We start from the raw sequence: 125,226 nt of genomic DNA on the forward strand, positions 1-125,226 counted from the left end.
CAGCAGATAGAAAGCTTTGTTTTTACATGCCCGGGGTTACACCACCTCGTGTTTACGTAGATAGCCAGTCCCCCTCCTTTGCGCTTCCCACTGACTTTTGTCCCTCTGTCAGCCCGAACAGCGCAGAAGCCGTTTAGCGCGATGTTAGCGTCCGTGATGCTAGGCGTAAGCCACGTTTCCGTAAAGCAAAGCAAGCTGCACTCCCTGTATGCTTTGATGTCTTTCACAAGCACAGCCAGTTCGTCGATCTTATCTCATCTCATCAGCTGCACCGCTTATCCTCAGTAGGGTCGCGGGGGTGCTGGAGCCCATCCCAGCAATCATCGGGCAGTGGGCAGGGGACACCCTGAACTGGTTGCCAGCCAATCGCAGGGCACACGGGGACAGACAACTCACTCGATCAGTCACACCTAGGGACAATTTGGACCGGCCAATTCACCTGAAATGCATGTCTTTGGAATGTGGGAGGAAACCGAAGTGCCCGGAGGAAACCCACGCAAGCACGGGGAGAACATACAAACTCTGCACAGTAAGGCCGGGAGCTGGATTTGAACCCACGCAGGAGGTTCCCACAACCTCAGAACTGTGCCGCACACGCGCTAACCACTGCGCCGCCGTGCTGCCCCAGTATATATATAGGACACAATTTTATCTACAATTTACAATCAAGGTGTCACAACAACAGACCCCATTTTGGTCATAAAGCGCTGAATGATCCTTTATATGGAAGCTCACTAAACAATCTATGTTCATTAAAACAGTAAATACCCAGAAGCTCTAGCAAAGCATTGAGAGCTGTTTGATTGGGTGGGCAAAGGAATGGGCGGCGCTATACACATGCTCTGCCTCGGTGGACCATTTTCTAAAAGAGCGTGTGGTTGTTGGTAGCCTCCTCACTTTTGGTTTGTACTGTGGTTTAAGCAGAATGAGGTTGTGGTCTCCTTTTCCAAGGGCAGGCAGTGGTTTAGCGCTGTAAGCATTTTTGATATTCGCATACAGAAGGTCAATAGTCCTATTTCCCCTGGTCTTGCAGTTCACATACTGGACGAAAGAGGGCAGTGTCTTATCAAGAGTCACGTGGTTGAAGTCCCCAGAGATTAACATTGCAGCCTCCAGGTATTTTGTTTGAAGTTTTGCCACCGCGGAGTGGATGACGTCACACGCTACTTCCGCATCAGCGCGCGGTGGGATGTAAACAATGACAGCAATGGCGTGTCCGAACTCTCTGGGCATGTAGTAGGGACGAAGACTTACAGCCAAAAGTTCGACATCACGGCAGCAGATAGAAAGCTTTGTTTTTACATGCCTGGATTTGAACCCACGCAGGAGGTTCCCACAACCTCAGAACTGTGCCGCACACGCGCTAACCACTGCGCCGCCGTGCTGCCCCAGTATATATATAGGACACAATTTTATCTACAATTTACAATCAAGGTGTCACAACAACAGACCCCATTTTGGTCATAAAGCGCTGAATAATCCTTTATATGGAAGCTCACTAAACAATCTATGTTCATTAAAACAGTAAATACCCAGAAGCTCTAGCAAAGCATTGAGAGCTGTTTGATTGGGTGGGCAAAGGAATGGGCGGCGCTATACACATGCACTCCTCGCCCTGTGCCGTCTGCACCAATACTTTGATTGTCAGAGGACCGGACCAGAACGGAGGCAGGAGGCAGGAAGGGTGAACTCATTCGCGTTAACGATCAGTTACTTTTAGTAAGGAAATAAAAGTCGTCCAACACTCAGGGACAAAAACAAAAACAGGCTTACAGGCAAACAGGAACTCAGACTAGGAATACTCACAAAACAGGCTTTTACTCAGAATGGGCAAGTACAGGTTTCCTCAAGTCAAACAGAACAGAATAATGCAAAGTAATGCAATGAACCCGCAACCGGCAATCCCCAAAACCCGCCCTTAAGAAGCACACACGCAAATTAGAAAATCTGCTACAGTCGGTGCCAAGGGGGCGGGGCCAGCCGGTCGCCACGACGACCATGCTGGACATGACAGAGCCCCCCCCCTTAATGGACAGCTCCTGAGGTCCCAAAAGAAAGAAAATAAATACCTCGCACCCCGGAATGGGTCGACGCTCCCGATAAGGGCAACCCCGCTCCCACCTCCAAACACGCAGAAACGGGGAGAGGCAGCTGCCGTCGGCGTCGGACGAGTCGGACTTGGCGCTCGGCAGGGAAGGGTCGGACAGGCGATCGGCAGCGGAGTCGGACAGGCGATCGGCAGCGAAGTCGGACAGGCGATCATCAGGGGAGTCAGACAGGCGATCATCAGGGGAGTCAGACAGGCGATCATCAGGGGAGTCCGACGGGCGATCATCAGGGGAGTCCGACGGGCGATCAGCAGGGGAGTCCGACGGGCGATCAGCAGGGGAGTCCGGCGGGTGATCAGCAGGGGAGTGCGACGGACGATCATCAGGGGAATCAGACGGGTGATCATCAAGGGAATCAGACGGGCGATCATCAGGGGGAATCAGACAGGTGATCATCAGGGGGAATCAGAGAGGCGATCATCAGGGGGAATCAGACAGGCGATCATCAGGGGGAATCAGACAGACGATCATCAGGGGGAATCAGACAGGCGATCATCAGGGGGAATCAGACAGGCGATCATTAGGTGAGTCAGACAGGTAAGCAGGAGTCGGACAGGAAAGCAAGGGAGTCAGACAGGAAGCAAGGGAATCAGACCGACAAGCAGGAGAGTCAGACAGGAAGCAAGGGAATTAGACCGACAAGCAGGAGAGTCAAACAGAAAAGCAGGAGAGTCAGACAGGCAAGCAGCAGGGGAAATCAGACAGACGAACAGCAGGAGAATCAGACAGGCGAACAGCAGGAGAATCAGATAGACGAACAGCAGGAGAATCGGACAGGCGAACAGCAGGAGAATCAGACAGGCGAACAACAGGAGAACCGGACAGGCGAACAGCAGGAGAATCGGCCTGGCAAGCAAGGGAGTCGGACTGGCAAGCAAGGGAGTCGGAATGGCAAGCAAGGGAGTCGGACTGGCAAGCAAGGGAGTCGGACTGGCAAGCAAGGGAGTCGGACTGGCAAACAAGGGAGTCGGACTGGCAAGCAAGGGAGTCGGACTTGCAGGCAAGGGAGTCGGACTGGCAGGCAGGGGAGTCGGACTGGCAGGCAGGGGAGTCGGACTGGCAGGCAGGGGAGTCGAACAGGCAGGCAGGAGAGTCGGACAGGCAGGCAGGAGAGTCGGACAGGCAGGCCTGGAGAGTCGGACAGGCAGGCAGGAGAGTCGAACAGGCAGGCAGGAGAGTCGGACAGGTCGGCGTCAAATCTTCCCGGGGACCCCATTCGAGGCACAGCAATGGCCACGACGGGCGGGGCCGTGGTTCGAATGGGCAGGGAAGGTGACCTCACTGGGCGCTTGCCAAACAGCGTCCTCCAGCTCTCCCCAAATTGTGTTGGGATCGTTCGCTGAGTTCACATCTTGGCGGGTTCATTCTGTCAGGGGACCGGACCAGATCGGAGGCAGGAAGGGTGAACTCATTCGCGTTAACGATCAATTACTTTTAGTAAGGAAATAAAAGTCGTCCAACACTCAGGGACAAAAACAAAAACAGGCTTACAGGCAAACAGGAACTCAGACTAGGAATACTCACAAAACAGGCCTTTACTCAGAATGGGCAAGTACAGGTTTCCTCAAGTCAAACAGAACAGAATAATGCAAAGTAATGCAATGAACCCGCAACCGGCAATCCCCAAAACCCGCCCTTAAGAAGCACACACGCTAATTAGAAAATCTACAGCCGTTGCCAAGGGGGCGGGGCCAGCCGGTCGCCACGGCGACCATGCTGGACATGACATTGATATCCTCGTTTGCAATATTTTGAGGCATTTTTACAAAATAGCTTTTCTTGCACCTTTTTCAGAAGGTCTGGCATCCTCCTATTAAACATGTAAAACTTGAACTTGGATCCCAAAGTTTGTTGGAAATTCAGAAAGTGAACACTTGGTGTGATTCAAACAATATTGCGTTCTCAATGTGAACTAAAATGGAGCCTAACTTGTCTGTGAAAGGGAAAGTTTTATTTTTGTTCAACAAAATATACGTGGTCTACATTGTTTCTCAGGGTTACATAATTAATTTATTTCAAACAAAATGTGGTAATTTTATTCATATTTAGCTTATCCTAACTTTTCTAAGAATTATAATGTGACTTTATTGCCATTGACGTCAGCGTTGTGAAACATTGTATGAAACAAAATTAGAAATGGCACTTCATGGTCAAAAATGGAACATAAATTCTTCAAGGTTAAAAGAGATAAAATATTATCATGATGAATAGGCCAAAAATATAATAATTAAAACAAAGTGATTAGAAAAACTGACCTAAGTTATAATAATAACAATGCATGTAGCATGTTTGTTATTGGAGTTAACTTAAATTAAATGAAAGAAATCAAGTTACATTACTGCAATATTATACTTGGATTATGTTACTGATTACATTTTAACAGGGAACTATTAACTCGGAATACATTTTCCAAGTAACTCTCCCAACCATGTCTATTTCTCAAACTTAATACTCTAGAGTACTTGTCCTATTGCTTGGTTGTCAGGGCCTCTCACCTCTCTTTATACTCTGGTTTGAGCCTGTTTGTGCTGTTTTCTGAAGGGAGTAGTACACACTGATGTAGTACATCTTCCGTTTCTTGGTAATTTTTCACATGGGACAGCTTTCATTTCTTAGAACAAGAATAAACTACTGACTCCCACAAGAAAGTTCTCTTTCAGGCCACTCTGAAACTTTTATTACACCCAAAAATGTAATGCTTTAGATACTTGACTAGCTAAAAGGAAGGTGAGTTTTGTAGCATCTCTAACCAGCTAAAATATTTTTAACTGTGATAACATAATTCCACGAGGCTTTCTAAGTATCCATTGACCTTCTAATGCAGACCTGGGCACTCCGGTCCTGGAGGGCCGCATGTTCTGCATGATTTTTGAGGTTTCTCTGATCCAATACAGGTGATTCCAATCACCAGTATCGTTAACGAGAACTTGCTAGCTTGCTAACGAGGTTATAATTTGTATCACCTGAGTTAAAGAAGAGCAAACTTCAAAATCTGGCAGGACGTGCGGCCCTCCAGGACCGGAGTGCCCAGGTCTGTTCTAATGGGTGGCAGTAGCTCAAGAGGTAAAGCTCTCATCTTGGAAACAAGAGATCGCAGATTCGATTCCCCGCTCCTCTGTGTTATATACAATATCCAAGTGTCCTTGGGCACTGAATCCCTAATGCCCCCATGCAAGTGTGAAGGCCTAATGCCCTGCAAGTGTGAAACACATTGTAAAGCTCTTTGGAAGGTCTTCATTGACTTGAAAAGCACTATATAAATGCAGACCATTTAATGCAATTACCAAACACGATGTACAATTAGAACACAGGAAATGGGCTTCTTGACACCAATGTAGATATTAGATTAAAAACCAAGACATTGGCAGCTAAAATAGTCATTTACCACATTGACAACAAATAGGGTGTATTTCTGATTAGTTTATTGTTATCTGCATTAAAAACAATCCCAATCTTTTGAAAGGTAGTGTACTTACAAAGTACACTGGCCTGGTGAAAAAGTATGTATTGACAGAAATATAACATTAGAGGGATAAAATGGCATAACTTATTTTCAAAAAGGCCATTCTAAAGGATGATTTCAGTTTTCTAGCAGTACAACATCTATCAGTCGCCATCTTCACCTGCATCTTGCTTGATGACAGGAATCCCTGGAAACAACAGAAAGAAGAACCCCATTCAACTTAATAAGGAACCACACATTATAGTTAATGACTACTTCTCTAACTAAGTTAGGATCTGAATTACTCTATTCGAAGTTACTTTGAATTACCAGGGAAAGTAACTATTACCATAACTTTAAAAACAAGTTGTTGTATGTCAAACAATTAGAATTTTTGTGCAGTATTAGAGTCAGAGAAGAACGGACTGGTAGTTGTGTTATAGAACCTTGTAATATTTATTACACGTCACCAGCAAAATATTTATCCTACACTTGAAGTGCAACACAAATAAACAGTAAAAAGTATCATAAAATAACAATCAGAAGTAAACAATATTAAGTGACTTTAATAATTTATATATAACTCTCGCAACCTGAGACAACTGCTCAAGTAGACATAGCCTACTATACTTCGAGTCTTTTGTTCACAACAAAAGTCAATTGTTCAACAACATAAAGTGAGTTTCACTCGATAGGATAAATCACAATGTTTAGTCAGACAACTGCTCAAGTAGACATATGCTACTGTATTTAAAGTATTTTGACAAAACAAAAGTAAACAGTTCAACAATATAAAGTGTGTTAACACTGCAGTGTCAAATAAATAATCATCTCTCAAGTAGAAATAGCCAACTGCACTTAAAATATTTTGTTCACAACAAAAGTTAACATTAAAACAACATAAAGCAATGTTTCCAATCACTCTCTGAGTGATGTTATGTGCTCAATAACATATGAACTGTCAGAACCAAAACAGGAGGAGAACCCAGATGCGTAGCGTTTTCACACAAGCTTTATTTTACGGAAATGGCGCAGTTATGCGTGTGAACACAAACGCCAGTGATTCGGCGATCGCTGGGCAAAAGTAGTAAGACAGAAGTCCGGCATGGAAAAACAGGAAGCCAGAGGCCGACTAGATCGATGCCTGATACACGAGCAGATACCGGACAAACGGGGTTGATACCAGACAGGACGGGACAGACAGGATCAGTACCAGATGCCAGACAGACAGGATCGATATCAGATACTGGAGACTGGAGTCAGATATCAGACAGGACGAAACAGACGGGATCAATACCGGTTACTGGAGACTGGAGTCTGATATCAGACAGGACGAGACAGACAGGATCGATACCAGACACTGGAGACATATATCAAACAGGACGAGATAGACGGGATCGATATTCGATACTGGAGACAGATCACAGGACGAGATAGACGAGATCGACACCGGACAGGATTCACAAGCAGGGTACCGGATGGAGTCAAACCACACGTCTTGCAGGTGCAGAGGTTCGTTGACGGACTTACAAGGGTTGAGTGAGACCACTGAGCTTAAATAGGACGGAAGCCAATCAGGCAACGAGCCGCAGCTGGTGCCAAACGGGCAAACAACAGAGTAGCCAGTCTATGAGATGTGGTAGGATACTGAAGCTAAAAATACTCACCATCCAGTTTTTTCAGTTTGGGAACCCTTTTAGTAGCTTCGTCCATCCATGTCCCATCAGAGGTGTGTTTTTCTTCAAGAGGATTTCCCACAAACACCAGATCTACAAGGGATGGGAGATCCGCCAGCTTGGAAAACTCACCTGCAAAGTAATGTCATTGGAAATAAAAAACAGTCTGGAAACTAACATTTCAATTCGGCTGTTTGAGTATTTGTTGTACATTTAGCTCACCCCAATCTTTGACAAGATTGTTAGACATGTAGAGGACTCGTAGTTTTTTTAGCATATGAATGCCTTTCATTTTCTCAATCAGGTTGTATGAAATCCACAACTGTTCTAGCGTGTCCCCAACAGGCTCCTAGGGAATCATTAGACACTAGGTCATTAATTCAAGATGAATGCTTTTGCCAAAGCACAAATAAAAAGTTGTACAGCAATCCCTTGTTTTCCGCAGGGGTTGTGTTCCAAAAAGCATTCACGATAGTCAAAACCCGCTAAGTACAAACCGTTAATTATTGTTTTTCCTCTTTTATTGAACACTCATTAAAATTAACGAACGAATCCAATTTAATAGGCTCAAGCAGTTGTTTGAAGGTGCCATTTGAAATATGAAAATGGGTTATGCACTTTATCTCAAGTAATTATTTAGAAAAAAAGAATGCTTACCAAACTAATAGTTTACCTCAAAATCACTAAATCCAAAAACATTTTCCAACTCAGTGTTGGGGTTAAAGGAGTGCAGCTTCCTCCTTCCCCCTCCTTACGACACATGTCATTTCTGCTTTGTGCCAATAGCTTACAAGCTTTACAAATTTGTTTCTGCTTTTTGGGCAAATCTTTCACTATCTGCAGAATTTGATTTTCTTTCCTGTACCGTTCCGTTCAGTTTCACTTTTGTTCGCTGCAAGTCGCCCAAATGCGCAGTTCAGCGCTAAACTGTTCAATTTGGCGCTGTGCTTGTAGGGACGCGGTCCCATGTAACCCAAGATGCGTAGTCAGGCGAAAAGCACCGATCAGCACTGAAATACCCACAGCCGAGGTAAAGCTTCGTGTTCACTTTGGCGGCAAATTAAAGCTTCAGGTTTATTTCGGGCTCGTTTATTAAATCAAGTTAAGCGGTCCGGTCTGTGCAGGTTCGGGTTTACAGTGGAACCTCGGTTCTAGCGGTTAATGGGGACCAAAACCACCCGCGATAAGTGAAAATCCGCGAATTAGCGGCGCACCTTAAAAAAATATATATATATTAATGTTATTATTTTTTTAAATTATCATTATTTTTTTAGACCCGATTAATGGGATTAAAACCACCCGCGAAAAACAAAACAAAAAAAGTTTTTTTTTTTCTTTTTTTAAATTATTTTATTCAGTTATATTTTTTTAGACCTGCGAAGCTCTGAACCCGCGAACGTGGAACCACGAAGTAGCGACGCCCCTTCAAAAATGCTTTAAAAAAAAAAAATTACAAAAAAAATAAATATATATATATATATATATATATATATATATATATTGTTTTTTTTTTAATTATTATTATTTTTTTAGGCGCGCGAAGCTCTGAACCTGCCAACGTCGAATCGCGAAGTAGCGAGGTCCCACTGTATATACCCACGAATAGAGCCGGGTCGGGCGGAATATTGCAGACCCTCTTACCTCTAGTTACTCTGCTGCCAGCTCCTGGCTTAAAGTTTTTTTAAGAATAATATCTGTACTATCAAATATCAGTTTTAAAATAATCTTTCTACATCTATTGCTCTTAGGGTTGGAAATTATTTCAGGACACTATATTTTTACTTGCTATGATAATTTGTCACCATCATGTGGACGCAATAGAAAACCTTTTTTTTTTTTACCTTACTTAAAGGCAGGGGTCGTCAACCGAAAATGTTGAAAGAGCCACATTGGACAAAAAATATGTATATGCCTGGAGCAGCAGAAAATTAAAAGCCTTGTACAAGCCTTATGATGAAAGAAACACATACTGTATCCATTAATATTCATTGGAAAACGTTATTAATATTTGTGTCCTGTTATCCTCCTACAGAAACCATACATTTTCCCACTCTCAAACTCTTTCGAAAAAGCACAAGGAAGCCGCTAGGGAACGCTAATAGACTGCATGAGGCTCCAGAGCAAGTTTAGGTGGTGGAGAAGTTCAACCTTCCCCTGCCTTTTGGGCCTGGCCGCTGGTACTTTTGTCAGTCCAGAGTTTTTTTGTTAAAATGATAGGTTATAAAAAATTTAAATTGAAAAAGATATGTGCATAGGTAGGTTTGTCAAGCGGGTATACGTACGTGTACAACTCAGACCGCAAGGTCATCGACACACAGTAGCAAAACCGCTATAAAGCAAGGGATTACTGTTTGAGGAGAACACGGTAACCCAAAAAATATTTGTTAAATTTAATGATGTGTTTGCATGCACTCACCAGTCCAGTAAAGGCTTTGATATTATTTCTACCCAATGATAAAATCTTTAAATTTTCTGGAAATAGAGAAAATACAAGCAGGATATCTGGCATCAAAGTGTCTCTGATATTTAGCACACATGACCATGATAAAAGTTCTTACTGAGTTCTCCAAGATTGGTTATTTTGTCGATGCAGTTTGTGGACAGAGACAGCTTTCTGTAAATGAGACAGCAGAAAAAAACAAATACTAGTATTGCGATGATACCATCATTTTAGTATTGGCTCCAGAACCAGCATGTATTTCAGACTGGCCAAATCGGCTCCGTGTGGAATGTAGAAACAAGACAGAGGAAAAAAATTATAGTGCAATACATTTTAGTTGATATTTCAAAAGTTGGGGTATGTGGGACTTTGTACATTCCTTCATGAGTGGAATTTGAGCTCCTAGTGGAGACTGTATTTTTTCAATTTTTTAACAAAATTACTTTTCATGCATTAATTGAAATAAAGTTAGAACAAATAATACATAATTATTATCATCAGTAAACAGAAATCATTACCAAAAAAATTACAGATTTAAAAAAATTATATTTAATTAAAGGGACTCAGTGTTTGATTTATCGCCTCCTTCTGGTTAAAAAAAAATCCTTTATTAAAATATATGTTGATTCGAATTATAATCAAAAATACATAAACTACATTTTTAAAAATACTCGTAAGTCTAGAAATTTGTAATTATTTTATATAACTTGAGGCTGACCTAGAGGGAGCTGACATAATTGTCTGCTATCTTGCTACTACAGAACACATATAAATATACAGTCCGCGGGCCGTATCTGGCCCGTTGGATGATTAAATCCTACCTGCCACAAAATTGTGATTATGGCGAAAAAAGAAGCGAGTCACTAGGTCTTTTCTATCAAAAGTTAGGACTTTTAAATAAATGCAAACCAAATTTTCTCTCTGGCCAAGAGAGCAGTGTAGATTAGTGAGTATTTTCAGGTGTAAAACTCAACCGTCAAAATAAACCAGCTCACACATTCAATACCAAACATGAAGATCTTTTCCCCCCGTTGTTGGTAAATAAATGTGTTGTGTTTAGAAAAGATCCCTTGTCATCAATGATTGTAATATGTAAGATGAGAAAATATTAGTTAGTTTATAGTTTGAATGTGACTTTGTGTAATTGTATCCTTAAAAGTACCTTAATGAAGCCAAATATTATATACAGGTGTTGTTTGTTTTTTGTTAGAATTGTATCAGCTTAGGTAGTTAATTTCCCCCTCCAGACACAGAGATGGCACCTCACGGTCTTTAATCAAAATAGGTCCTTCAGAGATGGCGCCTGGTGTCTCAACTCCTCTCCTCCCTATCTATCCCTCCTTAGAATTACACTGCATCATTGTTTAATCTTACTGTAAATAATTAGCTGCTCTCTCAACAGGAGAGCTGATCTTTATATTCCAAGGTCAGTTGGGCAGCTGGTCGGATACTTTCACTTTCGTTTCTCATTTATTATAATAGTGTGACACCTAGCGATCAGCATTATATTGTATCATGTAATCAAGTGATCTTGTTTAAGCCAATCAGATATGTTGTTTTACGCATGTGTTTTGAATAAATGAATAAGTAGTAATTGGATGTGGTATGATTCCTCTCTGAGATGATCTTGGAAGCAGATCTAAGGGACAGCTCAGGTTGGATGCGCCTCCCAACTCAATCTCCGTCTCAGAGTGGATTTCTTTACCTGAAAGAGTTTCTTAATTTTTAATACAATCTCAAGTTTCAACCTTGACAGTAGGGTTGACTACTAAAGTATTCTGAATGATAAAACACAGTGCTGGAAAAGTACTACAGTAAGATAAATATTTTATGTTGCCATTATTTTACTGATCCGGCCCACATGAGAACAAAAAGTCTGGATCTAGACCCAGAGCCAAACAGAGTTTGACATCCCTGATCTAGATGAAACACATCCCCGAACTACACAATACAGCGACATCTAGGGGTCAATCATTACACAGATTTTCTTTATAAAATGAATTGTATTTTAAAAACAATTGTTTTTTCACAGGTACCGTAAAAAATGCCAAAAAATATACTGTACTTTTAAATGATAGCAGAACAAAATTAGCACCACGCATCCCCAATCAATAACAATCACCACTTCACATTCCTTTTCATAGTTTATGTAAATGACTTACTCGCAGTTGGGTAACTTCCCAAGTGTGTTATCCAACTTCTCAATTGGGGGAACCTGGCCAATGAGTTTAACGAATGTGGCCTCACTGCTCTTCTCTCCAGTCTTCTCTTCCTGAACACACAGAAAATGTATTCAGTTAGTGCTCATTTAAAAAAATAGAAGATTTAAAAAAAAAAATTTTTTTTTTAAAAAACCTAGGAGATGGGTTATATCGTTTGAGGTGTCCTTGAAGGAGCTTTACAGTATTTGGAACTTTTTTACTCTCTGCCACAATCTCCTGGCTCAAAGTCATGATCGCACCCTCAGTCATTCATGATGCGCGTGCATCACTCAGACACGCTCGAATCAACTCTTCTTTTTTTTATCTTTTATGGGTTTGGGTTCGCATTTAGACTCTGCTAGAAGCAAGCTTTTTCTAGCTTTCATCATTTTCCTGCTATACTGACAAATAAATATGACCTCACTCTTCAAAACTCCAACCAGCCCCCATTCATCAGAACTAATGAGCTTCTAAAAGCCCGTGCAGAAGAAAATAAAGCATAAGGGCTCTTTGAACTTTGTTGGAAATAGTTAGAATATGATCACCCTAAACTTTTTAAGAACACCTAAAATTAATTGGGAAACAACTTTCACTTCCAACTTTTTAGGACACCTCAAACAATGCACCCCATTCTGGGAGTTTGTAGAAAATGTGATCTAAAGTCTTTTCATCTAACATCTATGTTACTTACCCATCTGGTTATGGCTTCTTTTATTGTTGTTGCTTTTCCCTTATCACATGAAAAACACAAACAATCAATACTGTTTCGTATGACAAAAACCTAACCATTGGGAAGTATCTCTAAATATTTTGTCTGAAAAACACTATAGAGGGCATCAAAAAAACATATACCGTATTTTCCGCACTAAAAGGCGCACCTAAAAGCCTTTATTTTTTTCAAAAGCTGACCATGCGCCTTATAATACAGTGCGCCTTATATATGGATCAATATTAAGTCGCAAAGTCTTGCAACTAAGGCAAGCAGCCGCCGACTAGATTTTCCCCCGAAGGCGAAGTAGTCCGCGGTGTATGATGGGATTTATATACCGGCGTTTCATTTCCTAACCAATGTGTCAATCATCATTTGAATCAGTCACTATTGGCTAAAGTTATTCGGAGGTAAAGGGGGCGGATCCTTTTTATCATTTACAGGCTCGCATAAGCTAAAGGGGCGAAACAAAGCCTGCAATTGGCCGAAAAAGATGAATGTGAATCACACGTTGGGTTGCACTACGGCATGGAGAAAACATTTTTTACTATTCTGTATTTGTAAATATTTTACTCTCCTGGATTTACTCCAGTCACGGTTGTAAGAAGACCATGGTTACGTATCATTATTGAACGTGATGGCTGCAAGAGAACTTAGGTGAGCTATGCGGCTTTATATTTTCCCGGTATCTTGTTTTAGAACGATCTTGATGTTTCTGTGATGAGTCTATTTTTAAACTAAATTCAATTCAAAGTGTTTATTGTCATATGCACAGTAAAGAACCCCGTTTCCCTGCACAATAAAATTCTGTCCACACAGTTGCCAGCAAAAAATAAAATGGAAACTAAGAAATGTTTGGCATTTCTTGAATCCCAAGACTTTAACCTTCTGAATGATATTTGGAACGATGCATTTGAGTGATTGGTGACATCTTACAGACACTGTTTCCATACATGTCTGAGACACGTATTTGCTTCTTTGCAAGCTTTCGGAATGTTAAGGGGGTGATAAGTTTAACTGAACTATCTGACTGTTTTGTCGACGTTCCCATTGTAGCGCCTTATAATCCGGTGCGCCTTATGTATGGAAAATATAGGACCAAAAACTATTTTTTGGGGGTGCGCCCTATAACCCGGTGCGCCTTATAGTGCGGAAAATACAGTACATATACCGGTATGTACAAGTAGCTATGGACCCTCTAAACATTTTGAGAGGTTGGAAATTTAAAAAAAAAATCTGAACTTATTTTGTTACAACAATGCTAAGACGATGACTTTGTAGATGTGTTTGCCGAAAAACATGGCAACGGGTGAATAAAACCGTTCCTAAACATACTGATAGCCGGGTCATCAAAATCTGAGAACATTGAACCCTTTGGGTGAGCTTTTTTTTTTTCAGTGTATTTTTTCAGACAATTCATTAATTATTTTTGTATTACATTAAGCAATTATATGACTGTATGTTGCACACATGGTATAGTCTGATAATCTGGTAAGGCGCCCGCTTTGAGACTGGGAGGTCGGTGGTTCGCGCCCCGGCCGAGTCATTCCTAAGACTTAAAAAGTGGTCGGCGGCGCCCTCTGTTGGCTGCGGCTGCATCGGCTCGCTACAACGGGTCAGGTGCAATCGACATTTCGTTCTGTGTACATTGTTACACAGAATGACAATACAAGGAAATTATTATTATTATTATTATTATTATTATCTGTTGATACCTGTTGGGAAGTAGTTTTTATGTTTTGCTCATTCAGAAATAATCATTTTTGTTTTACATAAAGTAACGATATGAGTGTATATTGCACATACGGTATAGCATTGTATTCTGTCGATTCCTGTTGGAAAGGTATTTTTAGGCTTTGTTCATTCAGTAATAATTATTGTTTTTGTTAAATAAGCAAGGATATGAGTGTATATTGCACATATGGTATAACCTGGTAATCTGTTGATCCCTGTTGGAAAGCTATTTTTGTTTTATTTCTTTTCAGTAATAATTATTTTTGTGTCACATTAACATTGTGTTGGGAAATATCCAGTTAAAATATGATTGTCTCTCTACATGCTTTTATTTGTATCTGCCAACATCCAGTAATTGTTTTGTTTTGTTAAATGTACACCTTATACCGTATACATACATAAAACAATCAAACAGAATTGTTGTGCAACTCAAAATGTTGTGTGGACAGTTATGGACTATGCACATTAAATCATTGGTATCGTCAAACACAATATAACAAACTACAGTATATCAGTAGCCGTGTCCTTAAGTCTTTCTGATAGTTTACCCCTGACTTTCTTACTTCAATAACTTGAAATTATGGCTTTTAGTTTTGGATTTCGAACCCAAGATTTAAAGTGGCCCCATTTGGCTACCCCTATGAAAAAATCCTGGAGGCGACACTGAAAATAACTCGTGTGTGGATAAAGTTATCTCAACTCCAAGGGATAAATACAATGGATTCAAACGCATTGGTAGGCTGCTTATATATTTATATTGCTATTTAACATTTTAAAAATTTAATACACGATTAACACAAGACAACAATACAGCAATAAACAACTTACCACCATTTTGATTAAATGCTCCGGTTGCTACGATACCAGCATAAAACAGCCCAGCTGCGCATGCGCAATATCAGCAGGACAAATTGTGTTTCGCATGATACAAGAAGTAATCTTTTACCAAGTTGAGAAACACGTTTTTTTTACTGACAAATAAAGAACGCAACACTCTTAGTGCTTTATTATGTCACTACTTAAAAATGCATACAGAACATGACCAGTGCATGCGGAGATTTCTTTTTTTTTTAACCTAAATTAAACTAAAATGATCTAAAACGTCATATTGGAATATAATATTGTGAATGTGCTTAATTGCTGTTGAGATTGTCATGATTGTTTTCTGTTATTAGTGTCAATAAATTTGTTCAAACCAAAAAAAAAAAAAAACTTGTTTTCAAAGAACGTTTTATGCATGTCACAATATGGAAGTGAAAAGTTTATTGCAGATTGGCTTTAAAATAGAAGAAGAGACAGAACTACCAAAGTTATAAAGAAATAAACATATATAATAAGCTTCCATGAATTAAATGCTCAAAAAAACTCAAATAGATCAATGTAATAATACACTGAGCCCTTGTTTATAGCAGGGTTTAAATAAAACACGTGATAGGCGAAAAACTTGAAGAAACTACCAGCCTTAGCGAGACAGACAAAAAACCTGTAGAAACCAACAACAATTTTGATATAATTAAACACAATTTTACATTAAAACCAACTAAAAAACACTTTATTTTCATTCATTTGACAAATAAAAGTACTGTAAGCTGTACCAGCGAACTTTTTTTTAACCAATACCTACTCTCTGGTGAAATATGAACCACGTTAAAGCGAGGGATTACTGTACATAAGAGAATACATTTAAAACTAAATAAAGAAAACAAAAAAACTATATTCAAAATCAGAAAATAAAAATAAACGTCAAGTCAAGTCATGTGTATTTGTATAGCCTTTAGATAGATAGATAGATAGATAGATAGATAGATAGATAGATAGATACTTTATTCATCCCCGAAGGGAAATTCACTTTTCCAGCAGCATCCCTAAGCTGAGAACAATCGAAAATAACTGAGAACAATCGAAAAATAACACGGGAGCTGCTGGAGTGGCTGCCATTCGTGACGGCGCCGGAGAAACGATTCAATTTGAATCATGTACAAACAAACAAACAATTGAATCATGTACAAGAAACGATTCAATCTGAATCATGTACAAACAAACAAACAATTGAATCATGTACAACAAACAAACAAAATATTTATGTTTCAATAAGTGGAGTGTTAATAAAATGGGGGGAAAATAATTTCTGATACTGATATAACCAGGTAAAACTAATTTTAAGTTACCTGTCCAAATGAATGTTGTGCCATCTCAGAAGAAGTGTCAAAGGGCTGTACAGACTACAGACTATTAGTACACCATCCCCTGATCTAAAACCTATATGACTGCAAGGGAAAACTCAAAATCTCAGCATGGGGAAATGAAGAAAACTTGAGAAGGGGCCGCACAAGTGGTAATACGCCTTCCAGGATGACCAGGCTGCAATCGATATTGCGAGGAAATCAACGGACAATACACAGACATCAATATTTGGCATAGTGTGTTCCAGTGTTTTTCAGGGATTTGTTTCATAATTAGCTTTTAGTTGATTCTTTTATTTTGCAGTTTATTTGGTGTTGCACTGAAAAGTCAATATTTTAATAAACATTTTAGGGATTCCAGTTCGAAGTTGCTTAGTATAGAAATGTTTAAATGAGTTGAAAAAAAATCACGGCAGAGTGAAAAAAACAAATGTTATTATAATCTAGTAGAAAAATAGATTTTTAAAAAATAGATACATTTATTTTGTGCAGAATCTTACATTATTATTAGTAATATATTGTATATGCTGCCATACTGTATCTACTACTATAACCAAGGGACCATCCAATAGCTGTCTTTTTGTCCTGCTTTTTTAATTTTCATTTATTTATTTTCATTTTTCTTCTTTTGTTTCTCTCCACCCTTTTTACCTCCCTTTCCCCGTTTCTTCTTATTTTGTTCTCCATTTTTTGTATTTTATTCTAATTTTCTTCTTTTGTTTATTTTATCCTAGGTTTTAACTCTTTTTTTCCTTGTGATTTCCTCTTTTTCTTTTCTTTTTTCATAATTTCTCTCATATTTCTGTTTTCTTTTATTCTTTGTTCCCTCCCCCCACTAGATTTTTGCTTCCCTTTTCTTGCTTTATTATTTTTCTCCTTTATTTTGTCTTTTCCTTTTATGTTTTTATTCTTTTTTAGTAGCTTTAATATTTTCTTGCTTTTTCCTCTTTTCTTATTTTATTCTTGCTTTTTTAACTTCTTCTTTTTCTCAGTTTCATTTTTTTTCTTTCATTCTCTTGTTTACAGCTTTTTACTTATTTTTCCTTGCTTTATTATTTTCTTCTTCCTTTTCTCTCTTTTTCACTTTTATTTTATTTTTATCTTCTTTTGTTTCCATTTTTCAGACAGCCTCACCACTACATCCAGTTTTCTTTGGGTGGGCATAGAGTGTCCATGGGTGGGCACTGATTATTATTTAAGCACTTGTTATAAATATTTGCCCATTGCCTTCATTTGGGCCCGCTCTTTTGGCGCTCGCTGTTGCTCGTTTTCTGATTGGCTTCCCTCCTATTTAAACTCAGTGCTCCCATTCACTCCTGGTCAGTCCTCCTGTCTCGTCTTGTTCGGTATCTTGCTCCAGTCTCCAGCATCCGGTATTGATCCCGCCTGTCTCGTCCTGTCCAGTATCTTGCTCCAGTCTCCAGTAGCAAATCCTGTCTGTCTCGTCCTGTCCGGTAACTTGCTCCAGTATCGATTCCGTCTCTCCTGCCCTGTATGGTATCTTGCTCATGTATCCGGTATTGATTCCATGTATCTTGCTCGTGTATGCAGTATCCGTCCTGTCCGGTATCTTTGCTCCAGTAACGATCCCGTCCTGTCCGGTATCTTTGCTCCGGTATCGATCCCGTCCTGTTCGGTTTCTTGCCCGTGTATCCAGTATCGATCCCGTCTGTCCCGTCCTATCTGGTATTAATCCTGTCTGTCCTGACCGGTTTCGAATTCTTCTGCCCAGCGATCGCCGAATCGCTGGCGTTTGAGTTCCGGCACATGACTGCCCATCTTCCCGTAAAAAAGAGTTTGTGTGAAACGTTAGGCGTCTGTGTCCACCGTCTGTTCGGGTTCTGACACCATTTTTAAGTATATAGTGTATTTTTTTTAATGTACAGTATATATTTGTCTTTTTTACGTATAAAAGTGTATTTGTATTTTTTATTTAAGTATTTGTGCAATTGAGAAATGTATCTACCTCTTTTATTCGTGTGAAATACGTGTCTTGGCAAAAACAAAATTGTGGTCGGTGGGGGGGTTCACTAGGAGGGGGTCTCTGCTTAGTGTAGAACTGCCGGGTGGTTAGCGCTAAGCCCCATGGTGCAGAGGTCAAATGTTCGATTCCAGCTACAGCAGCCTCCTCGAGCAGAGTTTGCATACTCTCCCCATGGCTGGGTTTCCTCCAGGCACTCCCGTTTTCTCCCACATTCCAAAAACATGCATGCCAGGTTAATTGTCCGGTCCGAATTGTCCCTAGGTGTGACTGAGGGAGTGAGTTGTCTGTGTCTGTGTGCCCTGGGAACCAGTTATGGGTACCCCCTGCCCACTGCCGAAAATGGCTGGGATGGGCTCCAGCACCGCTGCGACCCTAGTGAAGGTAAGGAGTGCAGATAATGGATGGATAAATTCAGGGCAGCAATGCATTTCTGACACTGTGCTGTTCACATTATTTTCTCGCATGGTATTTTTCATCATATTTAAGCCTATACCTTACTTAATTAAGTAAAAGAGGTTTAAAATACTATAATTCTTGCTTGAGAACCACCAAATGCGGACTGCTTACGCCCATGGTGGCAAGATTTAAGTTATTTCATTTTTTCTTTAATAGCACACCTTAAGTCAGTTACCCAAGAGGATGTGTTTTTGGATGACACCCGATTATCTAAAAATAGAGCCATTTCTAACAGTAGAGTTCCCACGCGAACGCGCACACATTCGGCGCGCGCACCCAGTCGTCCTCCAGAGGTGCAGCTGCAGCTCCACAGCACTGTTGCTATATATGTGCCGTCACAGTGCAGACAGCGGTTGTAAACATGGCGACGGACGGGATGGTGCTCACCAACCACGACCATCAGATCCGAGTGGGGATCCTCACCGGTAAGGAAAAGATTTAGAAGCAAAATCAACGAGCAAACACCTGTCCACTTTTGTAAAGGCATGCGGTGTCTACTCGTCGTTTGCCTCTGTCACGAAACGGGCTGTTTTCACTGCAGAGCTAGCAGTGATTAGCCATCGTGCTAACCGGTTCCCTTTGCTGTCAGTGGTCTACGTTAGCAACTAGCGCTTTGACAGCTCGCACAGATGTTCGAAGCGCTGTGTTGTAATAACGTCTGGAATACACATTTTAGTCGACGTTGGATGTAAATACGCGGTTTCAATTGCAAATTCATATCAGATACATTCACTGCACAGTTGTAAGCTATTTTAATCATCGCCAAACGACGGGAGGAAAGTAGACTTTTGGGAAATCCTATCAAAATGAGAGGGTATTTCCTCAATCGCTGGACTTTAATATGGTGTGATAAATGTTCAGTTTTATTTTGGAGGGGAAATATACTCTTCGTTTCCTGCGGGGCTCTGTTGTCTTCCTGCTGGGAAGTGGTATCATTTCTACCAGTGTAACGACTAAGCAACCCACTAAGGCAATGAGCTGCATTATTCATGTCCTTTATTTTAATTTTTTAGATTTGTCGCTTGCGTTTACCTGGTGTATTTTGTCTTCACTTTGACAAGCTCGGTCCTTATGCTGCAAGCAATGTGTAATCGACCCTTTTAAGGATGTAATTTGTTAATCATAAATCGTGCGCTTGTAAATCTAATTAGCAGACGAGAACTGTCACCAAGGGGAAAATGAATTCTCTTCTGCAGGTTGTTTAGCAGCTTCACTATTTCGCGTAGCCGATGTTTTCCTGAGAATGGTGAAAAGGTCGAGAGGGACTGGCAAGGAGTCGTGTGGCAGTCACCAGTTAAGGCCTACCGCTTCCTCTTTAAGGCAAGAGGAGACGTGCTCAAAATGCTCAAAGGGGATGCACGCTAGCAGCTGACTGGGAAAGCTGCTGTTGTGATTTTGACGAGGTAGCGTTTTGGATGCAAAACCTTGCTGATCAAACAGTTCAGGCTCACGCCCTCTGGTCACGCTAGTTAACTATTTGGTGTTGCAATATTCTATTGCAGTGGTCGACAACCACAGGCTGCCGAAACCTACCGTGGGGTAATCTGTCAGCGAATTTTGTTTTCTTTCTTATCTAGTAAAACTAACAACACTGAAACTTCAGATTTATTGCAAACAGAACTTTTAGTTATGATATAACGATGGTTAGGCAGGACGGCAGCGAAGTGGTTAGCGTGTGTGCGGCACAGTTCTGAGGTCATGAGATCGAACTTCCTGTGTGGAGTTTGCATGTTCTCCCCGTGCTTGCATGAGTTTCCTCCGGGCACTCCGGTTTCCGCCCACATACCAAAAACATGCATGTCAGGTTAATTGGCCGGTCCAAACTGTCCCCAGGTGTGAATGAGCGAGCAAATTGTCTGTCCCTGTGTGACCTGCGACTGGCTGGCAACCAGTTCAGGATGGGCTCCAGCGCAGTGCAGATAATGGATGGATAACAATGGTTAGCATGCATACACAGAGTGCGTGATTACCATAGTCATCAAGCACTGTGCTAAAAAGCTGCCACAGAAAAACACGCCAGGCTTAGAAGCTACGTCATGAAACAGTATTTTGAAGCAATGAAAGGGTCAAATAAGACCTAATCAAAAGGAAAATTGTAAGTGTTCTCCGTGGAAAAATGCAATCTGCCTCATGCACATGTGCACTAGGCATTTATAGTACGTCTACACAGGGTAGGACGTTTTAGCAGAACACCAGGCCGCACAGTAAGAAAAATAAGTTCAATTATTTGCTTACCTATTGTTTGTAATTTGTCATAGTTACTCACTCCTTCCTCCAAAAAGTAACTATTAGTGATCTAGTCATTACTTTATATAGTAAAAGTAACAAGTTACCAGGGAAAGCGACTACTTCCGTTACTTTAAAAAGAAGTTGATGTATGTCAACGAATTTGAAATTTTCTCAGCAGTATTCCAGTGAGTTGAATGGATAAGAACAGGCAGGTAGTTATAGTTATAGAACCTTGTAATATCTATAGCACATCACCAGTGACAGATGTATCCTACACTTAAAGTGAAACAAAAACTAAACAATAAATAAATTAACTATCAGCAGTGGTTTTAATAAATCAAATCTATCCCTCACAACCTGAGCCAACTGGTCAAGTAGACATAGCCTACTGTACTTAAGGTATTTTGTTCACAATAAAAGACAATTTTAAAACAATATAAATCGAGTTTCACTCATTAGAATAAATCACCATCTCTAGTCAGACATTTGCTTAAGTAGCCATATGCACTTTAAGTATTTTCACACTACAACGGTAAACAGTTCAACAATATAAGGTGTGTTTAACACTGCAGCGTAAAATAAATGAATCAACTGTCACAACCTGAGACAATTGGTCAAGTAGAAATAGACAACAGCAATTCAAACCTTTTGTTCACACAAAGTCAACTGTAAAAGGATATAAAGTGACTATCAAATCCCTCTCTTCCTCTGTCACTCTCTCTCCTCCATTGCATTTCTTTCCCTCGCTCTCTCTTTTTGTCTGACTCGCTAAGGCTGGTAGTTTCTTCAATTTGTTCAAAATAGCAGACTTCTTTTGACCGTCTGTAATGGTGGAAAAATGGCCGTTATGAAATGGCATTATTTATTGCGGCATTATTCCCAACACTGTTGGTTTCAGACTGAACTTTGAGGTGGTACATTTGTATTAAAATAAGTGTGGTTACCACGGGCGGGCACAGCTACCAGTTTGGCAGTGCAACTGTCACATTTGAAACAAGGATTCCCGCCTGCCGAAAATACAGTACAAATGGAAACATTTAAAGCAGGGGTCGGGAACCTTTTTGACTCAAAGAGCCATAAAAGCAAAAAATATTAATTTTATTTTGGGAAAGAGCCACACCATATATCATGAGACAAATTTACTAAATTGCTAAACCCGCGCCCAGACAAAAGCTTAGTCTTCAGCACATTTACTTTTGATGATTTGATAAAAATGATGAAAAGAGAATAATGCCAGAGCCCATGTCCCAAAATCAACAAACATACCACTTTAAACATGTCTCTTTCTTGCAATTACTCAAGATCGGTTAAACTCCTTTTGACCCTTTTTTTCATACATATTGGTTTCAAAACCAGATGCAAGCAGTTATTGCGTAAAAACGTCACAACATTCTGCAAATAGGGAGCCTGATGAGCTCACTTTTGGCGCAGATGGCGTAGGGCGAGAGATGGGAGGGAGTTCTTGCAATTTTTGCATAGCTCCACCCATCCCTCCCACTCACCCAATCAAATGACTAAGTTCTCTTCCGGTGTTTTGGCGTATTTACAGTTCTGTGGATTCATCATAAGGTATCTGAACACTGAACACAGATTATATAGTGAACTTTTATATAAAGGATTCTTTAGCGTTGTACAGCCAAAACAAGTTTTTTTTTCCCCTTTTTTTGTGTGACACCTTGACTGTAAATTGTAGTGAAAAACATGCCCTATATATACTGCGAAGTAATCACTTGTTAATTAGTTTTGGTTTGGCTTTGCGTGTACCTGAATAGGATGGATACTTCAAGTTTTGAACTAGATGGAGAAATGTTGCACGCTATCAAATTTGTCTCTGAGCCACAAATACTCATAGAAAGAGCCATATATGGCTCTCGAGCCATAGGTTCCCGACCCCTGATGTAAAGGATGAATCGAAGCATACCTTTGCGTTTATAGCTAATCAGCTTTGAGAATGGTCAACTATGTCATGCTAGAATGATTGCAAACAACTTGCCACTATGGAAAAATGGCAACAGTTAAGAGTTACAGGATGCATGGATTCCTAAGTCACAAGCTTTTTGCCTGGTTGGTTTGTATTGTGAACTACTTGGCTCACGGTTTGATGTAACATTTTGTTGTGTGTTGCTACTAGCAAATCTGCGTCACATTTCAAAAGATTCTGGGTTCAATTTCAGCTATGAGCCTCCTTGTGTGGATGTTCTCCTTGTGCCCTCGGCCTCTCTGGTTCCTGTTCACATTCCAAAATCATGGCTTAGGATAAGCGGTTTGGAAAACGAAATGAAAATTTGGTGTGAAGTTACAAGGACATCTAAATGTTTCACATGACTCCACAGTGGATTTACTCTCGTTATTAATAATGTGGTTATTATTGTAAACGTTATATTTATGCTATTATCATATTATCATTTTAAAAAAATTACAAAAAATTTTAATGCCGTTTTGGGCTAGACCGTAAAGATATTTTATGACAATTAACCAATCCTCTGTAGAGAAAAGGTGCCGGCCACTGTTTTATCTGGTTAACAATGATTCATATTGCTGTACCTATGCCCTGCTAGTTATACACTACACAGTACTGTTCATCCTGAGTTTGCAATGGAGTGCTATTCCTGTTGCAGAAAACCAAAGTTGGGCGCGTCACTGAAAAACAGTAACTATTTAGTTACTAGTTACTTAATTTGAAAAGTACATAAGTTAAACCCCCTCCCCCAACTCCAGGTTACTGACACCAAAAAGTAGAGAGTTACTCTCAAAGTAATTATCTAGTTCCAAATCACCATATATATTTGCATATAGCCACATAACCACTTAATAAAACGTGTACACCAACCTGTAGAAGCATTGAATCCTTCATATTCCTTTGCTTGTGAAATCTTGAGAGCTTGCAGAGGAACACTGAGTGAAGATATCAATTTTGTCTTTGGGCTTTAAACCACTCAAAGATCTCCATTTCTGGCTACACCCATAGACGTTTTCTTTTTTTTCCCCAAGCTTTATGAATTGCAAAAAAAAATATTACAAAAAAGACCATAATTTAGCACACTTCTACCGTAATTTCTGTGTACACGTTTGCCCCATGGATTTACTGTTGGTTTGTATTTCCTGCCTACCGTTCACTCTTGGTGACACAAGCATATATGCGAATTGAAGGTAAACCTTTGATTTTAGTATTTTATAGTTATTAATTTTTCTTTGACGCGAGGATACACGGTATGGAGAATGTCTGCATGAGGAGAAACTCTGCAGCCTCATACTCTGTGCTTGAGACAACACTGCCTTTACTGTAGAGGTAACATCTTGGGCCCAGGCTTAAAATGTCAATCATTAAGTCCGGGTGGGCCAGGCTCTCTCTCACCATTTTTTTTCCCTTTATCTTTATGGTGGAGCTGCACAGCATGCACTTATTTTGCTCAAGTAATTACTTGGATAACTGCTTTTTAATTCGACTTGAATACGGTTTTTCTGAGGCAACGGTACGCTTCGGCGCTGCAGTTCGGCGCCAAAATGCACACTTCAGCGTCGAAGTGATATTATTCAGATGATTCACTATCAGTTATCAACTCCAAGTCACTAAATCCAAAGAAATTCGCATCCTGTGTCACAGTAAAAGATGCGCCGCTTCCTCGTTCCACGTCTTCTTGGTTTACATCGGACGTCATTTCCGCTTCTCGCCAATAGCTTATAAGCTTTGCAAACTTTATAAGTGCTTTTCAGCTAAATACTTCACTTTTTGCATCTTGTAATTTGCAGAATATGATTTTTCAGTTCCATTTCGTTCAGTTTCACTTTACTGGACTTTGCCGAAATGCGCACTACGTTCATTTCGGCGCTGCACTTTGAAGTGCACATTTTATTCGAGGGACGCTGCCCGAAGTAAACCCCAGGAATATCCTAAGGGTACACCTATTATAATTGGGTTCACTAGGCTTTGTAGCGTATTATGAATTGACCAATAACGGATAATGTATAATGAATAACGAAGATAGAACAATAACCCTTAAAAACCCCAAACCCCCCAGGTCAGGACCTTGAATCAGCCCCTTCGTTGAAACCAAGTGTCTCAGCCAAGTGGCATAGAGGTGTAGTATGATATAACTGACATTACAGAGACACAAATCATCTCTATAGGTTATCCCCATTAAAATTGTTCAGTTAGGAAGGATTTCTATTTTTACTGTAGGTGCATGCGGCTAATATACTGGTGCGGCTTGCGTATGTGATAAATCGGTTTTCCCCCCGAAATGTGGGAGGTGCGGCTTATAATCAGGTGCGCCTTATAGTCTGGAATTTACAGTACTTGCATTGAAGCCGATCACCTAAAACTGCTATTAAATATCTACATAAGAAAACATGTACTCCAACCTGCACCGCGGCCGAGTGGTTAGCGCGTCCGCGGCACAGTCATGGGTGCAAATCCAGCTACCAGCCTTCCTGTGCGGAGTTTGTATGTTCTCCGTGTGCTTGCGTGGGTTTCCTCCATGCATTCCTAAAACATGCATGTTGGTTTAATTGGCTGGTCCAAATTGTCCCTAGGTGTGAATGAGCGAGTGAGTTGTCTGTCTCTGTGTTCCCTGCGACTGGCTGGCCACCAGTTCAGGGTGTCCCCTGCCCACTGACAGATATCTGGGATGGGTTCCAGGGCCCCGCGACCCTACTGAGGATAAGTGGTGCAGATAATGGATGGATGGATGTACGCCAACCTGTGAATTCAGTGAAGCCTTCATATTTTCTGTCTTGCCCAATCTTGAAAGCTTGGAAGTGAACACTTAGCAAAACACTCCATATCTATTTTGTCTTGAAACCACTCGCACATCTCCTTCTCAATTTCTCGGTACTGTCCGTGATGTTTTTTTTATTTTTTTAACCCAAACGGAGCCCATTGATTTTGTTATCATTGTAAGAAACTAAGAGTTATTGTACACAAAAGCTTTACATGTTCATTGCTGAGTGTAAGTTAACATTTTTGCATTTCATTTTGGGAAATTCTAGGTAGACCTTTGCACAGGGACATTGGTCTGGGTTTTGATTGCCTTATTTTATTAATTTTTAACTTTGTTTAATGTGTGTGAAATATTGTGTAGTAGTTTGTCACCATGCGCCTTTGTTCTGACATTAAAGATTGGTTAAAGCAGCATCTGGTTTTGTAAACTTTCACTCAGGGGCAAAAATTAGACTTAAAATATGAAAGTCAAATCAAGTCATTTTTATTTGTATAGCCCTAAATCACAAAGAGTCTCAAAGGGCTTCACAGATTATTACACAGACTATTTTTCAGAATATTATTATACATTCCCCTGCTCTGGAGCCGACGAGAAGAGTAGGTTATTCGTATGCTATAGAGTAGAAGTGAGTTTTAAGCTTGGATTTAAACATTTCCACTGAGGTTGCAGAACGGATCTCAGGGGGAAGAGCATTCCACAGCACCGGTGCCCGGATGGAGAACGCTCTCGAACCAGTAGAACACTTCTTTGCTCTTGGGATCACCAGAAGACCGGCACTCTCAGAACGTAGGCTTCGGACCGGGACATAGGGGGAAATCAGATCTGAAAGATAAGAGGGAGCAAGTTCATGTATGATTTTGCATAATACTAAGAGAACCTGAAATCACATCTAAGGCTAACTGGGAGCCAATGCAGGTTAGCCAAAATCGGTGTGATCGGACCTTTTTGTCCTAGTTAAAAGCCTCGCTGCGGCATTTTTTTACCAGCTGAAGAGACTTGATTCTAGACTTCGGGAGACCAGAGAGTAGTGCATTACAGTTATCGAGACGGGAGGTAACAAACGCATGAATTATGATTTCCGCATCCGACTGAGACAGTATAGAATGAATTTTAGAAAACTATGTGATTATTATCGTGATAATTATTTAATATCAACTGATAATCTTATATTGTGATAACTGTAGTCATTGGTACATTGTAGGTAATTATAACTATGCCCGTCTTTCAGTTAATACTGCTGGCTGATTCAGTGGACAATTGTAATCCATGATCTGCAGACTAACGCAGCAACGCAATACGTAGTAACTACAGTAAAGTTACAATCTTATATTAAAAACCTATTAACGTACTCGTTACTGAGGAAGGACTTTTAATTGGTGGACTAACAGGTCTTTCAGGGTCAGAATTCTATATGATATTCAAATACTTAATTGCAGCTGTATCACACAAATAAATTGTTATAAAATCATGCTTTGTGATTTCTGGATTTTTATTTTTAGTTTATCTCCCTCACAGTGAACATCTATGGTGAAAATTTCAGACCCTTTCATGATTTCTAAGTGGGAAAATATTTATTTTCTTTACTGTATGTAAGATACTCTTTTACCACCACCTTATCCAAAGATCATGTTATATTTGGACCTATCATAAAAAAGAAAAATACATTTCATTTTATTTGTAGCTAATTTTTTATTTATAAAAAATACATTTGAAACTTAAACCCACTTTTCAAAATTGTGTCAACAAATTTGTTTTGTTTTTTTGGGTTAAATCTTTGAATATGATAAATATTCCCAATATGAAAATTATGAATATTATTTATGAGAATCTGCCACTTGTGTAGGGTTAAACATGTCATTATTGTTAATTTTTTTCTTTACTCCCTTAACTACTAGGTTTGTAGGGGCACCACTTTCTGTGGTGTGTCCTGGGCAAGTACAGTCTTGTGGCACCTTATTTTTTTTCTTTTTATTTCTGCAGCACTTTCTGTTCCTTTTGAAATTTGTAATATTGTCTAAATGTGAAACAAACAGTACGAAGGTTAACTTAAATGCCAATTTTGTATTAAATGATGCAATGTTCAATAAAAAAGAAAACCAGAAAGAACTTTTCTTGGCGGCCTCTGCCGGACTAAAGTGGTACTACAACGACCAGCGTCGCAACGGAATTGTGTGCACTCTTATTTGCATTGATTTAACGTACTTGGTGGCTTATATTTCATGCGATACAACAAATCAATGATCTAATTAGCTGCCAACGCTTTAAATGACAGATTTTACTAGATTTTATAGATTCGTTGTTGCAGTCCCCACAGTGGGGAGGTCCAAGTGTTCAAGTCCAGCTATGGCCTCTCCGTGCCGAGTTTCCTTGTTTTCCCATGCCTGCGTGGGGTTTTGTCTGGGCACTGTGGTTTCCTCCCACATTACCAAAACTTGCGTGGCAGGTTGATCAGCGTTTTCAAATTGTCCCTAGGTTTGAATGAGTGTGTGAATGGTTGTATGCCTATGTGTCTCCTGCAACTGGTTCAGGGTGTCCCCTGCCCACTTCCGGGAGATGTCTGGGATGGGCTGTAGTTCCCCCGCGACCCTGGTGAGGATAAGCGGTTCAGAAAATAAATGGACGGATGGATGTCACATTAACGTTGAATTTGGACGATTTTGGTTACTCAAAGGGATGTTGGTTATCATTATTAAACTTCATTTTAGTCCTACCTTTCTGAAGTTCTCGTAATCCCTGACAAAAGGACATTCCTTGAACCAAACAAAAATGTACTAATTACATTTTCAATGCAATCATTCTCTTAATAACTTTCCCTCCACATTTGTTTTCAACTTCTCATACATTGTGACCTTCAGTCAGTGACAGCTGTTTCAAGAACTTGGCTGAGGACAGGAGTGGGATCAATTTGAAGGATCTGGTCCATGATCCGTCGCTGTAAGTCTGCATATGCACGAATAAGGACATTCACTTTTACGGATTTATCTAATTCCTTCTATCATAACTTGCAGGTTAGGCGGTGTCATTACGGCCTATAAAATCGTTCCTGATGAAATTGATGAAATCAAGGTACTTGACTTGGCTTTGGTGCCCATTAACAAATGAAAGTCCTATAAACAAATTTATGCATTTTAAAATGTGTAGCTATTCCATCTCCTTTTATCGTACTGCTTAATAGTCATAATATCATAAAAGTAAACCTGTCTATCATATTTCAGGTCAAAGTAATTGTTTAATCTATGCAGGAAACACTTTTGGAATGGTGTGATGACCAGGAGCTTAATCTTATTCTCACTACAGGAGGAACTGGTTTTGCACCACGAGATGTTACGCCAGAGGTACTTACATTTCTTCTCAGAAAGCTTGAAAGTATTGTTTTGTCAATGACATTGATGAGTATGAATTGATTCTGTATCTCAGTAAATTTGGGCTTTGACTTATTTCTTTTGAAATTCCATGAATACCGCAATCCATTGCACCAAGATCTTATTTACTGTACATCAGAATAATTGAATCAATTACCAACAATCAATGATTGATCTTGCAGGCCACCAAAGAAGTGATAGAGCGAGAGGCTCCAGGCATGTCTTTGGCAATGCTGATGGGATCCCTGAACGTTACACCACTGGGAATGCTTTCCAGGTCTTTATTTGAGCTCACTTCCTTGCAGCCACTCAAGTGTTTACGGAAATCAGTTCTTTAATGTGTGCAAGTTTATCATTTTTATTCAAGGCCAGTGTGCGGGATCCGTGGTAAAACCCTGATCATCAACCTGCCAGGGAGCAAGAAGGGCTCTCAGGTAGTGTATGACACAGTTTCCTATGATTTTGTTTTATATACAAGAAATCAGATTGTTTTCTGTTTTACCAACTAATGCTTGCCACAACACAATAATAAGATGAAAAAAATTAAAGCTCATGCGCTAATTCTCCAAGTTTAAGTACTACTGCTTATCTTGAGCTTTTTTTCACTTTGTACTTGGCTGGAAAAACAGAGCTATAATCACACATTTCAATGCGGAATGAATAAGTCAAATCACATTTATTTGTACAGCCCTAAATCACAAAATGTGTTAAAGGACTGCACAGGTTACAATTACACCAGACACACAAGATCCTAGTGGAAAATATGTCCTTTTGGCATACAGTTAAGCTCAATTCTTTACTCCTCATTCCCCTCAATCATACTCCTTACTCTAGCAAAATTCACCATGAGTCTCAACGTTTCAAGAGGCATAGAGAGTCACAAGCACTTTTTAACCAAGTCAGGTCAGGAGCGCCTTGCTTTTCCATAGTTTTGTCGCCTTGGCATTACAGTCCAGCTAGAAGCAATTGTGTGAGGGAATTTCCCACCAATATGTGGTTATGTTGCATTATGGAACGTAAATTCCTACAGCTGGCACTGAAAGACAAGGAAATGCACATTGACAGGCGAGGTGGTTACAGGGAAGACAAGGAGAATAAACAAAAGTGAAACCCTATACTTGTTTAGTAGCATACTTGCTTGTTTTGGCAAGTTAAACACTACAATTTATCAGAACGGGGGTTAGAAAAATAAACCCGGGATAGATAAAAGAGGAAGTAATGGAATTAAGACTTAGTCTTCTAACATTTTGTATAGGCGACACTCATCTTTCAGCTTTTTTAAATCACCTTCACGTTAATATTTTCAACAACATAATATTGTTGTACAGCCCAAACCCAAAGATGGGAACAGTCTCAGCTTTAGACTATCATATCTAATTTCATATCTCATCATACATACTGTAGATTTGCTCGGAATTTCATCTGTGGTCTGTAGAAAGAGGCCGATATAGTTTAGTAATGTCTCCACCATCAACAACTTAATGCCCGCGACCTTGGATAACTTCAATGCATTAACACTCAGCCTTATTCCTCAAAAAATATTGCAAATGCAAACTGAAGAACACTTTATAAAACGCTTGTCAGTTCACTTATTTTGTTGTCACCTCTACGGAAAGGCACATACAGATTTAAGAGAAACGATATAAAATGCCAACCAAGAAACGTCTGCTTTCATTGTTGTCTCTGTTCAATTCATAAAGACCATGCAAGACCATATTTTGCATGTTACATGTATGTGACATTGTTGTTTTTTTTTAAGCAAATAGAAGAATGTCACCAGCAATCAAGAGCAGACATTGATGAAAAAAATGAGTGTTGATAATGCACTACTGACTACATTAAGTTCTGCATGGACAATGTTGTTCCTATAAAGACTGTACGCTGCTATGCCAACAACAAGCCCTGGATCACGAGAGACATCAAGTGCCTTCTGAACCAAAAGAAGAGGGCCTTTAAAAATGGTGATCCTCAGGAGCTAAAACGAGTACAGAAGGAGCTCAAAGTCCAGCTCCAGAAAGGGAAGGAGCAGTACAGGAGGAAGTTGGAGAAAAAGCTGCTGAACAACAACATGAAGGAGGTGTGGGAAGGGATGAAAACAATTACTGGCTGCAGCACCAAGCAGGGTGTGGCTGTGGATATAGATGTGGGGCGAGTCAACCAGTTGAACAACTTTTTCAACAGGTTTGACCACTCCGCCTCATCCTCACCCCTGAGTTGTGCAGCTGTCCTTCCCCCTCTCCCTCTGGACACTAGCATGGAAGACATCCCCCCACTAAAAATAACTTCAGCCCAGGTGTGTGGGGAGCTGAGAAGGCTACGAACCAGCAAGGCAGCTGGTCCGGATGGAATATCCCCCCGACTGCTGAAAGCCTGTGCGTCTGAGCTGGGAGACCCTCTACAGCGCATCTTCAACTTGAGCCTTGAACAGGGGAGGGTCCCTCAGCTGTGGAAAACATCCTGCATCATCCCAGTCCCAAAGAAATCAAGACCAGAGGAACTCAACGACTTCAGGCCAGTCGCCCTGACATCACATGTGATGAAGACTATGGAGCGGCTGCTGCTGCACCACCTGAGGCTACAGGTCCGTCACGCCATCGACCCACTGCAATTTGCTTACCAGGAGAAGGTGGGAGTGGAGGATGCTATATTATACATGTTACACCGATCCCTCTCTCACCTGGATAGGGCGAAGGGGGCTGTGAGGATTACATTTTTGGACTTCTCTAGTGCCTTCAATACCATACAGCCTCTGCTACTGAGTAGGAAATTGACAGAGATGGGAGTTAGCTCACACCTTGTAGAATGGATTACTGACTACCTGACAGGCAGACCGCAGTATGTGAAACAGGGGGGCTGTACATCGGACACCGTGGTTAGCAGCACAGGATCTCCGCAGGGGACCGTTCTCTCTCCGTTCCTATTCATTCTATATACATCGGACTTTAAGTACAATTCTGAGTCCTGCCATGTGCAAAAGTTTGCCGATGACACTGCGATCGTGGGATGTATCAGAAACGGGCAGGAGGAGGAGTACAGGAGATTGATTCAGGACTTTGTCCGATGGAGCGACGCAAACCACCTGCACCTAAACACCACCAAGACCAGAGAGATGGTGGTGGACTTCAGGAGAACCAGAACTCACCCGGTTCCTGTAACCATCAAGGGAGAATGTGTAGAATTTGTCCAGACCTACAAATACCTGGGTGTGCAGCTGGACAACAAACTGGACTGGACTGCCAACACAGAAGCTCTATGTAGGAAAGGGCAAAGCCGACTTTACTTCCTCAGAAGGCTGGCCTCCTTCAACATCTGCAAAAAGCTCCTGAAAATATTCTATGAGACAGTAGTGGCAAGCGCCCTCTTCTATGCGGCAGCGTGTTGGGGAGGCAGCGTCAAGAAGAAGGATGCCTCTCGTCTCAATAAACTGGCTAGGAAAGCGAGCTCTGTTGTGGGCAAAGAGCTGGACAGCCTAACAACAGTAGCTGAGAGACAGGCACTGAAAAAGCTGAGGTCAATCATGGACAATCCATCGCATCCGCTTCACAGCATTATCTCCGGACAGAAGAGCAGTTTCAGTGACAGACTGCTGTCACTGTCTTGTACTACGGACAGACTGAATAGATCTTTTCTTCCTCATGCCATGAGGCTCTTTAACTCCACCCGGCAGAGTAAAGGCCCACATTAAACCACACCACCTACATTGGATATTACCGAATCTTACTGCATTATGTGTTCTGTGTAGCACTATTTAGTTACTCTATATAACATGCTAAAGTGGGCATTTGCACGTCACACTGGGTATCTGTATATTGTATTCTTTTGGCTTTATTATTGTATTGTTCTCAGCTCAGGGATGCTGCTGGAAATGTGAATTTCCCTTAGGGGATGAATAAAGTATCTATCTATCTATCTATCTAAAATGAAAGGCAATGTTGTTATATGCGCAACAACCCAACTACTAATCAGTCATTAAATTAATTGCCAACAATTTTCTACAAATGATTATATCCATGCAATTTTGATTAGAAAATGTCCTTGAATTTGGGCCCCACAATAGTAAATATTAACAAACCGTTTTGGTCTTTTATGATAGAAGAAAGTGTATCTTTGATTTTAACAAAATAAACATTTAGCATAACTTGGTAGATTTTATTATTTTATCTTGAGATTTATACTTTTAGAAATTAACGGTTTTTATGTATTTAAATTTAAATGAACGTTTGAACAAATTAGTTGTTGTTAGTAAAAATTTGCCATCTTAATTATTTAACCTTTCAACCTGAAACTGGTAATTTCACTTTAAAAATCATGATTAACACGATTTTCCAAGTTCTAACACGATGTTGGGAGAGACAATAAATATATAATTGCGAATTTATTTGAAAGCAATGATAATTTATAGTAATGTGTTTTAAAATACAATCAGTTAAATAAATTACTGCTTGTTGCAACCCTAGATTAACACAGTAGTAAACATTTCATGTCCCAGTATTTCTGGAAGATTTTGAATTTTAATAGTTCAAAATTGTTGAACCCTTAAAAATGTTTTTTGACAATTGTTGTAGTTCATTGGTATTTGGCTATGTTGCTCAGAGTAGACATGGATTTACTCTTTGTCTGTTGCGATACAAGCCTTTCACACCATGGTTGCTCAGTTTTAAGTGAGGTGATTTGTCAAAAGTTTTCCATTCTTTAATTTCCTTGCGATACTACCGCCGCGTCAATTGTTCGATACAAAATATTTATAATTAAATGTGGATGTGATCTGGACGTCAAGGTTTAACTAATTGTATCTTCAATTTTGATCATTCCTTCCATATCGAGCATAAGGCTATTCCGTCTTCATATCATAGCGACTTCTTTGTTGGTGGAGGAAAACAGACTCCAAACACGAAGACTAAATTAACAGTAAATCTTAAATGGAATTGCAACATGGCAGCAATACTAAACCCACTAACTTATTTGAGGATATCATTTTTTCTGGGGGAATTTGTTTGATTGTTTTCTACTGAAAACAATTGATCTAGAGCTAGTGATATTTGCCTGGGGATCAGATTGGACCATCCGTAATTTTAGAATTTTAGTTTTTTTTTTTTTTTTTTGTCAATTAGAAGTATATTCCTACTAAGGTACCTAACATACTAAGTCTCAAATGTATTAATTTTTATAGAAAATATCTTTAATGGTAATACAATTTACAAAAATTATGTAACCTTGTAATTTGTGTCCTTATGCTGAGAAAAACATTTAGATAACCAGTAATAAAAGAGCCTGTTGGCTTACGTTTTCTGTTTGTGTTCATCCTGAAAATGTTTGTTTGCCCCTGGGTTAGTGCCCGGCTGAGTCTTTCACACCAAACTCATTCAAGTACGTCTTTACAGACTAGTGAATCAATTATGTTAGAATAAAAAAAGAGGATCTCCTCGTATTTGTTTCCACAAAAGTAGAAGCCAGCCGCCCAGAAAGACTTCTGTATATTGAGATTTTAGGCAGAATAATGCGTGTTATGTTTTTATTGGAGGCGTTGTTAATTCAAAAAATATGCATTGACCAATCGGTGTAAATATGAGTATAAATAGTAATTGCTATAAAATGAAAATGTATGCTGAAGCAAGTATGGTTTTTGGCTGCTACTATCTGCGGTTTTCTCCTGAGCATTAGTCGGGTAAAAGGTATAGATAGGCCGGGGAAGAAGCAGCAGCAGCAGCATTATGACATTGTCACATGAATGAATGCTTGTTTGTTGCTAGTTATGAATGCCATTTAACTGAGAAGTCATGTGCTCACAATACGTCATATCACGATAAATCTTGCGCTATAGCTCGGGCTTAGGAATATCAGTTAAAGGTAGAGAAGCACACTTATAAGAAACCAAAAATTATAGTCTAAGTCGCAATTGACCCAAACTCTCAGTCCAAGGGCCGCTTAATATGAAGGTTTAACATCAGTGTGGCCTGCACAGGTTTGATATAAATGCCACCTCTGTACAGGCTGTTTAGGCAAATGCAGCCGCAACTCCCCCCCAAAAATACTAGCTGGCAAAACGCGAGTTCTGTTCGAAGTGTGTTTTAAACACGATATTTGAAAGTTGATTTACTTGGCTGGCCGCTTCCGTTGAAATCATGAAACCGAGTCAAACAGACAGAAAGAGATGTAAAATGAAGGGCCTAGAATGAGTGGCAAAGATTGACAGACACAGGGAATAAGAGGAGAAAGCGAGAGACTGGCGCACGGGAGAGCGAGACAAAAAGACTGAGAGAGACAGACACAGACAGTGAGGGAGGCTGAGGGTCAGTAAAAGAGAGAGACACTGGAAAGACAGAGAAAGAGAGACACAGATGGACACAGGGGGGAGAGACTGAGAGACAAACTCTAAGGAGATACTGAAAGGGATAGAGAAAGAGAAAGAGGAAGAGAGCAAGACACACACGGGTGAGAAAGCGAAACATGCGAGTGAGAGTAAATGATAAACGTGAGCGAGTGTGAGAGACTAGCGAAAAACCACATGCTCTCTTACTAATTAGATTTGTCGACTCACATACCGCATCTGGTTTCTTATGTTCCTTATTATTATTTACATATTTTTATCTTATCTTTAGATCTCAGTTATTGAAGAAAAAAAAAATGAGAGCAGTGGAATGTTTGATGTAATACTACCACACTTTGCCTAAAACCCAAAACCGGCGGCCCCCAGACAAATTGAGTTTGAGACCCCAAGGCTAAGGAGTTTCTTATTTACATATACAGATGTTATGACCACTATGTTAATCATTTTTTAGCAGATGTGAGATTAAAAAATGGAGCTTTGCTCAAGCTCAAAATGGCTGCTACACATATTCTAAGTTGCAGTGGTTATTACCTCTTATGACCTTTGGGATGTTTCTTAAACCAGAATTCTGCTTGCTTATTCACATAGTCCAGATTCGTTAGCTGGCATGCATACATTAGCTAAACTGACAAACAAAATGAACTATGTCATCCTTATATTTATATGCACTGCGCTGTTTCTCCAGGAGTGCTTTCAGTTCATCCTTCCTGCTCTACCCCATGCCATCGACCTGCTGCGTGAGGCCATGGTCAGGGTTAAATCGGTCCATGCGGCACTAGAGCAGCTGCCATCTCCTTCTCTGCTGTCCAACGCACACGGCAACGCGCACACCCACTCGCACACAATGGAGCGCGGCACTCAGTGCGAGGATGAGGACGAGGAGGATGATGACAGGCGCAGAAGTCGACATGCACACCACCACCATCATCACCATCACCAGCATGGTTCCTCCCACATCACTGCAGCTGCAATCGCTGCCAAGGTAAGCAACTGGTTGGTCATACCAATGTGTTTGGTGAAATGTTGTGAAGCCTCTAAAAGGGGTATTGCACAAAGGTGGAAAAAATAAATCCAGGCTAAGTGTATACGCTATGTTTGATCTAGTCTGGCTGGCAAATTTTGGCTAAATCAGTTGGACGTTTGCCGAGCCAGGATTAAATGTCGCAGCTGCACTACCATTCAAAAGTTTGAGGTTGCGTGGAAATATCCTTATTTTTAACTCCTTAACATTGCTGTAAAATTTGTCTAAAATCCACGTCCAAAACGTACCCAAAGTAAATTGTATGCTGTTCTTAAACCGTTTGGAGGACATGGACAGTTTTGGTCTCTTCTGAAAGGAAAGACTATGAGGTTTTGTCCCAAGCTAACATTGAGTTATCCGAGTTGGAACACACAGAAATAGAACGTTTTTATTCTCGCCAATTTTTTTTTCTGCAATCAAAAGGACTGCAGAGTAGTATAACATGGGTGTCATAGCTCGAAAAACATGTGAAACGATAGCTTGAAGCCTTACCTTCAAATTTGATCACAACTTCAAAAAGTAAACATTGTATTTTACACATTTTTCTAAAGGCCATTTGGAGATGACATGTTTACAGCTATAAAAACTATGCAAATGTGTATTTTACTTTGGCCCATTTTTTTTTAGACATTTTGAATGAGTTGTAAATGTTTGCCTTGTGCATACTTGCCTGTAGTAATGTTGCGTAAAAATGAATCACGATTGGCTTTATGCACGTTTATTTTGGGGTCTTATTTGAATACAGAGTGAATATCTGCTTATCGTTCTGTTCTGAATTTCATTGGCTAATCAATGTTTCAGTCATCATTTGAATCTCTTATTACTGGCTAAAGGTCTTTGAATCTAAAGAAGGTTGTCTCGGTTTTATCAATGTAGGTTCCTATCGTGTAATGCAGGCTGTGGATTGTGATAAAAAAAAAAACGCGTTTGGCCAAGAGTAATGTCAAAAAGGTCAGCGACTGACGACAATATTGTAAATCATTTGACGAGTCTGTTTATTTTTTAAGGGGAGTTATGGAGCGAAATGAACAGATTACAACAAGGAACGTCACACGATGCTGGAATGTTTTTAGGCAGATTTATTTATTATTATTATTTTTTTAGCCATCGGCATTATGTGTTTTAGGAGTAAATATTTTACATTGTTACATTGTACAGACACGTTTATGTTTTTTTACCAGTCAAGCGGACTGCCGTTGGAAGGTTTAGTCGTTAAAGAAAAGCCGTGTTTTTCAATGAAAATAGCTTTAATCTAATTAGAAATACACTCATTACAGGGTCAACGTGGTAAATGACTTTTTAAGCAAAACATGTCTTCTTTTTAATGCAATATCTACATAGGTGTACAGAGGCCAATTTCCAGCAACTAGCACTCTCGTGTTTTAATTGTACATTTTGTTTGTTAATTGCATTAGAAGGACAAGTTCGGTGGCCTTAGGGTTGGGTGACCGCTCAGAGACTAGGAAGTCACAGGTTTGAGCATTGGCTGAGTCGTACCTAAGACATTGGTACCCATGGCTTTCCTGCTTGGCGATCGGCATTAAGGGTTGGACTGGGGCATTTGGTCACCTAATGAATAAGAATAATCGTGTTTTTTAAACAAATGCCTTGGAAAGCTAATGGCTGTTTGAAAAACACTTTTGCTATGATTTCAGCTCAGCTGAAAAATGTGTAACTGGTTATAGAATTTATAACACAAACCTTCCTTTGAGCTAGTCAAGTATATGGAGCATCACAATTGTGGGTGTGATTAAACTTTCGGAATGGCCAGAAAAGGAGAACATTCATGTGAAACTGAAGATCTCCTACAGTACTGTGTACTACTCCTGACAGAAAACAGCACAACAACTGCAAACCATAGTAGAAAGAATGGTGTAAGGCACAACCAAGTTAAAGGACAAGTGCATTAGCCTCTAGTTTGAGAAATAGAATGTACAAGTAGCCAATGCAACCATTTTAAAACTGGTGTAATTTGACCCCTCCACCTGCTCCCCATTAGCTCATGTGCTGTTGAATTTTGTAATAGCTGCAAGGTGGCAATGTTCTTTTTGGGAAGACTAGAGAGCAGGGCATTACAATAATCCAAACGAAAAGCTATACAAGCATGCATTAGCACCTCTGAAACCCAATTTCAGTTATGTTTTGAATTTTTTTTTTTTGGTTTAAACAATTTTATTGACACTATTAACAGCAAATAAACAATGTGAGGTTTGAACAATTTTTCTCGATAATTTTAGCAGCAATTAAGCATATTCACAATTTCGTTATATCTGACAATATGACATTTTAACAATTTTTTCAACATTTTTAACAACAATGTGAAATAAAATTGCGCTATGAGTCAAAAATAACACCCACATTTTTCACCTAATCTTAAGGTCTAAAATCTTGCAGTTTTTGGTAAAAGTTTCAGGACCAATGACTAAGACCTCTGTTTTGTCCTGGTTGGGATGTAGGACATTCTCTGCCATCCAAGACGTAAAATCTAAAAAGCATTTTAGAAAAATATCTAGGATTTGTGTCATCAGGGGACACGACAATGTACATCTGGTTTTCGTCAAATATACAGGACTGTCTCAGAAAATTAGAATATTGTGATAAAGTTATTTATTTTCTGTAATGCAATTAAAAAAACACAAATGTCATACATTCTGGATTCATTACACATCAACTGAACTATTTCAAGCCTTTTATTATTTGAATATTGCTGATTTTGGCTTACAGCTGAAAAAAACTCAAAAATCCTATCTCAAAATATTAGAATACTTCCTCAGACCAAGTAAAAAAAATAATTTTATAACAGCAAAACTAAATCAAACATTTGAAAATGTCCATTGATGCACTCAGTACTTGGTTGGGAATCCTTTTGCACGGATTACTGCATCAATCCGGCGTGGCATGGAGGCAATCAGCCTGTGGCATTGCTGAGGTGTTATTGATGCCCAGGATGCTTCGATAGCGGCCTTCAGCTCATTTGCATTTGTAGGTCTGGTGTCTTTCATCTTCTTCTTAACTATACCCCACAAATTCTCGATGGGGTTCAGGTCAGGGGAATTAGCAGGCCAATCAAGGACAGTGATGCCATGGTCAGTGCACCAGTTACTGGTGGTTTTGGCACTGTGGGCAGGTGCCAGATCATGCTGGAAAATGAAATACTCATCTCCATAGAGCTTTTCAGCAGATGGAAGCATGTAGTGCTCTAAAATCTCTTGGTACACAGTTGCATTTACTCTGGACTTGATGAAACACAGTGGACCAACACCAGCAGCTGACATGGCTCCCCAAACCATTGCTGACTGTGGGAACTTCACACTGGATTTCAAGCAACTTGGATTTTGCTCCTCTCCAGCCTTTCTCCAGACTCTGGCGCCTTGACTTCCAAATGAAATGCAAAACTTGCTTTTGTCTGAAAAGAGGACTTTGGGCTACTCTGCAACTGTCCAGTGCTTCTTCTCCATAGCCCAAGTCAGACGCTTCTTCCGTTGTCTTGAGTTCAGAAGTGGCTTGACCATGGGAATACGGCTATTGTAGCCCATTTCCTGGACACATCTGTGAACTGTGGCTTTTGATACCTGGACTCCGGTTTAGCCCACTGTCTTTGAAGCTCCCCCAAATTCTGGAAGCGGCTCTTCTTCACAATTTTGTTAAGGCTGCGGTCATCTCTCTTGGTTGTGCAGCGTTTCCGGCCACATTTTTCCCTTCCAACAGACTTTTTGTGGATATGCTTTGAAACTGCACTCTGTGAACAGCCTGCTCTTTGAGAAATTTCTTTTTGTGTCTTACCCTCCATCAGGAGGGTATCAATGATGGTCCTCTTGACAGCAGTCAGATCAGCAGTCTTCCCCATACTTATGATTTAGTTTACTGAACCAAGCTGAGTGTTTTTAAGGCTCAGGAAACCCTCGCAAGGTGTTTCGAGTTAATTAGATGATTCAGGTGATTAGTTGAATAGCCTACTTGTATACTTTTTCATGATATTCTAATATTTTGAGATAGGATTTTTGAGTTTTCTTAAGCTGTAAGCCAAATTCAGCAATATTAAAATAATAAAAGGCTTGAAATAGTTCAGTTGATGTGTAATGAATCCAGAATGTATGACATTTTTGTTTTTTTAATTGCATTACAGAAAATAAAGAACTTTATCACAATATTCTAATTTTCTGAGACAGTCCTGTAAATGCCCCTCAAAACACCATTGTCCAACTGAAGAGGCGAATCCAAGAGGGACTTAAAAAGCCATATGTGGGACTAGCCTACAAAAAGCGAGAGAATAATATGGGCAAAAGAACCCTGACATTGTACAACTTAATTGATGAGCAAAATTGTGACCGTTTAATGGAAAACACAAAATTGTCTTGGTGATCCCCAGACTGTTTCACGGTATTGTATATCAAGCCAGTTGGAGATACAGTATTTGGGATTCACGGCATCTTCAAATAGGCAACTAGGAACGATTTCGGATTTGCGGATCGGAAAATGGAAAAATGTTGCGCATCGTTTTTATGGCAACTGAGCGACAGCTCCGTCAGGAGTTTTGTGAAGATGTGAAGAAGATTATAAGAAATATAAATTACATCTCTGGTAACTTTGCTTTCATGTTTTTATAAAACTCCATTCTAAGCAGTTCTTCAGCGGCCGTAAAAGACTGTGGGTGAAACTTTTCCATTTTCCGATTTGTGATTTTAAGACCGATTCTTGGGGTCTATTTGAAAATTCTGTGAACTTCCATTTAACAGCTGGCCCGACATAGCCACACAACCGATAAAAACTAAATGTGCCAAGACTAGATCGATCTGCCCTTATTCAGTTAGCCTAGATTTCTTAATTCCACTTCCGTGCAATGTCCCCCTGGTTAAAGGTACTTAGAGGTACGACAACAAACTTTTTTTTTTTTTTTTATATCTTTTAAATTTTTTATTTTTCCAAACATAACATTTGGGGTTTAAAACACTTTTTTGAATTGAAATGCCACATTTTTTTGTTAGGCAAATTAACTCAAGTACTGTAGTTACCCAAATTGTGTGTTGTTGCAGTTTTTAGAGTGTGGCCTTCTGGATACAAAATTCCTTTTCTGTACAATCTTCTTACAATGATGTCTAAAAAGGAACAAAATCAAGCACATTTCTGTTTTTTGGAGCATGGCGCCAAACGCATGGAAAATTTGGCATAGACGCCTATGGCTACGTAATGCTAATGGCGCCATGCCCCTTTACCCTACACTTTCCCTATGTTTTCAGTTCTGCTCCATTCTGTTTACTGCACCAGTTTTCAGATCAAATGCCCATTCATTATGGCAAATATTTACTACTCTGACGAAAGAAAATGCTAATTAAAGCGTATTCGCATAAAATGAGAGCCCTACATTTCTAAGCGACAGCGCTAGGCCAACCACACCGTGGATGATAGTGCCAAATTGTAACACAGACATTGAAGTCATCTTTGTGTTGTAATTGGAAGTTACCACCAAATTGACCAAATTGCATAGTAATCGTTCCTAGAGGATTATAAGAAATTTCACATGGCTGATTACCTAGAAAGAGAAGTGTAGCTTTTTTTAAAAGATAACGTCCTCCGCTGTTCAAATCAAAGGCATAAATTGAGGATTTGATTAGTGGGTGAAAAAGTTTAAATAGCGTAACTGCGTTGTAAGTATTGAATTGAGTACTATCAAACCTCCTGTTTTGCTCTTTTTATGTATTATATCATTACATTGGCAAAAATATTGACTAATTTCTCTTGAAAGACGTCATAGATATTTCCAGACGTCAACGCAAGGCGCATGCGAAGTGGAAAAGAGCAGCTCGCCATTTTCCTCTGTGCTGCCGCAAAAAAAAACCCCAACATATTTAGAGCTGCTGTATTTAGAATGTAAAAATGTAGCGGCTTGTAGTCCAGAATTTACGGTAATTACAAGTTGTTGCAGCACTGTCGAAGTTCTATTGTGTCAAATGTATGATTCGGGTGAATATTTCATTCATCTCATTTTTTTTCATTTAAAATGCACAAAAAACATGTCATTTATCTGTTCACTTCTTCTTACATGTGTTAAGTTGTGACCCATGCATGCCATTTCCGTGCCCATCAGACCAGCCATGCTGTGGTCATGGCTAAGGGAGGCCCTTATGTTCCTGGCAACACACCTGCCCCTCCCACTCATTTCACCTGCTCCTGTTCCCATGATCCACAGGTGAGGCACCTTTCACTCCCTATCCTATCATTGTTCCTATCCTATCTGTTCATCCTGTCAAATCTTCTGGCTATTTAAAGTGGGGGGAGAAAACTCAACATTTTTTTTGAGTTTTCAACAATTCTACATCCCCAAAAAAATCTCAAACTCAAAGACAGGGTTTATATGGGCGCTTGAAATCCTTGAAAATGCTTGGATTTTAATCTTGTATTTTCAATGTCAAGAAAATGCTTGCAATTTAGGTGAAGTGCTTTAAAATGCTTTAAATAATTTCATTTGACACGTTTCCTAGCAGTTTCATTCGATTGACCACGCTTTCAAATTAAGATTTTTTTTTTAAAGTGTATTCAAATGACTAGTCCTCATTATCCAGTTGTTAGGCGCTCAAACTATATGCTCGAAAAGAATCTCACAGCGGCCAGACTGGTAGATTAAAGAGAAAGAGAGAAAAAAATTAAAGAGAACAAGGGAGACCGAGTAAAAGATAATGAGAATGAGAGAGTGAATAGGAGAGATCAGAAGAAAGAGAGAAAACGGATAAAGAAAGATATAGAAAAAGACAGAAAAAAATAGAGAAAAAAGTAAAAAAGAAAGAATGAAAGAAAGACAGAGTGAGAAATGGAAAAATGAAAGAGAATGGTGATAAAGAGAGAGAAAAGGAACAGAGAAAGAAAAAGAGAGAGTTAGAAAAAAAGAGAAATTGGAAAAGGAAAAGAAAGAGGGAGAGAAAAGAAATTATAAAAAGAGAAAGAAATGGATAGAGAAAAAAAATGGAGAGCGTTGTCTCCCGGGCCAGATTAAAGCGCTTGATGGGTTTTAGCTGGCCCGCGTGCTGCTTGTTTGATACCTGTGCTCTATACGGAATATTGACCTATTAAAATGATCATTGCATTTAAACAAATGATCAATTTTTAATAACTTAATACATCGCCCTATTGATAAAGAATGTAATAACCCAGTGCCCATTTTTCCAAGAAAAGTGTTGAATGACCCCCAATAATATCTTCAATCCTAATATTTATAGCATAGTCAAGTCAAGTCATTTTTATTTGTATAGCCCTTAATCACAAAGAGTCTCAAAGGGCTTCACAGGTTATTACACAGACTATTTTTTTCAGACTAGTATTCAGATTCAGATTCAGATCTACTTTATTGTCATTCTAGTACACGTGTATACAGAACGAAATGTCGATACATCTGACCGGCACAGTTTCCTCGAATGTACAGATATAAGTAAAAGTTGTATTGTATTATGGCTACGTATAGTATTTTACCATAGTGCCGATAGTGCAAGAGGAGTAGCTAACCAGATGTGCAAAATGGGCATTCAGGTTAACAAGTCAGGTAAACAGTAACATTAACACTGTAACAATAACGCTGTGAGTACAATAGTGCAGAGAGCAAATGTGCAAGGAGTGGCAAGCTATAAAGAACTCCCAGTAGTGCAAAAAGTCAGATTAGCAGCCGTTTAGATTTAGGTTAACTATATGTTAGATTGACCATTTAACAGTCTAATGGCCAGGGGGACTAGACTACTGCGGAACCTGGTGGTCCTGCACCGCACACTGCAGTACCTCTTCCCAGAGGCTAGCAGAGTGAACAGTCCATGATGGGGGTGAGAGGGGTCCCCGATAATGTTCTTAGCATGGGATAGGCAGCGCTTCTGGCCAATGTCCTGAATGGAGGGAAGTGTAGTCCCGATTATATTCTCTGCTGTCCTCGTTACCCTCCTCACACTACCCCAGTCGGTAGCGCTGCAGCCTCCACACCACACAGAGATACAGCTGGTCAGGATACTCTCTATGGTGCCCCTGTAGAATGTGATGAGGGAGGGTGGGGGCAGGTGGGCTCTCCTCATCCTCCGCAGGAAGTACAGGCGCTGCTGTGCCCTCTTAACCAGTGATGCAGTGTTCACGGACGTGTATTACACCATCCCCTGATCTAGAACCAACATAAGGGCAAGAAAAACTCAAAAAACCTCAACATGAGGAAAATGAAGAAAGCTTGAGAAGGGACCGCACATAGTGAACATCTAGTAATAACTTAAGATTTATTATTTCAAAAAAGCATGGCAATGACCCTTCACATTAATTTATATTAATTACAGTTGACATAGCGCTCGTAAAAGACGGGCGCCGGTGTAATAAGAGGGCTAAATAAGAAATGACTATAATACTGAATAAACAGAACCATTTAATATATTTTTAACTTTATATTTCCATGTTGACAAGAGAGACAGCCTCACCTTTTTCATCTGATTCAACATCATTGTAAAATCTGTAAAAGAAAAGAAATATTAATTCACATTTTGAGCAGGTGTTTTATTTTCCATTAAAAGCTTGTATTTACGGAAGGGAGTATTTACTTTCCATTTGTACCGAATCTCAGAAAGCTATGAATTTTGTTTCCTAAGGGTTTGTACTGTATATGTCAGAGTCGGTTTACAAGTGACTAGAATAGGACTAATCCAGGCGTTGGGTTGTATAATCTCCACTGTGATTCTGGAGGTGCTTTGGCAGCCTGATGAAATTACTCAAGTGATCGACTGCTTCAGACGTCTCAAATTGCTTTTGAGACTCCTCCTTTTTGCCTTTTATCCATCTAATTATTACCAACCAGAGAGGGATTAACGGTTTGCAAATATTATTTTTCTAATACAGTGTTTAACGATAATCAGAAGTGTTAAAATGTCCCGAATTGTTGCAATTTTGTTTTGTGATTTTAAATAAAACAACCAAAGTCTGAAATCGTGCCTTGTCCAGGACGCAAATACACTCACCTGTACAAAACTGCAGATGTCACTCACAGGAAAAATAAGTTATTTAGCAGAAGGGGATTATGTCCAAGGTGCTTGAAATGTTTGAAATTGCTTGAATTTTAATGTTGTGCTTCCAAGGTTTAAAAAGTGCTAGAATTTTGGGTGGAGCACTTCTAAATGCTGGAAATCATTGCCATGTTTTCTTGCAAGTGTGACTCGATAGACCAAGCATTAAATGAAGAAAAATAAAACAATTCTGCTAAAAATGCTACCAAGCCTACTCTCTGGTGGCTATGCTTTGCCAGTGCATTTCTTCTTCCCTAATTATTAACGGCAGCTGGCATTAGTTTGTATGGCCTTGTCATGCAAAGTTTTAAGCCCCTAGCATTGAACCCAAGAGGACTGGTGAAAATACAGATGCCGCAAACTATGGCTAGAAAACGAAAATACAAACAATGGCTTCTATGTAGAACAAAATTCGTATTTTTTTCCTTTAATAGTTCTTTAAAAATCGTCTTTGAGAGTCCTTGAAAAGTGCCTGAATCTGGCCGTGAAAAAAGTCTATGAACCCTTTATGTCCTGATAATCGTAGTAACGTTGCCGTGCCCTATTTCCCTTTTTCACAAGGAATCCAAATCTTTGGTCACATCTTGATTTTCCTTGATTTTAGATATGATACGGTGAAACTTACAAAAATAATGAAAAAAAAACGATCAACTTTTATTCAACCCTTTATTTACCAAGTATAATACTAGAATATTTTGATTACTATGCTTGAAATCGATCTGCCTCAGACCTTCATCCAACTTTCCACTCTCTTCCCCTATCAACCTTTTTGAATTGGTCTGGCACTCTCAAAGATTTTCTAGACATGTTCTTACTCACCTATTTTTCTCTCTCGTAAATTGATCCGTAAAAAACAGCTAACACTTCAACCCTGCTCTGTATGTGTCATTTCTTGCCTGTGATTTGACAGTTGTCACACGTGGATGCCTGTGACACCAATGCCTGAGAGATAATCCATTATGGGAAGTTCCTGCCACCTTCTGGGTGTTTTGGAAAACTACTTTGATTACATTTCATTGAAATCAAGGGTTGTACTGCCTGATCATTATTGTGTATATCAATAGTAGTCTTGTAGTTAGGTTTCTGCACTTTGGCTGCCGTGACCCGGGTTAGATTCCCGTTGCGATTTTAGTCCGCAATGTTATTTGATTAACCAGTCATTTCCTATTTTATCCACTTTATTTGTCAGTAAAAAAAAAGCGCCCTGGGTTTTAAAGGACACTTACAAATTTCTGGCCAATTTTGAGTTTTTGGGTGCGCCTTATAGTCCAGAAAATACGGTACTTTATTGGGGGAAATAATAATTTTTACAATACTTTGTCAGACAAAGTGTTAAACGTTGCAGTTCCTGTTTGCCCGATTTCGTTTGGTTTGTAAATTGTTAAACTTTGAAGCTCAATTTCATTATAGCATGGTTTGTATGAGGGCTTTAAATCCTTGAAAATGCTTAGATTTTAATTTTGTGTTTTCAAGTTTAGGAATATACTTGAATTTTGTGTGAAGTGCTTAAAATGCATAATTGTTGCAAAGGCCATGTTTCTTGGCAGTCTGACTATATAGCCCAAGCAATAAAAGATGATTTAACAAATGAAGATAATAGGTGAACGAAAATGACGCAGACATGCCTGCTCTTGTGGCTTGTCATTATGGCGTTATGTGAAACCCCAATGCCCACTACTGGTCGCACCTAAGAGGACAGCTCTCTTTCGAAAACCGGTTCTCACTGAGAAGAGGCCTTGCCTTTCGGCTCCCCAACAGCTCCTCAGATTTTATTTTTATTTTTCATATATTATCTAAAATATATTATCACTAAAAATAAAACATTATGCACCGACTTATTTAGTAATTAGTAATATGTTTTGCATGTGATCACTGAAAAACACAGAAAATTTAAAAATATTCAGATCCACAAAAAATATAAAAAAATATTCACTCTTCAGTGTTCTAAATAAATGTTAAAATGCAAACAAAAAGTATTTACAATTCTATTTTAACACACACGGGTCCTCTGAAAAACAATCAAAAAATGAAAATTAAGATGAGTAAAACAAAGTAAAAGATCAGCAGTCTCTAAGATTGAACGCTTAAATGCACTCTGCTTCGGAGCAATCTTTATCATTAAAATAATTTGGCTCATCTTCCTGCTTTTTATAAGTATAGTACTTATTTCTTTTTTTTGTTTTCTGTATTGAACTCAATTATAACCCTACACCCACAGAGCCTTTTTTGTGTGCCGTAGCCAAGCTTCACAAGCATTATTAAAGCTTAACTGCAGAATTCATGTCAGTTTACAGCAGCCCATTGGCACAAATATAACCTCTCAAAATAGCACAAAGTATGTGCCAACAGCAAGATAGTGACTTAATTGTAGTTGTCAAAGTCAACCCCCAAAAAAAAGTTATTTTGATCATGCTGGATCCTTCTCAAAAGGTACTGGAAAAACTGGCCATGAAAGTGCTTAAAAAGTGCTTGAATTTGGCCATGAAAAAGGTGTACAAACCTTGTCATAGGCACATATCTGCACGCTTGACAGCTTTTGATCATCCAATACATTATAATATACACAGGTACATTGGGTTGTTTTTCTGTTTTAATTGATCATATCCTTGTTGCACGTTTTCTTTTCCTGTTTCAAAATGTGTTGGTGATCAGAAAACCAATATTATTTAAGAAAGACATTATTAAACTTAACGTCTCTGCTCTTTTAACCTGTAGATTCCGGACTCGATAATTTCTCGAGGCGTTCAGGTGCTTCCTCGAGATTCTGCTTCTTTGAGCTCTACCCCTTCTGAGTCACCACGGGCCACCCAGGCAACTTCTCGCCTTTCCACTGCGTCATGCCCGACACCTAAGGTACACACACCTTAACGTGAACATAGATGGGAAAGAATTGCATCTGTCTCGAAATTGTTTTTTTTGTGTGCAAAAATAGCTTTTTCTACCAACTAAATAACAGTTCCTCCAGTTTTTCACTTATTTTCTTTGTTTTCCTGGTCCAGCCTTTTTAATCAAGCATGATATAAATATTCCAAATTGTGCTTTGTAAAGACAAAATGAAACGAAAATGAAATTATCTGCATTTATATAGCGCTTTTCAAGTCAATGACTTCCCAAAGCGCTTTACAATGTGCTCCACATTTCCCAATAGCGGCCTTGCAGCCATGTAAGGCGCTAACCTGCTTATTGGAGGTATCAGGGGTTCAGTGTCTTACCCAAGGACACTTCGACATGTAACACGGACGAGCCGGGATTCGAACTGGGATCCCCTTGATCCCAAGACGAGCACCCTACCTACAGAGCTAGACCCATTATGCTATTTTTTAACTGGATAAACATGCAAACACTTTATGCTAAAATTGTTCTAAAAGACATTTCAATAAGGCCCAATTTCGGTACCTACCTATTTCATCTTATTTTGGACCCCACGCCACTTCACATATTTTAGTGAGGTAAAGGGATAGATTCCTCCGGGAATTATGAACGTACTTCCTGTGATCTTGTCAAGCTGCACAGATTCTGACAATCGTTCTTTCTTTTACATGGTTTTTGCTCTAGTCAAAACAGAAGATTTTAACTAGTTACAACACTTTATTGTAGTGTTTACCTTGCTAAATAAATAAGTATGCCACCAGATGGGTACTACACTTCATGTGTTTATTCTTACTTGTCTTCACCACATCTCCTTACCTCTTTTATTTTTCTTGTCTCACAGCACCCCTGTAGGAATCAGACTTTCCTAACACAGCACAGCATACAGTAAAACATGTATAAATATGTATAAAGATTCGTGTACCGTATCACTGTATTTTAACATATGGACTGCTAATACATACAGTAGCACAAAATAGAGGTAAAATCAGGCATAAATCCAGCCCGACCTGGCCCGTGGGTATATATGCCCGAATCTACCTGAACTTGACGGATTATCTTAATTTGAGCGGGAGCACCTCCTCTTTGTCACGCTCAGTGAAAGCAATAAGCCATTAAAGTTCTTCGATCAAACTCAAGCACGTCCGTGGCATATTGAACAGGGTTCATACGGTGCTTGAAGTCCTTGAAAATGCTTGCATTTCAATGAAGTGTTCTCAAGATTTGAAAAGTGCTTGAAAATGCCTGTTAATGCTTGAAATCGTTGCCATGTTTCTCAACAAGTCTGTTAAAAGAAATAACGCCAACACTGCTCCCTTGTGTCATTAGTTTGCACGGCATTGTCCTATGAAGCGTCATCGCCACGTCTGGGTTGCTACACCTAAACAGGACTCTATGAATGTGTATTAGTGCAATGTTTACGCATCGATTATGGACATTTACTTCGGGCAAAGCATTCAGGTAGCGTTTCCAAGTGATAAATTGTACTGGGAAGAACTTCCTTCTACTGAAAAATGTAAGCTACAATGGAGATCAAAATTAGAGAAGAACTTATAAAAATTAAATGATTTTGAAATAATACCATATTCATTGCTCAACAATGTAAGGATATTTTATCTTTACCGTGCTACTACAACACTTTTTTTTCACTAAATGGATTTTGCCTGCATTTTTGTCAAAAATGCACTGATCAATATAAGAGAACGCACTGATCAAAATTAGAACAACAACGACGTTGGCATAGAAAAAAAGTATTAGGGTTACAACAGTCAGGAATTAGCAAGAAGTCTTTCTCCAATGTGTCTCAGAACATAATGCTTGCCATCAGACCCAAATAAAATACATTTGCTTTAATCGCTGATGTGAACCATGGACCAGTTCTCCTCTGTCCACAAAACATACTCATTGGCAAAGTTCAGTTTAGCTGTTTGACTTTTTGGCTAATAAGATATTTGATCACGATAGTGTGCGCCTTCAGTCCAAATAATCTCATACAACAAGACACTGTATGGTAAAACCGATCCTTTCCATGTTCCGCACTGAACTGGCGAGCAATTCCAGCTGCATTGAGGAAACAATTACCCATTGACATCCTCTGCAGTGACCTGTCTTCTCTTGAATTTGTCTTCCATGGATGACCAGCCTTCTTGGGTGACTTAAATGCGATCGTAGTTTTGCAAAGACCCAATATTCTTGAAATCAGCAGTTTGGAACCATTAACTTGTCTTGCTATGGCTGATAGGGGCATCCCTTTCATTTTCATGCAGACAACCTGCTGCCGGAGGCTTTCAGTCACTTTAGAATGGCCCACCATCTTGCAAAGCCAGTGACACTGGCAGGTAGAATGCCAGTTAACTATGGGTTGACAGATAATCAAGGAAATTAGCACCATGTGCTAGATAAGCACCATTAAGTGGGAGGCACCTGAAAGTATTCTTTAAATTTGATCAGTGCATTTTTAGCAAAATACAGTTTTTTTGATGAAATGCCATATCTATTTTGTGAAAAAGTGATATAGTAGTTTGGTATAGACACAACAAAAGTTCCCTAAACAGTCGAGCAGTGAAGAGGGTTTTTATTTAAAGATTATTCTAATTCTCTATTTTTGATCTCTAGTGTACATATTACTGTCAATTTTTACCCAATGCAGTCTAAAATATTAACACATTCACAAGTTACTCATAATCTAGAAATCATATGTCTAGATAAATACACATGCCAATATAGCATATAAAATTCGCAGATACATTTGTGGCTTTGCGAATCACATGATTAATTGTACTGAAGAAATTGAAATATTGGCTTTGAAAGTCCTTAAAATAGTGCTTTAATTTGGCCATGAACAAGGGTTGTACAAACCCTGTTGGAATTGAAGTGGATGAGCTGGTTCCAGTCAAGTCAAACAATTGTTGTCGTCCCCCAGGTCCAGTCCCGATGTGGCAGTAATGAGAACATCCTGAGGGCCAGTACGTTAAAAATACATAATTGCCCTTGAAAATCTGAATTTCTTTTCAAGATGTCACTCTTATTGTGTGTAAAGGCCACAGTGCTGTGGACATCAGCAAAGTAGCACGACGTCATCGGATGTCCCCGTTTCCACTGACGTCGATGGACAAAGCCTTCATCACTGTTTTAGAGATGACTCCTATTCTGGGAATTGAAGTTATTAACTACAGAGGTCAGTCGCCAATTGAGTAGTACTGCATGCAGCTAACGGCTATTTTAATAGTCAAGTCATGTACTTTTACCGATTAGTCAAGTGATTAGATAATTGTTAATTTATTTTCTTAATTCCTGCATGAAAATGATAATAAACACAAGAAAATGGGTACAATGAAAAAATGAATCTCTTTATTGGTACCTATTCCGGTTTTGTATCTAAAACCAATAAGACAGAGTGGTCGGTCAGTAGGGACATTCATTTATTAAAAAACCTCTATCCTTTTTTTAGGTGCAAGCAAATAAAAAATAAATTAAATCAAGTAAAGATTGTTTTATCCCTGCACATGGTTCCTGCGAGGTCTTAAAAACTTTAAAAAGTCTTCCACCTGTTATGCCAAACTAAGGCCTTGAAAAGATCTCACATTTAACTCAAATGTCTCATTGTGTCCCCTGTGTCATCTTCATGATGGACTAATAATTGTAAAAGAAGTAGTGTTGGGCACCCTACTTTAAAAAAGGAATTAGTTATGGTTACTACCTCTCTCAAAAAGTAAGTTGGCAGCTGAATTATTTTATAATAAAAATGACGAGTTACAAGGGAAAGTAGCAATTTCCGATACCGGTACTTGAAAAAAACAGTTGTTGTATGTCAAAGAATTTGACATTTTTCTGAGCCGCATTTGAGTCAGTTGAATGGAGAAGAAGGGACAGGTAGTTGTGTTAAAGAACCTTCCAATATTTACTGCATCTCACCAGCAACGGGTTAATCCTACTTGAAGTGCAACAAAAAAAAAACAGTAAACGATAAAATAACAATAAGCATGTACATAAACATGCACAAAAAGTCCATAAACACGCACATAAACGTACGTAAACACACTCAAAACCTAAATAAACATGCTCAAAAACGTGTGTCAACGCGCCCGAAAACGTACGTGAACATGCACGAAAACGTAGGTGAACACGCGAAAAAATATACGTAGCGCAAACAAATATTTAGTTAGATCAACCAGGTTACTGAAAAATAATGCTGTTATTCCCAAAATTAATATTAAGTTAACGAACAAAATTATGGAACGTTGTGTTGTAAAATTACTTTTAAATTTCCCTGACTCCTTGACCGATAAATGCAAGGTGTTGGTCGGAAAACTCAAATTAGACCATTACATTAGAGTTTTAGTTACAGTCAGTCCCTAACCCTCTGTCATCGTCTGATTAACTTCGGGATGGGAACTGATACTTGTCCCTGTCTTGTGTGGTTATTTTCACTTATTCTGACAGATTATTTAGCATTTTTTTTTTTTTATAAATGTTTGCCAGAATGGGTGCGAGATAGGTGCAGTCCTAAATTTCATTAGCTGAGGTTTTATGAGGGTATTTAAAAGTCTTCAATTTGAAAAGAAAAATCCTTGGGGGAACCCTCCTGTAAACAAAAAATAGACGCTCAAGCAACAGTTGATTAATAAATGAAAGAAAAATAATGTGCATTGTTTGAAGTACATTCAGTGGTCAACAGCAAACTCTGTAACAAACAGTTTGAAATCAAACGGTTTTAACAACTGATGTCTGTCGTTATTAATGTTTTAACAACTGACGTTTGTCGTTATTGATGTTTTAACAACTGACGTTCGTTTCTTCGGACTGCACGCATTTAATCCCAAATCCGTTTGTCAGGAACAGTCTGGCATACCGATTAAGCTCACTCATTTAAAATGTACTATTTATTTCATCGAAACCGTATTGGCTTGAACATTAAATGAATCTTACTGAGGTGAGCCACTCCGTTTCGTTCAACTGTCCAACCTGCTCTTGAAATGTTTGTGCGTAACCAAGCTACCATGATACATGAGGTCTGTTTTGCGAACTTTAGAAGTAGTTTTTATATGCCAAATCCATGTTAAAATCCTCCTAAACTTTGAGTTTCGGTACACTTAGTTGATGTTGAGGCTGCCATTTTAGCTTGTTTTTGTTAATGTTTGAGATAGATGCTGTTTCACATGTGTGACTCTCAGCAGAGATTATAGTAACGTAAAGATACCTTAATCTGTTGGAAAAAAGAAATTTACCGTTGATTGTTTTCATTATCGATTTTTGTCAACAGCATTGAATAATCGTTCCAGCCCTACAATAGAAATTGTTTTTTTTTTAAGTGGACTGATCAGTTTTTGCATAAAATTTCCCTTCGGGGATGAATAAAGTATCTATCTATCTAGCTATCTAGCTATCTAGCTATCTAGCTATCTAGCTATCTATCTATCTAGCTAGCTATCTAGCTATCTAGCTATCTATCTAGCTATCTATCTAGCTATCTATCTAGCTATCTAGCTATCTATCTAGCTATCTATCTAGCTATCTATCTAGCTATCTATCTATCTAGCTATCTATCTAGCTATCTAGCTATCTAGCTATCTATCTATCTATCTATCTATCTATCTATCTATCTATCTATCTAATACTCATCTCATCTCATTAGCTGCACCGCTTATCCTCAGTAGGGTCGCGGGGGTGCTGGAGCCCATCCCAGCAATCATCGGACAGTGGGCAGGGGAAACCCTGAACTGGTTGCCAGCCAATCGCAGGGCACACAGGGACAGACAACTCGCTCGCTCATTCACACCTAGGGACAATTTGGACCGGCCAATCCACCTGAAATGCATGTCTTTGGAATGTGGGAGGAAACCCCTGCAAGCACAGGAAGTCCGGTAGCTGGATTTGAACCCACACAGGAGGTTCCCAAGACCTTAGAACTGTGCCGCACACGCGCTAACCAATGCGCCGCCGTGCTGCCCTGCATAATACTAATATATATCATTTCAATTTCTACTGTTAGATTATGTTGAGAGGTTCTGTTATTCTTTATAGACGGATTAGGTCGAGTGCTCGCTCAGGACATCTACGCCAAAGACAACCTTCCTCCATTTCCCGCCTCAGTTAAAGATGGCTACGCTGTAAGAGGTAAGCAGTAACCAGGTTGATTAAGGCTGATGATGGTTGCACTCGGGGATTTAAGAGATAAGAGTGAAACGGTCTTAAGTCACTTTTCAAGAAAGTTGCTGTAGTAGATGCCAGCTATATACGTTCATAGTATTTTCGTCCTGCAGCTGCTGATGGCCCAGGGGATCGTTTCATCATGGGAGAATCACAGGCTGGTCAACAGGTCAGCCTCTATTTGTTAATCAGTAAAATCGATCAAATTAGTTCATTTTATCTCAATTGTCGAAAGCAGTAAAGACTGCAAATAATAATTTGTAATGTTTTCTCTTGCTCAGCTACATCCTGCAGCGGCACAAAAATTTGATTGGTTTTGCTTATGTTTATTATGCTATTTTGTAAATAAGACCCTTCCCCACTGTACACAGCTTTGTACTGATTATTTGTTGTTTTTGTTCTTTCTAATCACTAGCATTCTAAGTCCACAAAAGTCTATGCATCAAGCTCAATGTATGCTTGAACAGTCAAAGCAAAGGCCTTAATCAGCCTTGTCCCTGGCAGTTTCGTGACTGGCAAATTACAATCCAGATGAGGCACGTCAATCATGGATTAGGGCTGTTGGATGATTTAATCCGGCCCGCTATAAATTTCTGAGTATGTCAAAAAAGAAGCGAGCCGCTAGGTCAGTGGTCGGGAACCCCAAAGTTTTTTTTCATTCATTTATTTTGGGGGAGAGCGAGCAATACCATATTTTTCAAGACAAAATCAAGCGAAACCACCAAACCCGCTCTGCAGTCAAAAGCAAAATTTTCAGAGCATTTTGGTACTCTGTTCTATTTCTCCGCCAAACATTTTTTTCTAAAGACCACATTTGTATTTCTTTGGATCCTTTGTAACTGCCCAGATTGTCATTAGACAGTGGTTGTGTTTATAAGTCAAACCCTCTGGCCATGAAGTCACTAATCCTGCAAAACGTTAAAATTTTGCAAACTTTTCAGCGCTTTTTACTTCACAATGTGATTCTACATGATTTGATAAAAGTTATGAAATAAGAATAATGCCAAAGCCTGTGTCCCTTATCAACAGATATACCTCTTTAAATCTGTCTCCCTCCCACAGTAGCTTTTTGACCTCCTTTTTTTTGTTAATGGTTTCAAAACAAGGTGCGAGCAGAGTTCTATTGTAATTATGTCACAAAAAACGGCAAACGAAAAGTTTATGGATGTATTTCCCTTCCGCGCAATGAAGGGCAGTGTGCTTTGCACCACTCAATCAAATTGATCATAATTTCGATTAGCAAAATGATTTGCCAAAAGAGCACGCTTTTTTAAGAACGTATTCATAGTTTACATCCAACAAGTTATGGGCATTGTTTTTTTGTAGAAAACCTTTTTTTAAATAATTAATTTCACTATGTAATTACTCTGCTTTTTGTTTGTGTGGGTGTGTTCAGCACTGTTGGTTGGGTTGTGTGTGGGTGTGGGACACAGTTTTTGCAGCAACTTAACTCCTTTTAGCAAAAAGTGCTGAGTAATCAAGATTAGTGTCAAAGGACCACTTTATTCCAAAACAGAGTAAAACTTGCTGTAACATACTGTACAATAAAAATACTTTGTGTGTATATGCGTATAATGTATGTAAAATGTAGTGAGGAAAAGTATGCTTAAAGTATACATTTTTATACTGACTATGCATCAATGCAGCCCACTCACACAGTGATGCCAGGCCAAGTGATGAGGGTGACCACTGGTGCTCCCATTCCTTGTGGTGCTGACGCAGTCGTCCAAGTGGAAGATACAGAACTCTTGAGGGAGTCTGAAGACGTAAGCCCCAAAAAGTTTTTGTTATCTGTGTAAATGTTTATTTTAAAGTGTGGTAACATTGCCTCTGCTATGTTTCAGGGCACAGAAGAGTTAGAAGTGAGGATTATGGTGCAGGCTCGGCCTGGACAGGATATCAGGTAAAAACCAGCAAACCAGCACATGTAGTCAAGTCACATTTATTTGTCTAGCCTTTAATCACAAGAAGTTTCAAAGGACTGCACAGTTCACAATTACAACATCCCCTGATCTGAAACCTGGATGTGGGAAAGGAAAAACTTCTGCAAGACGAAAATAAGAAACCTTGAGAGAGGGCCACACAAGAGGTGATCCTTCTTCCAGGATGACCAGGCTACAATACATGTTGCATTGGGTAACAATACACCAAGATGTAGTCAACATCAACAATAAACATAGGTAACAACTAAAATTGTTCAAGAAGTCTGAGACGGCGACAACGTAGCTTCCTATCTCAGCCAGCTGGTCAATACAGCTGGTCTGTTGTCTCATTTAGGTTCGTCCATCTCATGCACTTCACTACCAGCTAGGCAACAGGAAAGGACGAGAAAACTAAAGTATAAGGTTGGCATCAATCATAGATCATAAGTGTGTCTTGAGCCTAGATTTAAACACTTCCACTGAAGTTTCAGATCATACCTCAGGGGGCTGAGCATTCCACAGCACTAGGACCCAAATGGAGGACACTCTAAAACCTGCTGATTTTGTTTTGAAATATGTTATCAAAAATAATAAAACATTATACACCAAATTATTTAGTTATTAGTCATTTCGTATGTTTTTCAGGGGATCCCTGCACGAACTATGAAATACAAATTAAAATATTCTTAGAGCTACACAGACTAATTTTAGCTTTTTACACACTGAACACATTTCAAGTTGGACAACAATACCATATGCCTGAAAATGCAAAACAATGAAATATAATATCAAAAATATTAACTTCTTCAGTGCTATGAATAAATGTTAAAATGCAAAGATATTAACTATTTACAATTATTTTTTCCCACCCATTTACACAGAGATCCTCTGTAAAACATGCAATAAATATGAAGTAGAATAAATCAGACAAAGAGCAAAGGATCTGCAGTTGATTGAAAGCTCGAATGAACTCTGCTTCAGATCAAAAAATATCATCAAAATGAGGCCAAATTTGGCTTTTTTTCTGCATTTTATAAATACAGCAATTACTTTCTTTTTTTGTCTTCCAAATTGAACTTAATTATTACTCAACACCTATAAAGCCTTTTCCGCATTTGTAAACAAGTAAAACATATTGAAGCTGCAGAATTCATGTCAGTTTATAGCAGCACATAGACACATGAAGATTGTAAATCTTACATAAGAACAGCTCAAAATAACACAAAGTATTTGCTAGCAGCAAGATAGCGACTTTTTTTACTCTTCAAAGTCAACAACAAAAGACGTTCTTTTGATCTTTTTCGGGCGCGTTGTGGTTGAATTTGGCCATGTAAAAGGTGTACGAACCCTGCATAAAAAAGAACCTTGATCAATAATCGGGCCGAGAAGTAACAAACATGAATAATAATATCAGCATCTGATTTCAACAGTTGCGGGGAGGATCTCCGCAATATTACAAGGCACACATGCCCAAAAAGGCGTTTTCTGATGTTTCGCCTATGATTGAAGCTGGCTGTTGTTGTCTGTTCAGGCCTATAGGTCATGACATCAGACGAGGAGAGTGCGTGTTGGCTAAGGGGACACACATGGGACCTTCAGAAATCGGGTTGCTGGCTACAGTGGGAGTGACTGATGTCAGTGTGCACAAGTTCCCAGTGGTGGCTGTCATGTCCACTGGAAATGAGGTGTGTGCTCAGGGACGGACACAATTTCCTTCAAGAGTTTGGGGTCCTTTAGAAATATCTTTACTTTTGAAGGAAAAGCACGGATTTTTCCAATGAAGATAACATTTAACTTACCAGAAAGGCACCTTTTATATTGTTAACGTAATGAATGACTAGTTTAGCTGCAAATGTCTGTATGTTGTGTATGCTAACTGTGTTAGAAGGCTAATCTGGTTAAAGAAGCTATAAAACGGACTTTCCATTGAGCTAATCGAGTATCTGGGGCGGAAGCACGGGTCTGGGTGAGGTGGGGCCACCTAGATTTTCCCCCAAAAAAATCTCCACAGTTCTCAAATATTCTCTTTTCCCTACCCCAGGGACCACAAATGGCCGCAACTGATAAGTTTAAAGTTTAGTGGACACTCAAAATGAGGAGAAATACATCAATGGATTTTTAAACTTGCAAGGAGAATTGGGGAAAGTGCGACTTGCGTTAAGAAATTCCAACCTGTTCTAAAGGCCCTCCCCTGAGCCCTTTCTTTTTATTAAATCTCATTGGTTACAAAAGCAGATCTACCTTAAAGAGTGTGGCCATCAAAGAACAGCAACATGATCGGCCAATAGTGAAAATTATGCAAACAGTTCATAATACTCAACATCTAAACCAGCATTATGTGATATCTCCTTTGCAGGTGTTTGATATTAAAAAGAGAATAAACCTATTAGTAAGAATAATCCTTAAATGTGATTGAGTTACCATGTTCTTTGTCAACTAATCCACTATTTGTTACAATAAAGCTGTTGAATCCAGAAGACGATCTTCACCCCGGAAAGATCAGAGACTCCAACCGCTCGACTCTGCTCACCACCATCCAGGAACATGGATACCCCACAATCAATCTGGGCATTGTTGGAGACAAGTAAAATACATTACAATTAATAAATGTGTTTTTCTAGTTTTGGTAAAACTTGTGCATTCATTTGTGATATAACAATGTATTGATTATTCATTACAAGCATGTAGGGGAATAGTAATAACCTTTAGGGCTCGTATGGATGCTTGAAATCCTTGAAAATGCTTGAATTTTAATTTTGAGTTTTCAATGATTGAAAAGTGCTTGAATTTTGGGGTAAAGTGTTGTATATTCTCAAAATTGATGCCTTGTTTGACAACAAATCTGCTTGAAAATGACAGCGACGCTGCTCTCTATTGGCTTAACTTTGTCACTGCATTTTTCCTCCCTCGGGATTAACGGAGCTGGCCTTAGTTTGCACGACATTGTCCTATAAAGCGTCACCGGTCCGTATGGGACGCAATACCTAAACATCACGATAAATGCAGATATATTTGTGGATCTGCCAAATATACGATTCTCACCAGATTGCTTGTTTTAATGCTACTGTAGAAAATTATTTTTTTTCTTAGAAAGTCTTAAAAAGTGCTTGAATGACTGTTTAGAAAAGGAGTGTCAAAGTCAAACGGACAGAGGGCCAAATTAAACATTTGATTACAAGCTGAGTGCCGCCCTTATCAAATATTAAAAATGAAAGATGCATTTAATGCTAGTTGCTAATGTTGTGCTAGTTGCAGCTTGTGACCCCTAAAGCAATGCTAAACCATACTGTTGTCAACAGCTAAAGCTAGATTTAAGCTCAATGCTGGGTGACTACACCCGAATATCAAAGAAAAATGATACTTAAAATAGGAAAAGAAAGGATTTCTTTGCACCTAATTAGAGTTTCAATTTTCTAATGTTTTACTTGAGCCGATGCTAGTTGCCGAAGCCAAATATGATCTCACTACTTAAAATAATGTTTTTTTGTGGTGTTTTATGTCTAATTATGATAACTTTTCCAATGTTTTTAATTGAGAAGGTTGATGCTTGACGCTGGCTCAGACACGCTGGTGGCTAGCTAGCGGCTATCCACTATTATGTATTCGTCATTAGCCTATAGTTTCAAAAGAGGGCCATGTTGATTTAGGAGAAAAAAATAATAATGCCAATATTCTTCCATTCGCTCAACTGAAAAATGTTTTAAATTGTAATTGGTTTGTATTACAATACAATGAAGTTCACAAATCTATTAACCATGGACATCATTCTTAAAGAAGAACTAAAGTGCAGTAAAAAACGGAACATAACGATTCCTGGTGTATTATACAAAAATGTCCCAAGATGATCTCAGGGGCCGTAGAAAACCCTTTGTGGTATAGAGATTCTTCTGTTTCTAAATACTTCCCCCTGTTTAAATGGATACAAGCTTCTTTCAATTCATGAATATGAATATTTTCTACCTGTATTTGCAGCCCCGATGACCTGCTCTCAGCTCTCCATGAGGGAATCAGTCGTGCTGATGTCATCATCACCTCAGGGGGTGTGTCCATGGGAGAGAAGGTAGGCACCACCCGCCGACTCATCAAAGTTGAATCATCTACTGTATTTTCCGGACTATAAACCCCCGAATGGACCAGAAATTTGAAAGTGTGCCAGAATATACGGTGGATAAGATTGGTATATACTGTATGTATTTTACAATGGCATGTTACTCACTATGTCTTCCAAAAAAGTAACGTATTTAGTAACTTAGTTACTCCATAGTAAAAGTAACTAGTTACCAGGGAAAGTAACCATTTCCGTTACTTTAAAAATAAGTTGTTGTATGTTAAAGAATTACGAGTCAGTTGAATAGAGAAGAAACAGACGGGTAGTTGTGTTATAGAACCATGTAATATTTATTGCACCTAGCTAGCTACATTATCCTACACAAGGTTCACTCTATAGAATACATCACAATCTCTAGTCAGACAACTGCTCAAGTAGACATTTGCTTCTGTACTTCAAGTATTTTCACACAACAAAAGTAAACCGTTCAAGAATATAAAGTGCGTTTAACACAGTAGTTTCAAATAAATAAATAAAACTCTTACAACCTGAGACAACTGCACAATAAATAATTTGTTCACAAAAATAGTCAATAGCAAAACAAAACGTGACTATTCAAACTTTGTTTCATTGTAATCTTACTTAAGAACTACATTACCCAAAATTCCTCATTGTTCCTGAGCATGCGTGGTGTGTCCCCTAATGTTAACAATTGTATGCTATGGTTTACCTGCGAGTGACACGAAAGTACACCCGTCCAGGCCAACACACCCTGTCTCAATTTATTCAAATTAACGCACCGCTTTTCACTGACAGTAATGGTATTGGCGTTGTAATGGCTGACGAAAATAGTTGGATTAGCCCATTACTAAGAAAAAAAATAACTCCGTTACAGAAACGGCGTTATTCCCAACACTGGTATTTATACTACACGAGGTATTAGGCCAGGGGTCGGGAACCTATGGCTCGCGAGCCATATATGGCTCTTTCTATGAGTACCTGTGGCTCGGAGACAAATTTGATTGCATGCAAATTTTCTCCATCTCGTCCAAAACATAAGCTACTAATCCTGTTCAGGTACACACAAAGCCATACCAAAGCTGATTTGAGAACAGTGCTTGGCAGAATATATAGGGCACGTTTTTCACTACAATTTACAGTCAAGGTGTCACACGAAAAAAAAAAAAAAAACTCATTCTGGCTGTACATCGCTAAAGAATCCGTTATATAAAACTCACTATATGATCCGTGTTCAGTGTTCAGATACCTTATGATGAATCCACAGAACACACTGTAAATACGCCAAAACACCGGAAGAGAACTTAAAGTTTTTTGATTGGGTGAGTGGGAGGGATGGGTGGAGCTATGCAAAAAGTGCAAGCACTCCCTCCCATCTCTCGCCCTACGCCGTCTGCACCATAGATAAGCACATCAGGCTCCCTGTTTGCAGAATGTTGTGACGTTTTTACAAAATAACTGCTTACATCTGGTTTTGAAACCAATACGTATGAAAAAAAGGGTCAAAGTGAGTTTAACCGATCTTGAGTAATTGCAAGAAAGAGACAGGTTTAAAGTGGTATGTTTGTTGATTTTGGGACAGGGGCTCTGGCATTAATCTGACAAGGTACTATAAGTTTTTGTTTGGGGCGCGTGTTTAGCATTATAGTAAATTTGTCTCATAATATATGGTGTGGCTCTTTCCCAAAATAAAATTAATATATTTTGCTTTTATGGCTCTTTGAGTCAAAAAGGTTCCCGACCCCTATATTAGGCTATATTACCTTGTTTTTGCAATGAAGCATCAATCGAAATACATCGCTAACCCTAAATTGCAAAAAATTGTATGCAACGTGAATCAAACCGGGTTGCAGTGCTGAGAGCACAGACAATTAACCATTTAACCGCCAGCATATGTCATATGAAGGCATTAGATTTGATCTCATTAGCACACTATTTTTAGTCGCAGTGCCAGAAAAGAATGTTTGTGAATGAATAAACTAATAAGTCGCCCCGAAAGATATAAAGTTCGATTCATCATTAGATACATCTTTCAGAGTTTTTTTCTCATTTCGCTTAATTGTTTTTCGCACCATAAGTAAAAATATTGTGATAATGAGATGAATGTCCCGAATGCCTTTTCGTATGTCATCTGTATCGCTAGTCATCTATTGTTAAGTTTGGCACACTTGCGACCTTAGTTGATACAACGTTGAATACACAAAAAAACACGGTAGCTCTTACTGTAGTTTTAATTTTCTGCGCCTTATATAATATATGACAAAATATTTTTTTTTGTCGGTGCAGTTTATATTCAGGTGCTTATATTCAGGTGCACCTCATAGACCGGAAAATACGCTGATTTTATTTTCATGACAAAATTGAGAAGTTACATCCAGGGCAGTCTGCTAACCATAACTTGATGCTTATCCTACCAGGACTTCCTGAAGCAGGTGTTGGACATTGACCTCCATGCTCAGATTCACTTTGGGCGTGTATTTATGAAGCCAGGGTGAGTAGATGCAAACATCAATTTATGTAACAGCTTTTAAACCCCTTAACGTTCCGACGGGCGGCCGGCTTTGCTGAGAAGCAAAGTCGTTTCTTCATTGTGTCACTAGCCACTAAAATACCTATCATTAGAAAGCTTGAACCTTTGGGATTCAAGATATGCCGACCATTTCAAAACGTACGCATCACAGAAACATCATGGTCAGTCTAAAGCAAGATCTTGAAAACTACAAAGCTCACCATGGCCTTATTACATCCAGGACTGTCCAGTCAATCCAACCGAGTAAAATATTCACTCAAACTTATAATATTGCAGACTGATTAAAGAAATCCACCTAAAAGTATTTCTGCATCGTTCGACGTTTCTTGTTGCAATCTGTCTGTTTCGCCACATGTTTTCCATTTACAAATAAACAGACTTCTAAAATTACCTTTATTGACACCACTCGGCCAATAGCATGCATTTTTTCACGGTCAGCAGCTCGCTATAGCCTGTATTGATAAAACAGAGGTCACCTTATTTAGCTCCGAATATCTTTAGCCATCTCAATCCATCTCATCTCATTAGCTGCACCGCTTATCCACAATAGGGTCGCGGGGGTGCTGGAGCCCATCCCAGCAATCATCAGGCAGTGGGCAGGGGACACCCTGAACTGGTAGCCAGCCAATCACAGTCTTCAGCCAGTTGTAACCAATTCAAATGATGATTTACACATTGGTTAGCCAATACAATTCTGAAAAGAACGTTTAACTGATAGTCACTGTGTATTTAATTTAGTCCCCAAAATAAACACGTTTGCACAATCATTGATTGACCTCTGCAAAAAAAAAAAAACATTCACAACTCTTTAAAAATGTCAAAAAATAAATGGCCAGAGTAAAATACATGAATATAAGTTTAAAGGGCTGTGAACTGGTCGTCTCCAAATAGCCACTTTTAAAAAAGGCCTAAACTTACCCTTAGAAAAATGTGTGAATACAACGTTTAGTTTTTCAGATTGTGATTAAATCTGACAAGGTAGTAGGTGAGGCTTCAATGTATTGTTTCACCTGTTTTCCAGCTAAAATGCCTAATCTACAGATATTTGATGGCAAAAGAAATTCAGGCAAGAATAATAACCTTTCTATTTCTGTGTGTTCCAACTCGGACTACTCAATGTTAGTAGCACTTACAGTAATTATTTCAGTTTTGGACAAAACTTCAGAGTGTTACCTTTCAAAACAGTCCATATTCTCCAAACAGTTCAAGAACAGTATTCAATTTACTTGGGATTGTGATTTTAGGTAAATTTTACAGGAACATTCAGGGGTTAAAAAGTCTTTGATTTTAGAGAAACATGTACAAAACGGGGTTATGTTTGTTTTTTAGTCTTCCCACTACCTTTGCCACTGTTGACATTGATGGAGGGCGGAAACTCATCTTTGCTTTGCCAGGTATGAAACTTGTGTCGCTCATGATTGGGTTGCAGGTAGTTGAGCAATCAATTAGTATTTTGGAATGACATAATTACTAATACTTTTACCCACTGTTGGTAAAAGTATCAGGCCAATACAAGACTTTATTTAAAAAAATCATTACTCACAGTGATAGAGAATCCAACCTGGGGCTGTTTTACAGTGTGTAATGAGAAATCTAAAGGAAACCTATCTAGCTGAATCAACTTTTTGGAGCCTTTGGCCATTTTTGAACGCCAATCCCCACAAAAAACACAGTCAATGTGTTGTTTTGTTCCAATCACCTATCTCTTAGACACATTTCTGCGCTCCAACATTTGTTTTCTCAGCCTTTTTTAAACTTGCACTAAAGCCACGTATGGGTCTTTGGTGCTTCCTAGTGGCTCCCTGGCAATTTTGACAAAATGGTTGACAAAAAAAATAGTATGGTGTTGAAGATAAGACCAATTTGTTGAATCGTCTCATACGTGTTCAAAGAAATGCAGGAATCAATGTCGCCAGAGGGAGTTCTTGTTTATTTGATACAGCAGTGTCACAAGAATAACTCTGTAGGACAGTACCAGAAGGTATATGCAGTTTTCCATAATGTGGCAAGATTTGCGGCAATTTATCATATAAAGTAAAGTAGATCGGGTCTTAAATCCAGACTGTTGTTCAATAAAACGGCAAGATTCTTTTTAGAATCATAATAAGACAGTACAAAAGTGATTTGTTAAAAAATAATAATAATCACAAGGTACAGTAACTGTATCTATTAAACAAATACTTTAAATGAAAACGAAAAAAGGTAGAACTTTTCTGGCAGACACTTTCCTTCTTTGTCTCTTCTTCGTTGTACACTTTTCCTTATGACCAACTTTTTTGGGACTCAATATTATTGACAAAAAAGGCTATAAAACACACTATATTACAATAAAATGAGTTACGAAAACATCCATTGATTTTATGCAAGTCAAAAAAGACGCCCTACATCAGAATACATTCTGAAGAACTGTTAACCAATACTTGTTGGAAAATGTTATTAAAAATACATTTATTATTCTTAAAAGTTTTCCTCCGTGAAACTTTGATTTTCACAGGTAACCCAGTGTCTGCAGTGGTCACATGTAATCTCTTTGTGATTCCTGCTCTGAGGAAGATGCAAGGCATTCTCGACCCTAGACCAACCATCATCAAAGCAAGGGTAAACATCTCGTATACAATCCCTACTGACAATATTCCTCTGCCTTTGAATTCTGAAAAAGAAAATGTTGACATGCCTCCCTCCACACTCGGTTGTGGAGTAGGTGAAATTTCAGTCCATCTAGTGTTGCTGAACTCTGTTGTCTCATCCAGATTTTTCCTGCCAAAGAAAATAGTTTCTAGCTAAAAATCAGATCAATTAATATACTGTATACCGAAGGTTTTTCTCAAATTGGGAGATTTGTTTTGACACATTTTTGAAGGCCTACTGAAAATGTGGTTCTGAAGCAACATGGGCATTGGACATATCAAAAGAAAGCATAAAACCTCATCTTTCATGAAAAAAAATGTTTCGAGTTTTTACTGTTGTTTTGTAAACGAATGCAGAAATCCCTTGGTTAAGATGATCAATGGGGACCAGAACCACCCGCGAAAAGTGAAAATCTGCGAAGTAGAGTAGCTCTTTCTTGAAAGCCCATAAAGGGTTAAACTTATCTCGAGATGACTGAGAGTATAGGACTGTAACAAAAAACAAACATCGATTTTTTTTAAATAATAACAATCAACACATTATAGCAGTTGAATGAATTGTTTTATTGTCATTTTACAAAAGTAAAACGAAATTGGAGAGCTAAGCAATTTAGAGAGCGCCGGCTGTGATCAAAATAAGACTGTCCCGAGTGTAGTGGTTTACCACGAGATGACCTGGCGTTGACAAGATTAGGGTTCGCAGCAGTGGCTTCGGAGAGTTGTTAGCCTAGCCGTTAGCACTTGCCTTATCCCAGACGCCTACAATAATCCATGAAGCACCCGCTTGTGATCAGCGCTCTTCTGACTTTCCTTATGAGTTTCTTTCCTTTGTTTTGATTCGGAAAAGTTGACTGCTCATACAGCAGCCTATCACGGCCACTCACACATCGTCACACCCACTAACACAGAGCGCCCTCCCTTATCTGTCCCCGCTGAACACAATGCACAATAAAATGATAGTAATGACTACAAAGACAAAAATAAATTAATTCAAAAATTCGCAAAGGAGTGAACTAGCAATAACCGAAGCGTGAAGTAGCGATGGGTCTCTGTACTCATTTCTAGAAAACGATTGACAAAAATGTCTTTTTGTAAAAGGATAAGGGGGATTTGTGATAGTTCCAATCCCTATACAATGCTTTGCATAAACAACACAAGGGCACTTTGCTTACAAAATAGCAATTTATTGCAAGAACACCGAACTGATTCATTAACTATATCTGAACTTTTCAGCACCAGATGTTTCCAGTGAATTGATTACACGATTTCAGTCGCCATAGCGACCGTGTTTCCCAGGGCGACTATTCCCAGAGGCTTGATACTTACCAATAAGCTACGCCAAATTTTTTATAATAGTTTTTTAAAATAAAACAATACGTTTCGGAACTAGGGGACAATGCTTTTGTAAGTTTTATTATACATATGTCTATATATATATATATATATATATATATATATATATATATATATAAACTGCATGAATATTAACTATTTTAGTACCCCAAATGATAATTACTTTCAGGGTTACCGATGTTGTGAAAACAATTGTTAACAAAATAATTTAGCATTTACAAGCACTAAGGGCTCTGCAGCAAATATTACGCTTTGTGCCAAAAATATGCACAATGTCATCTTTAAATGGAAATTGCAAATATGAAATTTCGAGCACCACCAAGCGTCAAAAATATACTCTTTGTGAAAACTATAGTTTTTCTGCCTTCTCCACTTGCCGCTTAACAGTGTTGAATATATCAGGGTTTGTACAGGTGCCTGAAATCCTTGAAAATGCTTGTATTCAATGTTGTGTTTTCAAGGTCAGGAAAATGCTTGAATTTTGTGTTGAAGAGCTTGAAAATGCTTGAAATCATTGCCGTTAGACTACGCAATAAATATATATATTTTTAATTTAGCCTTAGTCAGTTTTAGATCAGGGGATGATGTTATAATAGTTTGTTGTCTATACAGCCCTTTGAGACTTCTTGTGATTAAGGGCTATACAGTAGAAATAAACATGACTTGACTTGACGTGATGTTGTCATGTGGAGCATCACCAGCCCCAATTGGTCGCGCCCAAGAGGACAGCCCTCTTTAGAAAACTGTCTCTTCAAACGGCTTCTCAGTTTTACTTTTTATTGTTTTAATGATATATTATCATTAATAATAAAACATTATGAACAAAATTATTTGCTAATTAGGAATTTCATGTTTTGCTGGATCCCTGAAAATATTCACAGATCTACCAAAAAATTGCAGAATACAAAACAATTATAGCTTTCTACACACAGAGGTTGAAAGTCAAAAGACAACACAAAATCTGATAATGCAAGACATTTAAATAAAAATTTAAAAAAATTAACTCTTCAGTGTTTATACATTAACGATAAAATGCCCCCAAAAATAAAATTATGTTTTCACCAATTTAGACACAAATCCTCTGAAAAACACAAACTAATATAAATTTAAATTAGGTTAAACAAAAAGCAAAAGATCAGTAGTCTCTAAGATTGAAAGATTGAATGCACTCTGCTTGGTAACAATCAATATCATTCAAATCTGTCCAAATTTGGCTCATTTTTCTGTTACTGTTTTTTTTTGTCCTAGGTATTGAACTCCTTATTACCAAACACCTAGAGACCCTATTGGTATTTTTTAACATGTGTGACGTTTTAAAGCTGCACGTGCATTGTTGAAGCAGAACGGCTGAATTCATGTCACTTTATAGCAGCCCATTGTCACAAAAAGATTGTACATTGTAGCACAAAGTATGTGCTACCAGCAGGATAGCGACTTTATTTAAGTCATCAAAGTCAACTAAAAATCGTTCTTTTGCTCAGAGCTGGATTTCTTCCTCTATAGGCACTGGAAAAATTGACCAAATTGCCTTGAAAGTGTTTGAAAAGTGTTTGAATTTGTCCATGAAAAAGTGGACGAACCCTGATATTTTCATGTGAATTTTTCTCTTTCTGTAGCACGGTTGCTTAAATGTGGGTTCAGTGTCCATCCCTTCTGGAAATTCCTAACTACACTGCGTGCCTTTTTTAGACATAAACTTTTTTTGTGTGTGAAATTGTTTTAAATTTAGTTTTGTTTTGTTTCAGCTTTCATGTGATGTAAAGCTGGATCCTCGACCAGAGTACCATCGCTGCATTCTCACCTGGCATCACCAGGAGCCATTGCCCTGGGCGCAAAGCACAGGTAAATGTAGATGTAAATGGTCTGCATTTATATAGCACTTTTCAAGTCAATGAAAACCTCCCAAAGCGCTTTACAATGTGCTTCACATTTTTCCCTTGTACACTCTAACTAACCAATAGCAACTACCTGCTATCGGATTCAGTGTCTTGCCCAAGGACACTCCAACATATAACACGAAGGAGCCGGGAATCGAACCTGCAACCTCTTGATCGAGACAAGCGCTTTACCCCCTGGACCAATGCCGCCCATTAATTGCACTAATGCAGTCATGCTTTACATACGCTCGTACTCCCATTGAGAAATAAAAGGCAAGAAATAATTTCAATCAACCCCAAAGACTCATTTTTTAAAATCAGTTTTCATTTAACTTTCCAATAATTGTTATTGCCAAAGTAATATTGCCACCTAACGTATTGATGAGTTGGTTTTTAGCTTTTTTATTTGGGCACAGCACAAAAAAATCCCATCAACCACAAATTTACAAAAGAAACAAATATTTTATGGTTGTTCAACTAAGTTTGAAGCCTGAAATATTGCAATTTGTCAAAAAGTTGTTTTGGGGCCAATACTTTTGCAAGACAAGGTAAGTAGTAGTTTGCACAACGCTCGTGTAGTGCAACCAAAAACAAGCGCTATAAAACACAAGGTAGAATTCAAACTACAGGGACTCCAAGTGACCAAACTTCACCATTTTCCTTTTGAACTCTTTCACAATTGTATTAAGTTTTAGGGGGTACCCATAGCAGCAAGAAAGCAGGCAATTATGCCCAGATCTGTCTCTTGTATCTCTTTCTCTCTCACTTGTTCTCTCTTTTTCTATTTTGGTGTCTCTCTTGTTCTCTTGTTCTCACTTATCTCTCTCCTTTTTTCTCTTTCAGTCTTTCTCTCTTTCCCCTTTTCTCTTGCTCTCTTTCTGATTTTCTTTTTTTGCTCTCTCTTACTTTCTCTTTTTTCTCTCTGTTTATCACTGTCTCTTTCGTTTTTTTTTCTCTTTTTTTCTTAGTCCCTTTCTCAATGTTTCACTCTTCTCTTGTTCTCTCTCTTTCAAGTTCTGTCTATCTCTGTTGTTCTCTTTCTGTTTCTCTATCACTTTTTCTCTCATCTCCTTTCTTTCATTTTCTCTATCTCTGTCTCTCCTTTGTCTTCTTCTCTTTTCCTCTCCTCTCTCTTTTTCTTACTTTCTCTTTCTCACTCTCTTTTTTTCCTCTTATCAATATCACTGTCTCTTTTCTCTCTTGTTCTCTCGTTTTCTTTTTCTCTATCTTGTTCTTTCTTTCTTTCTTTCTCTTGTCCCCCTCTCTGTTGTTCTTTCTCTCGCTTGTTCTCTCTCTCGCCTGTTCTCTCTTTGTCTCTTATTTTCTCTTTCTCTATCTTGTTCTTTCCCTCTTTGTCCTCTCTCTCTTTAGTCTACTAGTCCGACCGCCGTTCTTTTTCTACCATGTGGCCTGTGAGCTTAAATGAGTTTGAAACCCTTGCTCTGAATACTGTCCCTTTAAATTTAATGAAAGTGGAAAGTGTTGACGCTGTCATGTCCCTCCAGGTAACCAAGTGTCCAGCCGGCTAATGTCCATGCGTAGCGCCAACGGCCTGCTGATGCTTCCTCCTAAAACCGAGCAGTACGTAGAACTTCACAAGGGTGAAGTTGTGGACGTCATGGTCATCGGTCGGCTATGATGCAGGTTCCTCCTCTCCTCTAATTTGCCATAAATTCCGGACTACAGCCCGCTACCATTAGCTCCAATTCAAATTGTGCGGCTTTAAGTGAGAAGAGAAAAATGGCGAGCTGCTCTTTCCACACCGCGGGTGCTTGGAATTATTGAAAATGCTTGACTCTTACTGTTGTGTTTTCAAGGTTAGGAAAATGCTTGAATTTTGGGTAAAACGCTTGAAATTGTTGCTATTGCCATGTTTCATAGCAGTCTGACTCTGAAGACCATGAAATAAATGGAAACATTTTATTAATAAGTTTGTTGAATTAACGGCGACACCCCGGCTCTGGTGGCTTGTCATTAGGGCGTCGTCATGTGAAGCGTCAGCGCTCCCTACTGGTCGCAACCAAGAGGACTGCTCTATTCAGAAAACCAGCTCTTTGGCTCCTGATTGTCTCCACAGATACTTTCCTAATTATATCAATAATGATTAAACATTAGACACCAAATTATTTAGTAATTTGATGTTTTACAGGGGATTCCTGGAAAACACATGAATTATAAATTAAAATGTTCACTGATCTACAAAGAAAAATATATAATACAAAACAATTTGAGCTTTTTGCGCACTGAGCAGCTTTAAAGTCAAACAACAACAAAAAATCCCTAATAAAAGAGAAAAATAAAAATATTGACTCTTCAGTTTTACAAATTATAAAATGCAAATGCTTAACTATATTTGTATTTTCACCAATTTAGACACAGACATTCTGGAAAACATGCAAGAGATATAAATTAAAATAAGTTGAACAAAAAGCAAAAGATCAACAGTCTAAAATTGAAGAATTAAATGCGCTTTGCTTCGGAGCAATCATTATCATTAAAATGAGTCCAAATTTGGCTCATTTTTTCCTGCTTTTTATGCACTTTTGTGTCTACTGTATCAAATCCATTATCATCCAACACCTTTACAGCCTTTTTCGTGTTTGTATTGTTATTGTGCATTGTTAAAAAAGAATAGCAGAATTCATGTCAGTTTATAGCACCCCATCGACACAAAAAAGATCTTTGATCATAGATAGGAACAGCGCAAAATAGCTAGTGCTAGCAGCAAGATATCAACTTTATTATTCAAACAAAAAAAGGTCTGATCGGCGCTGAATTTCTTCCTTTGAAGGTTTTGGAAACATATGCCTTGAAAGTGTTTAAAAGGTGCTTGAATTTACTAATTACTATTTAACAATGGCGTATTAATACAGTATGAATTAAAGCGACAGTGTTATTTAAGTTCCCTACGTGGTTGAAGCCAATCCTGTGCCTAAAATGTAAGAAATGGACGTGAGTTAATTCTTTATTAAGGCGGGTAAAACCTCTCTTTAAATCTGGTGCGACCTTTACGAAGACAAAAAAGATGTCCCGACCAGAACTGAATCAGGACCCAAATGCGTAACGTTAACCACAAGTTTATTGATGGAAAGAGGAAGGGTAGCGCTCGTGATCCGGTGCTTGCTGGACGCGGGAAGCAAGCCGCTCTCACAATCGGATCGTGTTCCGAATACAGGATCTTCCGGAGCGAGAGATTGCGGTGTCGAGGACGGAAAAAACAGGTCGATAGCCCGGAGAGGAGAGCAAAAACGTGGTCGGAATCAAAAACGGGTCGTAAGCCGGGACGGGAGAGCAAACGTGGTCGGGTCAATAAACAGGTCATAGCAGGAGACGAACGGGGAAATCAGGAACGAACGGGTGCAAAAAGCGGGACCGAGTCAAAGTGCTTGCCTTGTAGAACAGAGATTCGCTGACGGACTGACAACAGGCCAGTGAAAGGACTGGGCTTAAAAAGGACAGGGAACCAATCAGGTAGCCCGCAGCGGCTGGCACCAAACGAGCGGCCACGGTGATCCTGATCAGTTATCATGACAATAGAGTTTCGTTCTCAAATTTCAGCATGCGGCTTTTATTCAGGTGAGCTCTGTAGTCCGGAATTTTTCGGTAGTCACACCATTTGAGTCTTTTTCTGCACTGAGCAGACCGAAAAAGTAAATCTACCAACTCAAATATTTCTCTTCCCAGATTTCAGTGTCCTTGGAGACAAATTCATCGACGGTGCTGTGACTTCCTGCCCGGACGGGAGAGGGGTAAAAAAAAAAAAAAAAATACAAAATGAAACGGGCAGGGGCATCTATTCACTGGGATGTCATATGCAACAGCCAAATGGAGCTAGCAGAGGCTGGAATCCACATGGGTCTGCATTGAGAAGATGAAAAAAATGTGAATTAATATATAAAAATGAAATCTATTCTGTAATATTCTATAATTCTCCTGATTATAATTATTCTTAATATTCGTACTTCATATATTATTATGGTTCTAACTCTAATCATCATTATGATAGTAATCGCATTCTGGTCTCTCCAGTCCATTTGCTTTGTGCGTTTTCCTCGTTGGATTTAGTGATAATAGATTTTCCTCTGCTGCTGCCACACGCCCTTTCCTTGTCTTCATTTCTGCGACTCCATTCCGCTTTAGAAAAAACAAAACATTTTGTTCTTTTTTTGTTGTTGTTTTGCATTTGTTTGAAACATATTCCCCAAGTTTGCTTGACTTACGCCAATAAAATGCAGCAATGATGCTTTGCATTACACGGTTTAACTGCAGCGGATTTTTCTAAAAATCGTACTTTTTTCCAGCTGTTTTAGATACGAGCAGTCCAAGCTCACACTTTAATTCAGGCTTAAAGGGACAGTGTGTATTATTTGATCACTCGACAGGGTTTGTACGGGTGCTGGTGATCCTTGAAAATGCTTGAATTTTAATGTTGTGTTTTCAATGCTTGAAATTGTTGCCATGGACATGTTTCTGGGCAGCCTGACTTTATAGACCACGCAATAAATGTTGAGTATTTTTTTTTTAAAAACTGCGTGAAAACGACGCAGACACGCCTGCCCTTGTGGCTTGTCATTAAGGCATTGTCATGCAAAGCGTCACCGCCCCCTACTGGTTGCACCTAAGAGGACAGCTCCATTTAATGACCTGGCTTTTTTTGGCTTGGCTCACTAAGAAGAAATGGCTCCTCAGTTTTTTTGTTTTTTTTCTAATGACTCATTAATAAAACATGCACCAACTTTTTGAGCAATCAGTAATGTTATAAATTCTGAATTATATCTATAATTTAAAATATTCACAGATTTACAAAAACATTGTAGAATACAAACCAATTTTAGCTTTTTGCATAGTCATCAAAATCAACAAAACAACCTTTTGATCGACTCTAAATTTCGAAGGGACTGAATTTTTATTTTTTTAAATGACCTGGAAAGTGCTTGTAAAGTGCTTGAATTTGGAACAACAGTGTTTTTTTACGAGAGTCTGGGAGTCAAATGAAAATGCTACAATGGCGAGCTAGCTGATTGCCAAGCATTGCAAACCTTTCACGTAGGATGAATTCATCAAAGACTGTTCAAAGAATGCCAGGCTGAATAGTCTGCCCTCACACATTTTCAGCTTACCAAATCTGGCCCGGTTGCTTAAAAGTTAGGACATCCCTGATGTAGAGCAACTGAAAACGAGTGCTAAAAAGAACTGAGAAGAATTAAAACAATGGAGGAGAGATTGTGGCCGAAACGCACCATTTTACTTCTCATTTAATTGCCCAGCCCTTTTTGGTTAGCAGCAAGATGGCAGACAATTATTTCAGCTCTCTTTAGTCGAGCTTCATGTTATGTAAAATAAATGATGATTTTTCGACCTATGAGTATTTTAAAAAATGTTTGTATCCGTGATAGGTCATATTCTTTCACTTATTATTTAAACCAATATTTTTTTGTATTTAATGATTTTATTATTTATTTTTTTACCTCTTGAGGCACTGAATAATAGACACTGTCCCTTTAAAAGAAAAGGTGCGTTTACATCATATTACTCAGTAATACTTGTGAACCCTCAAGTGGGATTTTTCGTTCCCTTGGTTTATTATCGTGATTTGGTTAGTTTGTTCATTATGTTTTTGTGTAAAAATTACAAAGTTTAATGGAATGGATGCAGATTACACTAGATTGACAAATGCACACTGTACAACTCCTTTTTTTAATCCATCCATTATCTGCACCGCTTATCCTCGGTAGGGTCGCGGGAGTGCTGGAGCCCATCCCAGCTATCTTCGGGCAGTGGGCAGGGGACACCCTGAACTGGTTGCCAGCCAATCGCTGTTTTTAATATTTCTCTTTAAAGGGACACTGTGTAATACTTGACCCCTGGATGTTGCTGTATTATGTAGTGCACTCGAAAACCAGTGCTACAAAGCACATAGGAGAATATAAACTATGGAGACTGAAAGTGACCAAACCGCACCTACAAATAAGGGTTTTAAACTTATTTTACCATTCCAAAATAGGATTGTGGCTAGGGTTAGAAACTAATTTTTTGGGCTCTTTATTAGGGTATTAAACTGAATATAGAGTTCTCAAATTGGGTTGGGACTAGGGTTACAGCTAGAGTTAGGTGTAGGTTTAGGAACTAGGGCTTCGTGTTAGGATTCTAAACTAAATGTAGGGTTCCAGAATAGGTTTAGATTTAGGTTTACAATTTGAAACTGTGTTAATGCCAGGAACCAGTGTTTGAGCCCCATGTTATGGTTCTAAACTCAATGCAGGGTTCCAAAATAGGTTTAGAGCTAGGGTTACAAATTGAAACAGGGTTACAGCTAGGGTTGGATATAGAGCTGGAGTTTGGGCAGCAAGTAGGGTTTTAAACCGGTTTTAAAATTCCAATACAAGCTTGGGGATAGAGTTGTGGTTCGAAACTAAGGTTCAGGTTCTCCATCTTTGGATCGTTGTTGGATGTCTTCTTTTAATGGTACTAAAATTTGCTTTGAAAGTCCTTGAAGTGGTTGATTTTTGCCCTTAAAAAGGTGTACGAAACCTGGTTATCGTATGAGAAATTGGTAAATAATAAGGCCACTACTACAAGGAAAAAATGTTTTAATCGACAATTCACTAATTCGCTATTGTTTCGACAAATTCATTATGTGGCATCAATACTAAAGAATTGGCAATTTCAAATGAATAAAACTAAGTGCAACTATTATACAACTAAATTTGTCAACCTACAGGTATTTAAAAAAACATGTATTTTGATAGTTCATGCCATTTTGCTTATTCTTTTACCTACTAACGTGCATTTTTTTTTATTTATTTTTTTTTATTTTTTTTTTCAAAATACCGGTAAATTTGCATTTATTTGACATCCCCTCACCTAAATTGGGCTGACATGATTGTCCGCCATATTGTTGCTACAGATACCCCCAAAAACCTTTCTTTCCTTCTTTTTTTCTTTCTTTTTTCTCTTCTTTAGTTTTCTTTTTTCCCTCTTCTCATCCTATCTCTTTTCGGTTTTTCCTTATTTCCTTTTAGTGTCTTCTCTTTTTCTTATTTTCTCCTTTTCTCTGCCATCTTGCTGCTAAGGGTACCTCAAAAAGAAAAAAAAACCTGAAAGGTTGATCAAAAAATGAGAAGAAACATGGTGCTGTTTTGTCATTTTGAGCCTCTGTATTTTGTAGTCTTCCTTGTGCTTTGTAGCACTCGTTTTCAATTGCACTACACAATACAACGACATCAAGTGGTCAAATATTACAGTGTCCCTTTAAAAGTATAAAGGAGAGGGAAACTACTCTGATGGCAATCCTTTCACTAACTCATTGTACTGTATGCAGCCTGAGAAATGTGAAAAACACAAATCATGGTTTATTACATATTTATTTAATATTTGACGGATTCCTACATGACTTTGTGTACCGAATTGAGTGCAATGTTGTCATCTTTCGAAACTTATTGTGAAGAATTTGCCAAAAAAAGCGCACTTTAAGCAATCGATTGATGTTTGTGGAGTGCGCTCAGTGCCAAACCAAGTCCAAAATGTTCCATGCTGCATTCAAATGCAAGTTTAGTTACATCAGGTGAATACCAAGTTGTTTTTAATGAATGGGTGCTGCTAGTTATGAAAGGCGGTTTGAGGACTAAATCATACTTGCTCTGACATTTAACATCGTATTCTCACACATGTGCAACTATACTCTCATACACACACTACTATGCTTTCACGCACATTCTACTATTCTCTTAAACACATACTACTATACTCTAGGGATTGACTGATATTGTTTTTTCAGGGGCAATACAGATTATTAGCATTAAAAGGAGGCCGATAACAATTATTTGGAGCCGGTATTTGTTGTTGAAGCGTAAAAATTAACGTAAGAAATATTTAATAATGCAAGAAGAAAGGAAGAATATTTGTTATAAATTCAAATAAAACTTAGTTCCCTTGAACCTCTTACAGTAAATGAATTAGAAGTCCAACACAACTAGCATGACTAATCTTTCACTTTAACCGAAAACTAACAATCCGGGAAATAAAATTAGGCTTAGCAGCATCTCGTATAAAGGTAAAATAAAACTTAAATAGCTCCCTGAACCTTTTACAAAATAAACAAAATTCAATTCAACCAACATGACATAAATTGACATAAAACAAAAAGTGCAACCGAATTTCAACAGAGCTCGCAAATTGAGTGTGGGCAGTCCCAGTCTTGCACCCTACTATAGACTCTTGCAAGGGCACAATTATACTCTCATACACAAGCTAGTATGCTTTCGCACAAATTCTACTATACTCACATACATACCACTATACTCCTACACACACACTGATATTGAATCACACAATTTATGCTCTCTCACGCGCACTACTTCTGAGCACGCTACTATACTCCTAATCACACACTATCATACTCTCACACACACTATCATACTCTCACACATTCTACACTACTACGCACACACTATAGGCTTTCCCACGCTTCTATTCTTTCTCATGCACAATTAGAATTACAACTACTATAAGGGGTTTTTTACACCTAGTGTAAGGATCACCTCACCTCTCATTGTTGTTTTACTTTGGGTACTCATGGTAACCATGGCAATGCACACTGGTCTGTGTGTAAATTAACCATTAAATGGGTATTTAAAGTTTCTTCCTGTTAGACCAAACTTCCTTCCTGTTTAATACTGCACACTATATTTGTTTATGTATGAGATTATGCTATTATGTGTGAGAAATTATAGTAGTATGTGTAAGAGTCTATTATGGTGTGTATGAGAGTATAGAAATATGTTAAGAGAGTATTGGAGTGTTTGTGCAAGGGTATGACTGTGTCTGTATGAGAGTGTAGTTGTACATGTGTGAGAGCATGTTAAATGTGTGAAAAAGTATGATTTATAACACTTCTCAAACAGCCTCTCATAGCTAGCCATTGTTTTGCTTGAACAAAAATATATGTATATTAGTTTTTTTGACATAAATGCAGCACGAGCACTTGTGTCTATTTTTGACCGTCTCTTGTGGTCTTTGCTCAATCCCACCTGCATTTTTTCAGATTCGCTCTCGTAAGAAGCGTGGCTTATGCTTTGGGCAGGACGGCAAGGATGGGCAGGATTTTTTTCCAATGTTAATGAATGCTTCATTTGTGATAGTGTTTATTTTTGGTTGCAATGTATGTAAGACACTGTTCGGACATGCCTCATACCTGTCAACCTTAACCGATTGTTCAACTTATTGGTTGAAATTCCCCTTATTAGGAGATGATAAACCTTAAAAACTGAATGCAACATCTATTTACTCACAGCAAAACAGACTGTGTAGAATAAAAACTAAGATTATTTGTGTATCAGGTTCATTTACCAAATAAATGCTTGATTGAGGCCAAAATCTGCTAGAATTTATGTTTAACTGATCCATCAATTGCCTGGGCCGTCTGCGTACCACTGAGAAGAACTCTTTTTCTCTCCTGTTGCCCCCTTGGACTTTGCCCTGGACAATAATTTTGGCCACTCCTGATGATCTTGTGACCATGCTACTGCACTTTTTGTCTGCGCATAGTGAACAGTTCTTCACAGGGTCCAATGTTCCCTCTGATGGTGTTGCACACTGTTTTATTGTAAAATGGGCTATGTAGCTGATGCCGAGAAGTTTCCTGTAGCACCGCATCCCCATGGCCTGGGTTTTCCTTTCCGGATTTGCTCTAAATCCATGTCTCACAAGCATAGAGGAAGACAAATGAAACCAACGCTCGCATGTGTCGGATCTTTGATTTCACTGCTATGTTCTTGTCCCTCCAAATGAGTTTAAGTCTGGCAAGCGCGGCTGTGGTTTAAGCAATCCTGTGTTCTGCTTCTGACCCCTTTTCTGATATGACACTCCCAAAATATTTCAATTAATAACAGGCCCAAGCTCTTGTTGGTTGGTGGTGACTGTTGTGATGCTTTGACGAATGTTGGTCATTTTTTATCTGTACTGCTTTCCATCCCATAGTGGGTTTATGCTTTTTCTTGGCAATTGACCAGAACTCTGAGTTCCTGTTCCTCTCTTGCCAGTTCAGCAATATCGTCAGCAAGCCATTTCACATTTATTTGTATAGCTCTTAATCACATAATGGCTCAAAGGACTGCACAGGCCACGATTACACCATTCCCTGGTCTAGAACTGACATGCAGGCAAGGAAAAACTCAAAAACCCCAGCATGAGGAAAGTAAGATACCTTGAGAAGGGACCACACAAGTGGTAATCCCCCCTCCTTGAATGACTAGGCTTTTGCATTGGGTAACAAACCAAAACATAGTCAATAAAAAATACATAGGTAACATGTAAAATTGTTCAAGAGGTCCATGACAGCGATGTTGCAGCTTCCCATCTCACCCAGCTGATAGTTGAAGATGATGACGTGCTTCAGGTTTAAGGTGCTGGCCCACTGACTCATCTCGATTCGTCCTTCTCCCTCATTTTACCACCAACCAAGCAGCCAGAAAAGACAGGAAAAGAAAATTATGAGGTCAGCATCAATCATAAGCTATAGAATAGAAGTCTTATTCTAGATTTAAAAACTTCCACTGAGGTTGCAGATCTTATCTCAGGAGGCAGAGTATTCCACAGCACCGGGGCCCAGATGGAGAACGCTCTCAAGCCTGCAGACTTCTTCTCGGCTCTTGGAGTCAGAAGTAGGCCAGGATTTTCTGAGCGGAGGCTCAGCCAAACGCAGGTTTCTTATGTTATGTCCCCCAATGCTGACTGTACCTTCATGTTGGTCCAGGGTTTTCATCATGATCCTCTCGAGGAGGATGTTCAATAAAGTTAGAGGGAGGGAAGGCAGCCTTGTCTCACACTGACTGTGGTTTAAAACCATGCTTCAATGGTATCATTGATCAGTACTGCAATCAGGATTGGTGAACAGCTGGTCAATGGTCTGAAACTGTTTGTGGCCCATTGTACCCACAAAAACGTGGTGGAGGTATCTCTAGTGTTGCGGAAACTTCTCACATAGGATGCACGAATTAAAAAATCCGTTCTGTGGTGCTCTTTCCCTCCCTAAAACATCAATTTTCTTTGGCTAAGATGTTTTTAGCCTGTGGTTTCAGTCTGTTTTGTAGTATCTTTGGCATAACTTTACTTGTATAGTTGATGAGACTGATGGTTCGGTAGTTGGAGCATAGTTGAAGGTTTCCTTTCTTTGGCAGCATAATTATTAGCGATTTTGTCCAGGCAGAATATTAACAATCTACGATGACTTGATCTGCTAGCTGTTACCAAGAAGATCCGGATTATGGATTAGAGCTAAAATGGGCATGACGAGGTCAGACAAAAAAAACTATCATTCTTTTTTTTCCTTCATAAAAAATTGTTATACAGCGTGCAAAGTTTGAAAACCGTATAAAATACGGGGAGAAACGTTGACAGGTATGATGCCTACTTATCCCTGTAGTGTGTGTATATTAGAAATTTCCCTGATACCTCAAATGTATCATTTTTATATTGGGGAGGGGGGGTCTCCTGATGCTGCGTTCAAATTATAGATGGCAAACAAAATGGACCAATGTAAATGACATCTCAGTGGTCTATGACTGTGATAAGTCTAAGTTGACTCATCAGAATAAAAAAAAAAAGGTTCAATCGTAAGATTCTACGTCGTGTACTATTTCTATCTCTGATGACGCCATTATGACCTGAACCAAGCATACGGGCTCTTCCAGGCACTTGCCCAAAGAGGCGGAATCAAACCGTTACCGGTTCATTTGAGTAAGAAGAAGCAGGTTATTACTGCCTTTGTACTGACAGATTCTTAACACGTGACTGAAACCAGTCTCAAATTGCACACACTATCAACTATGACCAGCACTTGAAGCAATTACACAGCATTCTATTACTGTATAAAATATCATGTAAATTGTTTTTTTTCTGTAATTACATTATTGATTTTGAAAATGAATTAAATTAATCCTGATTATTCTGTATCCCATTTTGTTTCACTACTGTTTTCTCTGAACTTCTCCTGGTCTAAAGCTGACGTTTTGGTTCATAGTCCCCGAATTCCATCCATCCATCCATCCATTAACTGCACCACTTACCCTCATTAGGGTCGCGGGGGTGCTGGAGCCTGTCCCAGATATCTTTGGGCAGTGGGCGGGGGGACACCCTTATGGTTGCCAGCCAGTCGCAGGGCACACAAAGACAGACACCTCAATCACTCATCCACACCTTGGGGACAGTTTGGACCGGCCAATTAACCTGACATCCATGCTTTTGGAATGTGGGAGGCAACACATGCAAGTACGGGGAGAACATGCAAACTCCACACAGGATGGTTTGATCCTAACACCTCAGAACTGTGCCACACACGCGCTAACTACTGCGCCGCTGTGCTGCCCAGTCCCCGAACTCAAATCGGTGAATTCCCACTAATGGCTACCACTATACTTTTTGAATGTTTTACAAAGGAACGCAATTACTTTGCTCAGCTTTGAGCATTTTTGGGCAAAAAAGTAATTAGTTGTAGTTACCATCGACTTATTCTAGAAGGTAACTGAGTTGGTAACTGAATTAGTCTAGAGTAAAAGTAATTAGTCACCAGGGCTAGTAAAAACTATAAACTACTATTTCTGTTACATTAAAAATAAGTGAAGTAGTGTTTTGTATTTGTCTGGAATTTAAAATGTTCTAAACAAATACAAAACACAGCAGTGAGGTCTTTGATCAGAGTTTACTTATAGAGGTGGGATTTCTGACTATTTTTAAAGAACCGTTTTTTTTTTCCGCCGTCTTGTCTCACAAGAAAAAAAAGTGGGTGTGCAAAATTATTCAGCCCCATTGAGTTACTTTATAGCGCCACCTTTTGCTGAAATTACAGCTGCAAGTCGCTTGGGGTATGTCTATCAGTTTTGCACATCGAGAAACTGATATTTTTGCCCATTCCTCTTTGCAAAACAGCTCGAGCTCAGTGAGGTTGGATGGAAAGCGTTTTTGAACAGCAGTTTTCAGTTCTTTTCACAGATTTGTTTTTTATTTGTTAAAAAAGTTTAAAATATCCAATAAAGTGTGTTCCACAACATAATTGTGTCCCACTTATTGTTGATGCTTCACAAGAAATTACAGTTTTATATCTTGATGTTTGAAGTCTGAAACGTGGCTAAAGGTCACAATGTTCAAGGGGGCCAAATAGTTTTGCAAGCCACTGTAAGTCTAAGGAAGGCTACAAACTACGGAGACTGTGAGTGACCAAAAAGCACCCTTTATCTTACCGTTTTTATCCAGCCTTTCTCAAAGACAAAAAAGAAGGGGGAAACATGTTAAAAGGAATAAAAAGAAATAAGAAAAAGAGGCAAAAAAGGGAAATGGTAATAAAAAAAGAAAAGTAGAGGGGAAAACAAAAGAAACAAAGAGAAAAAAGACAAAATAGAATAAAAATGCAATTTTCTCTGTTTTTCTGTTCCTTGTTTTCGAGTTTTACTTTAGTAAATGGTAAATGGTCTGCATTTATATAGCGCTTTTCAAGTCAATGAAGACCTCCCAAAGCAATTACAATGTGCTTCACATTTACCCACTCACACACACACCAATAGGGAGTCAGCCATGCAAGGCGCCGACCTGCTTATTGGGGGCATTAGGGATTTAGTGTCTTATTTATATATTTATTTTTTCTTTCAGCTTTATTCTTTTTTCTTTTTTTTCCTTTTCTTTTGTTCTTTTCTTATTTATCTTCTTTACAAAAGTAATAAGGTGCATTTTGGTCACTTTGAGTCCCCGTATTTTCTCTTCTTCCATTGGGCTTTTAGCACTCGCTTTTGGTGGCATGACAGAATACAGCGACAGCTAGAGGAAAAATCATACACACTTTTCCTTTACCTTTCATATTAAGGCGGAGACCTAGAACTACCATCCTGGAGGCTGTAATTGGCCCCCGGGCCATGAGTTTGTGACCCTTGCTTTAGAGGGATAAAATAAATGCTATTAGAATTTAGAAGAATATTATATGTTTTTTAAGTATTATTTCATTTTCTGCATGTTACATGATTACTGGTATTATTTTGTTTTTCGTTTTTTTTGCTTCTTTTGTCTCTTATAAATATAATATAAAATATTTTGTTTTTTTATTCCTAGCTTTTTGATTATGTTTGCATTTTTCTTCTTTTTTCTCTTTGTTTTATTTTTCATTTATTTTTTTCTGTTTCTTGTCGTTTTGTTTTGTTTTTTAGATTTGTTTCTTTTTCTTTTTCTTTCCCCCCCTTTTTAAAGTAATTTTCTGCATAATATTGCATAATAATTGGAATTATATCGCTTAAAGCAACAACAATAATCTGTAGAGCCGTTTAGGAGCCGCCTCTATTTAGTGAGCCGAGCCGAAAAATCCGGTTCTCGAGAAAGAGCCAGAATTGCTATCACTAAAATAAAGGTGACTTGACATTCCCCAAATGCAGATGCAATATATTTTGTGAGCAGGTCGGCAAAACGGTGTGTGATTGGTCCGTTTCTGTTGTTTGTGCTATCCAATCATTTTCGCCCCCTATCGACTTTGGGGAGGGCCTTCTCCTCCATTTTTCTGTGTGTGACTGTCCCTGGGCAGTAGTGATGGGAAATCCGGGCCCTTTGTGAGAAACGGCTCTTTTAGCTCCCAAACGGTTCTTCTCATTTTTGGGTTGGATTCCATGGGCGTAACCTAAGCACCCCCAAAAATATAGCATTTTTAAAAGTGTCTTTCTTTTGATAAAGGACAGGATAGGCCAAAAGACGTTGAAAAATACCATATAAGAATTTTAGAAAAGGAAAAACTAAACAAATGATTCAGTTCATTTAATTCCTAGCACTGCATCGTAGTATTTCTGCAGCAGTATTTTTGTAGTATTTGTATAGTAGAATATTTGTAATATAGCTGTAGTATTACTGTAGTTGTATTTTTGTAGTATTTCTGGAGTCAAAATATTTCAGTATTGCTGATCTATCACTGTAGCTTTATTTTTATAGTATTTTTGCACTTGTATTTTTGTAGTATTTCCACGGTAGAATCTTTGTAGTACATCTGTTGTATTTTTGAAGTATTACTTAAGTTATGTGGTATTTATGTAGTATTTCTGCAGTCGTATTTTTGTAGTGTTCCTGAAGTATTTTCATAGTATATTACTGAACTTTGATTTTGTAGTATTGTGTAGCATTTTGTAGTATTTTTGTATTTTTTCCATAGCACAAGCTTTGTAGTATATCTGTAGTATTACTGTAGTTGTATTTTTTGTGGTATTTCTGTTGTAATATTTATGTAATTGTACTTTCGCATCATAGTATTGCAGTAGTCATATTTTTGTAGTGTTTCTATGGTATTTCTCATCCGAATGAGGACTAATTGCCTGTTTGACCTGCTTCCGGGTTCGCTGATTAAAGGTCTTTTAGGGGTGCTTGGACCTTCAGTTATAAAAATTATAAACATATCACTCTCCTCAGGTGTAGTTCCAGCGGCTTTTAAGTCTGCTGTTACTAAACCTACACTGAAACGACCCAACCTTGATCCAGAAAGCTTATGTAATTATAGACCTGTGTCAAACCTACCGTTTCTTTCTAAAGTACTTGAAAAAGTTGTGGTTCAGCAGCTGAATGATTTTATATCCGAGAACAATCTTTTTGAATCCATGCAATCAGGATTCAGGGCTAACCACTCTACTGAGACAGCCCTGATAAAAGGAACCAATGATCTTCTACTGGCAATGGACTCTGGCGCTTCGTCACTCTTGCTGCTGCTGGACCTTAGTGCTGCCTTTGACACGGTGGACCATAATAACTTACTAGAACGGTTGGAAAAATGGATTGGTCTCTCAGGAACCGTCCCCTTATGGTTCAAATCCTACCTCTCAGGACGCACTGTGTTAAATATGGTGAAATTACATTTGAGCCCTGAGTGGTGTTCCACAGGGTTCAGTACTTGGCCCCATTTTTTTCAGCATTTACATGCTTCCATTAGGTGATATGTTTCCCAAGTATAATATCAGTTTCGCTTGCTACGCAGATTACACTCAACTTTATCTTCCGATGGAGGAATCTGCCACACTAAACTGTGGAAATTTGGAGGCCTGCCTCACTGAGATAAAGGAATGGATGTCACTCAATTTCTTGCGTCTTAACTCTGAAAAGACCGAAATGTTAGTTATTGGTCCATCTAAATGCCGTGACTTGTTCTCAAAAACTGCTGTGAACATTGACAAATGTAATATCGCCAGAGTGACTCAGTCAACAATTTAGGTGTCATATTTGACCCCGATCTGTCCCTTCAAACACACGTGAAGAATATTTTTAGAACAGCTTTCTTCCATCTTTGCAACATTGCTAAAATTCGCCCTGCTGTCTCAGTCGGATGCGGAAATTATAATTCATGCGTTTGTTACCTCCTGTCTCGATTACTGCAATGCACTACTCTCTGGTCTCCCAAAGTCCAAAATCAAGAGCCTGCAGCTGGTACAAAGGTTTGATCACATTCCCCGGATTTTGTCTGACCTGCATTGGCTCCCTGTCAGTTTATTGTCAGTTTAATAAAGATGTGATTTTAAGGTTCTGTTGGTATTATACAAAATCATGCATGGACTTGCTGGTCTATAGGTGATCCCAAGCGCCAAGAAGAAATCCGCAGGTCCGCGAGCGCTCTCCCTTTCGGGCCCCGGTGCTATGGAATGCTCTGCCCCTTGAGATATAACACGCTACAGTGGGCATTTGCACGTCACACTGGGTATTTGTATATTGTATTCTTTTGGCTTTATTATTGTACTGTTCTCAGCTCAGGGATGCTGCTGGAAATGTGAATTTCCCTTAGGGGATGAATAAAGTATCTATCTATCTATCTATCTATATGGTTTGCAACCTCAGTGGAACTGTTTAAATCTAGGCTTAAAACACACTTCTAGTCTGTAGCATATGAATGATCTATATTTCATGTGGACAATATCTGTGTATTTGTTATTGCAACATCCATTGCAGCCTGATCATCCTAGAAGGGGATTACCTCATGTGCAGCCCCTTTTCAAGGTTTCTTCATTTTCCTCATGTTGAGGTTTTTGAGTTTTTCCTTGCCCTCATGTAGGTTTTAGATCAGTGGATGGTGTAACAATACTCTGTAGTTTCCTGTCATGATTGCTGATTCGGGGCACCTGTGGCTGCCCCGTTGGCGCCAACAGCCCTGGTCGTTGATTGGCTCCCTGTTACCAGCGTCAGACCGTACTGCGAACCCTCAGCTAGGCAAGCTCTGTACTATCCGACATTCTCCTGCCCGGTTTTCTCCTGCCTGATATTTGTTGCCGACCTGTTTCTGGACCCGTTTCTGCCTTGCTCTTCCGTCCCGGCCATCGACCTGTTTTGCCATGTTTCCTGCCTGATACCTGTTGCCGACCTCTTTTCTGGACTCGTTACTGCCCTTGCTCCTCCGTCCCGGCCATCAACCTGTTTTCCTGCTGCTTACGACTATCCCCGCTCGACACGGAAGTGCCACTTCCGCGTTCCTGCCACCAGATACCCGCGTCCAACGATCATCGGATCGTGGAAGCAAGCACTGCTCTCTCCTTATCGATAAAACTGAGTAAAACGAACGCTATTGGGTCCTGTCTCCGTTTCTGGCTTGTGACAGTTTGCAATAATCTGTGGTCTGTGCAGCTCTTTGAGACTCTTTGTGATTAAGGGCTATCCAAATAAACATGACTTGACTTGACAAAATAATGTTAGGTCCCTGTTTTTAAGCACTAAATTTGATATTTTGTTTTGTAATCATATTGTAGTATTTTAGTCGTATTTTTGTTGCAGACACACAAAGGGACAATGGGACAGATGTGACACCCCCCAAAAAACTATTTTTTTATTACTTGTACTAAATTCACTATTGAAAAAAATTCTTAAAAATAATTGCTAGATAAGGCATAACTATTTTTAAGGGACAGTGTTTATTATTTGATCACTATTACCCTTTTAATTCACTTTCATTCCAATTTTTGGAACTGGTCTAATAATAAACAACAATAATAAAAATATTTCTGCATGTATATTTATTTATAAATACGTTTGAGAAAAATAAAGTGTCTCTTTTTCTTCATGCATTACCGAGATATCGGACCCGAACTGTTTTATTTTTGCATATCCCGATACAATCAATCATTGTTTTCCAAGCCCAGGAGTTCTCAATTATTTTCTGTCACGGACCCCTTTGGAAGAAGAAATCCTCTCACACCACCCCCAAACAAGTCGATCTACTCTTCAGGGTCAATTATTTTTTCATGGGGTCACTTGTGGGTCTGCTCCACTTAGTATCTACGCTTCGTACTCAACGTTTATTTTCTGGGCAAGGGGTCTTCAACCTTTTTTTTAAGAGTCGTGCTACTTTTGGCTTCTTATTAGAGCGAAAGGCACCCAGTTTGATATATATTTTGAAAATAATAACTTGTATTGTAGTACTACAAGTCAAGAAAGAAAGAAAGACAGACAGACGGTGAGGAAGAGGGGAAGAAAGGGGAAATGCAGAAATAGAATAATAGGGAGAAAGAAAGGAAGAAAAGAAGGTAAGTAAGAAGAAAAGAAAAAGAGAAAGAAAGAAAGTGAAAGAGAAACAGAGAGAGAGGGAAAGAGAAGAAGATAAAATGTAAGATAAAATAATTTAAGTATTTTTGCAGTTGTAATTTTGTGGTATTTTCATAGTAAAATATTTATAGCATATATAAATTTTAGTATTATTTTAGTTGTATTAGTTGGTATTACTGCAGTCAGATTTTTTTGTATTTCTGTAGTTTTTTTCTAGCATTACTGTACTTTTATTTTGAAGTGTTTGGTAGTATTTCTTCATTAGTACTTTTGTAGCATTTCCGTAGTACATTTTTTGTAGTATATCTGTAGTATTTCTTCGTATTTCCGTCATCATATTTTACTATGTGCTTCACACTTACCCATTCACACACACACTCACACACCAATAGCATTTTTTGGAATAGTATTGATATATTATTATTGATATTGATTTTAATATTTGTATTAATATCTTTATTAATAGACAGACTCTGTCAGCATAACAGTCAACCGTACATAGTTTTGTTTTTCTCCCTGTTGCCAAAAACGTTTTGGGAACTATTATACATACTTTCATCATATTTTGACCATTTTTGCTTGGCAGGCCAGATGAAGGTGCCTGACAGTCTGCATGTGGCTCGCGGGTAGTAGTTTTCTCACCACAGATTCGCAGCTCCTGATCGGTGGCGAGGCGGCGCCGACATTCATTTTAAAGAGCCGACTCAAAGAGCCGTAACGTTTGCGAACGACACGTCACTACTTTGGAGTGTGGACGGTGGAAGTGATGACAGACGTCGTGTGAGGAGAGAAGGGGGAGGCGGAGACCACCCGACATCCGAATCGACTAGTAAACTCGTCGGAGGGGAACTGACAAACCGCCAGAAGAACTCAACTAGTTGGATTATCCGTGCTGTTACAACAGAGAGACGTGGACGCCCTCGGAATTCTGTGAGTAGTGAATCGCTTCAAGCACCTTCAAGTGGCATTGTTATCAACAGGTGCTGAGGGAAGCGAGTGAGCTAGCCAGTTAGCTGCTAACATTAGCTTTCCCACTCTTAAGTTACACAAACCGGTTATATTTTTAACCTTCGCAAACTAGTATGATTAAGAATCACCAGTAAGCAAATGTTTGAAATAAAATTGCGTGTGTAAGATCCAACGTGTTAGCAAAGACGTAACTTTGGATCGCCGGACTGACTCCCTCAGTTTGGGTCACCGCGCCCAGCCCACAAATACCAGAAACATCTTTAAACCGAAAGTTATTTACGCTATATTTGTTAGAACTTCCCAACAATAAAACCGAATTCAAAACAATGCAAAACATGTAATCACTGGTCAGCCTAACTTCAGTTTGTAAGTTGATACTTACCAGTGTTCGGCACGTTACTTTAATAGGGTAATTAGTTGTAGTTACGCTATACTTCTTCTAAATAGTAACGGAGTTAGCAACTGAATTACTCTATAGTATAAGTAACCAGTTAACAGGGTAAGTAACTGTTTTTGTTACTTTAAAAATTAGTATATAGTTGTTTTTAACCTGAGTTTACTTGAAGAGATGTGAATTCCGACTATTTTTAGAAAATCGTTTTTTTTTTCGGCTCGGCTCACTTAAAAAAACTGCTCTTTCTTGTCCCAAACGGCTCTTTGGGTTGTTTATGTTGCTTTCATCCATACGTCCATCCATCCATACGTCCATCCATCCATTATCTGCTCCGCTTATCCTCAGTAGGGTGCTGGAGCCCATCCCACCTATCTCCGGGCAGTGAGCAGGGGCCACCCTGAACTGGTTGCCAGCCAGTTCCAGGGCACAGAGACATACACACCCAGGGACAATTTGGACCGGCCAATCAACCTGACATGCATGTTTTTGGAATGTGGGATGAAACCGGAGTGCCCGGAGGAAACCCACGCAAGCACAGGGAGAACATGCAAACTCCACACAGAAGGTTCAATCTCATGACCACAGAACTGTGCCGCACACGAGTTAACCACTGCGCCGCCGTGCTGCCCCATCAACACGTTACATATAATTATATAACATAATGCACTGAATTACTTTAAAGGTGGGGGTAGGGGAAGATAAAAATGGGGTAAAAAAAAAAAAAAAAAAAAAGAATTAATAAAAAGAATGAACATAACATTTTTATATAAACAGATTAACACTGAAAAAGATGGGAAATGTATTAAAAGTAATGATAAATCTACAAAAATAAAAGATAGAATACACAACAGTTTAACCTTTTCTTTATGCTCAACAAATTTAAAGTCGACAACACGGAATCCCCCAAAATTGCATATTTACCAGTTACATGGTAAAAAAGGCGTTACTGAAAATGGCATCAGATGTGCGGGCACACAGCCCCGGTGGCGTTTTGAAGCCAAAGTAACACACCGGTTTTGACCGTCAGTAACTGCAACGGCAGAAAAAATGAGTTGGATTACCCCGTTACTAAAAAAAAAAAAAAAAAAAAAAATATATATATATATATATATATATATATATATATTAACGCTGTTATTTCCAACACTTTTCACGCTATAGTAGTAAGAACTTCACAACTATAAAACAATTCAAAACAACAAAATAATTACTCTACCCTAACTTTAGTTGTTAAGATGATAGTCACTGAAGCAACTTTCAAAGTTTTAATTTTGTTGACGTAAATCGATGTTGACTGCAATAGGCAAAGCGTCTGCCGTCTGGACAGTTTGAGAAACACTAGCACTGCTATGTTTTAATGATTGTTCATTGTGTATGCTCGTAATACCTGGTGTGTGTGTGTGTTTTCCTTTACGTAGAGATGTTGGATAAAATCTGTTTTCAGAATGATACGTATACCCAACATCTTGTAGTCACCCCACCCGATACCAAAGACACATACCATTCATTCATAAAATTCCATTCCCTCTGCCTAAATGTTACCTATACATTTTCCTTGATTAATTTAACGGCAGCCAATTCTGTAATTTACGACGTCATGATAAATAAAACTGGCCTACTTAAAAATCCTGAAGTAGAATTTAGTTTTTTTTTTCGTAATGCTCCCTAACCCCATAAATGATGATTTAGTATCTGGTATCAGTCTCGTCATACATGTGCTTGAAGAATGCTTTGGGGGCAAAGTGCGCTGCAAGGTCTGGCTTACCTCTGAAAAGCGAGAGGACACTTTGATGATTAAGGTGTCAAATTTGGGGTCACCAATCAACCTGCTATGCATAATTTTGGGACATGGGAGGAAACTGGAGTGCCCTCAGGCACAGAGTGCACATGTACATGGTGGTCGGTTGCTGGAATCAAACCTGGGACCTCTGAACCGTGAAGGAGACGTGCTAAACATTCATTCGGCGTGCTGCAAATTAATTCTCTTTAACATGAAACTTTTCTCAAAGCAGAAAGCGATATATCTTAGACACTTGGTTCAAAGTCAGAAACTCACCAAAAGGTATGTATAAGGTATATCCACCCTTCTTTAAAGGTAATCATACGTTCTTAAACAAGGAAAATGTGAGGAAATATTACATGTTTTTTTTTTTGCGTAATATATAGATCAGTATTTTCCAATTATTTTCTGACATAATACATTTTGAAGATCGCGTGTTTTTTCTTTACCATACTAAGTTGTGACGTCATCGGAGGAATACCTGCACCCTAGCAAGTCAATCACCATATTGTCTTCTGTGTTTATTTGTTGAAAAGGTTCTGAGGGTTTCAAGTGAAGTTTTGGTAGTTTTTGTGGAGAATCCCTAAATGTTGTGTCGCAGGTGGATGCAGTAACAGTAAAACGAGGGGCGAGCAACTAAAAAGGGGTGAACTGGCCAAAAAAACCCACATAGAGCCGCCAACAGGGGACTATCCGGGACTGATCAACAAAAGGCAACCGCCTCGATGAAAAAGCACAAGGACAGTCCTACAAAATAAAAACAGGCAGTGAGCAGTCAGGATAACTGGGAACCAACAATGAAAAGTGGTTGAAGGAGACGAACATGAAACCGGAAATAACCAGAGAAATAATCAAGTGACTCGAATAAAACAGCGCTAACACTAGGCTAGCCGGCCAAACACCGCTCGGTGAGCAGCCAACGCGCCCAAGCCAGGAGAAAAAAAGACAGGAAAGCCCTCGCTACCCCTGGATGCTAACAGGGAGCTAGCCGGACAAAATTATACTAACAGCGGCACACATGGCGAAAACCACAATTGTCATGGTTCATGGGTCCCTCAACCGCCAGGATCATTAGGGCACTGTTTCCTGTGGTGTGTCTTAGCAACTACAGCCTGGCGGTGCCCATCCCTCTCGAGGTTGTTTTTTTTGGGTAAAAATTAGCTCCCCCACATGAAAAATGACTGGTTTCCATGGTAACCAGAAGCAGGAAAAGCTTCTTTATCTAAGCCAGAGACAACACCTTCATCTTCTGGCCAATGTTGTTTTTTGATGGAAGCATCATCCCGCTCTTCGAAGATGAGCTGGTCCTCGGCATTGTCTGGTAACGGCGTGTGACAATACTGATACTAGATCTCAAATCATAAGGGAAATTGTATTTTGTTCCGAAATGTTGCGTATCACATCGTACCTATACTGATAAAAAAATATAATTTCAAACAGTTTGTATTAAGAAAGCAAAACAAATAATATTGTCCTTTTGGGCATCACAACAATTTTCATGAAATACCTACAACGTAATAACCTTTTGGGAAGTTAAGATCGTCTAAAATCTGTAACATGAGGGTGTGCTTTATCTTTGCTCAGTACTAGGTTGTACAACCCTTTTTCATCTGAGTTTGTGTGTGCACGTATCATGCATGTGTGAGCACTGATAAGGTTTGGCTCTTGTTTCTGCTTCCAACACCAAAGAACGCAGCTGCATATTTGTAACACTATTTTTGAAGCAAAATCGTGTTTCAATTTGTGTATTTGTGACGACATTTCACATTTGATGCTGCTTATGCGTATATTGGAAAGCAAATCGAGGAACTTTGGAAGTAGCAATGCGTAACTACAAACAGTGCAGTTTCATAAAATAATATGCTCTATCAAGATAAATAAAGTGAGGTTTAACTTACTTGTGGAAGATGGGCTTCAAGAGTTGGGTAAGTTCCTCCTCCGTGGTAGAAAGTGGGCGAAAAAAAGTGATCCAACCATTTTCTCAACCGCATCAATCTTTCTTATTCCACTTTCATTTCACAAGAATCGGCTCGCCTTTTCTTTACACTTTACACCAAACATATTGAATGTATGCACGAGATATTAAACAATAAAAATGTCAGAGTTCTTGGCGCGCTAGAGATACAGCACACGTAGTATGTTAACACACGAACTAGGATGTAGAAGCCTGATTTCTTCTTCGGGGTAGATGCTAGGTAACTTTTCACAGCGCCATGCGGCAGAAAGAAGCACTACTGTAATGTCCTGTAGTCGGAAAAAGGTGCACTCGATACAAAATCTAACTTAATGCAATGTCCGGATATTTTTCGATATCCCGCAAAAAAAGTTCGTACCTACCGTTTTTCGTTAGTCGAATGGTCGTAATTAGGGGAGCGTCTGTACATTTAATATTTCCCCCCAAAATCACTCAGTATGACTAAACTTTTAAAAGCGGTTTACAGTACAACCTAGGGGCACCCATCGCTATCCAGGCCAGTTTTTGGGGTTGGGATTTGTTCCCCCACATCAGATTGTGCCAGTTAACAAGTTTACCAGTAGAGGGATAATCTTCCTATGACTGATCTGGTTGCCATTGTATTTGTTTTAAAGTGTCTTACCACTCTTCAGAAATGAGCCGGACCTTCCAGTGCACTTTGCCCCAAAGCTTTCTGTCATGTTTATGGAGAAAACTGATACTAGATCCCAAATCAATGGGGAAAAACTCTGCCATGCTAGAATGCAAATTACTCTTCTTTTCTCAAAACTTCAACAAACAAATTAAATGATACACCAACCACTCCCCTCCCGTGGACATGTCTGAGTGCTCACTTGCCTGCGTTTGTCTCTGACATATGTTTGAGTGAACGCACCAATATACCTTGCAGAGAAACACCCATGACAATGCTTTGACATTAGCATTTGTCTGATAGTGCTTACTTCGGCTCTTTCTCATTACACTGCCTACATGTCTGACAAAGTTGGCAGACGAGAGCAAACATGATATGAGTAGCCACTGACCTGTATAAGGGCACCAGTATGCTAAAACTATATTCTCACGGTGATGTCTCACAAACATTGGGTACATTTACATGCAGCAGATAATCCGAAAAACAGCTTTGCTGATGCGTGAAACCGTGCAAATGCACACAGAAATTTGATTATGGTGTTAGTCCGACCACGAGTAGTCCAATTCAGATAGATAGGTTGAGTCCTAAATTTTCAGATTATTTGTGCGTGTACATACAAAAATCAAATTTCACTGTCATTCTGAACAAGAGGGCCTTCTCACAAGCTCAAACACAAACGTTCAAACAAACATTCAAGCATCTGCGCAAAAATCCACATAAACAAATTCACAATACATTTCTGTGTCTTAACACAAGATAAGTCACCGCTGATTCCCACACGGCCTTATGCATAAAAGTTATACAAGAGAACAGTCATTTTTCACTCAGCGGAGACTGATGTTCATTTCTGAATGCAAGTTTTTATGTACAGTACTAATTTTAATGTAAATGGAAAAGGCGCAATAAAAAATAAGTTCACGCCAAAACAAGAGGTAATCTCCAATGTTTGCATTTTTCTATTATCTTATTTTGCTGTTCTAGTAAAATTGGTGGTGTTGAAAACGTTTCAGAAAAACAGGGCAACCTAAATCTTCTGAAAAACAGAAAAACAAGCTGATTGTCCTCAGTGATCTGGTCCTTTTGGGAAAGAATCTCCTACTGGCCCCGTTAATACTTTTTTTTTTCTTCTCTCAGTGTTTCCGATCTGCGATTGTTTTTCAAAGCATCCTTGATGCCTGCCTCAGAGTTCTACTGGAAGTTGTCCTTGGCATATTGCCACACTATTAACTGACATACCAGAAAATAATTTGCATGGTTAAATATTTGATAGGATGTGTGTGTTGATCACGCAAAATAGATGGTCCTGTATACACGCGGATCCCTCCCCCAGCAGTGGAATTTTGTTCCCAGCACTGCCTGGCATTCCTTACTCCTGCACCATGGGATCAGAGTATGTGCGTAGTGCGTGTGTACAGCCCCTGAGAGTGAGAGATAGCATATCACACGCTGTTGTGCTTCTTGTGACCAAGATAAGAAATAATTTGTCATTCAATCTGTCAATATTTTTGTTTTACTTTCCATTGCGATGCATGTGTCCTCCTTTTTGTCAATTGTGGAGATGAATTGTCACTTGAATTGCTGTTTAGAATTTGTTCGTCATATGACTGCTTACTTATCTAATTGAGTAGGATCAAGGCAAAACCATAAAATGATCCTCTCCAAAGCTTCAAAAAAACAAACATTTTTGGATAGCCCGTGTTGTTTTCTGCATTGTTAAAGTAGCTGTATGTTTTTTGGAACTTTCGTTACTCACAGCTGCCCTTTCCTGGAATATGTCATTATTGCAGCCTCAGTCAGCTCTTTTAGGATGCACATGCATTTCATAGACGTGCTCAAATAATTTTTTTTTTTTTTTTCATTTTTTTGGGGTTTGGGTTGGCTTTTGGACTTGATGCAGGTCTTTTCTTTCTCTCACCATTTTCATGCTACGGTAACAGCCCCCCACACCTGAACAACTTTGCTAAAAGTAAGATAAAAGCAGACAGGTGCTCTTTAATCCCTGTTGGGTTATTAACACATTCTTAATACAGAAAACAAATAACCCTCATGTTGTTATAGGAATTGGCACTACTGACCATTGTTAGCAGGTCAATTTTGACCTGGGGTCCAACTCTGTCCGGATTACCAAAAAGAAAGCGGTCTCACTCAATATAGTTAATGCAACATACTTACAGGTTACAAGATGTGCATCATATAGGTCATTTTTCAACTCTTTTTAAGGACACCTTCAACGACGCCCCACACCTTTTTAAAAGGTATTTCTAACCCAAATGACATCTTCCAAGTCCCAAGAATAAAAATTTACTTACTGAATATGTTGGCTCTACGGCATTGTAGTAAATCTTGATAGGCCTCAAATCATCAACGCGCTGTTATTAAGGAGTGGGTTTTTTTTTTTTTTTGCATTACAAAAAAAACCCGTGATAGTTAAAACCTGCAAAGTAGATACCTTTTTATTTATTCAATACTTTATTATACATTGAAACAAAAGAACAACCCCTATTTACAGGCTTAAGTATTTGTTTAGCAACAAATAAGTTCTTTACTGTCAAATTATAATAACAAAAAATCTTGCTTCTATATTGCACTTTTGATTCAAGAAACTATCAATTTTTCATTTCAGATGATGTTTTGTCGGCATCATTTGGATGTTACTAGACAACAAAATTGTGGCATAAAAAAGCTTTCACCTTCCTATCAAGAAGTCCAACTTTGTCTTTAAAGTAATGCATATTCCTCTGCCTTTTGGGCCTGGCTGCTAGGGCTTTAGTCGGTCCATCGCGTTTTGTTGACATAACCTTTAGAAAAACTCAAAATAAGAAAATATTCACGCCTACGTAATGTACGTACTAATGTACAACTTGAAGCGCAACGTTTTTGACACACAGGCAGAAAAATGGTGGGGCAACTGTTTAGCCAGTACAAATGCAGGATGAAAATCCACAAAGTAACGAAACCGCGATGCAGCAAGGGATTACTCTATATGGCAAAAATATCAAAACCCCTTTTAACCCCACACTCTAAATTGTATCAAGATTCTTTTTTAACAGTGGGAAAACATTTAGTGGCTAACTAATTACAACTTTATATCCTTTCTTACGTAAACATTGCATTTTAAAAAGTTGTTCTTAAACTTTTTGACCGTTTGCTTTCTTTACAGGCATCGATACCATGGCCGCCTTGTTTACTGACCTCCCCTCCTAAAAATCATCATATAGTCATCTATCCGGGCAATCTGAAAACTGAAGCGTATGAGGTATGACAACCTCTCATTTAAATGGCCATGTTGCTGGTGAGGGAGGAGAAAGAGGAGGAGATGAAGACTTCAGGGTAGGACAGCAGCACAGGGAAATGGCCGTCGACTGCCCAGGAGAACTAGGGAGTCGGACACTACCTGTCCGGCGATCTGCTCAGTTGGAGAGAATAAGGCAACACCAGGTATGTCATCAAAATGAACCCGCGATATGTGATTGAATGTTCAGTCTTTTCTAGCAATACTTTTTAATGACTACATATGACCATGAGAAGAAACAAAAACTGTTATACACTTGTCATCCAAGTTAAGTCCATAAACTTTCCGGAATGTCTCATATTAGTTTTTGGAAGTGTATGTTTTCTTTCTACAAAAAAAAAATAGAAGACAATTGGTGATGTTGGATCACTTTGAGTCTGAGTTTGAAATATGTCGACTTGATGTTGACAAAGCAAAGTGTCACTCGCAAAGGCACTGGAGCTATGTAACTTTTCTTTTTCTCTCACTCTTTTTCATTCTCCTCTCTTTCTCTCTCTCTATATCTATGTCTGTCTTGCTTTTTGTCCCTCTACTTTCTTTTTCCCTAACGTTTTCACTCTTTTCTTTTCTCTCTTACCTCTTTCTCTATTTTCTCTTATTTTCTCTCCCTGTCGCCATCCCTTAATCTTTCCCTTTTGCCCTATTTCTTTTTTACTATTTCTCTTTTTTCTTTCTCACTCTCTTTTCTTTCTTTCTACTCTGTCTTTGTATTTTTCTTTTTCACTCTTTTTTCTCTCTCGATCTTGCTATCTTTCTCACTCTCGTCTTGTTCTTGTCTTTTTTATATCTTGCTCTCTCTCTTTCTCTTTCTCTTTTTTTCTTTTTGTCTTTTTTTCTCCTTTCGCTTTCTCTTTTGTTCACTCTTTAATCTACCTACCTGTCCGGACACCGTGAGATTTTTTTTCTTCTTTACAATGTGGCCATCAAGCTAAAATGAGTTTGACACTGCTAACCTGGAAACTCGCCTTTTTTTTTTACAAACTCAAAAATTTATGATGGGTCTGATTAAATCATCCAAAAGACTGTGTCCGGATCACGGCTTGTATGTTTAACATGCCTGATGTATGGTCTGGAACGCTTGTCATGTATGTGTTTGCCAGGAGGACCTGCGTCGTCGCAGAGAAGAGGAAGATCGGCAGCTGGATTTGAATGCCTCCCTCAGGCTGAAGAAGCTGTCGCAGAATCCCAACATTGGCATTGACAACCCCACATTCCTGCAGGACACATACACGTTACAGCAACCACCCCTTGGCAGTCAGCACACTTTGATAGGTATGCAAACCAACACTTAAGCAATATACCATATTTCCACAACCATACGACACACCATGTTAAATGGCTCAGTCTCCTTAGCTAGTTCTATTTCTGTTTTTAACATATACACAGGGTGCACCGCACTATAAGGGGCCGTGCCCTCTGCTCCCTTAAACAGATAAGCATACGAGTGTGTGTATTTAAATATACAGCGGGTCGCGGTTTATTTTTTATTAAAAAGTTAAACGCAGGGATAAAAACTTGTCGGAGTTCATTTTTCAGCTTTCTCCACTTGCGAACCATCAGTTCATCAATCTTAAATTCTCTCACGGCTGCTTGTTTCCATGTTCCTTTACATAGCGTATAAATCAACACACCATGGCGGACGAAAACATGGAAAGCATTCAATGGAGGAAAAGTGAGGTTTTGGATATAAATAATATTTCTGGCGACAACTCTGTTCAGTTTCCAGTAGCACAATAACTTTTAAATTGCTAGATACGCTATGGTGTTGCATCCTTGAGTACTTCCGCAAATGATGCATTGCACGTGACATCAGGTGTCATCTTCTGCACAAGGGTGTTATGGTGGCATTCACACAGGAGATTGCATAGAAGTCGCATTTAGTTGAAAATGTAAAGAAGCTCACAAAAACATCGGCTATCACCCAAAAATCAAAATTGCACATAAAGATCTGCAGTTTGAATGGCAGCCTCATGGTGGCCTCAGCTACATCCGCCACTTTACATGACACATTGGGCGCGCTGCACAATTTGAAGAAAATCTGAGACTTTTAAGTGCATCTCATGGTTGTGAAAACACGGTTACGGTTTTAGAAGTGAAATTTAATTTCCTTTTGGTCTAAAAAGCGATAACTTTCGAAGCAATGCTTGGAGTGAAAGGAATGTCAGGAAGAACGTGGGAGGGAATTCTACAGGGAGAGAGAGACGTGCAACTTAATTAAATCTCCTTGGGACTGTAATGTTCTGTTTGAAATTGGACAAAAATATTTTCAATTAATCTGAAGCCAGTGTAAGACGATAGTATCATTGTACCCTTGGGCAAGAAAATGAAATAACTTTAAAGCATTAAGATACGCTAAGAATTGTGGTGTTTTGCTTTTCTTGCAGAGTTGGAGGAGTTGCTGCTGTCGCTGAAGCAGGTCCGGGGTTTTTTGCCCGACCAGGAGAGTCAGAATGACATAGAGTTGGTTCTTGCACTACTTAACAAGGTAAACAGTTATTTTTATCTAGGAATACTGTACCTGAATAGTGCAACGAGGTTAGCTCTGAAATATGTCATCAAAATAATAGATTGTTTTTATTCTTGCTATTAGGGCTGCCATGAACAATTACTTTCATAATCGATGAATCGTTCTATTATTTTTTCGGACTTCTTGAAGACATTTTAAATTTCCTCCGCTTTATTCGAATATTAGAAGTTTTGGACCGATAGAGCAAATAGTGCACAAAACAACAGAATTTCTTTAATATAAAACAATACATAATCCAATTGTTTGTCATGTAACTTGATCATAATCAAAAAATCTTACTACAAATTTATGGTATTATCACACAAAACATAAAAGAGCAATACATTTCATTTTATTTTTAGGAAAAAAAAAATCTCCACACAAAAATATAAAAACAATCTAAACATCCATCCATCCATTCATTGTCTTCCGCTTATCTTGGGTCGGGTCGCGGGGGCAGCAGCCTTAAAAGGGAAGACCATGTTGTCTTTTTTTCCATGTTCAGCCAGTAGGACAGTTCTGTTAACGAAGGCTTCATTTGATGCACACTACATTAGACATAATTATAAGAGTTTTCAGTGCAACCAGAATGTATTTAAAATGCTTCACTTTTACCCCACCGCCATGTTACTGCCTTATTCCAACATTCTCAAAACACCCCATAATCACATCTTGAAACATTTTTATGAAGATATTCACAAATGTTTAAAAAAGAAAAACACACCAAAAAATAACAAGAAATCCCATGAGTGGTGCATCGCTTAAATTACCCTTAAAAAGTTGAAATGTAAATATTTTTTGTAAATATGTGTTAACAATGCCCAACTGAGTTTAAAGAGCCCTTATGCTTTATTTTTCATTGCGCCTATCTCCTTCTATCTTATCAGAGCTGTTCAGGGCAGATCACATTAGGTTCAAGGAAAGGCGACTGAGGTAGTGCTGGAGAGTGACTCCATGCTTGTCCCCAGGTTTGTTTGTTTTTTGTCAGTGTAGCATGAATATAGCTAAAGTAAGAATAGTCCGGATTCTGGTAAAGTCCGAACGCTACCCCAAACCCCCAAAAAGATGGAGAGTTCATACGAGTGTGTCTAAGAATTGCACATACTTGCACTCGCATCATGAACGAGCTAAGTGAGGCTGCTATCATGGAGGTGATGGCAAAGAGTAACAATGTTTTAATTTCCGTACAACGCCTTTAGGTCTTTGAACCATTGGCTCAAAACTTTCTTGAAGCACTTCTGCAAGTATTCACAGCCTCAAGTCTTTGAACATAATAGCACAAGTTGACACACATATTTTTCTGCACTTTTGCCATTCCTTTCTGCAGCATCTCTCAAGCTCCATCAAATTGTATGGGAAGTGTCGGTGTAGGGCCATTTTCAGATTTCTTTATATATATTCAATCTGATCCTAGTCTTGATTGGCTGGCCCACTCAAGGACATTCAGAGAGTTTTCCTGGAGCCACTCCTTTGTTATCTTAGCTGTGGGCTTAGGGTCGTTGTCTTGCTGAAAGATTAACCGTTGCCCTAGTCTGAGGTCAGATGCGCTCTGGGGCAGGTCTCACAGCTCTTACTGCTGAATAACCTCCCCACAGCATTGCGCTACCACCACAATGCTTCACAGTAGGGGTGGTTTTGATCTTGTGATCAACATTGCCTGGTTTCCTCCAAACATGACTACCTGGTATTCATGCCCAACATCTAACGTTTGTCTCATCGGAGTTGAGAATTTTATTCCTTGTGGTTGAGGGTCTTACATGTGCTTTTTATAAACATAGATGGTTGTCTTTGTGGAATGTTCTCTCTCCACAGCAGAACGCTGGGGCTCTGACAGAGCTCGTTGGATTCTTAGTCTCTTCCCTGACAAAGACCTTTCTTCCTTAATCGCTTAGTTTATATTGTTGACCAGCTCTAGGAAGTGTCTTGGTGTTTCTGAACTTATTCTATTTGTGGATTATAGTTTATGCGCTGAAATGCTGTCATCAAAGCGACATTAAATAGACAAGTGTATGCCTTTCCAAATGATCTCCAATCAACCTTATTGGGTTGACTCCATCTATGCTGTAAAAACATGGTTGATAAGTGGAAACAGGATGCACACTAGCTCAATTTGGAGTTTCATGACAAAAGCTACGAATTCTTGTGTTCATGTGGTTTCCAAGTTTTTTATAACACATTTGAAAAATTTCCCAAAAAGGTTTTTACATATTCATTATGGGGTGTTTTGTGTAGAATTTAGAGGAAACAATGAATTGACTTACTGTTACTTACTGTAACCTAACAAAAATTGAAAAACGTGAAGTCCTTCGAATAATTTCCTGATAAACTGTATTTGCTCAAGTGATACCTCACCATAATTTTTGGTTCACTAAACTGACCACGATGGAAACAGGTTTTGCTTGGATCAATCTGCATTGAAACAAAATGTGGCAGTGCCCTTCCCAAAAAAGGCAACCCACTTATTCTGTTTCATTATTAGTTTGGCTCCACTGAAATATGCCACGGTTGTTAAAACGTCATTGTCTTTTGTGTTATGGTTGGGTAGTCATCAATGCGCATGCTAATAGCCTAGTTCATTCTGTGTTTTCCCAGTGAACTGCAAATACCACGCATGCTTTTTAAATAGACTTAATCTGTGCACATTACTAAAGTTCTTTTTAATGATCTTATGATGTTTAGTGGGTTAAATAGAACTTATGATCGATCTAAAAAATACCTTCCAAATATGATACAAGCAGAAAATACTGTAATTTAAATCTATCTTGGGGGCAAAGTTTCAGAAAATGGATGACAAGCAACCCAGACTGTTACCTGAAGCCTGAGATCAATTTGTGTGAACAGAAAGTAGCAAAAGAAGCCTTCCCCAAAATGGAGAGATACTACTTGATTTTGCTCCTCACCCAATATTGTACAAAAACAATATGAAACGCAACACGTTAGCTTTTTTCCGTTATGGTTGGTTTTTTTTTTTGTTTTTTTTTCTATATATTTTTTTTTTATATTCAGCAAGCCCCAGCTCTATTCTTTGTTGATTTTAATAAAATAATTGTAGCCACATCTTTTAATTGACTTTTGGTAACTCATAAATTTGATAGATATAAACTCATCATCATTGTTTTTTATGATTTATGTTAGAGCTGCACGATTTTGGAAAAAAAACATAATAAATTTCTTCTTACTTGTATTGCAATCTGATGCGATTTTCGAATTGAAGTTATTTTAAATCATAGTGACTTGCAAACTTACCTCGAGATGACGTCATTACGAACTGAGACTGTAACAAAATAACTAATCAACAAATAAAAACAGAATTGCAGTTGAGTAAATTGTCTTTATTATCTTTATACAAAAGTACAACGAACTTTGAGTGCTCCTTTTAGAGTAAGAAAGCAATCTAGCATTAGGTAACCGCGACTTCCACAAGGTCTCTGCGATAGTTAAAAATGTAGAATCATGAATTTTGCGGTTTTCCAGGTCATTTGTTTCATAGGTAATGGATCTGGCTTTGCTGACTAGCCAGGTTCCGCAGGGCAGGCCTACAGAGTTGTTAACGTAGCCATAGCATTAGGTCAGACGTCCAGCCTAGCTATTGTTTTCTCTCCTGACGCCACCTCAGATTATTCCCAGAACCGATAACAATCCACGGAGCACCTGCCTATGGGCACCATTTTTTGGGCTGTATTGACTTTCCCCAGAGTCCTATTTAATTGATGAATTTATTTTCAATATTACAAGCCACGAAAAGCTAGCGATCGCTAGTTTGTTTTGCTTTGGAGACGTTGCGCCCACCCACCCGGCTGTTTGGCTGACAGCATACACCTGCCTATCACAGTCGCGCACGCAGAAAATCACACCCATCCAATACACACACACTTACAACCTGCCCTTTGTGATAGCTGTGTGCGCTTTATTTTCTCCTCTAAACAGTACGATGAAATCATTGACTTTGAAGACAATTCAATTCAAAATCGGTGAAGCTGTGAGCCAGCAAACCAGTAAAAACCGAAGCGGAAAGTACCGAGTGTTCTCTGTAATTACAATAAATTTTTCTAAACTAAAATCTGCTATTCGAAATGTAATTTTCAGTTAGCTTATCAATGTTCCCTTTATTTACCAATGTCTTATACTGGCTTTTTCCGTTTTGTTTTAGTCTGATTTCCAGTCTGCACTGAAGATTCATAATGCAGTGGCCAGCAACATGCACAGACCCTCTCCCCCATACCCACAAACAAACCAGGCACTGCATCTGGCATTGGAGGTAACTGGGGATCATCTTGCACCTCATCCCATAACTAAAGCTTGAGAATTGAGTATGGTGCCCTAGTAAGCTTAAAGTCCAAGGTCATAAATCATTGCAGAGTGCAGGTTCTAAATAGTGATTGGGATTTAGTCATTAAAGCTTTAGCTAAAGAAATATGATTACATACAGCAGTGTCATAAACATATATGTATGCATAAATTAATGTGTGTATATCAGTGGTGCGCTGTGCAGTTTACACCTAGGCCTTCAGGTCCAGTCTGAATTACTGGTGTGGTATTCTGGAACAAAGCTGCTCTTCGAGGCGGCTCTTGGAAGTGGAATAAAAAATTAAAAAACAATTTGTGCGGACTCTGGTGTAGGAGGAGTGAATTTGGGCTACCTCAGCCATCACCATGAGCCCAGTTCTCTTCGCATGGTCCCGCCAAGCATGGTCCCGCCAAGCATGGTCCGCTCTGAGAACAGGCAACACAGACTGTGCAAGACCGGGCGTTACGTGAAGGGCCCCACACCGCCTGAATGTGCATCACGGAAAGCCTGTCTTTTGTAGCAAAGTCTAAGTTAAACAAGACTGTATATACAAAAAAATAACTAGCCAGAGAGAAGTTCAGTTCAACCCAAACGTAATAACTTTTTAGGCCCAGCCCGAAATTCGGATTGTGTCGGGCTCGGGCTTAACCTCTTACCTCTTGGCTGAAAGTGGCCTGCAAAACATTTACCCGCTGGCGAAAGGCTTGAAAAAGCTGAAGTTCAGACAAAAGTGAAGGTAGATTTCTCAGAAATTTTGGTTGAAGGTCAAGTTGGTCGAGAGCGGAGGCTTTGCCCTTTAAAGCTTAGGCGTTCCAAATATGAGGGCCCACTGTAAATGTTTTGTATTCAATATGATTGGTTCGTTTTAGCTCTCAAGAGACATTTTTGGTCAACGAAAAGGCTATATGCCTCTCTGCTCAATCACTAAAACATCAAATGCATCGAAAGAGCTTGATCAGTCTGTTTTATAGTAGCTGTTAAATTATTATTAAAATTTTAACCAGCCAATTCTTGTACAGCAAGGGTCTCCAACCTTTTACATCTGAAAGCTAAATTTTGTTACTAATCAGCACAAATCTATCACAGTTTGACACGCACTTCTAAAGTAGCAATCACCTAGCACTGGTGAGCTATTATCAGAACAGGTCCGCTGCCACTTCAGCTGCTCTTAGGGGCCACCGTGTTGGAGACCCCTGTTCTACGGTATTGTCATGCTTACACCTTTTGCAGTTCGTCTGACGTGTATGTGTTGCTGATTCAGGTCAGAAATCTCATCCAAACAAGTCAACATAAAGAAGGACTGGAACTCTGCAGTCTTTTATCAGGCATACATTTACAGGTACTGACTCATACCATGACACTGCAAATTGTCACAATAGTAAAGTGCCAATTATTGTCAGTTGATTTTAAATAACTGCCCGTGTCTTTTTGCTGCAGTCTATGCTTCTGGCACATGACAGCATAGCAGAGAAAGAAATGGAGCTGGAACCATTGACCGACCAGAATGAGACACTGGCACAATGGGGAGGAGAGACTGTAAAAATTGTTCAAATAGAGAAGGCCCGAGACATACCACTGGTAAGACAAGTGATATACAAACAGGAACTGTACTGCAATTTAGACTTGACCATGCACAGTAACTTTTAGTTTGACACATAATGTAGAATCAGGCTGACCTTAGTAAAACTATTTTTCTTTTTAAAATTGTTTTCCTGTAATTTCTTATTAAACTTTCTGTAATGTTTTCTGACCTTGTGATGCTGATCACTTCTTGAATGGATGCAGAAATGGTTGTCATTCACAGTCATGTGACACCAGGTCTTTGCTTGCTTTTTGCAGGGGGCGACAGTCCGTAATGAAATGGAGAGTGTGATTATTAGCAGGATTGTTCGAGGAGGAGCCGCCGAACAAAGTGGACTTTTGGCAGAAGGAGATGAAATTTTGGAAATAAACGGCGTTGAAATAAAAGGGAAAGATGTCAACCAAGTCTTTGACATTCTTGTAAGATTACGCAATTGAACAACGTCACACATTCTGGACATTTGTTTTAGTTGATGTAAGCGAAAATCAGGTTTCAAATATGTATTTGTGACAACATTTCACATTGTATGCAGCTTATGAGTATATTGGAAAGCACATCTAGGAACATTTGTAAGTAGCAATGCACAACTACAAACAGTGCAGGAGGTGAGAGCTAAGCTATTTGTTTGACAGTTTGAGAAGATGGTTCAGACGCTGCCCTACGGACGAACGTTTGTAGGTTGAATTGGTTTGTAAGTTGCTTCAGTGTTATATTTTGTATGTTTAAGGTTTTTTTAAGTATGTTTAAGGCTTGTATAAGTAACCTTTATTGTTTTGTACTAAAAAAATAAACATTTCATAAAATAATATGCTCTATAAAGATAAATAAAGTGAGGTTTAACTTATTTGTGGAAGATGGGCTTCAAGAGTTAGGCTACTTCCTCCTCCACGGTAGAAAGTGGGCGAAAAAAAGCGATCCAACCTTTTGCTCAACCACATCAATCTGTCTTATTCCATTTTCATTTCCAAAGAAATAGCTCGCCTCTTCTTTACACTTTACACCAACCATATTTAATGGATGCACGAGATGCTAAACAATAAAAACGTCAAAGTTCCTAGCGCGCTAGAGATACAGTACACGAAGTATGTTTACACACGAGCTAGAAAGTAGAAGCGGGATTTCTTTTTTGGGGTGGATGCTGGGTGACGTCACAGCCCCACTCGCCGGTAGGGGCGGAAAGAAACACTACTGTAATGTTCTGTACTCTGAAAAAGGTGCACACAATACAAAATCTAACTTACAGCAATGTCTGGATATTTTTCGACATCCCGAAAAATACCATTTTTCGTAAGTCGAATGGTCGTAAGGAGGGGAGCGTCTGTATTTGTCAATTATATACCGAAGTATACTTTAAAACCTAGTGTATTAACCCACACACGCTTATAATTATTGTATGCATTTCCAATCTTGAGCACAGTTTTCTGCGCTGTATAAGGCGCACTCTCAAAATTCGTGTTTTTTTTGGTGCGCATTACAGTTGGGAATACTAATTTAGTAATTTAAGTAATTTGCAATATGTCGTTACAGGCGGACATGCATGGACTCCTGACCTTTGTACTCATTCCGAGCACGCAGAGCAAACCTCCCACAGTCAAAGAGAATGTAGTAAGTGCTGAAGTTGTGCTGACTGCCCTAATGCTGATTCTTACAAATATTTACATTTTCAACAAAATGAAGTTGACAGCCTGTGTGTCAAATTTTGCTAAAATGTGCGGTGTACAAAATCTTAACAGCGTTTCCTCTGCCCCGCTTCTCTTTTGTATTCTTTAGGTTCATGTGAAAGCACATTTTGACTATGACCCATCCGATGACCCTTATGTGCCATGTAGAGAGTTGGGCTTGTCCTTCCAGAAAGGAGATATTCTTCACATCATCAGCCAGTCTGACCCCAACTGGTGGCAGGCTTACAGGGATGGGGATGAAGATAATCAGCCTCTAGCTGGATTAGTACCAGGTTCTTATTTGTCTTGTCAAGTACATGTCGTGTCATCTGAACTGATGGTATAATGGGATGTTGTTGTTTGTAATAGGGAAATGTTTCCAGCAGCAGAGAGAAGCCTTGAAACAGACGATAGAGGAAGACAAAGAGCCCGAGAAGTCTGGTCTGTCCATCTTGACATTGGCATTATATATAATTTTTATTATTATTATTTTTTTATGGATGGTTGGTTGTAACCCCTAACCACTAAGGTCTTAGGGGCACCATTTCCTGTAGTGTGTCTTGGGCAAGTACAGCCTGGTGGCGCCCATCCCTCTCCAGGCCATATATATATATATATATTTATATAAGGGGCATTGTGTATTTTTCAGTGCCTTCTTGTGGTAAAAAAAAATAATGATTTATCCCCCCCAAAAAACATTGATTGGAAAACGAGCAAAAATAGAACTATCATACAAACATGCATTTTTTTAACATACTCGTTGGTCATGAAATTTGTATTTGTGAAAGGCTGGTCAAAAAAACTAGAAAAAGGGTGCGGTCTGGTCACTTTAAGTCTTTGTAGTTTGCATTCTTTCTTGTTTTTTGTAGCGCTACTTTTCAGTTTCACTACACAATACAGATATATCCAGTGGTCAAATATTAGTTTCTTTTTAAAGTAGCTTAACACAGCTTGAAATGTACATTGAGTCACACATAGCTTGGATTTTCAATTCCTTATAAAATGCAACAACTGTTGATCTGACAACACTGTTTTTTTATGTTAGTTGTCTGTATTTGTTTGTTTTTTAGGGAAGTTATGGTGCGCAAAGAAGAACAAAAGAAAGAGAAAGAAGCTGCTCTACAACTCTCAGAAAAATGATGGTACAGGCGGGATGCAATCTGTAACCATAGAATCTTGGAGGAAACTGTTGAAACAATTTTTCATTATCTCTCATATACCAACTGGCTTAGATATTGATGAAGAAATTCTGACCTATGAAGAAATGGCCCTGTACCACCAGCCCGCCAATAGGAAACGACCAATTGCATTGATTGGTCCAAGCAGCTGTGGGCAGACAGAACTTCGGCAGAGACTCCTGAATAACCATCCGGAGCGCTTTGCAGTGGCTGTACCTCGTAAGACTTGAACACACACTAAGTATGCAAAATTATGTGTGTACAGCATAAAATTTAGTTTTTGTCTTGTAGACACTACCCGGAGCCGGCGAGATGCAGAGCTTGGGGGAAGAGATTACCATTTTGTATCCCGTCAAGTTTTTGAGACAGAGCTAGCAGCTGGTAAGTTGTCTGAGTTGTCTGGCAATTTGGAGACGACGTTTAAAGCTTCAAAAACTCTGTAACTGTGTTTTTTTTTTTACTACAGCCAATTTTTAGACATTGTGAAAGAATAGTAAATGTTTGAAATGTCAGAAGCCAAGAACTGATTGTGCACACTTGAACGTGATAATGGCACTTAAAAAATGATCCTGGGTTGCTATAATGCACGTTTATTTTCTCCTCTGATCTGAATATGCCCCGTAAAATTTTATTGTGAATTTCATTGGCTAACCAATGTGTCAATCAAGATTTGAATAGGTCACCATTGGCTAAAGATTTTGGAAGCCCCGGTAAATCATGTGGTCTTTTTTTTTTTTTCAATCCAGGCTCTCATAGATTGTCACAGGCTAAGAACCGTGTTAAAAAACATTGCAATTGGCCGAGAGTGGTGTCAATCAAAAGGCCCGTCCGGCTTTTTAATCCTGCCTGCTAAACCAAAAGTCACACAAGTCGCGGGGTCGAGCACCTGCAGCTGGGTACCCTGGGTAACCTGGGTGTTGGTGTATAATGTTTTTAGACCCGAAACACCCCATGAACCATCACTGATGATGTGTTCAGGTCCATCGGTTGATGTATTTTACAACAAAGATAAATGTGGGTTTTTTGCCAATCTTGTCCCCAGTGTCCCTCTGTCCTTGTTCCTAAAACTTTTTTTTTTTTCATTAAACATTTACTCTTAATTCACGTGCGTTCTTAGAACCAGAAGGCCTGTCGGGTCTTTGAAATATTAAAAAAAAATCCCTAGTGTTGGAATGTTTATGTTTTTTTCAGGTAAATTAGCTTTCACTTGATACATGACACTTTTATCACTAATAAAATTTATAGGTATAAGCATAGCTCTAAAAAAATACCCACAGTGAAGTTTCTCAACATGTGTATGTACATAAGGTACCCAGCTATTTAGATGAGATGGTTGGAGCGAAAAAATGGGCTGTAAATTTGGGTATATGGAACAAAACAGCACATATAATGTGTTTTTAGTTACAGGGTTTGTACAGGTGCTTTAAATCCTTGAAAATGCTTGAATTTTAATGTTGTGTTTTTAATGTCCGGTAAATGTTTGAATTGTATGTGAAGCGCTTGAAAATGCTTGAAATTGTTCCCATTGCCATGTTTCTTGGCAGGCTGACTCTAAAGATTACACAATAAATGCCGAAAGGTTTTTGAAAGAATGTGAAAATGACGCCAACACGCCTGCTCTGGTTGTTTGATAGTTTGGCGTTGTCACGCAAAGCGTCACTGCCCCTCTGGTAGCACCCAAAAGGACAGCTCTATTTAGAAAACCATCTCTTTTGGCTCTGCTTTCTTGACTTAAATTGGCTTTAAACTTGTTTTTTTATTCATTATGCACAAAATTATTTCGTAATAAGTCATTTCAGTTGTTTTTAGGGGATCCCTGCAAAACACATGAAATATGAATTAAAGTTATTTTAATTTTCTCTGACTTTAGCCATTTCTGACCGATAAATGCAATGTGACTTTGGAAAAATCCAGATCTCTGCGTTTTCGAAAATACAGTACTACGTTGCAGCTTTACGTACAAACTACTTCAAAGTCCCCGCCATCGCTGTTGTGTGGCATCTGGCGCCAGGGTCCATCACAACTCTGCACCCGCCTCACACATCTGTATGCCTCAATAGGTGCAAGATGGATCTTAAAATTCATTGAATGTGGTCTTGGAAAGGTCTTTAAAAGTCTTCAATTTGAAAGGAAAAATCCTGAGGGAACACTAATCACCAGAAGTCTTCAAGGGCTGCACGGACCACCATTCCACCAACACCTACATGAGCCTTCTTTTGTTTTACCAGGCAAGCTAATTGAGTCCGGCGAGTTTGAGAAGAATCTGTACGGGACCAGCACTGACTCAGTGAGACAGATCATCAACACTGGAAAAATATGTGTGCTATGTCTACATACTCAGGTTACTTTCTTTACATTCAAGCAGCAACGTATTGAATTAGCGTTTTAGTATAATTTGAGTGTGTCTGCATATCTGTTGTAGGCCCTAAAGGTGCTAAGGAGTTCCGATTTAAAACCCTACATCATCTTCATAGCTCCTCCTTCCCAGGAAAGACTTAGAGCCCTGTTAGCTAAAGACAACAAAAACCCCAAGGTGAAAATCTCTGCAAGTTTACTGGTGCCTTCAAACCTTCTTTTAATCCCAATTTGTGTTGGCTGACAGCCCGAAGAGCTACGGGACATCATCGAGAGAGCGCGAGAGATGGAGCAGAACTGGGGTCACTTTTTTGATGCCATCATTGTCAACACGGACAAGGACAAAGCTTACGCCGAGCTGCTAAGACTCATCAACAAACTGGACACGGAACCCCAGTGGGTGCCGTGCTCCTGGCTTCGCTGAAACCCACGTGGGTGCACACAAACAGACATACAGTACTTGACTTATCTGATTCCCCACCACCTAATGTGAGATTTATGACAATAAATATATGTGGTAGTGATCTATTTCGTTTTTTTAATGGTGAACCTTCTCTTAGCCACGGTATGGAGCTGTTTATGGATTCTTTTCTGTCACGTGCAAATTTATAATTCCTGTAATTCATTAAATTTTCTAATGCATTCCGCTGTACTTTGATTTTTTTGTATTGAATGCTAATTTATAATTCCTTATATTCGTTAAATTTCAAAAGCATCATGTAAAGCTCCCAAAAGTAAAAGCTTTAACAATGAGGGGCAACTTAAAAATCTTGCATCGGTGAGTTCGAAAAACCAAGAGTTAAAGCGGCTTAAAAGTCGATTTAACATAAAAGTTAGTGTCTTGAAAGCTAATTTAACTCGAGAGTTAAAGCGGCTGTATTGCTTCTTTGACTCGACAGAGTTGCTATATTGCTAATTTAACTCGACATTTGAAGTAGCTTTAAAGTTAATTCAACTAAAGAGTAAAAGCAGCTTTAAAGCGAATTTATCTTGAGAATTAAAGCAGCTTTAAAGCAAATTGATCTCGAGAGTCCAAACGGCTTTGAAGCCTATTTAAGTCTAGAGTTAAAGCGGCTGTATTGCTTGTTTAACTTGAGAGTTGAAGCGGCTCGTTTGCTTCTTTGACCCGACAGTTAGAGTTGCTATATTGCTAATCTAACGCGAGAGTTGAAGTAGCTTTAAAGTTAATTCAACTAAAGAGTAAAAGCAGCTTTGAAGCTAATTTATCTTGAGAATTAAAGCAGCTTTAAAGCTAATTTATTTTGAGAGTCAAAGCGGCTTTGAAGCTTATTTAAGTCTAGAGTTAAAGCGGCTCTATTGCTTGTTTATCTTGAGAATTAAAGCAGCTTTAAAGCTAATTTATCTCGAGAGTCGAAGCGGCTTTGAAGCATATTTAGGTCGAAAGTTGAAGCAACTTTGAAGCTAATTTAAGTTGAGAGTTAAAGCAACTTTGAAGCTAATTTAAGTTGAGAGTTAAAGCAACTTTAAAGCTAATTTAAGCCGAGAGTTAAAGCGACTTTAAAGCTAAGGAAACAACTCTATGGTATCTGATGATAAATTAAACTTTATGTTGGTGTTTGTTTCACAGTTGTCAATAAATTATTTGAATCACGGCTGCATGTATTCAACGTTTGCCACTTTAGATGCTTAGTTTGAGCTGAGAAAAATTTCATACTGATTTTAAATCAAACATTAAATTGTGTTATACACAAATAAACACAGTATTCCCTCCACACCCTTTTCACCGTTTTAAGCACTGACCCATTTTCATGCCTTTTTAAAGCTAATACAACTCAAGAGTTAAAATGGCTTTAAAGAAAGCAGCTTTAACTTTAACAGCACGACTTAAGGCCATAATTATCTTTTTAAATATTAACCTGCCAAATCATGTTTTTAGTGTAATTTCCGATCAAAAAATGATTTGCCTTTTACTCATTGAATTACATGCATGAGAGTTTGAAAACAAGATAAACGTTTGAGCATAAAAATGCCTATTCCATTAGATCTTACTACTTACCCTAATGTGTCCCACAAAAAAGGGCCCCCGCTAAAATACAAAAAATCCACATGTGAGGTGGTGGTCAGATATTTAAAGTCAAGTGCCGTTCTGTAATTACTTTTATTGGCGTTAGTGCATTTTGTACAGCTCTCATTTATATTGAGGTACAAAGGCCACTGTTTGAAAAACAGTTGTCTGGTGATGCAGCAAACACTAAATTAGAAAAAAATAAAATACAAAAGTAAATGAAGTTATTTAATTTCAAATGCACACTTTTTTTCTGATTGACATTTTCGTTAAAGACTACCTCCACTGATCCACTCACATTCCAATCAAAGCTTATCTTAAATGTAAATCATAATGTCATGTTTAGAAGGCTTATCGTAGTATGCTTTGACTCTTCACTATGTGCTTGTTTAAAGGTTTGGCCAGTTGCCATTAGAAATGAAAGATGTTATGTTTATGGTAATTACTAGGGATCAACTTGTATGGGTTTTTCAAGGTTGATACGATTATTAGTATTAAGAGGAGGTCGATAACTGATCTTCACTTAACTGATGTTCATTTGCCGATATTCATTTGCTGTAAAAGCTTAATTGGCCTAAGAAATGGTTAACTGCAAAAAAAGATTTTTTGTTATAAATTCAAAGTAACATGATTATTTCACTTAAACCAAAAACTACCAGAGCAGGAAATACAATTAGGCTTTGCAGCAACTCGTATAAAGGTACACAAAAACTTAGAATGAATAAATAAAAATGTCAATACAAACAACACAACTTAAGTTATCTTAAAACAAAAAGTTCATCGAAATTTCAACTGTGCTGGCGAATTAAAGTGTGGGCACTTCGTTTTTAGAGCCATATTGACGAACTAACATTATGGTACGAGAGCTAATCACTTAGTCTTACTCTTAGGCGTGATTTTTCTGCCCTCAATCACAAAAACACTTGATTGACGAACTAATGTTATGATAAGAGCCAAATTTATCAGTCTCCACCTGAACCTACCTCTCCAAAACAAGTTAACTACACTTTTTACGCCATCTCTTAATCGCTTTTCTGTCACGGACAGAGGCATGTCAAGACCTGTTAGCTAAGCTGCCGATCTCTCTTATTGTTCTTGATTTAGTGGCTCCGACCCCGCTCACTTATCCAATCAGAAGGCGCAGGGTGGGTAGCAAGGATAGAGGAAGTGGGGAGGAGTATGAGCAAGAGAGAAAGTCTCGGCTGCATGAAACTTGATTATTAGCATATCGAATGGAGAAAAATGCAAATATCTGACAGATTCCCAAATATCTGTGCCAATAACTGGTAATTACGTGATTGATTTCCCACAAAGCATATCAGGAATGAAGTCTTAACATGTACTTGAGGTTGTCATATGTATTTATATGGCCAAAACATGGACCTACATCATTTGCTTGCATTGCTTTTTGAATGCATACTATTGATTGCACCGACCTTATCCTGTCCTCATTTCAACCGTCTTGATTGAATTTTAATCATGGAGTACGATGGTACCTCTTTATATGAGCACCTCTAAACAGGAGAATTTCGGTAGAGAGAAGCCTCGGTTTTGCGGTTAATGGGGAGCAGAATCCTTAGCGAAAGGTGAAGGTCCCCCAAGTATCGTCGCACCTTCATCAAAACCACATGGTTAGAAGCAAGATCGGACCTAAAATATCCGACCTGACCCAAAACGCTATTATAGCCAGGCCCAACAAATTAGCTTGATTTAAGCGACCAAGCTCTGAGAACCTGAATTTGCATCTTTCATTTGCGAGCAATCGGAAACGGTCCGCAGCGTTGGCTTAGGAAATTTGTTAGCCTAGCCGTTAGCTGTATGCCGGACCAGCACCATAAACTTGCATTTGATTTTGTTAATATAATGTTATTTATCTTATTACGTTTTTTGGGGGGTTGTATTTTTAATCACAATTTAAATGTGTTTTAGTGATCAAGAAGATGTTTTATAGCTTTCCAGGGTTTACTCTTATCAGTGCTCCTCATGTATTTTCTTTTGCCCCCTTTCTGAAGAAGAAATCCTCTCGCCCCCCCTTAAGACAAACACCCCTAGTGTAGTGGAGGTGCAATTGCACTTGAAAGGTTACCAAAAAAAGTTATGACGCCAAACGCAACTGCACCCTCCTTTTAATTATTTCATATTGTGAAAATTCGAGCTACAAGTCAAATTTTGGAACGAATTAGGCTCGTATGAAGAGGTACCACTGTACAGGCTCGGCATGCCTGTTGATGAGTTTTATATAATAGTAAATATGAAAGTCACTATTGGGATCTCTATAATACGCACAAACCGTCAGTGCAAATCAAACTTTGTGTATATGTACTGTGTAAATGTTTTAACAGTTGAGGGGATGGTAATGTTCCAAACTGCAGACCTGTGAATTCAACTGTCTTAAGAGTAGAGCTCTCAGTGTTAAAGGTAATCCCAAATTTTTAAACATGCAAAATGTGAGGACATAGAACATGATTTTTGCATGAAATCTTTATATTTTTTGATATATTCCAAGATAAATTATTTTGAAGACTGTCTGTCTCTTGAACTTCCTGAGCTGTGACGTCAACGGAGGAACACCAGCGCGCTCGCAAGCCAGTCGTCATATTTTACGGGTTAATTAGTTGAAGAGGTTTCAAGTGTTTTAAGCAAAGCTTTGGTATTTTTTTGTTGAGAATGCCAAGGCATTGTGTCACAAGTGGGTGCAGTAATGGAAAACAAAGTATAGCAGCCAAAAAAGGTAACTGGCAGGAAAAAAAAACACAAAAAGCCTCCACTTCAGGGAATAACGAAAGGCTGGCCAACCACAAAACACGCAGTGAGCAGCCAGGCTAACTAGTAAACAACAACAAAAAGGGGCAACGACTACGGCGATAAACGCAAATCTGTCTGGGGATGAACACAGCAAAACCACAGCTAACGCCAGGGTAGCCGGTCAAAAAACGTACGCTGAGCAGTCAGACTAAAGGGAAACAACAACAAAAAGCTGCAACGCGACAAACGCAAAGCCAGCTGCTAATAAACCCAAGGACACAGCAAAAACTTGCACCAACGCCAGGCTAGCCAAACAACACCATCAACCAGGAGCAAACAAAACAGGAAAACCCTCAGCAGTTTCGAGCTAACAGGGAGCTAGCCGTACAATGTTATACCAACCGCGACCCACGCAGCGAAAAACACAATCGCCTACCTCCAAGCAGGAATGCGCGGTATGCAATCAATATTCACTACAGGGTTCGTACAGGTGATTTGAAATCCTTGAAAATGCTTGAATTTTAAAGTTGATTTCTTAAGGTCAGGAAAATGCTTAGGTTTTGGGTGAAGTGCTTGAAAATGCTTAAAATTGTTGCAGTCTTACTGTATGGACCACGCAATAAATTAAGATTTTTTTTTTCCCAAGGTGCATGAAAATGACGCTGACACGCCTGCTCTGTTGCCTCGTCATCATGACGATGCCATGTGAAGCGTCACCATCCCGTACTGGTCGCATACAAAAGGACGGCTCTATTTAGAAAACGGGCGCTATGGCTCTGCTCTCTGAGAAGAGCCGGCTTTTTCTTTTTATTATATATTCTCAAAAATAATAAAGATTATGCACCAAATTATTAAGTAATTGGTTATTTCATATATTTTGCAGGGGATCCCTGCACATGAATATAAGTTAAAACCTTCACAGCTCCACAAAAAAAAGGAAAATGCAAATCAACTTTCAATTTATACCCGAAACAGATTTAAAAGTCGAACAACACAAAATCCCCGAAAATGCAAAATAATGATTTTGAAAATTCATAATAACTCTATACTGCTATAAGTAAATGATACAATGCAAAAAGTTAATTTAGACACGGATCCTCTGAAAACCCCACAAAAAAATAAAAATTGAAATGGGTACATAGAAGATCAAAAGAACAGCAGTCTCTTAGATGGAAAGATTGAATGCACTTTGCTTCAGGACATTCAAAATGAGACCAAATTTGACTCTTTTTTTCCTGCTTTTTATCCATACAGTATTCTTTCTTTTTTGTCTACTGTATTACTCAATAATTACCCAACACCTATTTAGCCTTTTTCGTGTTTGTAAGCAAGTGTGACGTAGCCAAGTTGCGTGAGCATTGTTGCAGCAGAATGGCAGAATTGATGTCAGTTTATAGCAGCCCATTGACAAAAAATATAGATCATAGATGGGAACAGCGCAAAATAGTACAAAGTATTTGTTAGCAGCAATATAGCTCCTTTACTTTAGTCATCAAAGTCAACAAAAAAAAAACTATTTTGACCGGTGCTAGATTTCTTGGTTCGAAAGTACTGGGAAATTGAAAATTTAGCCTTGAAAGTGCTTGAATTAGGCCATGAAAAAGGTGTACAAACCTTGTCTCTACAATCCCTGTCTGTTTCGAAAGCTGCCCTTTACGTGTTCTGTTAATGAGATTCAACCATTTTAAAATGGTTTTGTTCCTTCAATGACATCACAGCTCTACAGTAAAGAAGCCTGATGGGACAACTTAAGACTAATTTCTCTTCGGGTAGGCGAAACATTTTGCAGCATATTTGCGTAATCATGGAGAGAAACACTAAACGTTGTGTTCCTAATCGGACTAAAATAATTCACATGGGAATACTTTCGAGACCACCCTTTTGCAATGGGTGTAGTATGAACACAGTACTTAACTTCTCCATTTTTGGCTGATCATCTTCATGTACTGTACTTTCCTGTTTTTATGTACCATTTTACTGTCCTGTCTGATCGTGCACTCGTATAATGACTTAAGGAGTCGAAGGAGATGAAAGTTAATCCTTTCCGAAAGGGCACTGGTTGCCAAATGTCTTTTTTGTGTGTCCGAATGGATACATTGAGGACAATGAAGACTGACGTGATATGGTTTGTATCACTGCATAGATCATTTTAGTGTTTGTGATATTGAAAATGGATGTATGAAGTCAAATGTGCACCATCACTATGATTACAGGTTTCACACCTTTTACCTTGGTCTACGATGACTTCGGGGTTTAATGTTAAAGTGATTGATCCACTTTTAGGATATGTTCCATTCCATGTCACATTTTTTTGAAAATCCAGCAAGATTTGTAAGTAATATTTACACAGAAGAAATAAATTGATCGTGAAGAAATGACTTGTTTTGTTTATTGAGTATTCGGACTGCATGTTTCTTAATACAAACTCAAGTTCCTTGAACTTTAATTTTGTGTTTTCATTTTGTGCTTGAAATTGTTGCTATTGCCATGTTTCTCAACAGTCTGACCCTAAAGGTCACGTAAAATAATTAAGTTTAAAAAAAAAAAAGTGCATGAAACTGATACCAACACGGCTGCTTTGGTAGCTTGACATTATAGCGTTGTAATGTGGAGTGTCACCGCTCCCTACTGGTCATGCCCACAAGGACAGCTCTTTAAAAATCTAGCTCTTTTGGCCCCCAACTGGGTCTCGATTTTTTTTTTACATTATATATTATCAATAAGAAAAAAAGATCATGCACCACATTATAAAGTAATAAGTAATTCCACGTCTTTTTGGGGGGGTTCCCTGAAAAAACACATGAAATATGAATTAAAGTATTCACAGATCTACAAAAAAAATTGAAAAATAAAAAACAATTTTAGCTTTTTACTTAAAATTGAACAACGCAAAATTCCTGAAAATGCAGAACAATAAAAAAACTAAACAAAAATATGAACTCTCTTCAGTGCTATAAATGAATAATAAAATGCCCCAAAAAATAAATACAGTACTCGAGATTATATTTTAAACAGTTCACACAATTATCGTCTGAAAAAAAATGCAAAAAATATAAAGTAAAACAAGACAAAATATGAGCAGTCCGCACATGTGGTATCCCCCTTCCAGGATTACCAGACAGCAAAGGATGTTGCAATCACAAATTCAGTGTCTTGCCAAAAGACACTTCGACAGGTAGCAATTGAACCTGCAACCTCTTGTTACCAAGACGAGCGTTTTTACCTCCTGATGCTGCATTATAGTTTGTCTTGAGTGTTCTAACACTAAAAAACGACTGTAAAATTATGTCTTTAACACTTTCCATGTGGACAGCATGGTTAGACTGCCCAGCACATCTGCTTCACATTTTGAAGGACCTAGGTTTAATTACAGCTACCGATCCCCCTGTGCAGTGTTTGAATGTTCTCCTTTCTGCATTCCAGTTACTCCTACATACCAAGTGTTGAAGGGCATCTTCCAAATATATCTGTTCTGTTCATAAAAGCGCCTTGTCGCTCATATTAACTCTTCATAAATTATTTTTTTATGATCATTTCTACATGAATGACACAACTGAGTACACAGCCACGTCTAATAACCACATGATAAAATGTCCACAATACTTATTGAATAGTTTAACACACATAGGAACATCCATGATAATGTAACAACACACACAAAAAAAAAAAAAATTTATCTGCCCTAGTTTTCTTTTCTTTTGAACGTACTGGAAAAAATAAAATGGGGCTTGAAAAGTGCTTGGATTTGGCGATGAAAAAGGTATATGAATCATCTTTATTTATAGCAGGGTAGATTTGAGGCTCTCGAAGACCCATAAGACAAGCGTGGGTATGCTATGGCCCATGGGCTACATCCGGCCCATTAGGCTTTTAAATACGGTTCACCAATAAAAGTTGTAGAAATATAATGATTATATAGATTACTGTTGAAAAGTTGAGGGTCTCTTGAAAGTGCTTATTTTTGAAGGAAAAGTACAGTTTGCTTTCTTTAAATGAAAAGAACTTTAAACTATTTAGGAACACATTACATAGGTAACGTTATAAATAGCTACAAATGTGTTGTTAAAAACAAGATAAATCTTCAATATCTTCATGGGTGTATAAAGGCCCATTTCCACCAACCAACTTTCCTGTGTTCTATTAGCACATTGTGATTGGTAATTGTGTAAAAGGCTAATAGATGATCAGAAACCCTTCTGCAATTATGTTGGCACAGCTAAAGACAGTTTAGCTGCTGAGAGAAGCTATAAACAGACATCCCTCGGACCTAGTCAAGTATCTGGAGCATCAAATTTGTGGGTGTTATTAAACATTTAGAATGGCCAGAATGAGAGAACTTTCATGTGAAACTCGACATTTTATTTCTTTTTCTAAGCAATAAAGGCTATTTTATGGGAGAAACGAACAAGAAACTCAGGATCTAGAACTGTGTGTGCTACTCCCTTCAGAGAAAAGCACAAACAAGCTTTAAGCTAAGTAGAGGTTTGTCACCATGGCTGTTTAATGTGTACATGGATGGTGTGGTGAGAGAGGTGAATGCAAGAGTATTTGGCAGAGGTTTAGAGATTATGGATAACTGTGGAACGGTGTGGCAGGTTGTTCTTTAGAGATGACACAGCGCTTGTGGATGATTCTGAGGAAACATTGAGAAGGTTGGGAATGGAGTTTGGAATAGTGTGTGATAGGCGTAAGTTATGTGTGAATTTTGGGAAGAGTAAGGTGATGGATTGGGCATGGTGTTAGAAATAAGGTTGCATGGACAGGTGCTGGAAGAAGTTTAAAGCTTTAGGTACTTGGGTTGAGATGTGTCTGCAGTTGGTGGAATGGAGTGCGAGGTATTGCACAGAGTCAATCAAGGAAGCAAGGTTTTGGGTGCTCTGAGGTGAGTGATGAGCAACATGAGTATGGATGTTAAAAGGGGACTATATGAGAGTGTGATTGTGCCGACTGTGTTGTATGGTGCAGATACTTAGAGCCTGAATGCAGACTTGAGAAGGAAATTAAATGTTTTTGAGATGAAGTGTTTGAGGAGTATGTGAGGAGTGACAAGATTGGATAGATTGAGAAATCAAATTTTGAGAGACAGAACTGGAGTAGTAGTGGAACTGAGCAAGCGTGTGGATAACAGAGTACTCGGTTGGTTTGGACACATGGAAAGGATGGATGAGGAGCGGATGTTGAAGAGGATCTACAGAGCAGAAGTCAATGGAAGGAGACCAAGAGGAAGGCCGCAATTGACATTGATGGATGGTGTTATGAGTGCACTGCAATATAATGGAAGCTAGAGCGCTTGTTGGTGATAGGAATTAGTTGAGAGGTGTTGTAAAAGGATATTGGGATGTTTAGATGTGTTCTAAGTGATGGGCAGGGCACCTGTATGATGCGGCAGGGGTAAACCAGTTAAAGATGTTGGGCCCTGCTGTTGAACAGAAGAGTGTGTTGTGTTACCCTGACCCGAGTGACATGGCCACTTTCTCGTGTCCCGTTTCATCTGGAGGGACGAAAGCATGACCAACTAGGGTGCCAAGGTGCTTAACTTGTTTGGGTGTTCGGGCATTTGGGTTGGCCATGGTCCAAAAAGTTTTGTGTGTGTTTTTTGCTACTTTTTCCCTTTTTTATTTTCTTTGTACGTTTGACTTTGGGAAGTTGTTTTTATTACCAAACTGTTCTACAATAAAGAGCAATTGCACCTCCACTATGCTAGGGGGACGTGGCTCTCTCACTTGGGGTGGCGAAAGAGGTTTTCTTCTTCCGAGGTGGTGGATGAGACTAAATAAAATGGAATCCTGTCACTTTCAGAAAGTCCAGGATGACATGGCAACTGCGGTTTTGATGGAAAGAACATTATAAGGGTGAGGAGGGACGCTGTCATGAGTAGGACCATCTTGGTAAGCTTCACTTTGAAGGACAAGTAAATGACATAATCTTTGTAGTGAGCTGTCTGCAGAGGTGGTTAGAGTAGCCAAACGTTTTACATAAGTTAAAGTACCGATATTTCAGAATAATACATGACTTGAATAGAAGTAAGAAGTAGTCATCCATTGAATTACTTGAGTAAAAGTTAAAAAGTCTATCTATTTATATACCGAGGCCATATCCCCCTAGTGCAGGAGTCTCCAACCTTTTTAGAGCTGAGCTACTTTTTGTTACAACTTGGCGCACAAGGAATTCAGTTTGATCTCATCTCATCTCATTAGCTGGAGCCCATCCCAGCAATCATCGGGCAGTGGGCAGGGGACACCCTGAACTGGTTGCCAGCCAATCGCAGGGCACACGGGGACAGACAACTCACTCGCTTAGTCATACCTAGGGACAATTTGGACCGGCCAATTCACCTGAAATGCATGTCTTTGGAATGTGGGAGGAAACCGGAGTGCCCGGAGGAAACCCACGCAAGCGCGGGGAGAACATACAAACTCCGCACAGGAAGTTTGGTAGCTGGATTTGAACCCACACAGGAGGTTCCCAAGACCGCATTCAGCTTGATATGATTTTCTATTACATAAACCTAGCTAGATGGCTAGCTAAATACCTAATAAGATAGCTTGATAGCTAGCTAGAATGATAAACGGGTAAAAAAAACTAAAAATCTAAAAGAGCGCTTGTTAGCTAAAAGAGTAAAAAGCCAACTAAATAGCTGAATAGAAATCTTTAAAAAAAAGCTAATTAGCTAGCTAGAAAAGGACAAAAAAGTTCATATGTTAGCTAGTTAACGCGTAACAATTTAATAAGCTAGATAGCTAGCTAATAAAGTAGGCCGATTGCTAGCTACACAGCTAAAAATGACTTGCAGTTTGAAATATGTCTACTGGATGCCGCCAAAGCCAGGCACCACACACAAAGCAACTCCAGCTCTATTTCTTTCTCGTGCTCTCTCAGTCTCTCTTGCTCTTTCTTATTTTCTCGCACTCTCTCTATTTCACTGTGTCGCTCTTTCCCTCTTTCTCACAAACTCTATTTCTAACTCTTGTTCCTCTCTAGCTCTTTTTCTCACTCTCTGTGTTTATTTCTTCTCTTTCACTCTCTATTTCTTCTCTCTTTCTTTGTCTCCCGTTCCTTTTTTTCTTCTCATTCTTGTCCTCTCTCTGTTTTCACTATTTCACTCTTTCTTTTACTCTCTCTCTCTCTTCTTATCTGCCTCTCTATTTATTTTCTCTTTCTGTCTCTCTCCATATATCTCCCTTTCTCCTTTTCCTCCATCTGGAGTTTTCACTTCTCTTTCTTTTTTCTTTCTCAGTTTTCTCTCTGTCTTTGTCTTTCTCTTTTTTGTTTTCTCTCTCTATTTTTCATTTCTCAAAAACACTGCAGAAATACTACAGATATACAACAAAATACAAAAAAAATAATACTACAGTAAAACTACAAAAACACTATACTCATAAAACTACTGTAATAAAACCATAATACTACAGATATTAAACAAAAAAAAATAACTTTGGAAATACAACAAAAGTACAACAGAAATACTAAAAAAACCTACTATTGAAATACTACATAAAATTACTTCAGAAATATTACAAAAATAGTACAAAAAATGAAACTACAGTAACACTACAAAAAACTGCAGAACTTCAATAAAAATCCGACTTCAGAAATAGTAAAAAAAAGAAAACCCTACAGCAGTACTTCAAACCTAAATAACAAATTAAGAGCTTAAAACAGGGACCTAATATACAATTTTGAACTAATTGTGGTCGTTTAAGAATCAATTTGATGAAAGTAATCTATTTCAAAAGAAGTATAACATGTCACATGCGGCCCCCGACTACAAAGAGTTGCCCACCCCTGGAGTAGGACATTGAATGTGTTCTAGAAGGTATGCAAACGATCAAGTAATAGGGGGCCCCAAATCTAATTTTGTGCAGGGCCCAATGAAGGCTTGGGCCGGTCCTGAGTACAGTACTGAGTAACTGTAGCAATGTCTCATTTATTGATTTAATTAAAAAAACATTCAGTGAAATGGTCAAATCGTTCAAGTCCACCCAATCAACTGCACCAGAGGAAAAAGTTGAATAAATATAAAAGCCATTTTTCAACATTTGTATGTAACTTATTGTTTCTCTTCCTGGTATGTGTTCACGAGAGCATTTAAAAAAGCCAAATTATTTTACCTGTCACGTAACTCAAATACATGGTGGGCTCTGAGCAGGGGGCGATTTTAGCGTCAGAGTTCAGAGCTTTGTGGGGGCTGAGCACCCAGAGTGTCTGGCTGGTTAAAAACATTTTTTTTCATTTCATTGAAAGTATGTAATATTCCACCACTAGATGGCACTGTGTTGTCGAACGCGAATGAAAACCATTCTCAAAATCACAACTAGCAGCAAGATGCAAGGTAAGGATTCTGCTACTTCAAAGAAATACAAAATTCTTGACCTATGATAATAATGTAACGTTACACAAAATTATTATTAAAATGAAATAGTCATTATTAAAACAAATGTATTGTAGTAATGTATTACAATAAACTTTATTTTGTCACTACAGTGAACTTTTAATTATTTTAAACCCTTGACTATTTCATCCTAAGCAACTTTAAAGTCAATCAAAATAGTCTCTCTAAAAAAAAAGAAAATCATAAATCTTTAATTCTAAAATAAACTTTAAAATTAAGGATCTACTGCGATTGGCTGGTAACCAGTTCAGGGTGTCCCCTGCCCACTGCCCGGAGATGGCTGGGGTGGGCTCCAGCCCCCCCCGCGACCCTAATGAGGATAAGCGGTACGGCTAATGAGACGAGATGAGATTAAGGATCTATTTACAATTCAACTATTACTTGAGCACCACCCCAAAACAGGGGGCTATGCCCACGGTTGAATCTATTTTATTTATTTTTAGCGTTCCTTATTATTACCAAGGCAACGCCGGCGCCCCCGTTTTCCAAGTGTTATTTAAATTACTGTAACTGATATAAAAAATGAAACAATGTAGTTCCAAAAAACACCCACAAGGTGGCAACAACTTCCCACTATCGTTTCTTACAGGAATCCATGTGAGGCAACGGACTAATCACAGGCAAAAAAATGACACAGACGGGGCATAATAAGTAATGCATTTTGAAAAGCGTTTTTGTTTTTTGTGACCAATGGAAAATATTTGAGTACATTTAACATTATAAATTTTGATTGTCAAATGGGCAATAAATTGGGATAATGATGAGTCATGTATAATGTGGGTTTTGTATAATCTGGGACCAGAACGGAAGTAGGACCCAGATGCGTAACGTTAATCACAAGTCTATTGAGATATAGAGGAAAGGCAGTGCCCGCGATCCGGTGCTCTATGGACACGGGAAGCAAGCTGCTCACAGAATCCGAGGAGTTCCGAATGCGGAAGTGGATCTTCCGATGCGGGAGATCGTAACGCAGTAGGCGGAAAAACAGATCGATAGCTGGGACGGGAGATCAAAACGTGGTTGGGGTTGTAGCAGGAGACAAACGGGGAAATCAGGAGCGGACGGGTGGAAAACAGGTGAAACTGATGGGAGTTAGAGTCAAAAAATGCTTGCCTTGTGAAAACAGAGGTTCGCTGACGGACTGACAACAGGTGAGTGAAAGGACGGAGCTTAAGTAGGACGGCTAACCAATCAGGTAGCCAGCAACAGCTGGCGCCAAACGAGCGGGCACAGGTGAAATTAATCAGTCATCATGACCGTCTCCAGGAATTGCTTCACCATTTACCACACAGGCCCATAAAACGCCTTGTCATGGTGAAAAATAGTTGGTGAAATTGACACCTGAGAGAGCAAGACTCAAAAACCTGTTTTTGTTTATATTTAGAACATTTCATACCAGTTTATTTTGTCTTACAATGTGTTCATGTTCATCTAGTCTTTACTTCATTATCTATCTATCTATCTATCTATCTATCTATCTACCTACCTACCTACCTACCTACCTACCTACCTACTCTGGTCATATCCCTCTAGAGGGGTGACCATCAGCCAGACACATAGACAAAAACAAGTAAAAGAAACAAAGGAAAAAAGTAGCAAAATACACAAAAAAAAAATTGACCATGGCCAACCCAAATGCCGAATCACCCAAACAAGTTATGCACCTCCGCATCCAGGTTGGTCATGCTTTTGTACCTCCAGATGAAACGGGACACAAGAAAGCGGCCATGTCACTTGAGTCAGGGTAACACAACACACTCTTCTGTTCAGCAGAAGGGCCCGACAGATTTCACTGGTTTACCCCTGCCGTATCATGCAGGTGCCCTGCCCACCCCCTAGAACGTGTCCAAACATTCCACTACTTCAATATAATACTGCAAAATCCAAGTCTGTTTTTTGTTTTGTTTTTCATTTTAAACTTTT

General features: G+C 38.9%; 3 protein-coding genes across 8 annotated transcripts; 2 read left to right on the forward strand and 1 right to left on the reverse strand.

Moving 5' to 3' along the window:
- Window positions 1-5,508: 5,508 nt before the first annotated feature.
- On the reverse strand, window positions 5,509-15,245 carry dnal1 (dynein, axonemal, light chain 1). 2 transcript variants are annotated; one of them, XM_088354184.1, is made up of 8 exons: window positions 15,139-15,245; window positions 12,559-12,597; window positions 11,829-11,938; window positions 9,785-9,840; window positions 9,643-9,698; window positions 7,449-7,575; window positions 7,218-7,358; window positions 5,509-5,758 (listed from the first exon to the last, which is right to left on the reverse strand). In XM_088354184.1, exons 1-8 carry the CDS (start codon window positions 15,142-15,144, stop codon window positions 5,715-5,717), a joined length of 579 nt encoding a protein of 192 aa, XP_088210310.1. In that variant the 5' UTR covers window positions 15,145-15,245; the 3' UTR covers window positions 5,509-5,714. The 2 variants fall into 2 exon arrangements, with proteins under 2 accessions (XP_088210310.1, XP_088210311.1); XM_088354185.1 differs by lacking the exon at window positions 12,559-12,597 and having other exon boundaries at window positions 15,139-15,232.
- Window positions 15,246-19,221: 3,976 nt separating this feature from the next.
- Window positions 19,222-80,942, forward strand: gphna (gephyrin a). 2 transcript variants are annotated; one of them, XM_088354494.1, is made up of 24 exons: window positions 19,222-19,358; window positions 28,739-28,817; window positions 28,892-28,949; window positions 29,126-29,218; window positions 29,428-29,522; window positions 29,613-29,679; window positions 36,259-36,555; window positions 42,680-42,781; window positions 48,321-48,458; window positions 51,397-51,439; window positions 51,514-51,651; window positions 54,498-54,590; window positions 54,737-54,792; window positions 56,270-56,389; window positions 56,468-56,526; window positions 58,077-58,230; window positions 59,008-59,129; window positions 60,518-60,605; window positions 63,029-63,102; window positions 64,471-64,535; window positions 65,636-65,739; window positions 68,867-68,963; window positions 70,504-70,642; window positions 72,683-80,942. In XM_088354494.1, exons 1-23 carry the CDS (start codon window positions 19,295-19,297, stop codon window positions 70,635-70,637), a joined length of 2,340 nt encoding a protein of 779 aa, XP_088210620.1. In that variant the 5' UTR covers window positions 19,222-19,294; the 3' UTR covers window positions 70,638-70,642; window positions 72,683-80,942. The 2 variants fall into 2 exon arrangements, with proteins under 2 accessions (XP_088210620.1, XP_088210622.1); XM_088354496.1 differs by lacking the exon at window positions 42,680-42,781.
- A 7,307-nt stretch (window positions 80,943-88,249) lies between these two features.
- On the forward strand, window positions 88,250-117,289 carry pals1a (protein associated with LIN7 1, MAGUK p55 family member a). Of its 4 annotated transcripts, none has more exons than XM_088354499.1 (17): window positions 88,250-88,459; window positions 96,439-96,716; window positions 97,671-97,842; window positions 98,955-99,055; window positions 103,227-103,334; window positions 104,626-104,703; window positions 104,802-104,942; window positions 105,204-105,365; window positions 106,474-106,551; window positions 106,717-106,900; window positions 106,977-107,048; window positions 107,678-108,004; window positions 108,077-108,166; window positions 110,014-110,126; window positions 110,208-110,318; window positions 110,388-110,596; window positions 115,558-117,289. In XM_088354499.1, exons 2-16 carry the CDS (start codon window positions 96,537-96,539, stop codon window positions 110,562-110,564), a joined length of 2,094 nt encoding a protein of 697 aa, XP_088210625.1. In that variant the 5' UTR covers window positions 88,250-88,459; window positions 96,439-96,536; the 3' UTR covers window positions 110,565-110,596; window positions 115,558-117,289. The 4 variants fall into 4 exon arrangements, with proteins under 4 accessions (XP_088210625.1, XP_088210624.1, XP_088210623.1 ...); XM_088354498.1 differs by having other exon boundaries at window positions 110,388-110,571; XM_088354500.1 differs by having other exon boundaries at window positions 88,252-88,459; window positions 107,678-107,749; window positions 107,840-108,004; window positions 110,388-117,289.
- Window positions 117,290-125,226: the final 7,937 nt, after the last annotated feature.

The sequence above is a fragment of the Urocampus carinirostris genome, chromosome 15 (genome assembly GCF_059441175.1).
Source record: "Urocampus carinirostris isolate Australia breed hairy pipefish chromosome 15, RoL_Ucar_1.0, whole genome shotgun sequence".
Lineage (NCBI taxonomy): Eukaryota > Metazoa > Chordata > Actinopteri > Syngnathiformes > Syngnathidae > Urocampus > Urocampus carinirostris.

Bases quoted from the DNA above. Each gene is read 5' to 3' on its own strand.
- gphna (XM_088354494.1), top strand. From the start codon at position 19,295: ATGGCGACGGACGGGATGGTGCTCACCAACCACGACCATCAGATCCGA. The intron at 29,680-36,258 runs GTAGTGTATGAC...CTGTTTCTCCAG, and splicing joins GGAGCAAGAAGGGCTCTCAG to GAGTGCTTTCAGTTCATCCT. The intron at 48,459-51,396 runs GTACACACACCT...GTCGTCCCCCAG, and splicing joins CGTCATGCCCGACACCTAAG to GTCCAGTCCCGATGTGGCAG.
- pals1a (XM_088354497.1), top strand. From the start codon at position 96,537: ATGACAACCTCTCATTTAAATGGCCATGTTGCTGGTGAGGGAGGAGAA. The intron at 99,056-103,226 runs GTAAACAGTTAT...GTTTTGTTTTAG, and splicing joins TTCTTGCACTACTTAACAAG to TCTGATTTCCAGTCTGCACT. The intron at 103,335-104,625 runs GTAACTGGGGAT...TTGCTGATTCAG, and splicing joins CACTGCATCTGGCATTGGAG to GTCAGAAATCTCATCCAAAC.
- dnal1 (XM_088354184.1), bottom strand. The intron at 11,939-12,558 runs GTAAGTAACATA...CTGTGTGTTCAG, and splicing joins AAGAAGCCATAACCAGATGG to GAAGAGAAGACTGGAGAGAA. The intron at 7,576-9,642 runs GTGAGTGCATGC...ATGATTCCCTAG, and splicing joins TCAAAGCCTTTACTGGACTG to GAGCCTGTTGGGGACACGCT.